This window comes from Anolis carolinensis, chromosome 2 (genome assembly GCF_035594765.1).
Source record: "Anolis carolinensis isolate JA03-04 chromosome 2, rAnoCar3.1.pri, whole genome shotgun sequence".
Taxonomy (NCBI): Eukaryota; Metazoa; Chordata; class Lepidosauria; order Squamata; family Dactyloidae; genus Anolis; species Anolis carolinensis.
This window is the reverse complement of record NC_085842.1, coordinates 167,819,673-167,937,891: the sequence shown is the minus strand read 5'-3', so window position 1 is coordinate 167,937,891 and position 118,219 is coordinate 167,819,673. Positions and strand designations below refer to the sequence as shown.

At 41.9% G+C, this 118,219-nt stretch overlaps 3 protein-coding genes and 1 long non-coding RNA gene across 7 annotated transcripts; 1 reads left to right on the top strand and 3 right to left on the bottom strand.

Moving 5' to 3' along the window:
* Nucleotides 1-10,025: 10,025 nt before the first annotated feature.
* chchd5 (coiled-coil-helix-coiled-coil-helix domain containing 5) lies at nt 10,026-22,699 on the bottom strand. The gene is made up of 4 exons (XR_506779.3): nt 22,543-22,699; nt 17,831-17,971; nt 16,549-16,700; nt 10,026-10,394 (listed from the first exon to the last, which is right to left on the bottom strand). It is a non-coding gene; the product is annotated as a coiled-coil-helix-coiled-coil-helix domain containing 5 (long non-coding RNA).
* A 90-nt stretch (nt 22,700-22,789) lies between these two features.
* atp13a1 (ATPase 13A1) lies at nt 22,790-67,933 on the top strand. The gene is made up of 26 exons (XM_003223248.4): nt 22,790-23,180; nt 30,562-30,651; nt 31,704-31,894; nt 34,283-34,355; nt 36,444-36,599; nt 38,024-38,093; nt 39,895-40,001; nt 40,484-40,613; nt 41,643-41,698; nt 44,145-44,271; nt 45,183-45,320; nt 46,894-47,014; nt 48,229-48,386; nt 50,576-50,751; nt 51,338-51,448; nt 53,863-53,988; nt 55,206-55,314; nt 55,590-55,789; nt 56,999-57,095; nt 61,657-61,841; nt 63,876-63,990; nt 64,837-65,033; nt 65,440-65,582; nt 65,852-65,963; nt 66,554-66,697; nt 67,538-67,933. Exons 1-26 carry the CDS (start codon nt 22,884-22,886, stop codon nt 67,646-67,648), a joined length of 3,540 nt encoding a protein of 1,179 aa, XP_003223296.1. The 5' UTR covers nt 22,790-22,883; the 3' UTR covers nt 67,649-67,933.
* A 438-nt stretch (nt 67,934-68,371) lies between these two features.
* Nucleotides 68,372-87,410, bottom strand: mvb12a (multivesicular body subunit 12A). The gene is made up of 9 exons (XM_062971048.1): nt 87,264-87,410; nt 73,572-73,670; nt 73,387-73,480; nt 71,507-71,633; nt 71,308-71,424; nt 69,962-70,062; nt 69,479-69,543; nt 69,068-69,127; nt 68,372-68,894 (listed from the first exon to the last, which is right to left on the bottom strand). Exons 1-9 carry the CDS (start codon nt 87,327-87,329, stop codon nt 68,832-68,834), a joined length of 792 nt encoding a protein of 263 aa, XP_062827118.1. The 5' UTR covers nt 87,330-87,410; the 3' UTR covers nt 68,372-68,831.
* A 6,307-nt stretch (nt 87,411-93,717) lies between these two features.
* On the bottom strand, nt 93,718-115,426 carry dsn1 (DSN1 component of MIS12 kinetochore complex). 4 transcript variants are annotated; one of them, XM_062971042.1, is made up of 13 exons: nt 115,308-115,400; nt 110,869-110,989; nt 110,202-110,238; nt 108,278-108,338; nt 106,776-107,141; nt 104,354-104,427; nt 102,927-102,999; nt 101,988-102,075; nt 101,612-101,671; nt 100,768-100,839; nt 97,995-98,142; nt 96,085-96,172; nt 93,718-94,037 (listed from the first exon to the last, which is right to left on the bottom strand). In XM_062971042.1, the coding sequence occupies exons 3-13, from the start codon at nt 110,211-110,213 to the stop codon at nt 93,940-93,942; spliced, it is 1,140 nt and encodes a 379-aa protein (XP_062827112.1). In that variant the 5' UTR covers nt 110,214-110,238; nt 110,869-110,989; nt 115,308-115,400; the 3' UTR covers nt 93,718-93,939. The 4 variants fall into 4 exon arrangements, with proteins under 4 accessions (XP_062827112.1, XP_008112647.2, XP_062827113.1 ...); XM_008114440.3 differs by lacking the exon at nt 110,869-110,989 and having other exon boundaries at nt 115,308-115,426; XM_062971043.1 differs by lacking the exons at nt 110,869-110,989; nt 115,308-115,400 and adding an exon at nt 111,366-115,273.
* Between the last annotated feature and the right edge of the window lie 2,793 nt (nt 115,427-118,219).

Genomic DNA, 118,219 nt, shown 5'->3' with positions numbered 1-118,219 from the left:
GGTGTACTCTCTAGGAATCTCTAGGTCCGCCAGTATAACTCTATGATCAACTGCTGGTGATGTTGGCTGTAGAATCACACTGGAGGACCGAGAGATTCCTAGAGGTCATATCAATCAAATCCACAAAAATGAAACTCACAAATGCTGAGGGTCACCTGTACAGGGGTGGGTCAATTGGCAAGCCATTGTGCTTTGAGAGATGAAACTGCACTCAAGTCCAGCACTCCTTTGCCTTCATACATCCTACAACAGTTGAGAGAGGGAGGGAGGGAGAAAGAGAGATCTATGCAAGGCAGATGGCACTTAACTACAAGAGGAAGCCCCACAGTCATTCCCAGCTATTTTCTTTTCATAAAATGCCTTGGGAAATCAAGCCAGCAGGCATGACTATTTGGCTCTTCTTTTTGCAGCTGCAAGAACCACCCATTGGACATTTTAAAACTAAAAGAACAGGAAAGCGTTGCCAATACAGCTGCAGCCCTGTGGTATCAAGACCAATAACACTAGGCTGATGAGTGGGTTGAGCACAGGGGGGAAAGTCTTCCATTCTCCCTTTAAACAAATTTTGACTCTAGCCTGAAACCAAACTTTTTGGCATACCTAGGTGTATCTAGGCAAAATGCGAAGGACTCATTTGTTGGCCCTCATTTTCTTCACGTGGTGGGACGATGGGTTACTCCCTTTGCTTTTCTATTCTTTACTGGGATGAACAGTTGGCAAAAGATGAAACAGAAGGAAAGGGGAGGAAAATCCCACTGAGGGAACCAACAATCTTACCAGCACCACTGTGTTAAGCATCTGGTGTGTCCCCAAGTGAGGTTGGCCAAACCTTGCTTCTAATCATAGAAATATGTAAACCCAGCAACTGAAGAAAGCAGTCCAAAATGACAGATTCTCCAGCCTGGAAAAAAAGTTACTTGGTTGGACTACACAATTCCCATGAGAATGCAAGGATTCTGGGAATCATTGGTTGTTGTTATATGCCTTCAAGTAAACATGCCTTATGTAATTCTCTCACAGGGATTTCTTGACAAGATTTATTCAGAGAAGGGCTGCCGCTGCCTTCTTCTAAAGCTGAATGAGCATGACTTGCCCAAAAATCACTCAATGGGTTTCCATGTCTCAGCAGTCTGAGCAGAGGCTGGAGTCCTGATATCTTGGCGTCCTTATCTGACATTCAGATCACTATACCACAATAGGAATGAGACACACACTGAAATAATTTTCACAAGCTTCAACCATTCCAACTTTATACACTCCTAACAGGCAGTTTCAACTACAATAGCTTCATGGCAACCATATTTCAAAGTGGTAGTTAAACAGCAAAACAGTTAACGGAACAGTAGTTCACTGAGGTTTCCATTCGCTTCTAGCTTTCCACTTCTCGGTGATATGTAAACCACACAGTCTCCATGCGATACCTACTATGGGAATCTGGGGAGAGGGTTGTTTGGGGCATTACAATTATTCTATATACATAAACCTGTGATTCTTGATCACATCCCTGTAATGCAGGGATGGCGAATGTCCAGACGCCTCTGGGCCACAACTCACATTATCCCTAACAATTGGCTGTACTGACTAAATCTAATGGGAGATGGACTCCAACAACATCTGAAGGAGCTGTATATTTCTTAGTCCTGCTATAGGACATAATAAAAAATTGAGAGTTTGTACCTATTCATTCAGGGGAGACAAAATAAGAGCCGTGGTGGTGCAATGGATTAAACGCTTGTGCCGGCTAAACTGCTGACCTGAAGGCTGGTTTGCTGGCCTGAATGTTGCCGATTTGAATCTGCAAGATTGGGTGAGCTCCCATCTGTCAGCTCTAGCTTGCGGGGACATGAGGGAAGCCTCCCAGCTAACATCTGGGCATCCCTAGGGCAATATCTATGTAGACAGCCAATTCTCTCACAGCAGAAGTGACTTGCAGTATGTTCTCATTTCTGACATGATTTTAAAAAAGGGAAGGGAGACAAAATGACACCTTCTCAGTAGTTGGATTAAGACAAGCAAAGAATCACGCAGGCCATGGCTGACACAACCTCCACCCCCATGACATGTCCAAGCTCTGCAACAAGGTAGCTGCTATGATTTCCTTGAGACGTCACCAAAGCTGCTGTTGCCCATGTGAACCTTGGCATCTTTGATTATATTGCAAAGGATTCTGCGTACTGTCACTCTGATATTATGTTCTCAGTTCTTAAAACAGGCAGGGTAGAATGAGAGCGATTGTACTAAGGGAAAAAGAAGGTGGCATCAGAACACAGCTTTTCTATGAGTCTAGATATGACGTAATAGCAGATGAAAAATTGGCACATCTAGTGAGACGGTACAAGAGGGACAAGCTGGCCCATTTGAATCCTGTTGTTTCAAAGGTTAAACCTGTGCTTCACTCTTGTCAAAATTAGTGGGACATAAAAGTGATTCGTTTTGCCTGATTCAGACCCACTCTTGGCAAACAGAAAAGGACATGAAGAGGCTGATAAAAGAGAAACTGTGGTGACTTCTTCAGGGCTCGGTGCCACCATGTGGCATCCTTGGGAAGCTGCCTTGGCTCCAGAGCCATGGAAGTGCCAGGCACTGCATTGAGGCCTGCCTTGCCCCTTGCTCATCCCTCCCTAACATATCATGTGGTGTGGAACTATTTCAAATTTCCCATACCACCTTGGGATGAAATGACATCAAGGGCATTGCAGGAAATTTAACATGGCAGCTGCAAAACACTTGCAGCTAAACAAAACACTGCCACTGGCTGCTCCTACTTCATAGGACAAGGATCACTCAGCAGGAAGGAGCCCCCATATACTTGATATAGCATCCTTAAGGTTTTCATGGCCGGGATCACAGGATTGTTGTGTGTTTTCTGAGCTGTATACAACTTAATGATGTAACATTAGAAAATGTTGACCATTTCTGCTACCTTGGGAGCCACCTCTCCACAAAAGTCAACATCGACACTGAAATACAACACCGCCTGAGCTCTGCGAGTGCAGCATTTTTCAGAATGAAGCAGAGAGTGTTTGATGATCAGGACATCCGTAGAAAGACCAAGGTGCTTGTTTATAAAGCCATTGTCCTCCCAACCCTGCTCTACGCTTGCGAACGTGGACGGTCTACAGACGTCACACTCAACTCCTGGAGCGTTTCCATCAGCGTTGCCTCAGAAAAATCCTGCAAATCTCTTGGGAAGACAGGCGGACAAATTTCAGCGTGCTTGAGGAAGCAAAGACCACCAGCATTGAAGTGATGCTCCTACGCCATCAACTCCGCTGGACTGGCCACGTTGTCCGAATGCCCGATCAACGTCTGCCAAAGCAGTTACTCTACTCCCAACTCAAGAATGGGAAATGTAATGTTGGTGGGCAGGAAAAGAGATTTAAAGATGGGCTTAAAGCCAATCTTAAAAACTGTGGCATAGAGAACTGGGAAGCCCTGGCTCTTGAGCGCTCTAATTGGAGGTCAGCTGTGACCAGCAGTGCTGCGGAGTTCGAAGAGGCACGAATGGAGGGCTTAAGAGAGAAACGTGCCAAGAGGAAGGCCCGTCAAGCCAACCCTGACCGGGACCGCCTTCCACCTGGAAACCGATGTCCTCACTGTGGTAGAACATGCAGATCAAGAATAGGTCTCTTCAGCCACCTACGGACACACCCCCAAGACAACAGAGATGGAAGACAATCATCCTCGAACTACTGCTAAAATGGCCATGCTCCAGAAGTATTATCTCCTGATGTTTCGCCCACATCTATGGCAGGCATCCTCAGAGGTTGTGAGGATGCCTGCCATAGATGTGGGCGAAACGTCAGGAGATAATACTTCTGGAGCATGGCCATACAGCCTGGAAAACACACAACAACCCGGTCAGGTTTTGTTTTATCCTTCATTCTCCTTCTCTCGTGCCTAATGGAGAAGTGTGTCTCGCTTTCAAAAGTGTAGGAATGCAATGGAATTTGCCCTTCCCCTGCCGCTTTCAAAGAGAGAGAAAGAAAGCGACTCCCTCCCCCACCGCCACTGACACCAAAGGCCATGGGGCTGATTAATGGGCACTCTCCATGGCCAGTGAGAAACAGGGTGTTAAATGAGGACATTTTTCTGGATGAGGAATTAAAGGCAAGGTTGCCGATTTGCCTGTTCTAATCTGCACCGGCTTGGCACACATGTTCTGTCTGGCAGGAGATGACCATAAGAACTGAATGGGCAATGGCTCAATGAAACATGTTCAACTGGTTTTGACTTGAGGGAGCAGAAAATAAAAAAGAGAGGGTGGGAGAGGTAAAAAATGATGTTCCATGGCAATCGCAACCAATCATCCCTCTACCTATTTGAAATATCAATTACTTAGTTCAATTACTTAGTTCATGAGGAGACAAGATCATTCCATCACACCAAGAAGGAAGTAGAGGTGAAACAACAGCCCAAACTTCCCACAACTTGCAGCCAAACCCTCTCTGAATGGCTTTTTTCCAGAATTTTCAAACACACAGAAGGCCCCTGTCCAGAGATTGTTGCTTATGTCTGTGTCCCTTCAAAAGCAGTGGGACAGATCAAGCTTGCTACTACAGTAGAGTCTCACTTATCCAAGCCTAGCTTATCCAAGTTTCTGGATTATCCAAGCCATTTTTGTAGTCAATGTTTTCAATATATCGTGATATTTTGGTGCTAAATTCATAAATACAGTAATTACAACATAACATTACTGCGTATTGAACTACTTTTTCTGTCAAATTTGTTGTATAACGTTATGTTTTGGTGCTTAATTTGTAAAATCATAATCTAATTTTCCTTAATCCCTCCTTATCATCCAAGATATTCGCTTATCCAAGCTTCTGCCGGCCCATTTAGCTTGGATAAGTGAAACTCTACTGTACTTCTGAAAGTCAATAGAAAATTGCAGCAAGTAATTTCCCTCAGGTTGAATCTATGGCCCCTTTTGCAATACAAGGTAGAGGTCTTATTGAACAAAAAGTTCCTTCCTTGGAAGCTTTTAAACAGAGGCTAGATGGCCATTTGTCAGGGGTACTTTGTGCTTTTTCCTGCATGGCAGGGGTTTGGACTAGATGGCCCACATGGTCTCTTCCAACTCTATGATTCTATCATTCTAAGAATGTTTCAAATGAAAAGTGTGATCACGCAAAGATTGTTTTTTCTTTTTGTAGAGTTTGGTGCTGCAATCCAAAGCTCAAACCATTACATCACACTGGTTCTGTTACTACCTCTACCTTTATGTAAACTCGCGGTGATGGTGTTGCTTTGGGGTTATCGGAAGTCTACATCGAAGGTACATAACAGGAGAGAAAGAGGGACTATTTTGGCCTGTGCCTTTTATCTTGTTGTGCCCTTTGGGTGAACACTGGCCAAGCATTAGAATCTGCATGACCTGCAGTACTGTATTTGTAGGATAAAGAACACCAAAAGAAATTATTTACAGTATTTATATCCCACCCTTCTAACCCCGAAAGCAGCCTTACAAATAGGCAGCAATTTGATGCCATAAATATACATATAAGAAAATAAAGTTACATTAAAACCAAAACATTAAAACAAATCAATTAAAAACAAATAATTAAAATCACGCCGTCCAAAATCATAAGCCAAGGCCAGGGGTCCCCAAACCTTTTAAACAGGGGGCCAGTTCACTGTCCCTCAGACCATGGAGGGCCGGACTATAGTTGGCCACCAAGCAACAACAACAACAACAACAACAACAACAACAACAACAATAATAATAATAATAATATAAAGAGGGTTGGAAGAGGCCCCTTGGGCCATTCAGTCCAACCCCCTTCTGCCTTTGTGCACCAAAAGCACAAGTGAAGCACCCCTGATAGATGGTCACCCAGCCTCAATGTTAAAAATCATAATAATCATAATAAAAATAAAATTATTAAGCACCCCTTAATAATTAACAATTAAATAAATATTTAAATAATAAAACTACTATGATAAAAAGCACAAGCAAAGCATTGGAAGGCGCCACACGCTCCTTCATGCCACACGCTCCTTCATTGGCGGAGGAGGAGGGAGTCAATGTCGCAGGGGCCGGACAAATGGTTTCAGGGGCCGCATGTGGCCCACGGTCTGTAGTTTGGGGACCACCGGCCAAGGCTATTCCATTTGTCATATTACTATTCCTTATTCTCTTATTACACTAGGACTTGCTATCCAAAGGCTTGGTTCCATAGCCATGTTTTTACTTTCTTCCTGAAGGACAGGAGGGAGGAGGCTGCTTTAATTCTTCAGGGAGGGAGTTCCACAGCCAAAGGGCCACTACCAAGAAGGCCCTGCCTCTTGCCCCTGCCAGCTGCACCTGCAAAGAAGGTGGGACTGAGAGCAAGGCCTCCCCAGAAGATCTTAATCTCCGAGGTGGATCATAGGGTGAGATACGTTTAGCTGTAAGCTGTGCTGGAACCGTTTAGGGCTTGTCCTGTTTTGTCTTTCAAGAACAACCTTATGACACTGTGGTAAGTAAATGAAAACTGCTTTACTTCAGCAAAACATAAAGTACAGCACACTCAGTGGAATAATGCAAAAAGGTGTGACGCTTCTAAGCTGCGTGAGCACTGGAAACCAACACGGAGGCCAATAAACAATCTAATATCTTTATTAAAGCAATAAAAGAATCAAACAAAAATAAGCAGAGTATATAATTCAGCAATAGTCCTTTTAGGAAAGGTCAATTATAGTCCAGTAATATGAAGCTGAATGTCCAGTATTAGAGTTCAAGTCTTTAAATTCAAACCGAAACACACTCAAACTTCCAGGCAGTTTGAGTGGGGAATAAAGCAAGGTCTTTCAAGAGAGTTCCAAGTTCAATGTCCAAGGCAAGGCAAGGAAGCAAGGCAAGGCGAAGTTGGTCGTGGTGGAACTGAAACGCAGTCCAGTCTTGGCAGGGAGACGAGATGCAGCACCCAGTCTACTCAAGAGTAGAGCGCCGTAGGAACTAGAGTCGATGTTAACCTTCCAACTGACACGTTGACACCGCGATGGCTAGCCTGTGCCCAGAACTTTTATGGAACTTCAAATCTTCCCCAAACCAGGTGCCTGAGTTGACATTTTCCCAAGGGAAGTGGACTGAAGACAACAACTTTGCCAGATGCAACCCTCCCTGAAAACTCCTAAGGGAAACAGTTTAATTAGTGTCCTCTCTCTCCGCTAATCTCGCGCTTCGTCTCCGAATCTCCTTCTCAGAGCGGTATGTTTTGAGAAACAATTTCCTATCAAAAGGAACACTTTCCGGGGAATCAGGCTCTGTTTCAAGGGCTTTGTAATTAGCTTTGGACCCAAGCTGTCAACAGGGAACATCTGGAAGGGAGCAGAATCTTGCTGAGTTGGAGAAAACCCCATATCCTCTTCAGTCTGATCTATCATGGCTGCAGGGTCATGACTCAAGGGTCTCTTGAGACATCACAAAAGGAAGCAAGGAAGTCTTAGGGCAAATGAAGTTCTTAGTCTCTGATGTAGTCCCAAATCAAATAGCTGTCTTACTTCAGACAAAAAAACAGCAATAAATCCAGATGCAGACTCAGAGCAGGCACACGGGGAGCTAAGGCATTAGAGTCAGTTTGTTACCAGCAAGAACTGGCTGCACCTGCTTCTGCTTTATAGCTCTGAGTCCCCTCACAGCTGCTAGGGCAGTTCCTAATTACTCAGCTTCATTTCTAGCAGCTATTCTAGCTGAACAACGTCTCTGCTCTGTTTCCTTTTGCCTCTCCTGAAAAGTGGGTGCTTGCAAAGTCTCCTCCTCAGATTTGAACTCACTCTCAGATTCATGAACACTTTCCTGCTCCCCTTCCTCTTCTGAAGAAGAAGAATCCCTAACAGGGCTTTATAGGCTAAAGCCAGCTTTGAATTGTGCTCGGAAGCAGACCGGGAGCCAGTGGAGCTGATGTAACCGGCGGGGGGGGGGGGGGGGGGTGCTCCCTGTACACTGCCCCAGTAAGAAATCTGCCACTTGAAGTTTCCGAACAGTCTTCAAAGGCAACTCCATGTACAGCATGTTGCAGTAATCTATTCGAGATGTAACAAGAGCCTTGTGTTCACTCACACTTCATTCTACAAATAAAATTAAAAATAGAAACATCCTTTCAGTTTTGGTCTTCATTAAGAGGAGGCAATGCAACTCAATGCAGAAAAATCCCAGAACTTGCTTACCTGATATACATCTTCCCACAATTCCAGTTTTGCAATACGTTGCTAATGCAGCAATGGATGCAACTGCCGTTTAGACACATCAGTAACTACACTTGGAGTGGTTACTACAGCTTGTAAAACAGGAACCATTGGAATGACCAACCTGGCAGAGTTGTTCAAAATTAACTGTTATAGCTGATGTGAACTGATCCCTGCATTTATAAATAGGAACGAAACATGACCAATGGGCAAGAGGAGAAAAAGCTACTTCCTGCCCTATCCTTCTAAAAAGTGGTGTTGAATCCCTACAAAGCATAAAATACAAACAGCGAACAAAAAGATAGGAAAAGATCCTAGAATCTCATGTTTCCAATATCCTTTCCAGTAACTCCCCCAGAGTTCCAGAACAGGAGAAATAATGGGCCAGTGCAGGCTTCATTGTTCCAGAACATGTCTATGCTACTCTAGAAGCTGTGTGTTCCAGAATGATTACAATGAGGATACACAAACATAATACACAAGTGTAACTGTACATCCACATAATTCTCCTTTCCAGCTTTTCACAAGAGGGCCATAAAGCCAAATTGAGCAGTGAGAAATCTCTAATGTTGACATATTGCCCTCTTGTGGCCACAAACGGGATATTTAAGGAGGATAAGAATGTTAAAAGATACTGGCAGGCTATACACAAAGAAATGGAGAAAATAATCAAAAAGAAATTTGGTTTTAAGCCGGAGTATTCCCTGCTAGGAATAACGGACTTTCAGATGGACTATAATACAGAAAAGCTATTTACATATATGGCGACTGCAGCCAGGATATGTCTGGCAAAAATGTGGAAGACACAAGGAATACCATCAAAAGAAAACTGGTTTCTGAGACTTTTGGACATCCAAAATATGGACTCATTAACCCAAATGTTAAAACAGGACAATGCAACTACACGAGAGACAAATTGGACCTTATTGAGAGAATATATGGACAAAGAAAAAATGAACTGAATACAAATTACTGCAAGAAAATACCTTAGGACTCAAATGTTCCCAAGGGCGCCGTAAAAATGGATAATACTTGGAGAGAAAACTTGTTGTCATGTAAAAGATCTGGAAGGAAAATGGGGGGGGGGGGGTTCTTTTCTCTTTTTTCTTTTTTTTTTTCTTTGCCTACGGATTGCTTCGCATCCCTCTGTTAAGAACGCAAGCTTATTGAACATTAGTGTTGGAAGGAGGGAGTTTGCAGGCAATCTAGAAGCTTTTCCACATTTATTAATTTATTTTATATTTATATTTATAAACTTATAAATAAAAAGTCAAAAAAAAGGAGGATTCTTGCATTGTGTTGTTGAAGGCTTTCATGACCCGAATCACTGGGTTGCTGTGAGTTTTCCGGGCTGTATGGCCATGTTCCATACATCTCCCAACAAAGGATTCCCCCAGGCAGGAAACAGCCAGGCTTTGAACCTGCCAGGCTATTCAGTGCTAATCAAGATGGCAAATTGCAACATTCTCACTTCCAACAGACAAGAGTTCTTTCTCCCACACAGAACATTCCACAGATTTATAAACCCCACTTGCCTAGTTTCCAGCACCGCAAAACCTCTGAAGATGCCTGCCATAGATGTGGGTGAAACATCAGGAGAGAATGCTTCTGGAAGATGGCCATACAGCCCAGAAAACTCACAGCAACCCAGATTCCTACATTATTTTTCCTGTCTAAAAGAATGGTCCAAGCACCAGGAACCACAAGAAGGAAGCCCGCATCCTCCCTGCTCCAGTTTATTAACCCTTTTTTCCAAAATGCATTTTGAAACTAAGATTTATGGTGTAAATACAATTTACACTACAAATACATGTGTGCAAATGTAACAGTTACAAAAAACACCAGAATGAAAACTCTGCTTTTTCATTGATTTGCAGTTTATTGTGCCATGTCTGGATAGGTTCCAGGCAGGTATAGTAAAATACATACAATAGGTTCCAAGAGCCAGTTCTGGCTTTGCCGGTAAAGTTATGATCCCAATGTCATGCCAATGCAGCTTCTGTGATTTTTTCCTCAAGAGAAGTTGTAATTTGACATGCCAAGCAGGGACAGTGTTGGGACAACCACAGATGGTCAAATAACATTCAGGCCCGGGAAAGATTCCTGTGACCAAACAGGGTTTCGAGAATGTAGGTGCTGTTGCTGCCATTCTTGACAGAAATATTTAGTCCAATCAAAACTATGAATGAGTAGGTTACCACTGAAGAAGATATCACTGTTTTGTCCTATGAAAAAAGGAATGGGATGGGATGCCGCGGGGGGGGGGGGGGGGGGAGAGAAAATGAATAGATTTGAAGGTTATTTCAAAATATTACATTAACATTTTATTTAGCATCATCTCAGTACAACCAGAATTCCTTTAGGCCAGTGGTTCTCAACCTGTGGGTCCCCAGATGTTTTGGCCTTCAACTCCCAGAAATCCTAACAGCTGGTAAACTAGCTGGGATTTCTGGAAGTTGTAGCCCAAAACACCTGGGGACCCAAAGGTTGAGAACCACTGCTTTAGAGATATGTACATGTATAAATGTCCTCTGTGCAAGCTGACAACCCCTTTGGGTGCTGTATGGTTTGATATTTTCTTCCTTTCTCCACAGCACCCAACAATTTTTGCAGCCACCCTCCACAGCCATCTGTGCTTCAGAAAATGTGGGACACGATATGTGTCTGGCCAAGTCTCCATAACCAGAGATACAACTTTTACAGCAAATTTCAGCACTGATGCCATTATTTTTGCCTGGCTATGGGAATGCAACCAGATACTTCTCTGATCTTAATGGCTGTGTGTCATACCCCAGCCACCTTTGGCTTCTGAACTGATCCAGAAATGAACTTTGACCAGGATGAAGCTTATTCTGACTTTTTACCTAGTCCACAGAGCTCCATCCAATTACAGCTCCCAGCTGTTGATAACTCGGATGCTTCCTTAATTGGGAGAGATACTGGAAATATTACTCCTGTGGCTGAACCAGATGTTCTGAGTTCCCCAGAGAATGTGTCCTTCAACAGAAGAGAGTTTCTGCATCGCCAGATATTTGAAAAGCAAGGGCTCCGCAGGAGTAACCGCTTGGCATCTTGAGGGGATAATGGATAGGAGATTTTCCCTTGGGAACTTTTAGAGAGTTTGGCTTTCCTTCTTGTGATCAGATCTAAGTTCCATAAAAGTGTCTTGCACCGTGAACACTTTGCGGTGTCAACGTAGCTATTTCCTGAAGAAGGTTCACTGACTCTAGATCCTGTTTCTCCAAGCCAAGTTTCCTGATCCTAGCGACTAAACCGAGCCTCCAAATAGACCCGGAATACATTTACTTCCTTGCCTTGTTCCTGAATCAAGTTGGCTTCAGCTTCATCTCGTTCCTGCCTTGATATCAAAGATTTCCTAGTGACTTTGGACTTTGTTATTCAGTCTTGTTTCCTTGTTGTTCCCCGCTCAAGAACTTTCCAACAGTTTTGAGCATGTTTCGGTTTCTGGATTTTGGACAATAATATTGGACATTTCTCTTTAACTCTTTGGACTAATTCATACTTTTTCACAAAGGACTATCATCTACTCAACCTTTCTACTTATTCATTCCTGAATTAATAATTGTTTTAATAAAGATATTATAGGATTACTGGTCTCTGTCTAGTTTCCAGTGCTCGCGCTGCCTTGGGGTGCAACACTGTGACTTGAGGGCCTCCTAGTAAATCGAGGAGGGGTGTATGGCTCAGTGTAACTTAAGCCTGCATGCAGATATTTACACTATGCTAAGGGGACATCAGATTGAAGCCTAAACAGGTTAATTGCCTGATGTAGCAGTAGAATGTTTGTGTCCGCCACAACAATCTTGTGACCAGCTAATATAAACACAGGCTGCACATTTCTTATCCAGAATTCTGAAATCTGAAATACTCCAACATCTGAAACTGTTCATATTGGTGGCTGAGACAGTAACATCTTTGTATTCTAATAGTTCCTTATATTGAACAGCCTCCGGTGCACAGCAAGTTAAACCACTGAGCTGCTGAACTTGCTGACTGAAAGGTTGGCAGTTTGAATCCGGGGAGAGGGATAAGCTCTTGATGTTAGCCTCAGCTTCTGCCAACCTAGCAATTCGAAAACATGCAAATGTAAGTAGATTAATAGGTACCAGTCCAGCAGAAAAATAACGGAGCTCCATGCAGTCATGCTAGCCACATGACCTTAGAGGTGTCTATGGACAACGCCAGCTCTTCAGCTTAGAAATGGAGATGAGCACCAACCTCCAGAGTCAGACATGACTAGACTTAATGTCAAGGGAAAACCTTTACCTTTACTAGCTCCTTATACGATCTCTGTTCTGTGCACAAAAGTATTACAATTGTGTAAAAAAATACTTTCAGGCAATGAATGTAAGGTGTAAATGAAACAAATGCATTTTGTTTTTAGACTTGCGTACCATCTCCTATATATTTCATTATCTGTATAGCTGCAAATACAAATACCGTATATACTCGAGTATAAGCCGACCCGAATATAAGCCAAGGCACCTAATTTTACCACAAAAAACTGGGAAAACATTGACTCCAGTATAAGCCGAGGGTGGTAAATTTCAGAAATAAAAATAGATACCAACAAAATTACATTAATTGAGGCATCAGTAGGTTAAATGTTTTTGAATATTTACATAAAGCTCAAATTTAAGATAAGACTGTCCAACTCTGATCAAATCATTATTCTCATCTTCTTCAATGTAAATGTGCTTATGTATCCTTTTAATAATAATAGAGTAAAATAATACATGTAATAATAATAATGATAAATACAGGAAAATAATACATGTAATAATAAATAGAGTAAAATAATAAATGCAATAATATTAATAAGATCAGAGTGAAATAATAAATGTATTAATAATAAAAATAAAAAATAAAGTAAAATAAATGTAATAGTAGCAACAATAATAGAGAAAAATAATACACGTAATAATACCAATAACAATAGAGAGAAATAATAAATGTACCATATATTCTCAAGTATAAGCTGACCCAAATATAAGCCAACCCTAACCCGAATATAAGCCAAGGGGGGCTTTTTCAGTCTTAAAAAAGGGCTGAAAAACTAGGCTTATACTCGAGTATATACAGTATTCCAAAATCCAAAAAAATCTCAAATTCAAAACACTACTGGACCCAAGCCTTTTAGATAAGGGATACTCATCTGTAATATCATTTTCATTGTCAATGCTGCTGCATTTAATCTTCCTCAAATCTCATTGGCTGCACTGACCCTTGCAATATCTATTATACGCACATCTAAAATTCTGGGTAACATCACATTCATCAGAGGCCATGCTATAATAAATGTGTCAGTCCTGAAAGTGCCACAAGATTCTTTGTTGAGTTAGTGTCCTATGTACTTTACCATACAAAAATGAATGGTCATTTTTCACTCTCTCTGGAAATATAAGAAATAGAGACACTGAAAACTTAAATGTTACTTACACTCCAAGTCTCCTCCTCATCCATTAAGTTTACACAATCCATCTTAACCACAGACTTGAAAATGCTTTCTACCTTTGCTGTCATCAACTTTAAATCCTAAAGTGGCCAAACAGCATGGAAAACTCACAGCAACCTATTATTATTATTATTATTATTATTATTATTATTATTATTATTATTATTATTATTATTATTATGACACAGCAAACAAGATAGATATGCTGGATTTCATATCACAAAATCACAAGTCGAACACTTCCCAAGTGTCTAGGACTGTGTGATGTATTTTCGGATGATGCGTGCAGATCCCAGTACAGCATTATTATTATTATTATTATTATTATTATTATTAGAAACACAACAAGATGAGTCCACAGCAGACACTCTGCTGGCTGTTGTATTGGATCACACGTCGGACACTTCCCAAGTGTCTAGGACTGTGTGATGTATTGGCGAATAATGCGTGGAGATCCCAGTAAGGTGGCCTTCTGCAACTGGCAGGTGGTAATTTTATCAGCACCGATTGTGTTTAAGTGCAGGCCAGGTCACTGCACCCAGTGTACCGATCACCACTGGGACCACCTTGACTGGCTTGTGCCAGAGTCTTTGTAATTCGATCTGCTGTCACATTAACAATCCATACTTTGTTTTTTAACATGATTGTTATTATTATTATTGACACAACGACGTTGTATGACACAGCAAACAAGATAGATATGCTGGATTTCGTTTCACAAAACCACAAGTTGAACACTTCCCAAGTGTCTAGGACTGTGTGATGTATTTTCGGATGATGCATGCAGATCCCAGCAGGGTGGCCTTTTGCAGTTGGCAGATCGTAATTTTGTCAATGTCTATTGTTTCCAAATGCCGGCTGAGATCTTTTGGCACTGCACCCAGTGTGCCCATCACCACCGGGACCACCTGCACTGGTTTCTGCCAGAGTCTTTGAAGTTCAATCTTGAGGTCCTGATAGCGGCCGAGTTTTTCCTGTTGTTTTTCATCAATGTGACTGTCACCTGGGATGGCAACATCAATTATCCAAACCTTGTTCTTTTCCACAACTGTGATGTCTGGTGTGTTGTGTTCCAGAACTTTGTCCGTCTGGATTCGGAAGTCCCACAATATCTTTGCGTGTTCATTTTCCACGACCTTTGCTGGTTTGTGATCCCACCAGTTCTTTGCTGCTGGCAGGTGATACTTGAGGCATAAGTTCCAATGGATCATTTGGGCCACACAGTTGTGCCTCTGTTTGTAGTCTGTCTGTGCAATTTTCTTACAGCAGCTGAGGATATGATCAATGGTTTCGTCGGTTTCCTTGCATAGTCTGCATTTTGGGTCATCAGCTGATTTTTCGATCTTGGCCTTAATTGCATTTGTTCTGATGGCTTGCTCCTGGGCTGCAAGGATCAGGCCTTCTGTCTCCTTCTTCAGGGTCCCATTTGTGAGCCAGAGCCAGGTCTTCTCCTTATCAGCTTTTCCTTCAATTTTGTCAAGGAACTTTCCATGCAGTGTTTTGTTGTGCCAGCTGTCAGCTCTAGTTTGTAGTGTGGCTTTCTTGTACTGGTTTTTTGTCTGCTGTGCTTTGAGGAGTCTCTGATTTTTGACTTCAATCAAAGCAGGTTCTTCACTTTGCTTTACATATTCTGCCAAGGCATGTTCTTCTTCTTTGACTGCTCGTTTTACTTGCAAGAGTCCTCTGCCCCCTGATCTTCTAGGCAGATAGAGCCGGTCAACATCACTGCGAGGGTGCAGTGAATGATGAATGGTCATGAGTTTTCTTGTTTTTCTGTCCAAATTGTCCAGTTCCATCTGTGTCCAGTTTATGATGCCAGCAGTATATCTTATGACAGGTATGGCCCAGGTGTTTATGGCCTTGATGGTGTTGCCTCCATTGAGCTTGCTTTTGAGAATTTTTCTGACCCTTTGTGTTTATTCTTTACTGACCACAGTCTTCACATGTTCATGCTTGATGTTGTCCAGCTGTAATATGCCCAGATATTTATAGGCCTCTGGCTGGTGACACTTTATTGTTTGGCCATTAGGCATATTTATGCCCTCACTTTCAATGATTTTTCCCTTCTTCAATGCCACTGTCGAACACTTGTCCAAGCCAAACTCCATGCTGATATCAGTGCTAAAAATTCGGACAGTGTAAGTCAGAGACTGGATTTCAGTTTCCGTTTTTCCATACAGCTTCAGGTCATCCATGTACATCAGATGCGAAATTTTGTGAGAATTCTTAGATGTTTGAAAGCCGAGATTTGTTTTTTGTAAGATTGTTGACAGAGGGATCATGGCAATAATGAAAAGCAGAGGGGATTATTATTATTATTATTATTATTATTATTATTATTGTTATTAATTTTCTTATCTTTATCCGGCTTTTCTCCCATGGGTGGCATTCAAAGCGGCATACAATGTTAAAAACCAACAGAAATTACGAACATAAAATTCAACAAAAACATAAAAATTGAAGTAAGAGATAGCACAAAAAAGTATAGACTTAATACAAAAGAGACAAAACTTCAATTCCTGAGTATACTAAAGATATCAAATATTAGAAGAATTAGGGAAGGCAAACTCTTGCAATTAGCTTACATACTTTGGCTGCCTTCCATTTCATGAATCCTGTTTCCCCAAATAATGTAACACACATTTGTCATTTCCTCTAAGTAAAACTGTCCCTGCTACTTTTAGTGAAAGTCACACAGATCTTCAGCATTCTTCCATGGATCCCTTCTCCTTGGCAGAACACTGAGGAACGTTCCATGCCATTGTGACAGCTTGGCAAGAGAAACAGCTAAACAGCTAAAATCCCATCTCATGTTTTATTTCTCAACATCCCATTCTCTTTAGATGAGCACCTCACAAGCATGCAAATGCAGTTGAGTACTGCAATTCAGCTGAGGCACCAACCTTAGGTGGCCAGTTTGACTTTGTCAGCACAGAGTAAGAACTGCTGGACATGTTCTGTGCAGTTGATCACGGACGTCTGGTTTAATTTAAGGCACTGTTCGAAAGCAGCAAATGGTTCGGCACAATCCTGACGAATCTTCTGTACAATTGGGCTGCAACAAAAGCCAAACACATATGTAAAAAGAGCAAGGGCAAGGAAGGGCAGGGCCAGAGCTCATACAGGCAGTCCTCAAGTTATGAACAAGATAGGTTCTGTAGGTTTAAGTTGAATTTGTATGTAGGTTGGAACAGGTGTGTTTCTTAAGTGTAACTTCAGCCATATAGATAAGCTTTTGATAGCATAGAGAAGGGTTCACACCCCTGTGTGTTTGTTTGGCTGTCTGTGCCTCTGTTCAGAAGATTTCACCTCTCTTTCTGTTCCTGTGAGAATTGGATTTTGAAAAATTTGATTGGTGAGAAAACTTCAGTGGAGACACGCTTTCCCCATGATAACTCTTCCAGGAGTAGATTTCCTTTGCATGTTTATAACTCAGGGACTGCCTGTATTTTGAATCTCTTGGGTTTGTCTTATCTATAAAATAAGTATGAGAGTATTTAACTGCAAGACTGAGACCACAAATATATTCCAGATATTCAGGGAATATTAAATATGATCATTAACTCCTTAGGAGCCCACAGTGGGTTAATCCCTTGTGCTGGCAGGACTGATGACTTGAAGGTTGGGTTGCTGATCTGAAGGTTGCTGGTTCGAATCCAACCCGGGGAGAGCGTGAATGAGCTCCCTCTATAAGCTCCAGCTCCATGCGGGGACATAAGAGAAGCCTCCCACCAAGATGGTAAAAACATCAAAACATCCAGGCATCCCCTGGGCAACATCCAGCCAATTCTCTCACATCAAGAAGCGACTTACAGTTTCTCAAGTCACTTCTGACATGAAAAAAAATTAACTCCTTAGCCAAAATTCATCTTTTTTACCACAGACCCTTCTCTCAAAGATTGTCCCAAGTCTCCAGGATGGCAAGATTCGTTCAAAGTGGTTTTGCCATTGCTTTCCTCTGAGGCTGAGAGTGTGACTTGCCCTAGGTCACCCAGTGGGTTTCTAGGCTAAGTAGAAATTTGAACCCCGTTCTTCAGAATCCTATTCCAATGCTTAGACACCACATGCTCTCATAAAGAGGGAGGGAGAGACAAAAAAAGAAGATAAGATTTTGAAGAGACATGTTTATCCTATATATAGGGGCTAGATCCTTGCTAAATGGTGCTTTTTCTTTAGGAAACTTACTGTGAAGAGGTGCACTTGGCCATTTCTACTTTGAGCTGGTGACAGTCCTGCTGCCAGGAGGAAGGGTTGGTGGCGACACACTGGCCATACGCCTCTGTTTCTTTGCGACAGTGCCGTGCAGTCACCTCCAGAGCTGCCTGCCTGTTGGGATGGAGACAGGATGCTGTTAATGAAGAAAAGAAGAAGCAAAAACATGTAGGACAACAGACAAAATGCTACAGAAATTCAATGGAAGAACAGCAGTTGGGTAATAATAGTAGTAATAATGATAATAATACATTTTATTGTTTATCCGCCTCTCCCGTTGGCTCAAGATGGGGTACAACAAAGTCAAAGCATTTGAATATAAAATACATATAATAAAAGACATAGATAAAAAGACACCAACATAAAAAACATACACCAAACACATATACAAAATCAATATTTAGCAGCAATAGAATATAAATCAAAACTCAGAATTGATAGTTGACTGGGTAGGCCTGATGGAAGAGATAGGTCTTCAAATGTGTTTTACATTTCAATAGCTTGTTTAGACATCAGATCCTTTCCGACAGTCTTGGGACAGCTGATGAAAAGTTCCTCTGAGTGATGGTTGCCAGTGGGGTTCTGGATGGTTGCCGTAGTTGACCCCCCAGAGGACCTAAGTGTCCTAAAGGGTGGATTATATGGGAGAAAGTGATTCTGTAGGGAACATGGATGTAGTAATCCACGTAGTAATCCACGTAGGACTTTGTGCACCAAAAGCACTAGCAAAGCATCCCTGACAGATGGCCACCCAGCCTCAATGTTAATAATAATAATAATAATAACAATAATAATAAAAAGAGGGTTGGAAGAGACCCTTTGGGCCATTTAGTCCAACCCCCTTCTGCCTTTGTGCACCAAAAGCACTAGCAAAGCATCCCTGACAGATGGCCACCCAGCCTCAATGTTTATTGATTTTATTTATTTACATCACTTTTACCCAGCCCTTCTCACCCAGAGGGACTCAGGGCGGCTTACAACAGTTGGCAATTATATTGCCCAAAATATATTCAATAAAATAGTACAGTAGAGTCTCACTTATCCAACAATCGCTTATCCAACGTTCTGGATTATCCAACGCATTTTTGTAGTCAATGTTTTCAATATATCGTGATATTTTGGTGCTAAATTCGTAAGTACAGTAATTACTACATAGCATTAGTGTGTAATGAACTACTTTTTCTGTCAAATTTGTTGTATAACATGATGTTTTGGTGCTTAATTTGTAAAATCATAATCTAATTTGATGTTTAATAGGCTTTTCCTTAATCTCTCTTTATTATCCAACATATTCGCTTATCCAACATTCTGCCGGCCCGTTTATGTTGGATAAGTGAGACTCTACTGTAACAGAATCCATAAACAATAAAACAGTACCGCATTAATTAAAACTCTAATTAAAAACTGTTAAACGATGAATTATAAAATTTAAAATGCATATATAGTTAAGTTCGTCCACTAACACCTTCTCGTACGCCTTGATTCACGTCATATCGACCTCAGAAGTTACTCCTCAAACGCTTAATGTTAATAATAATAATAATAATAAAGAGGGTTGGAAGAGACCCCTTGGGCCATTTAGTCCAGCCCCCTTCTGCCTTTGTGCACCAAAAGCACAAGCAAAGCACACCTGACAGATGGCCACTCAGCCTCAATGTTAATAATAATAATGTTAATAATAATTATAATTATCCTAGACACTTGGGAAGTGTTCGATTTGTGATTTTGTGATACGAAATCCAGCATGTCTATCTTGTTTGCTGTGTCATAATAATAATAATAAAATAATAATAATAATAATAATAATAATAATAATAATAATAATAATAATAATAGGGGTTTTAAGAGAAGAAGAGACCCCTTGGGACATTTAGCCCAACCCCTTTCTGCCCTTGTGCTGTGGGGGCCGGACTAAATGGCTTCGATGGGCCGCATCCGGCCCCCGGGCCTTAGTTTGGGGACCCCTGCCATAGACTGTTGTACATGGAAATAATGGTAGTAACAAGAAATTCTTGATAGGATTCACAGTTTGTCTGGTTATGCTGGTTTGTGATTAGAACTACTGTACAGTATATAATAAAAGTTCATTTTTTGTTCAACAATAAATGTGAATTCTTCTTTGTGGAAAAATAAGACACCCTCTGAAAATAAGACCTAGCGCATCTTTGGGAGCAGAAATTAATATAAGACACTGTCTTATTTTCGGGGAAACACGGTATGAGAATCCACGGTTGATGGAGATAGCAACCATCTCAAGCCTCCTCTATTTAATGTTTTATCTGTTTTATAATGTATCGGTCTATTTCCTGAAGTGTATGTCTTCTTTGGTTTACAGTTTTCTTAGCTCTATGTACTTGAAGCAGTGGGTGGGGCGGCAGACCATGCGACTGGTTCTGTGACTATTTAGAATGCAGTTTAAAAAGGATGACAGTTGAGGAATGACAGTTGATGCTTCCGTCTGTTTGTGTACAGAAGCCAGTGTTAGGAAGACAGTTGAGTCCCTTGGAAGTAGACTGTTATGAAAGAGAGCTGTACAGAGCAATATGGTTTTGAAGAGATTGTTAAAGATACAAACTGAAACGTTTTAAAGTTTAACCTGACAAGAAATGTACCTGTATATTTAAATACATGAAGTTATGAGTAAAACAAACACATTATTTTAAAGAAGTCTCATTTAATCTTTGTCTGCTGAAAGCGTTGAGTAGAAACAAGATAATTATGTGCCTAGTGATCTTCCATTACCCAATAAACTAAAGGAACACCTCTGAAACTCTGCTACCCAATAGGTTATGATTTTTTTAAAAAATAATTTTTATTAAAGAATTTTCAGTTACGTGCATTAAAAACTAGGGTTATAGAGTGGGGAAAGGGGGGCCCAATAGGTTATGATCTTAACAGGTCAAAATGCCCATTAGGTTGTGATCCTTCACGCAAGATATAGTTAATGGTGTGAAATTTACAACCAAAGCTGTAGGATGATGGCAACTTTGGGCTATGTTTCCTCTCTCAACCTGACCTATCTCACAAGGTTGTTTTGAGGATGAAGTGGGGAGGAAGAAAGCCATGCACACCTCTCCAAAGAAAGGCAAATTGCAAAGGCAACTGACAAACTGATACATGTTAAGCCTTGAGACTGGAGCTACACTGCCTTATACCCCAGGGTCTGTTCATATGTTGTTGTTTATTCGTTCAGTCACTTCCAACTCTTCGTGACCTCATGGACCATCCCACACCAGAGCTCCCTGTTGGCCATGGCCACCCCCATCTCCGTCAAGGTCAAGCCAGTCACTTCAAGGATACCATCCATCCATCCATCTTGCCCTTGGTCGGCCTCTCTTCCTTTTTCCCCAGCATCATTCTCTTCCCCAAGCTTTCCTGTCTTCTCATGATGTGGCCAAAATACTTCATATTTGCCTCTAATATCCTTCCCACTAGTGAGCAGCTGGGCATTATTTCCTGGAGGATGGACTGGTTGGTCCAAAGCACTCTCAGAATATTCCTCCAACACCACAGTTCAAAAGCGTCTATCTTTCTTCTCTCAGCCTTCCTTATGGTCCAGCTCTCGCATCCATAGGTTACTATGAGGAAAACCATTGTTTTAACTATGTGGACCTTTGTTGCCAGTGTGATGTCTCTACTCTTCACTATTTTATTGGTCATTGCTCTCCTCCCAAGACGTAAACGTCTTCTGATTTGTGATGCTGCCCACATCTGAAGTAATCTTCGCACCTGGAAATACAGTCTGTCACTGCCACCATGTTTTCTCCCTCTATCTGTCATTTATCAATCAGTCTGGTTGCTATAATCTTGGGGTTTTTTTATGTTCAATTGCAACCTAGCTTTTCCATTTTCTTCTTTCACCTTGGTTAGAAGGTTCCTCAGCTCCTTCTCGCTTTCAACCATCAAAGTGGTAAGGTAAAGTTAAAGGTTTTCCCCTGACGTTAAGTCTAGTCGTGTCCAACTCTGGCGGTTGGTGCTCATCTCAATTTCTAAGCCCAAGAGCCGGCGTTGTCTGGAGACACCTCCAAGGTCATCTGGCCAGCATGACTGCATGGAGGGTCATTACCTTCCTGCTGGAGCAGTACCTATTGATCTACTCACATTTGCATGTTTTTAAACTGCTAGATTGGCAGAAGCTGGGGCTAACAACGGGAGCTCACCCGCACATCAGATTTGAACAGGTGACCCTTCAGTCAGCAAGTTCAGCAGCCCAGCAGTTTAATCTGCTGAGCCACCGGAGACTCCTATCAGAGTGGTATCATCTGCATCTCTAAGGTTGCTAATGTTTCTTCCAGCAATTTTAACTCCAGCCTTGGATTCATCAAGCCGAAGGTTCATCTACTCCAGTCCAAATCCGATAATCTGGGACCAGATCCTGGGATATAGGGCAGTGTAGATCCAGCCGGAGAGTTACCCTCCTCAGACCCAGCTTGTGGAGCGTGGCTCCCAACTTCTGGCCCGCCAAGTGTGTTGGACTTCAACTCCCAGAATTCCTGATCATTGGACCAGCTGGCCGGGGTTTCTGGGAAATGGGGTCCATAAACTGGAGGCTAGGAGGTTTAGTGGGAGAGGATGCTAGACTATACAGGTTTTGGCTTGGATCCTACTGGGCTTTAAATCAAAGAGTGAAGGAGGAGCGGGGATCCCTCATTCGCTTGGGGAAAACCGGAAGACCGCACACTCACATGCTGATCCTTGAAGGACAAACTCAGTCTCTTCTTCCCCCTCTGCCGGCAACGCATGCGCCTTCACGACCACGGGGGCTGACTCGTTTGCGCATGCTCAGTAGGGCTCCACGCCACCGCAGCCATGACACCAGAGGAGTGGTGTCCCCTTTGGGCGCATGCGCGAACCGGAGTCCGTCCATCCACCCCGTGGCGGTGAGACACGAGCCGGAAGCTGGTTTCCAGGCGGGGCTGCGCATGCGCAGCTGGGAAGCGAAGGGAGTGAGCATGCGCGGAGGGAGGCCAACGGCCGCTTCCTGAGGTAGAAGTGGCGCGGAGGGAGGGAGTGAGCCGGCTTCAGGATGGCGGCGTCGGCGTCCGGTTTGGGGCCGGGGGACGAGCTCGTGCAGGAGGTGGTCCCATACCGGCGCCGGTCCCGGCTGCTGTGGGGGACGGTACTGCCCTTCTGCGTGCTGTACCCGCTGTGGCTGTGGATATGGGGGCGGTGCGCATGCGCGTGGGCCTGGGGGGGCAGCCCCGGCTCCGAGACCCCCGAGGCCGCCCTTCTGGCCCTCGCCGCCATCGGGGCCGCCCACCTGCTCACCGCCCTCGCCGGACTCTGGAGCGTCAGCGTCCACTGCCTCCTCTACTGCTGCTGGGTCAGTCCAGGGCGCTGGGGAAAAGTGGCTGAAGGGACGGAGGGCACCTCGGGGGGCGGGGGGTGCCATGGTAACGTCCGAGGTCTTCCCTACACTGGGTTGCTGTGAGTCTTTCGGACGTTATGGCCATGTTCCGGAAGCATTCTCTCCTGACGTTTCGCCTACATCTAGGGCAGGCATCCTGAGAGGTTGTGAGGTCTGTTGGAAATTAGGACAGTGGGGTTTATATCTCTGGAATGTCCAGGGTGGGAGAAAGAACTCTAGTCTGCTTGAGGCAAGTGTGAATGTTGCAATTGACCACCTTGATCACAAGTTAATGACCTTCCTGCTGCTTCCTGCTTGGGGGAATCCTTTGTTGGGAGATGTTAGCTGGCCCTGGTTGTTTCATGTCTGTTGTTCTTTATTTACTGTTCTAGTTTAGAGTTTTTTTAAAATACAGAAAAAATGCAAAGATACAGAATGGGGGATGCCTGGCTCGACAGCAGTACGTGTGAAAAAGATCTTGGAGTCCTCGTGGAGAGGAACGTGAACATGAGCCAACAATGTCATGCAGCAAAAAGCCAGTGGGATTTTGGCCTAAATAAATAGGAGTCTAGTTTCCAGGGAAGTCATGCTACCCCTATATCCTGTCTTGGTCAGACCTGGAATCACACTGTGTCCAATTCTTTGGGCACCGCAATTAAAGGGAGATGTTGACAAACTGAAATGTGTCCAGAGAAAGGTGACTAAAATGAATAAGGGTCTGGAGAACAAGCCCTACGAGGAGCAGCTTAAAGAGCTGGGCATGTTTAGTCTGTAGAAGAGAAGGCTGAGAGGAGACATGATGAGGGCCATGTATAAATATGTGAGAGGAAGTCATAGGGAGGAGGGAGGAGGCTTGTTTTCTGCTGCCCTGGAGACTAGGATGCGGAACAATGGAGTCAAATTACAGGAAAGGAGATGCGACCTGAACATTAGAAAGAACTTCCTGTGAGAGCTGTTCAGCAGTGGAACTGTCTGCCTCCGGAGTGTGGTGGAGGCTCCTTTGGAGGCTTTTAAACAGGCTGGATGGCTATCTGTCAGGTGTGCTTTGAATGCGATTTTCCTGCTTCTTGGTAGGGGTCTTGACCCGTGGGGTCTCTTCCAACTCTGATTTAAGGGCCCAATGCTGTGAAACACTAATTAAAAGGCCAATAAAATACATTAAAAAACACCCTGATAACGAACTTGAAGGGCCTTCACAACTTTTGGATATCACCAATTTCCTCCAAAGACTTCCTAGAAAAGGAAGGTTTTTAGATTCTTTCTGAATGCCAACATTATACAGCTTTAGAAAGTGGATTTGTGTGAGACAGGATAACAGGTGTGCCCTTTTTCTCAAGTCTGGGAGTGGCAGGAGTTCTTTGTTTTTGGTTTAGGTTATTCTTGCTGCATTAAACCCGTCAAACTTGCTTTCTTCAAACCCACTACCCTGTTTCTTTAGTGCCCTGGGAAGTAATTTTGATGTGTATTTCCAACAAATGCCAGATGCTAGACTAAGAAACTGGCAACACCATCTCTGAGTGTTTCTTGTCTTAGAGACTCCTATGAAAGTCATGGGGTCACCATTAGTCACCAGGAAATATGAAGGCATACATACACATTTGAAAGTTATGAACCATATAATTCTTTCAATTAGGTAGATTTGGTTGAATTGTTGCCTTTCAAATTAGTAGTGGAAAGAGCCACAGTGCTGTAAAAGATCAGTATGCTGAAAATCCTAGCTTAGTGCCTAAGTCATAAAGTCACAGGTAGCAAGGCCCATTGAAGCCTGGGAAAGCTATTACCAGAGTAGGAATGCCATGAATTTATAAGCATTTATCTTGCTGCTTAACCACAGAAGGGCTGGCAAATAATTATTTACAAGCTTATCATAAAACAAGGAGGCTGAATTGCATGAGATGCCAGGCTTTGTGGTGGGAGTGAGAACTGAAGCATCCTCTCTGTTGCACTGATGTCTGAAATTCCAGCTGGCCATTTTGCAGTCTGGGGGTGGAAAAGGGAATAGGAATCGAGGCACACTGTAATAGCAGTCCATTGTGGTTGCATTCAGTTCTCAGATTTTCTTCCACTGTGAACAGCCAACTCAATGCTCAGCTCTTATTTATGTCCTAAGATGTACAACTGGAAGATTGTGTGGGTTGTGGTGGTTAGGTGTTAAAGTTTGCAGGTAGAATTAGAAGTGGAAATCACAGAGGTTTACGGAGTTCATGTCTATAGCTGTTTGTTATTGCCATTATTAGTGAAATATGTACCTACTCTTTTGGCCCAAAACACAAGATATGTGAAATAAGGACCAGCTGGTGTAATGTTTTGCATGTTGGGAGTAGGACTCTAGAGGCTAGAGTTTGCATTTCTGATCACCCGTGGAAACCCATTTTGAACAACTTGGTCTCAGAAGAAAGAAATGACAAACCCTTTCTGAACAAATCTTGATAAGAAATCCCAAGAATAGGGTCACCATAAGTCTTGAAGATACCCAAAAATGTCCCCAATGACATCATTTTTGAAGTAATCAATATGTAAAATATATAACTCATAAGTTAAAACACTGGGCTGGAGACCGAAAAGTCCTAGGTTCAAACCCCAGGAGCGGCGTGAGCCGCCGCTGTTAGCTCCAGCTCCTGCCAACCTAGCAGTTCGAAAACTTGCCAATGTGAGTAGATCAATAGGTACCGCTCCGGCAGGAAGGTAACGGCGCTCGATGCAGTCATGCCGGCCACATGACCTTGGAGGTGTCTACAGACAACGCCGGCTCTTGGGCTTAGAAATGGAGATGAGCACCAACCCCCAGAGTCAGACATGACTGGACTTAACGTCAGGGGAAACCTTTACCTTTTTTATAACTCATAAACTTGTACTATGAAGTTCTTGCAAATCTTTACCATATGAATGATCTGTTTGTTGTCGAAGGCTTTCATGGCCGGAATCACTGGGTTGCTGTGAGTCTTCCAGGCGGTATAGCCATGTTCCAGAAGCATTCTTTCCTGACGTTTCACCCATTATGGCAGGCATCCTCAGAGGTTGTGAGGTATATTGGAAACTAGGCAAGGGAGGTTTATATATCTGTGGAAGTTCCAGGGTGGGAGAAAGAACTCTTGTCTGTTGGGGGCAAGTGTGAATGCTGTAATTAATCACCTTGGTTAGCATTTAATGGCCTTGCAGCTTTAAGACCTGGCTGATTCCATCCTGGGGGAATCCTTTCTTGGAAGGTGTTAGCTGGCCCGGATTGTTTCATGTCTGGAATTCCCCTGTTTATAAAGTATTGTTCTTTATTTACTGATTTTAGAGGGTTTTTTTAGTACAGGTAGCCGGATTTTGTTCATTTTCATGGTTTCCTCCTTTCGGTTGAAATTGTCCACATGCTTGCGGATTTCAATGGCTTCTCTGCATAGTCTGACATAGTGGTTGTTAGAGCAGTCCAGCATTTCTGTCTTCTCAAATAATAGACTGTCCAGGTTGGTTTATTAAGTGTTCTGCTATGGCTGACATCTCCGGTTGAGTTAGTCTGCACTGCCTTTCATATTCCTTGATTCATGTTTGGGCGCTGCGTTTGGGGTTCCCTATGTAGACTTGTCCACAGCTGCATGATATATGGCAGACTCCTGCAGAGTTGAGAGGATCCCTCTTGTCCTTTGCTGAACTCGAGGATGCCTGCTATAGATGTGGGTGAAACATCAGGAGAGAATGCTTCTGGAACATGGCTATACAGCCTGGAAAACTCACAGCAACCCAGTGATCTCATTGTTTGTGTAATAACCCCCTTTCTCCCAACATGGGATCCCAACTATCAGACAGCCTTTTAAATAACAGTTTAAAAGCTTTCAATATAAAAGTGAAAACACAATGAAATCAAACTTCTATTTTGAAAAATATCAATTAAAAAAGCAGGTTAAAAGCACATTTTCAAAACAAAAGAATAAGAGCAATGCCACATTAAAATCTCTGCCTGCTACAACATACCCATATTTCCTCAAGTCTAGTGTGCTATCAAATGTAATGTGCAAGTCAGTTTTGAGGTGTGCATTACAAAAAAAAAAAAGGTTGTTAAAGAAGAAAAGAGAAGTGACGGAGGGGCACGGGCCCCTTTGGCACACGATTGTAGTACACCATCGAATGTAATCTGCATCTTCATTTTATTAAACAATTAAGTCAAAAAGGATGTACATTACATTTGAATAAATATGATATTAAAATCCAAAAACCTTCTTAAATTAAAAGACCTTTACCTGCTGGTAGAAAGGCAAGGGGAGGGACCCAGCCAGCCCTCTCGAGGAAGGAAAATACTTGAAAAGCTACTTTGAATCCTTAGGTAAAGGTAAAGGTTTCCCCTGATGTTAAGTCCAGTCATGTCTGACTCTGGGGGTTGGTGCTCATCTCCATTTCTAAGCCGAAGAGCTGGCGTTGTCCGTAGACATCTCCAAGGTCATGTGGCCAGCATGACTGCATGGAACGCCATTTGAATCCTTATATTGGGAGAAAGGCAGGATAAAAATTAAGTAAATAAATCAAATCATAAATATTCCCTTATCTTTGTAAACCATTATTCAGCAAGGCATTCACTGGGTCCCATTCAACCCTCTTACAAGCTATTGCTTTTGTACAGAATTTTAATCTATTAATAGATCAAAGTAATTCAGTGGCAAGGAACTTTTTTTTATTCCATTTGGGGGAGGTGGCCATCAGAAATTCACGGGTCCCTCCTTGGTTCTCATGGCCCTGGATTAATGGACTTGCTGACCCCCTTTCCTATAGGCTCTGATCGGCTCTACATATCTGTGGCTCAAAATATTCCACAAAAAACCTCCATGTCATATGCCAAACACTATGCTGATGTGTAGTCATAAGCTGATGTAGCCTCCAGTCATTTCTTCAGGATCTCTCTGGCACACGCTTGATTTGTTGGTTAATTTATATAAGGGACACAATTTTCATACATCATTGTGTATAAAGGGGCTTGAGCACCCACAAATGGTTGTATCCACTTAATTTCCCCCAGAAATGCGACAGAAGCCAGTGAAGCTATTTCAAAGGAGTTATATTATCTCTATAACTTGTCCTAGTCAGCTACCTGGCTGAGGCATTTTGGGTGTGCTGGATTTTCCAAAGGGTTTATTTTTTTAAAAGAACATGATTTTAAACTTATTTTAATTGTTATTTTTAACCAATCATACAATTGTTTTTGTTTTTAATTTTAAAAATCCTTTGCAATTTAAAAAGCAGTTAGTATAGAAATGCTTTCAAAATGAGTTTTTCATGACACCTATTAACAAAGAAAAGATTACAAAAGGTTGAATGGTATCCTGAGACAATTCACATAGTTAAAATTCAGATAGAGAAAAAAATTCCACAATTCATGTAGTTTTTTATCGTAAGGGACAGGGTTTACCCATTTTGTAAAGATTGATACAAAAGGACTTAAAAGGGGAATGGGTGTAAAGCCTCAGACCCAAGAAGGCAGCTTTTCTAAAGCCCAAGAGCAAGGGAATAATTAAGGCTTCACCCCAAAATCTGAATAGTTTGTTACATTACATGGGATTATCTTGTAAATATTGCCCAATCATGATTTATGTCTTTAGAGATAATGTTTAAAATTGGTGCCAGTTTTCAAGTAGATTGGTGTTCGCCAATATCTTTGCTGAGATAGGTGTACTCTTAAAAAATGCTTTTACATTTCTCTTCCCCTCTTTCTTTTTAAATCAGGAACCACTGCTGATCAGATTATAAAGCCCTAACATTGGTTAGTTGCATTCCTCCAACAGTGATTTAGACCTAATTAATTCTACTGCAGTGGAATTAAATAATGTACTCAGCTGTTTTCCTCCTGGCTCAGAAATTAACCTGGTTCTAATTGTAGAACAGGACTGATGAGGGACTTTTCAGAACTTGAGAATACATAAATAAATTGCCCTATTGTCTCTTCACAGAGAGCACAGACATCTTCATGTTTCTGCTTCCATCCAAGTCTGTGACTGAATTCATTTACTTTCTTATCATAATTTTAACTTTCCAGAAATCAGTTTCATGAGCACAAGTAGTTTAATTATAGAGACTTTAGTGCAATGGCAACAGCTCAAAATTGCTTTTTCCGTTCTCAAAATCCCTACTAATGAAACAAAATTAAATGATGGTTTGTAATTACTTATTTAAATTAGGCTTTCAATCAGGCTTGAAATTAGCCTCCTGAGGCAATCACTGCACTCTATCTTGTATATCTGAAACCTGTGCAAAAAAAAAAAAAATCAGATGGGCAGGTGGGCAACCAAGCTATGTGCTTTTACTCATAATTAGGTCCCCTTTAGTTCATTGAAAAGTATATGCAGAGCAGCCTGCTGTTATCAGTCTAATTTCAGAAGTCTTCTACAAGAATCATAAAATAATAGAAGAGACTGCTTGTGTCACCCAGTCCAACCCCCTGCCATGCAGGAAAAATATAATCAAATTACCCCTGACAGATGGCCATCCAGCCTCTGTTTAAAAGTCTCCAAGGAAGAAGCTTCCACCACACTCTGAGGCAAAGAGTTCGACCGTTGAACAGTTCTTACAGTCAGGAAGTTCTTCCTAATGTTCAGGTGGTATCCTCCTTGTAATTTGATTAAATTTCTCCAAGTCCTAGTTTCCAAGGCAGCAGAAAACAAGCCTGCTCCAGCTTCCTTATAACATCCTTTCACATGTTTATACATGGCAATCATGTCTCAGCCTTCTCTTCTACAGGCTAAACATACCCAGCTCTTTAAGCCGCTCCTCATAGGGTATGGTCTCCAGACCTTGGATCATTTTAGTTGCCCTCCTCTGGATGCGTTCCAGCTTGTCAATATCCCTATTGAATTGTGGTGCCCAGAATTGGATACAGTATTCTAGGTGAAATCTGACCAAAGCAGAATAGAAAGGCATCATTACTTCCCTTGATTCTAGACACTATCCCTTTTGATGCAGCCCAAAATCCCATTGGCTTTTTAAACCACTGCATCACATTCCTGGCTCATGTTCAACTTACGATCTAATAAGACTCCAAAATTTCTTTCACACTCACCACTGTGTCTTATCCTGATTACCTCAAGTTCATCTAGTTAAATAGGCCCCTTAAGAACCTTCTCGAGGTGAGACAGTGATGTAGCAATGTGTGGCAGTGTAGATCTCTTTAAAGAAGGGGACTCCTGCAAGAAATTTAGCAAGAGGACAGGTAAATGGTTCATTCAAATGAACAGCCTTACCACGAACTTTAGAAACATACAGTGTGTCTGCCCCTTACACACACACAATGCAGCTTTTCAATATTCTCCTCTTGTACATTGTGCTTACTAACTTTTGATTTCCTTAGTTCAAACTCTAAAACCTGGCTTTTCTGTTGTGTGTGTTTCAGGTGCGTTGTCCAAGGAAGGCCACATTGGCAAAAGTGGTGCCAACGCCAAATAATGGTTCTGCAGAATTAGTACCACTTCATCGAGACCAGGTAAAATTGGTTTGGGACAATGTACAGTTTCCCTTCGTGGAAACCTTGAATATCCCATTTCAGTTTGACATTGATTGGACACTGGACAGTATGATGTATCAGTGTAGGTAGTTAGATGTCATGAAATATGGACTTTGTGGCTAATATAATGCAAGAGATGTGTAGGCAGTGGTTGGATCCTGAGATCTCTAATGCGATTGGCGGCACTTATTCGAACATGTTTCTGTGGCAGCACCTCCTGAACGAAGAATGGAGGGGAATGTATGTTTTACTTCCACTGCCATCCCTATATTATTCTAGCAGTTTTTCACTTTTCTCAAGAAGTTTAGAGAAATTTGAAGACTGTGGCAGGACTTGCAAACAATTGATGTCTCCCAACATTTGAACCCCAAGCAAGAACATTCAGTGATGAGAGTATTAATTAGGATCCAAGCATAGGTTTTAAGAATGTTAATTTAAACTAATTTATCCCTCCAAGTTACTTCAGTCATTTCCTTTTTCTTTCTTTCTTTTAAGTTGGAATTTTCTATCAGCTTCAGGACTATTGTTCATGCCTTGAAAAAAGTATGTCTTGGCTGCTGGGTTTTGCTCCTCCCTGTAATTCAGGAGTGAGAATGCTGCAGTTTCTTAGGTGATGTGAGACTTAAGTTCCCATCATCCATAACCAAGATAACCATAACCAAGGCAAAGAATGCACAAAAATATACTTTAGCAGCATTTGAAGAACCACATGGTTCTTACTCTAGTTGCAGCCTTTTGTTGTTGCTGGCATTTCTTCATAGTCTCAGTGACCCATGTGTGCAAGTCATTTGAACCCATCTGTTGCCAAACACAGTAGTTTCCAGAGTTCAATGTTGGTTTGGGCAGTAACCTTGCCTCTAGGCCAGCACATAGATTCTGTTCAGATCCTTCATTCCTTTTCATCCATTTTATAGCAGCATTGTTAGGAACCTGTTTTTTTGTATATGTGCATCTCTTTTTGATATTACACTAAATTTAAACACATTCTCTCTTGCGCATGAAAATACTTATTTGTTGTTTTCTTTTTCTAGGGGGAAGATGGCCAAGAAATTCTTTCCTTTGAGTTTCAGAAAATAAAATATTTCTATGAGCTGAATGAGAAGAAAAAATTCCTTTCTGTAGCTTTCCCTGTGGAGCACCCTCTGCAATATTATCAAAATGCTCGAGGCTACCAGGAAGACAGAGAAATCAAAGCAGCAGAGAAGAAGTATGGCACCAACAAGTAAGTGGAATACAGGTGGGCCAAGTTACTGTTACCTGCATTGATAGTGAGCATCTCTAGGAATAGGAGTGCTTGAACTCTTATCTGCAAAGTGCTTATATTGCAGTCTGGTTAACTTAAAACTATTACTTGTCTGGATCATAGGTCTAGCAAGCTACTAATGAAGTACTACTTTAAGGGCACTTTTTGTGATATAGTAGCAAAGAGGTTAAGCAAAGAGGTTATTGCTAGCATTGAACCAGACCATCTGCCGAGAGAGTTGCATCGCCAGCATTTTGTTGTTGATATTTAAAATGTTTAGATACTTTTCTCAAGAAAAACAGAACAGTAGAAATATATAATGCATTATATGTAAAATGATATAATAATCATTGTGTGTAATGCAAAATATATAATGTACATTGTCCATAATATAAAATGCCTCCCCATTCAGGAAAAACAAATTGGTTAATAGTTAGCTATAGAAGGGACTGCGTGGAAGTGACTTTTCATTTCCCTACAACTTGCGATAGCTGTTTATTAACCCAATGGCACTGCTTGATTCAGATTACCTGTCTTAGTTTCCTTTTTCTAGAAAGTGTGGAGCTGTGTGTATGAGCAAAATGTAGCTTCAAACAGATAGTTAGGAAAGTGTACTTGTCTTTCTGTGAAGATCCCACCAGAAATAGTGGATCCTCTCTTAAGAGTTACACTACTTTTCTAGATACAGTAGTATTTGCTTTAAAAGGGGAAATTGAGAGGCTGTAGCAGTACCTTTAAGACTGATTAGTTTTCTGTGAATTTAAATCAATTTCTTCAGATTCATTAATTGAGTGCTGTTAAAGCCACAGGTATTAAATACATATTAAATACATTTACATATAGAAATATGTAAATGTGCTCCTGATCATAAACACTTAAAGACTTCATGACATGACAAGCAGCTAATCTGTTGATCCTGTGATGTAAAAACAATAAATCTGATTCTTCAAAAGCATTCCCTTCAAATAGGAAGTTTTCTGAGAACATTTCTTTCATTGCATGTGTTACTGGTGTAACATTGTTGTAAATCCACATGTGCACATGAAGTGTGCCAAGAAGCCATTGTCACTGTCCATATTCAGCTAATGGATTGAGATTTGTGAATGCATTCCAGATCGGAAGGCTTTCCTCTATCTCTCTTTGATTTTGTTTTTCTTCTGAAATAGCTACTTGTGGATCAGTAACTAAATGTCCAAGAAGATTAAAATGTTCTGTAGCTAATTTTTTAATATTGCCAATTCTAATATTGGATTTACGTCAACTTATCTCTTGTGTGGAAGCTATCCTGCTTGTCCAATGGGTAGTGTAGAGGACCATTGCTAAGAGATAATGACAGATGTCACATTGGCGGATGAGTGAATAAATGTACGAGTGATGTTGTTGGGACCTCTAATACAGTAGAGTCTCACTTATCCAAGCTAAACGGGCCGGCAGAAGCTTGGATAAGCGAATATCTTGGATAATAAGGAGGGATTAAGGAAAAGTCTATTAAACATCAAATTAGGTTATGATTTTACAAATTAAGCACCAAAACATCATGTTTTACAACAAATTTGACAGAAAAAGCAGTTCAATACGCAGTAATGTTATGCTGTAATTACTGTATTTACGAATTTAGCACCAAAATATGATATATTGAAAACATTGACTACAAAATTGCTCGGATAATCCATAAACTTGGATAAGCGAGGCTTGGATAAGTGAGACTCTACTGTATTGTTACCAGAGTAGATATGGCAACTGTTACCTATTTATTGCCCACAATTTCCAACCTGAGCTAGCAAATGAAAGATTTAATCCATTCCATGTTCCTCACCAGGCAATAGTGGAGCTTTTCAAGAAAGGAAACTTCAGTTAAAGGCTGGCTCAGTACCTGTAGCCTTTATGAAGGTTATGGAGGAACAATCCAGTGATGTCATAATCACATCAACCAATAGGAGGAAGTTTAAAAATTGGCTGATAATATGAAACCAAGAACTCTTCTCATTGGCTGGCTTGATTATCGCGTCAGTGACTTGTTTCTTCATAAACTGCTGGGGGCTTCCATGTAAATGGTCATGGCTACAGTAGCTAACTTTTACTTGTTTAGCTGTTGATTGTGTAATTGATGCAGTTGTGGGATGAGGGGTGAAATCCTAGGAACAATCCTCAAGCTTTCATTTGTGAGGGTATACACGTACACGCTAACGGCTGTCCTGGAGATTCACGTCTATTTCTCCAAGTGAACAAAGAAAGGAGGAAACTAGTGAGATGTTCTTCCACAAAGGAAAGCAAAAGCTTCAAGGTTGTGGTGACTGGAGGCAGATTGGGATGGCTCAGCAGTACATGAATGTCAAAATTAACCAAGGCTTTTGCTTTTCCACACAGGGCAGAGATGGTTGTGCCAGAGTTTCTTGAACTCTTCAAAGAGAGAGCAACCGCCCCTTTCTTTGTCTTTCAGGTAAACAAAAATATTTCTGGGGGCTCACTGTGATGTAGTGGTTTGAGCGTTGGTCAAGGATTTTGGGAGACTAGAATTTGAATCTGAATCTGCTTAGGTATGGATGCCAGTGAGTGCCCTTGGACAAATCTCAGTTGTAGGCAACAGTAAGCCAGCTATGAATAAACTTTCTCTAGAAAACCTAGGATAGGGTTGCTATAACATTGGTTGCATGCTAGGATGTTGTGAGCCACATATACTAGCTTCAAACAGTTGGCAGCCTGGTATGAATTTGGAGTTTGGTGTCATCACAGAAAATATTCTTTGATGTCCAGCTTGCTTCTTGGTTTAGGCAATTTTCACTTAGCCAGAGGTAAAATAAAGTGAACCAGCCACCAACCAGTTGTCCCCATGCTTTTTATTTGTTTGTTTGCCATTAAATTTCCAAGGTAGAGAAGACTTGTCTTCTCCTGAGCAATGCAATTCAGTCTTCAATTATTAGAAACCAAAGATAGCATTTAACCCACAGGCTCTTTATTTCCTGCCAGGTCTTGGACATACAGTCATCTCTCCACGTTTGCATTTTGACTTTCGTGTATTTGATTTTTCACAGATTTGACTAATAATGTTCTCCCTAGGAATCTCTCATGTTGGAGGAGCTAGAATTTTTTCAAGAGGACACCTTTCTAAGAAACCCCCGGTTACTCTAATCTGATTCTATAGTCAGCATCCTGTGGAAGTTGGCCACAGAATCATGCTGGAAGAACTAGAAATTCCTGTAGAGATATTCCCTTGAGTGAAAAAATAGCCATTTCTTTATTCTTTATTTCATGGTGGTCCTATGCCCCTAAACCTAGTGAATGTGGAATACTAGATGTATTATAAGAAGCAATGGCATTGAATATGGTGTGTTTCTTTTGAGATAAGACAGGTCTCAGAGTTGGCCCTTTTTAAAGAAAATGTAAGGACCAGTTAAGTCTTTTTTAAGTGCATTGTTAGTTTTCAGGTCAGTTGGAGTGACATTTGGACACAATTGTATTTCCAAGAGTATTTTTAAGAATATTTATCACTGACCCCAAGTAGCAAGCAACAAGTAACATCAGTTAGTTCCTTTGAAAAGTAATGTATCTTTTTTTGTTTAAATGTTGTGCCAAGCTCTTTCTCTGTGCTTTCATTTTTGTCATGAAACTAATGTTTTTGTTTTAACTTTCACAGTGTGTACAAAACATCAGATGTTTGTATTAATAACTAAGTTGATACAAACCTAACCCCTGCTTCACCTTCACCACATGTTTAGATCTACCAGAAGGGCTGATAAGTTACAAGATATTTTAATTTAGCCAGCAGCAACATTCTTGTCCACCTTCCTCCTCTGGGTATCTGACACATACCTTCATACTCTATCTCAGTCTACTTTTTAAATTCCACTTTATTTGAAGAGCAATTTCCTATGCTCAAGAAAAGCCAAATAGGAGGCCCATCTCAGAACATGGAACTAGGATTATGGACCCACTATTTTAGTAAACCTTTAAACAGTTTTTTAAAGGTGGGTCAACATTTTATATCTCCATATGAGAGAGGAATGACTGTGGTTGAAAAAGAGTGCCTTGCCCAAGGCTAGGTAGTACATTTGTGGCTAAAGTAGTACAGATTTGAGTATCCCCTATCTGGAAGTGCTCCAAAATCTAAAATTATATTCATGAGTTGCTGAGATAGTGATATATTTGTATTCTGATGGTTCAGTGTACACAAATGTTGTTTTATGCACAATATTATTAAAGGTATTGTGTATAAAACTCCCTTCTGGCTTTTGTGTATAAGATGTCTATGAAACATAGATTAATTTCATGTTTAAATTTGGATTTCATCTCCAAGATATTTCACTATGCATGAGCAAGTATTCCAAAATCTGAAACACTTCTGGCTCCAAACGTTTAGGATAAGGGGTCGTCTACCTGTTCTTATAGCTGAGCTTTTTAACTCCTCCTTTTAGACACAGCGCGGCCCAAGTATTTGTTTCAGGCCCCAAAATGTCCAAAAATCTTTTATTTCCCTGAAAAATGTCCTTATTTTGTCAACACTAAAGAGACTTGTTTCTACTTTCTACAGGTATTCTGTGTTGGATTGTGGTGCCTGGATGAATACTGGTATTATAGTGTCTTCACCCTTTCCATGCTTGTGGCTTTTGAAGCATCTCTTGTCCAGCAACAAATGAGGAACATGTCAGAGATCCGAAAAATGGGCAACAAACCCTACATGATTCAGGTAAGCCAAAAAATAAGGGAGATAAGAGGTAACACATTCAGAGTTTGGTGTCAGAGTTGCAGGAACGTTGAATGCTCAGGGTGAAACACAATCAGTGGACATTGATCATTATTGAAAAAATAAAGAGTAAAGATAGTTGTGGAGCACTGAGAGAAGTGAGTGAAACTGGAAGTACAAATAAGGTTCCAAGGATTGCTTCAGTCCCTTAACTAGAGGCTGAGTAGCAAGATTGCCATATATATTTATATTGGGAGCTAAAATAATAGATTTTGATATGACCCATAGGTAAGTTGAGGGTCATTCTCCAGAAAACGGAAAGCATCAATACCTCTAGAAGTGGCCCTTGACCACTGCTGCCATTTCTTCACACAAGCACTCAAAAAGGTCAGAAGTGGCAGTGCTGCAAAAAAAGTAGAGAGAGTCACTGGAACTTTTAGGTTCTTCCAGAGCACAACTAAGCTCTTGCCTTTCACCACCCTCCTTGGAGAAAGGGATGGTTCCATTTTTTTTGACATGAGTTAAAGTATAGTACTTATGTTGACCCATGGATAAGTTAATCCAGGTTTTCAGGGTTAATTTTAGACTTAAATTTCTAAATCTATGCATGAATGTATACATTACTTTACGTCATAGCCTCCTTAAAGAGGTTACTATAATCCACAGCTGCTGAACTAACAAGGATTGCTCCCAGTTTCTGATATGTGGCCCATCCAAGATACCTTGGTGTTTCAAAATTGTTTAGTCTTGTGAGAATAGACATCACCCTTGCTAACCCAGGGAATGCGGAATCTGCTACTCAAAAATAGAGATTCATTCACAAGTAGAGATACTGAATTTTCAAACACTTCCATAGCTAATGAGTTCTATAGTAAAAGAGATGAAAGGAATCAATTTATTTTCTGAAATGTCTTTTACTTTTCAGAACCAAGTTGTAAGAATTGGTTTGATTTTGTGTAAATCCATAACACTATGTAACAAAATTGAAAAAAAATCTGTTCCCTGTTTGGAAGTGTTATTTGCTGTTTAATTGTGCAATACTTACTTTGAAAGTAGTTGTAATATTCCAGAAACTCCATTTTGTAGCTGCCACAAAATATGTTGAATTGGTTGAGACTCCATGAGAGATTCATTGAAAAACTATACCAAAATCTGCTGCAGGGTCCCACAAAAGAAAGGGTTTTTTTGCAGTTTTATAAACTTTTTCCATGTTTTTATGATACAGCAAATTAGGAAATTACATTTATAACTCAGGAACAAAAATTGTGTTACGTAGTGTAATAGATCATTGGCTATATCATATTCATGAAAGTATCTTTCAATAGAGTTGTTATAAGGTTGTGGGACACTAGACTCGGGGCTGTTTATCTGGGCTTTCACACTGCCATATCCTAAATGCCTTCCTTCTGATCCTCTTCACCTCACAGGTTTACAGAAACAGGAAATGGCGGCCAATTTCCAGTGATGAGATCATTCCAGGGGACATTGTATCAGTCGGTAATAGAGCTTCCTTCTTTTTCATAGATATGAATGTCTAATGTTTATCTAACTGACCTTACTTGTGTTGGGGATCAACTTCACTTGAAGCTATGAGGCACTATCTAAGGGTCAAGGCAGGAAGAAGGCTTTTGATGACCTAAATCGAGATTTTTTTCCTTCTCCCCTACAGCCATCCCTTCTGTTCTCAAAACCTGCTTCACAGAGTTTCTCAACCGTCTGGAGCAGATATAGGGTTGAGTGTGGAGGGAAGCAGCTGTAGCAAGGAAGGGCAATTCTCAATTTCCTAGTACAGTAGAGTCTCACTTATCCAACATAAACGGGCCGGCAGAATGTTGGATAAGCAAATATGTTGGATAATAAGGGGGGATTGAGGAAAAGCCTATTAAACATCAAATTAGGTTATGATTTTACAAATTAAGCACACAAACATCATGTTATACAACAAATTTGACAGAAAAGGTAGTTCAATACACAGTAATGCTATGTAGTAATTACTGTATTTACAAATTTAGCACCAAAATATCACGATGTATTGAAAACATTGACTACAAAAATGTGTTGGATAATCCAGAACGTTGGATAAGCGAATGTTGGATAAGTGAGACTCTACTACTAATTGTAACTTCCATCAGGAGCCAAATCTATTGGACCCTGACTGCAATTCAGTAGTTTATTTTATTTCTGGTCACTCTTTATGTAACCTCCTTCCTTGCTGGCTTACAGGGAAGCTGTTGACCTTGCTATTGCTCCCAGATGACATAAGAAAACAACAAATGCCTGCAAAATGTAGAATGGTCACACACCATCTAACATGATTCTGTATAATCAGGTGGAGAGCCTGGTTCTACAAATCTTTTAGTACTTTGCCAGCTAGAGTTGGAATGCATTTATGCCTGCTTTGTCTTGGCTGCATTAGAGACAACTGAGATGGGAAAACAAAAAAGACCCTCTCTATATATTGAAATATTTATATCTTATTTGTTATGGGATTTAAGAGCAGCATATAGATAAAGCAACAAGAAATTTAAAACTATTCTAGATTGAAACAATAAAATAGTTTAAACAAGATCAAAAACAAAGTGTTTTAAAATGATTATTTTTATATTTATCCTGCTTTATCTCTCAAAAAAGAGACCCAAAGTGGCTAACAACATTAAAAACAACATCTAAAAGGCTTAAAGAATTTAAAACTGTGTCCATGTACCTTAAAAGTAGCTACATATGAAATCCTGATCCAGAATCTAGTCCCGTGAATGATTTAGCAGCAAGATTCTGATGAACTTGCCGCCATGCCTCCTCAAAATCTTGACCTTTGTCTAATTTCATTCGCTATCTGTGTCCTATCTGGCCCAATGTCAGACTGAACTGGTGGCAAATAAACTTTGAGGTTGCTGCTAATATGGCACAAGAGATCAAGCAGGAGTCCTCAAACTTTCTCAGCAGAGGGTTGGTTCATGGGGAGGGGCTATAGTTTGAAAAAAATGGAACAAATTCCTACGCACACTGCATATATCTTATTTGTAATGCAAAAAAAAAAGAACAATAGTCAATTAGGATTGTTGCTATTGTATACCTTCAAGTCATTTCTGACTTAGGGCAGCTCTTAGTCTACAGTTTAAGGTGGGGCTGAATAAATGACTTTGGAGGGGCACACCCAGCCTGCAAGGTCTTAGTTTGGGAATCCCTGAGTATAGAGGAAGTGTAGCTCCAAAAATTGCCCACAGTTGCCCATCTTATTGCTTCATAAAGATTATACCATCCTGCCAATCATTTCTGACCATACAGCTCTCGATTCTAGGCCGCTCCCCTCATGAGAACCTTGTACCGTGCGACGTGCTGCTGCTGCGAGGAAGATGCATCGTAGACGAAGCCATGTTGACTGGAGAGTCAGTGCCTCAGATGAAGGTTTGGTGATTGCTACTCTCTTCGTTTGTCACCTCTTGGTGCCAGCAGAATGATTGGTGTTGCGTATACTGAACAAGAAAGACAAATGGGATGAAGGGAATAAGAGATGTGGGATTATGTATGCAGAGGGGAGGCTGTAGTAGAGGCAATGGCAGTGAAGACAGAACAACTGACCAGTTGCATATGGATACACTTTATAAAAAGCCAGCATAACCAATGATAAAATGCTGTGAGCATAATCCAGAATAACTGAAGGTTCTCTATCATTGCTATTGATAACGTCCCCTCTTCACAATAGGAAATAGCAGGTGCTTGGTCTTAGAATTTTAGACCCCCCCCCCTTGTGCAAGATAGCATCATACATGTATTTCCCATGTAGAGAGTTTTTCATTCCATCTGGTTGCTGGTGAGCTGCTGGCAGAACAATCAAAACTTTCTTTAATCATTTATTATCCATGCTCAGTTGCCACTTTCTCTTGTAGGAACCAGTGGAAGAGCTGGACCCAGATCGTATTCTGGACATGCAGGCAGATTCCAGGTTGCATGTCATTTTTGGGGGAACCAAAGTTGTGCAGCACATCCCACCACAAAAGGCCAGCACTGGCCTGAAACGTATGTACCAGTTTAGCTAGGGGTAAATATGTTGTAGGGAACCACAGAAAGTGATGGGTCCCCCTTCTGAAGATACTTTAAGTAATACAGTGTTCCCTCGCTACTTCGCAGTTCACTTTCTGCAGATTCGCTGTTTCGCGGTTTTTCAATAAACTCTAAAAGACTATTATAAATCATAAAAACTTACAATTTACAACCTAAGGAAGGGAGAAAGGAGAAGCCAAAGGGAGAGAAAAGGAGCACAAGCAGCAACGGGAGGAGAAGGAGGCAATTTATCAACACACAATTGGTTGATAAAGACTTCAAATAGTGTATAACTACTAAAATAATATATAAATATTAAAATAAATATAGTGTCCCTACTTTGTGGATTTTCACTTATTGCGGGTGGTCCTGGAACCTAACCCCAGCTATAAGTGAGGGAACACTGTAATTCATCCCACTGTTTTGATTGACTGGATGCAGTTATTTTTTCTGATGTTATTGATTGTTTCCTAATTTTTTGTCTTAGATTTAGATTTCTAGCTTCAGTCAAAGGTTATGTTTAGCTGTCTTTGTCACAATGATTGATAAACAACAGTGGTTAATAAACAGACAAACTTTGATCTAAGAAATTGGCAGACCTTTCTTATTGCAGAACTGAAAGGATCACTTTTGCAATAGCCTTAAGCTAGGTATCTGATGAGTCAAGAGATACACATACTATTATTGATAAAATGGCAAATGTAAAAGTTGAAGTGTCCCATCGCCAAGAGGGATCTATTTGGGTAAATTGACAGACACCTCATCTGAAAGAGGTTTTTGAGCTCAGGAAATACACTGGTAAATGAAACAAGCTTGTCCAAATCTATTTGCCAAATATTACAGCTTCCTACTTTGATGGTCTGTGTTGGTTCCATATAGTGCTCAATATAGCAGAGTTCTTTTTGTTGAGCTATTTCCCCAACTTGCACATCTTTGCCAAGTTGAGCTGATTCTTTCTCCACAACAATACAATGTGTCACAGCTTTTCTTTCCTACCTTTTACAGCTGTCGATAATGGATGCGTAGCCTATGTTCTAAGGACAGGCTTCAACACATCTCAGGTATGTAACCAGTGAAGAATTCCCATATGTCAAGATCCAAGAGGTAGGACTTTGCCTGTTTAATTCAGTTGTCAATATCAGAAACCTAGATCCAGTTTTCTGGGGCTCTATCCATTGTATTTGCCACATCCGAGTCAGAAAGTGCATCCCTCCAGCTCTTGTTGGCCTTTAGCAGTCCCTGCCATTGATTTTGCTTACCAGGAGTGATGGGATTTGCAATTCAACAATAGCAAAGAGTTCCCTCATGCAGTATATCTTTTAACTCTCTTAATCAAACCGGGATATTATAGTACATTGAGGCTGCTCATCTTACATAACTGTTTTTGTAAATGTTTCTCAAAGTACTTCACCTCTTAGAAGAGCTAGATAGAACATTGAATATTTCTTCACCTTTACAAACAATACTTTAACAAAAAGTATAGCTTTAAAACGTCCATTTACAGAGTAGCTTCATTGGCCAATATGTGGCTTCATTGTTTCCATTACTCTCGTTTTTCCTAAGGCTCAAAGCTGGTTTTTTATTTTATCATGTCAGAAGCGAATTGAGAATATAGTTACAATGTATTAAAAAAACTACAAAGTTTAAAAAACGTTGCATTATACTAAATTTCCTTTGACCAGAAGCTGGTCATGTCGAGTGCCACTTATGTCAGTGTAAGAAGGTCCTCCATTGTGCATGTGGCAGGGCTCAGACTGCATCGTAAGTGGTCTGTGGTTTGCTCTTCTCCACACTCGCATGTCCTTGGACTCTACTTTGTAACCCCATTTCTTAAGATTGGCTCTGCATCTTGTGGTGCCAGAGCGCAGTCTGTTCAGCACCTTCCAAGTATCCCAGTCTTCTGTATGCCCAGGGGTGAGTTTCTCATCTAGCATCAGCTGCTGATTGAGGTTCCGGGTTTTAACCTGCCACTTTTGGACTCTTGCTTGCTGAGATGTTCCTGCTAGTATCTCTGTAGATTTTAGAAAGCTATTTTTTAATATTCGTTGGCATGCTGGCTGATATCCGAGCAAAGGATGGGGTGGAGATGTTAATGCCTTCGTCCTTTTATTACTGGTTGCTACTTCCCAACGGATGTCAGGTGGTGCAATATTGACTGAACAGTATAATTTCCCCAGCAGTGTAGGGTGTAGACATCTTGTGATAATACAGCATGTCTCATTAAGAACCACATCCACTGTTTTCACATGGTGAGATGTATTCCACACTGGGCATTCGTATTCAGTAGCAGAGTAGCAAATCGCAAGGGCAGATGTTTTCATAGTCTCTGATTGTGAACCCCAGGTTGTGCTAGTCAGCTTTCGTATGATATTATTCCTAGCACCCACTTTTTGCTTAATAATCAAGCAGTGCTTCTTGTAAGTCAGAGCATGGTCCAGGGTAATTCCCAAGTATTTTGGTGTGCTGTAGTGCTCCAGTGGGGTTCCTTCCCAGATAATCCTCAGAGCTTGAGATGTTTGTTTTTTCTTAAGATGAAAAACATACGTCTGCATTTTAGATGGATTAGGAATCAGCTGGTTTTCCCTGTAATAGGCAGTAAGAGCACCTAAAGCTTCATAGAACTTCTGTTCAGCCATTTCAAAGCTCCCTGCTTGAATGATGATGGCACCGTCATCAGTATAGATTAAACACTCTATCCCTTCTGGCAGTGGCTGATCATTAGTTAGCAAACTCTTCAGGCAGGACAGAGCATTCTGTCCTCCATCTATGAAGTCAAGAAAAAACAGTGGATAAAGTTGATGACAGAAGTTGATATGGGCAAGAGTAGTCAGAAGGCACGAAGGCTGTTAAATATGGTTGAGCAATGATCCTTCACAAATTAATACCCATTCCAACATAAAGGCGGATCAGATAGTGCATCAACTACTGATTAATGGGAAACCCAACCTTGTCACCAAACTAGGAATGAAACCAGTAGTCAGACAGCCAGATAATGCGAACAACAATCTTTATGAACCTTTTACTCCATCTACTGAATTGGAAATGGCTCTCAATAAGTATAAAAATGGCAAAGCAGCTTGCCTGGACCATCTGTGGATGTAATAAATTAAGAACTTTGGCCCAAGAGCAAGGTGCTGGCTGCTGAAGCTGATGAACAACTGCAATACATCCTGACAAATCCCTAAAATCTGGAGGAAAGCAAGACTCATAGCCATTTTGAAACCAGGCAAAGACCGCAATTATCCAAAAAGCTATAGATCAATCTCCTTGTTTGCCATATTTATAAAGTTCTGGAGGGACTTAATCTGCACAGAATTATGGAAAAAATAGACCCCTGTGTGATTCCACAGCAAGCTGGTTTCAGTAGAGGGAAAAGCTACACATCACAAGTATTGAATTTGACTCAAAGCTGGTAATATGTACTTATGTCCCCCATTCTCTCAAAAGCCTTTCAGAGATAGGTCATTGTTGATTCCCAGTAAGAGCTCTTCCTTCCTTCCCTTTTAGGGGAAACTTCTGCGTACAATCCTGTTCGGTGTGAAGCGAGTGACAGCCAACAACTTGGAAACTTTCATCTTCATTCTTTTTTTGCTTGTCTTTGCCATTGCTGCTGCAGCCTATGTGTGGATTGAAGGTAATAATGTTTTTGAGTTGAGGTGATATTCTTCCAGAACTATCAGTAGTATACATAGGAATACGGGTTGTGTATTCCTCAGAAGAGACACGCAGCTCAGATGGCTGTCCTAAAAGAAGGTAAATTATTTCATGGGCTATGATGGATTGGATTGCAGATTTCTCTGGTACGTTTCTGTTAATCAACAGCAAGGAAAGTAAATAAAAACAAAGAAGAAAAATATTGCTACCATTTAGGGCGCTTAAAATGGAGCGGAATGGCAGCCATTTTTTACTTACTGCATAAGCTTCTCTACAGAGAGGCTGTGTTGGCCATTTTTAATAGCAGGCAGGTTTTTACAGTAAGTCCATATTAAAAATGGCTGCCGAACTCCCTTCCCCTTCAAGCGTTGAAAATTGTGGGTGGACCACATTGAATTACTGTTGGGGGAATTCTTCACCTTTAGACCTTGAAAAAGTTTGCTTTCAAACACAGAAGGGTGGCTGTTTGCCTTTAAAACAGCCCATTCATTGTGCATCTGCACAAATCCCTGTTCTGGGTGTGCTTGCTCCAAGAGAAAATGATTTCTGCTTAATCTACCTATCCTAGATGGGTCTTATGTTGTATTCGTTTCCAGCACGAGCAGAGAAGGAGAAGTAATACTTGTTTACACTGCATTGGGAGATCTCAAGTGTCGGACAGAAAATTCCACAGAAATTCAGTAGATAGCCTTTTTTATGAGTGAGCGTCTAGTAATGACAGATGTGCTTTAAAGTTCAGGGTTCCGCAGTGGCAAATTAGTGTACTCCAGAATACTGTTTGTGTCTTGTGGCTCTGATTCCTCCTCCCCTGCTTTCTCCTTCTCCTCCTCCTCCTCCTCCTCCTCCTCCTCCTCCTCCTCTAACTAACGTGTTTCTGCTTCTTTTTCCAAGGCACCAAAGACCCCACTAGGAACCGCTACAAGCTCTTTTTGGAATGCACTTTAATCCTCACCTCGGTTGTCCCACCTGAACTTCCCATTGAGCTGTCTTTGGCTGTCAACACCTCACTCATCGCTCTTGCCAAATTATGTAAGTGGCTGGCCCACCACCTTAAGGGGTCAGATTGCATGCTTCATTATTGTAAAGAATTGGTGACATCTTTGAGTTCTAAGAATTGCCCTTCTTTTGCTTTGCAACCTCCCTCTCCTGGGCATTTCTGTAGCATTTCTTCCTTTTGGTGCAGAATATTTTGACATGCAACATTTGCATTCTGAAGCCTTAATAAACCACAACACACAGTATTGGTTATATAATAGCTCTAAGTAAGCGTAGCAATTTTCCACTAGTCATCTGGCTTTTCTCTCTCCCCCCCCCCCCTCCCCCAGAATGGGCAGTTCAGATCTTGTGCTGATCTCCTTACAATTTTTATGAACCCCAGACCACTTGGGAAGATCATGCTTTCCTTTAGGTGGAGTCAGCACCGTCCACAGGGTTGAAGACCATTTGTTCACTTTGCCAACTTGAGGGTTGCACATCAATAAGGATATGGCCTAAAACAGGTGTTCTCAATTTTTTCAAGCCATGGAGTCCTTTTTGAAGGAAAAGTTTCTCGTGGAGCCCCAAGACACAGGGACTGCATTGCATTTTAAAATTTGACAGATGGGCCAGGCCAGTGGCAGATGGAGAATATTTGTGTGAACTAATTGAAAAAAACATGAACAAATTTCTATGCACACTGCCCATATCTTGTTTGTAGTGTGGAAAGAAAGAACAATACAATGTTTAAAATGAAGAACAATTTTAACCAACATAAACAGCAGTATTTCAATGGAAATACAGGGGCCATCTAGTAGCCTCCTTCTGCCATGCAAGAAAAGCACAATCAAAGCATCCCCAACAGATGGCCACCCGGCCTTTGTAATAATAATAATAATAATAATAATAATAATAATAATAATAATTGCACAAATGATTCATTGGAATTTATGTCACAAGTACCATCTGCCAGCAGTAAAGAACTGGTGGGATCACAAGCCTGCAAAGGTATTGGAAAATGAACACACAGAAATACTGAGGGACTTTGGAATCCAGACTGACAAAGTTCTGGAATACAATACACCAGACCTCACAGTTGTGGAAAAGAAAAAGGTTTGGATTATTGATGTCGCCATACCAGGTGACAGTCGAATTGATGAAAAACAACAAGAAAAATTAAACCGTTATCAAGACCTCAAGATCCAACTGCAAAGGCTCTGGCATAAACCAGTACAGGTGGTCCCAGTGGTAATTGGTGCACTGGGTGCCATGCCAAAAGATCTCAACCGGCATTTGGAAACAATAAACATTGACAAAATTATGATATGTCAGCTGCAAAATGCCACCTTACTGGGATCTGCACGCATCATCCAAAAATCCATCACACAGTCCTAAACGCTTGGGAAGTATTCGACTTGTGATTTTGTGATACGAAATCCAGCATATAGATTTTGTTTGCTGTGTCATACTGTGTCTTTGTGTCAATAATAGTAATAGCAGAAACCCCAGGGGACATCCAGTCCTACCCCATTCTGCCATGCAGGAAAACGTGGTATAAGGTGATGGTAATAATAGCCAGTAAAATGTAGATTGCTAGCATTGAAGGATTCTCTTTCTTTTCTTGCAGATGTTTATTGCACAGAACCATTTCGTATCCCATTTGCAGGCAAGGTCCAGATTTGCTGCTTTGACAAAACTGGCACACTCACCAGTGACAACCTGGTAGTAAGGGGTGTAGCTGGACTCAGGTAAGTCTCGGGTAAGAGAATAAACAGTTCAGGGAAGGGAAACTTCATCTTTAATCTTCTGAAGTACGCCCATGTACATTTTTCCATCTCTTTCTTTTATATCTAAAGGCAGTAATATAGTAGCCTGTTCCTCTGTATTTTTTAATCAGAATTTTGAATGCATAAGAGTTGTGAAATTCTATAATGCAACTGCCTCTATACATTTTGTAGATACACAGGATTTCACTTGCTTTACACAATGTTTTGTTTCAGTAGTCAGGAGAAGGGCAGTGAACCTTCCTTCTCCAAATGCTCAAAATTATACATACTTTTCTAGCTTTAGAAATTTGTGTGTTTGAATTTTTTAAAGGTTCTCAGGAGGTTGGACTCCATGACTAATATCATATTTTATGTCAGAATAGCAAACAGAAGTATATTATTGTCTATGTTTCTAAGAACATATCTTTGTGTTGCTTACATTCCAGGAAGTATGCTTGCATCTTATGTCAAGGTGAAAACAATTCAATGAGCTAGAATTTCTGTACAAAAGTTTCACAGAGACCCAACTAACTTGGTGCCCTTTAGAAAATGCCGGTTCAGACATATTTGCCTTGTACAATAATATCACTTGGCTTTGGTTGTTTCTCTGAATGTTTCATTCCTAGGCCAGTGCTACTTTAGTATTAGAAGAATAGGATAAAGTGAAATTTGGAGCATTTGAAAGAATACTTGAGCAACTGTTTTGCCACATTCTATGTCTTTTTGAAATGTAGACTAATAGCTACATGAATTTTAGAAACAAATCTAAACCAGCCCCATGAAATGGACCCTGATTTGGAATTAGTTGCCTGGTGAGATTGATTAATCAGGCAGTTTTTCCATTCACTGGAAACTTTGATTTCACAAAACACACAATTGCCTTAACAAAATTCTTCTCTGGTTGTATCTCATATCATAAATCATTCAGAGCAGTGCTACTGAAAAGTCATGATTCATGTACTGGTGTCATTCCTGTGATCCATTGACCGCCAGTCTCTGCTGAATTTCCAGGAAAGAAAGAAACTGTTGTTCCTGGTGGCCACAAATATGGTGTTGGTCTTTTTCACATTGTGAAGACCTAATAGCCAATCTTCCACATCAGATCGCCCAAGGAGCTCTGGTTTAGAAAACTGGAAATAAGATAGCTGAATGCAGCACCTTTTGAAAACTGAACATGGATTTTTCTCTTGTTGCAGAGATGGGAAAGATGTGACCCCTGTGTCAGACATTCCTATTGAGACGCATCGGGTCATTGCCACCTGCCACTCCTTGATGCAGCTGGATGATGGGTCCTTGGTGGGTGACCCCCTAGAAAAGGCCATGCTAACTGCTGTGGAATGGACTGTGACCAAAGGTAGGCTTGCTTAGTATCCAAGAGCAAAATGGCTTCTTCCAGCCTTTCACCTAAAAACCCATATGCTTATTGGAAGCAGAGTTGTAAAATTAAGTTTTTGTGGGGAGCAGCTAGCTGAGAAAAAACCCTAGTTTCTCATGCCTATTCTGGGGAATAGAGTCATGTGCCCTTGTCAGTGATGTGATGAATGCAGAAGGCGAACCATTTAAAATGCTTTCAGTGTTTCACTCTGAGATGGTATGTTCTCCTGTGAGTCATGCCTGCCAGTGGATAGATGAGAAGAAAGCTAGTTGGGTGATTTGGACAATTCCATAAAGTATCTGGAGCAGAAGCACAATCACTGAGCAGCAAGATTTTTATTGTATTTACTTGTGTTGAATGTGCCAGAGAATGTAATGCGCACTTCAATTTGAAGGTGCATATTACAAAAAAGGATTTATTATTGGATGTCATGCATCCAAGTTGGGAACCGTGCAATTCTGGTGAAGGGACATGACTTTCCCTTACCCATCAGTCGTTTGGCTGGCTGCCTCCCTGATGATAGACCCAATGGTGCAGGTAAGAGTAAGGTGTGCCTCGTCTCCCTTACCCATCCTCCATGGTTCCTAATTGGCTTTCTTCACAAGGCCTTCAAAACCTTCACAAAGCCAATTGGCAAGCCTCTGACCCTCCGTCAGGACAAGGCTTGCGCGTTCACCAGCCTCTTGACAGGAGCGCAGCTTTCCCTTGCCTGTCAGCCATTCTGCTGTCTGCCTTGTGACAGCCAACAGCCAAGTGGGAGCTGCACTTCTCAGTCAGAGCAGGGCTTCCAAACGGGACTTTTTCATGAGGCCTTAAAAACCTCCCTCTCAGTTTTGAAGGCCTTATGAAGAAAGCTTAGTTGGGAAACTGTTGGGATTTGTGGAAATAAAATAAATAGGTAAATATAAGCTTTATCACCATCTTTAAATCAAGATAAACTCTGCTGTGTAATAAGGTTGTCACTTAGGCTTAAATGTAACAATAACAGCATCTTTATTCAGGTTCAAGAGTTCAAACACACACACAGGGCAACCGTATTTAAGTATTTTTAAATATGCCTCATTTCTTCTTTAAATAATCAAACTTAGGAGAGCACGACAGCCATTTCATTCCTGACTAAAAATCTAGTCAGCTCCTTTCTTTCTCTCCAGAATAAAAGTGACAGAACAGTTTGCCTGCTGCCAAGCCAGAGGCAGCAACCAATCGGAATTCTGGCTGGCTTAGCCAATCAGTTATTGCCAACAACTCCTTTCCAGTTAACTCATCTCTAATATGGAGTCTCTTTTACAATCCCTCACAAACTGCACCCTTTGTCTGGCCAAAGCTGGCGAACTTGTCTTGGCCTGACAGAGGGCACAGTTTCATCTTGATGGAGGGGAACAAGAGGATTTATGTGCATAATTGTAATGTGCCATCAAATCCAATGCACACCTCAATTTTGGCTTTGTAATTTATCTTTAAAAGGGTGTGCATTAGACTTGAATAATTGTGGTAGTTTGTATGCATGTTTTCTAAAGCCTGGGATGTAAGCTTGAGATTGCAGGCTCAAGCTTTGTAGATGTTTTTGAATGTCTTGAAGCAGGCACTTTGTGGTGCCCTGCATGGCACCACAAACTAATCTCTGCACCTGTCCTTGAGTTCCTGTTAGTGTCTCATCTCCCCATCAAACTATTTGTATTGGTCATCCTTTCTTTCTCTAACCACTAGCTTCAGTGCGGCTGTTCTAATGACTCTTCTTACTTGTTTACTAAACATGTCGGAGTGAGAGCTAGTAATTTTTCCCCCTGCAAACCACATTAATTCCCCTACCAGAAACTCCCTCTTTTTCCCTTAACTTTCTGATCCTGAGTGTTCCTGCATTTCTAACAGTGTGTGAACAAAGACATGTTATTATTTGAAGACTTTTAGTTTTGCCTCATTTTCTTCAACACTGTTGGGGCTAATTAGGGATATGTTGTATGTATGAAGAGGCAGCCAAGCTATTTATAATTGTAAAACACCTAGACAGAGATTACTCATGCCCTGCCCCGAAATGTCCCCTGGCTGAGGAATCAAGAAAACAAATGGTTCCCAGCCTCTGTGCCACCCCCAAGGGGGCCTAGAGGGGAAGATTGCTGCTTGTGGTGCTGTTGAACCCTTTCAGGATTTCCCGATCTCTTTGTTTCCAGATGAGAAAGTTTTCCCCCGAAGTATTAAAACTCAGGGACTGAAAATTCACCAGCGCTTTCATTTTGCCAGTGCCCTGAAAAGAATGTCGGTCCTGGCTTCCTATGAGAAGGTTGGCTCCACTGAACTGTGCTACATTGCAACGGTGAAGGGGGCCCCAGAGATGCTCCACGGAATGGTGAGCGGAGCAGACCGGGTCGGGTTGGGTGGGATGGGTTTTCCTTCCTCTGGGTGAACATGTCTGCCATCTTCACCCTGGCATAAGCAGTTGCGGGGGATGAGTGTCCTGAGCAGGGTTGGCCATAGCAAAACCATTGCCTTGGTATTTAGGACCCTTGAAGTCCTGTATCACACTGTGTCTGGCCTTGGTCCCAGTATTATTATTACTTTCACTGTGTGATGAGCTACTCAGAGGAGAAAGATTAGAAAACTGTCACCTAGGGCACGATTGTTTAAAAAACCATTGTTTTTAAAATTGATTGGAATACACTTTCCATTGCCCTGCAGCCCCCTGGTTGTGTTGTGTTGCTTTGTTTTTTAAATGCCAAGCCAACCTCCATTACTTAATGATGCAGCTCTTAGTTCCCCATTTGTCCAATTATGCAGTCTGACTATTTTATACTGCCAGGACTCAATTATGCAGGCAGTAATTTACCATTCTGATTCCTTGTCCTTCACAGTGCAATTGATTTCATTTTGTTTTCTAAGTATACTTTCAAGATTCTGTATTGACCGTCCCATTTGCTCTTTCTGTTCTTGTGCAGTTCTCTCAGTGCCCAAGTAACTACAATGGTATCCACACAGATATCACCCGGGAAGGAGCCAGAGTCCTGGCACTTGGCTACAAGGAACTGGGGCACCTCAGTCATCAGCAGGTAGGGTATGCCATTTCCTACTCCCCCCTTTTGCACTGAACAAGATAGTTTGTTCCAACAGAAGCCTGTTGCTAAGGGGAAAAAAATACAATCCAGGTGCTGAGAATTCCTTTACATTGTTGTGTAATGTCTTAAGTTCCTTTCCCTTAAACCAGTGGTTCTCAACCTGCGGGTCCCCAGGTATTTTGGCCTACAACTCTCAGAAAACCCAGCCAGTTTACCAGCTATTAGGATTTCTGGAAGTTGAAGGCCAAAACATCTGGTGACCCACAGGTTGAGAACCACTGCCTTAAACAGAAGAAAGGAGGAAGCTCAACCTCTTTCTCCTATCAAATGCACACAGGTGCAGGATCCCGAATGCAATTTCTGTCTACTACTTGTCTGAACAGGGAACCAGATTATCTGTATGGCTCCAGACCATACTGCCTTTTTGTCCCAAATATGACACAAAAGCCTCTTCTCTGGCAGGGAAAAACCTTAAGAGTTCAGAATAAGTAGATCAGATCTTTTTCTGTAGCAAACTCAATACATAGATTTGTTAGAAAGCTGCTCTCTTTAATAGTACTGTCCCAGAGGGTTGACAACAGAGATGAGAATCATGTGTTCTCCCAGAAGTTGTTGAATTGTAGTTCCCAGAATTTCTTACTGTTGGTTTCTAGGGCTGTGGAATTCCCAATATCTGGAGGCACATGATTCTCACAGTAGCTTTACAATTTACTCAAAGGCACAAGACATTATAAGAAGGCATGATTACAAAGTGACAACATGATGACAAGGTAATGGTCAGAGTGCAAGTAATTTGGCAAAGTTTACCAAAGTCCTTTGATATTCAATGGCAGTAAGAAAAGGGAGGCAGAATTAATCACTGTATTTCATTGCATAATAGTCACATTTTTTATCCCTTTTTAACCAAAGGGGGGGGTACAACTATTACGGGATGAAAAATAATCTGCCTTTGATTCTCCAGTTTCTGTTTAAAATAAAAAAGAAATACAATAAACTGCCTTACCTTTGAGATCGGGGAGGGGGGGGGGTGAGATGATCCAGCCTCAAACAGCTCAGTATCTGTTTGTTTGTGTTAAACTGCTTTGCCTTGGAGAAAGGAATAGGAAAGATTCCCACTCCCCTTCTTTGTTCTCCAAAGGCAAGACAGTTTACAAAATCTGAAATGGAGCTCTTTGGAGGAAGGAGGGAAGAACGGAGTCCCAGAGACCTCCATTTCATTTTTTAAAACTATCTTGCCTCGTGGGAAGAAGGAAGGAAGGGGGACTCAGCCCCAAATCGCTCTGCAACTATTATGCAAGGGTACACAAAAATACCAGTTTTGTTAGCCATAAAACGGGGTGATTATTATACGGTGGCAACTAACATGTGATGAAATGTGGTACTAGAGCAGAAAGTGGAGAGATAGGATTGTTATTATTATTTATATCCTGCTTTTTTCTGTAAATTGGAATGGCTCTCTCAGCAAATGAGTTCTTAAGTGGGGAAGAGATAGTTCATATGTAAGAAACTACAGTTGAGTTGTAGCTTGTGTAGTTTGTGGCACAAGTGCCGAATGAGAAAGGTTTGAGACAAATGATAACAACCAAGGGTTTGCAAGATCACTGAAAAAGGCCATCCTTCAAACTAACCAAAGCTTCTTATGACAGTTGTCCAGTCAAGACCAGTGCCACCCAAGAAGATGACTCAGGATGTGCTTGAAATGAAAGTAGTGCATCTGGTATGGATTTAGGCAACACTCCTCTCCACTGACTGAGGAAAGGACCTTGCTGTGTCAGATTAACCATAGCCTTTCCAGCTGTGCTTCCTCTTAGAAACCCTGAGTGAAAATACTGCATTTTTCTTCCTCCTTCTCCAACTTGAAAAATTCCAACCAAGCACTTGGCCATGAGCCCAATGACCGTAGGAGTTATGGCTATTTTGCATACATATAAAGTATGCAGATAACAAAAATAATCTATAATAGTGAGCCCTATTGAATGAATGGCTTCTGGAGGAAGCATATCATAGAGTTGCACTTGAGGGCGTATGAAATACCTAGAGGTTGCATGCTTTGTTAGGCACAGGTAAATCAAACCACAGGCACCAGTCCCATCGGTATGTGGTTTGTACAGTATGTACATAAATACAAGCATATATCATCTGGCCTATCAGAGGCTGAAGAGCAGAATTGCTCTACATGCTTTAAGTAAGTGGCCTGAATGTTTCCTCAAAGAGATTTTTATGAAATCTTTGGTTCAGTCTTCAAACATTTCTGATTTGCTGACAGAGCTCCTGGATTTTGTTGTCCTTTAGCTTAGGGTTTGGACTGTGGTCATGATGTGAACTTCCATAGGGAATTATTTAGATGGGATAACTAACTTTCAATGGCTATGTTCTCTTGTTCTTTCTTTCTTCTTTTCCATCCAAAGGCACGAGAGATAAAGCGAGAGGCCCTTGAATGCGATCTGCGGTTTGTGGGCTTCATTGTGGTCTCTTGCCCCCTCAAAGTGGACTCCAAGCCAGTTATCCGTGAAATCTTGAATGCCTCTCATCATGTGAGTGAAATCAATTGAAGTTGCGGAAATTGCAGACATTGAAGTTCTGAGCAAGCAGAGAGTGTGGCTCATGTACACCAGTTCTCAGATTCTTCATTTCCTTCTCCCACTTTCCTGGAGTCTTCACTTTCCTTTCTAGTGGCTAGTCTTTCTTTGTAAAGCAAGCCAAAGTTTAGCTTTAATGGCCATGGTACAGTTTCCTCTTTACTGTGATATGATTGCAGGCAAGAAAATATCAGTGGCACGGTTTCCCTGCATGTGGGGGTGGCATTCATCTTTGTTAGAAGCGTGGAAGGTCATGTCACTCATACAGTAGAGTCTCACTTATCCAACATAAACGGGCCGGCAGAATGTTGGATAAGCGAATATGTTGGATAATAAGGAGGGATTAAGGAAAAGCCTATTAAACATCAAATTAGGTTATGATTTTACAAATTAAGCACCAAAACATCATGTTTTACAACAAATTTGACAGAAAAAGTAGTTCAGTATGCAGTAATGTTATGTTTTAATTACTGTATTTACGAATTTAGCACCAAAATATCACAATATATTGAAAACATTGACTACAAAAATGGCTTGGATAATCCAGAAGCTTGGATAAGCGAGTGTTGGATAAGTGAGACTGTACTGTATTTACAAGGAAATTATTTTTGGAAGCAGAGAGGAAAATGAGTATAAACTGTATTGCTGGAGGTATTCAGTGGTGTAGCCCATCCAAACATTCTAGCTTTTCTGATATACAATGTCCTTTATGCTTGCTTTTAAGAACAAGCCCAACAAAAATGCTATTGGGAAGGAGTATAGCCATGCCTCCCCATTTGCGGTTCTGACATCTGCGGATTTCATAATTTATGGATTTGATTTAAAAATGTTCTCTCTAGGAACCTCAAAGTCCTCCAGTGTGATTCTATGCTGGAGGGCCAAGAGACTCCTAGGAATCTCTTTAGTCCTCCAATGCTATTTTATGGTCAGTTTCCAGCAGAAATTGATCATACAACCATGCTAGAACACCTACAAATCTATAGAGGGGTATTCTCTCAGGGGGAAAAAAATAGCGATTTCTTTATTCACAGTTTTCCTGTGCCCCCAATCTCACGGAATATGGACTATACTTCTAAAACAGATTTCCAGTACCCAGAGTTCAATTTGTGTGTTGCACTTTAAGGTTCAGTGTTAAAAGGACATCCCATAAGTCTATCTTTCCTCCTTCTCAGGTAGTGATGATAACGGGCGACAACCCCCTAACTGCCTGCCACGTGGCCCAGGAGCTGCACTTCACCCAAAAGGAGCAGACGCTCATTCTGCAACCACCCAGCACCAAAGGTATGAAGGCTTCAAGGGAGCAATTCCAGCTCTCAGCAGAGCATAGTGGGTTCTAAAACATGCTGAAGCATTTGTTCTCTGGCAGCGTGGGCTTTAGGATGGTGGGAGTTCTAATTCAAATAATACATTTCATGTTTTGGGAAAGAGTTGTGTCAAGACTACATCATGTGAAAGTGGGGGCCAGAGTGACTCTCACCGTTGGCAGCTGCTCTTCAAAGCAAGCAGCCTTTTTTTGCACTCTGCTATGCACTCTTAGCTAAGCCTCTCTCTTCCAGGTTCCAGCTGGCAGTGGCAGTCCATCAGTGGCTCCGTCATGCTCCCAATCATCCCGCCATCTCTGCAGGAGTTGATCCAACGCCACAACCTGTGTGTCACAGGGGAGGGCCTTTCTCAGCTGCAGGCCACGGATTCCCAGCTCTTGTTGAGGCTCATTCCCCACGTGCAAGTCTTTGCACGTGTTGCGCCCAAGCAGAAGGTGAGGTCTGCTAGTCTCATCATAATGTCCCTTCAGTTCTTGGCATCTCTGTGTTCCAGCTGCCCCTAGGTCAATAAGGATAGAGGTGATATTCGTCCATTGTGTGTAGAACAAGGATTATTCCCTGAGCACTGGAGAAAAACAACCTTTTTTCATATTAGGGGAGGTATGGGAGGGAACAGGAGTAATCTACACAGACCAAATAAACTGGGCCCTTATCCCAGAGGGGATTTCAGGATGTTCAGACTTGCAGCCAAGGGCACATGCAGATATTGTTCCCCAGCAGAGAAATCTACTCCGTAACCTTCCATAGCAAGTTTGGTGGGAACACGGGAGTAGGCCTTTTCGGTGGCTGCTCCCTGTTATTGGAACTCCCTCCCAAGAGAGACCAAGGATGATCCCATCCCTGCTTAACTTTCACAAGCAAGTGAAGACATTTACTTGCCATCAGGCTGTTTGGGGAAGGCTGGGAGTCCCACTACTGGGGAGTGTGTGCAGGGAGTTACGGAGTATATTTAGTTTTAAATGCAATTTTAATTGTACAAGTTATGTTATTGTGTCTTAACTGATTCTTAACTAATATCCATTACCCAACAGTTAATTGTTTTAGATTGATTTTAATTTTTGTACTTGCTGTTTTTAAAATTCATTTGGTTGTGTCATGTAACTGAGAGCTACCTTGATTTCCCATGGAGAGAAGGGCAGGGTAGAAATAAAGATGATGAGGATAATGATGATGATAATAATAATAATCTGCCGTTATAGCTCCTGGGAATGCAAGCCACACAGCACTTTTTTCTAAAATTGCCATCCCTGTTTTAGTTGCTGTGTGACATTGGTGGTACAACGCTAAACTGACAGAATGGGAAAATGTCATGCAGAAATGTACAGAGCTTGGTACAATTGTTGGGAGAGCCCATGACTTTCTGTTCAGTCTGTATCATTTCTGGTATTTCTGATGCCTGAACGTGCTAAGTTCCACCTCTTGTTTTCCTACCAATTGTAAGCATCAATATTACTTAATTTAAAGGGCTAACAAACTAGCTGTTGTTGCTCATTTTCCTCCAATTGCTAATGTGGAATGAGGAAATGGTAGTTGCCATGTAGTTAAAACCTAATTGAGTGTTAAGATGAACAGTGCAATGAGAGTGTCAGTTCCTAGAGAGCATTGCAGTGCCCCTTCCATGGCTATGAATTTTCCCATTGCAGGAGTTTGTGATCACAACACTGAAGGGACTTGGCTATGTAACACTGATGTGTGGCGATGGGACCAATGACGTGGGGGCTCTGAAGCATGCTGATGTGGGTGAGTTTTTATTTCACTAAAAAGATGCCCTGATTAATCAGAGTCTGGATTGTAACAACTTGTTGTTTATAAAACTTGTTTACAAAAAGGAGACTTCGCTAGCAAACACCAAAACATGGAGGCGTTTTTCCATCTCTCGCCGACAGGACTCTGCCATATATACTTGCATAGATTAGTCAACCCTGGTTTTGGAGGATAGTTGTTTTTATTGAAATTCCTGAACTTATACATGACTGGCATATATATTTGGGGTTGCCTAAGTGTCGGAGGGGCCTGCTTTCTCCCTTCTCCAGCAGAGAAGGCCTGTCACACAGTGTCTCCATGGCAACATTCTGGCAATGGAGGCCAGGCTCTTTTTGTGGCTGTTTCTTTCCTTCCTCTATTTTCCCAATGTACTTTCTTCCTCTCTTCTTCTTCCTTCCTTCCTTCCTTCCTTCCTTCCTTCCTTCCTTCCTTCCTTCCTTCCTTTCTTGTATTCTTCTTTCCTTCCTTTTTCTTCCCTTGTTTTTCTTTCCTCTCCTTTCCTTCCCTCCCCTTATACCTTTTCCCCTTTTTCATCCTTCCTTGTCACATTTTTCTTTCTTCCCCTCCTTCCTTTCCTTCCTTTCTTCCATTCTCCCTTCCTTTCACTCCTTTTTTTTCCAAGTCACATGACAGAGAGCCATTTCATCTAGCCGTAACCGATCCACTTTCTTCCTATTCTTTCACTCAGCTCTGGGCCCAAAATGGATGAGATTTTTAGTTATTTTAAGCTGGATCATGAAGGGTATGTGTGCAGAGTTTGGTCCAGATGCATCAAGCCATATAGGCCTTGTTAGAAATAATTAAAATTAACTAGGTATTTTTAATTACAAAAATGTGAGTCAAGTACTGAAAGCTACCATCGCCCTGAGGATAATGAGTAAGGCAGAAGCCTGTTAGCGTTAGCCTCAGTGAGGGAACGCCTCAGTGTGAAGTAGGCCTCTGTGTGAGAAAGTCCCAATGTGAGAAGCTTTGGTGAGATAAGCTCCAGTGTAAAGGCTGCTGTGTGTAAACTTTGTGTGTGAAGCTCCAGTGTGGGGGCTGTTGTGTGTAAAGTTACTGTGTGAAGTTCCTGTGTAAGTTCGGTGTGAGAGGAGGCTCTGAGAGTGAAACTACAAGCTGTTTTTACATGACAAAGAAGTTCAACATGGAAGCAAAAAAGGAAGTATAAAAAACTTTGTTATGGAAACCTTGCTTTTGTAAATGGTGCGACCATATTATTTTGCTACAAAGAAATGACTCCTAAGGTAGAGATAACATTGGTCTGTGTGTTTTGTTCTTTTTATCACTTTTGGCTACTGGTGCTGGGTCACGCTGCCACTAATAAGCTACTCTTCTATACGTTTATGGGGAGGGTCTTTTGTTAATAAGCCCACTCACCCAACAGGCCTTTGTGGTACAAACCAACCAGCCAACAAGCATCCTACATGCATACTTCAATCTTGTGGGATTCGTTTCAGTTTGTGCAACCTGATGATGTGGACAAGATTATTGGAGCGGTGAGGGCGACTACCTGTGCCCTAGATCCCTGCCCATCTTGGCTTTTAAAACAGGCCAGTGGTGGGTTAGTTGATTGGTTTGTGGCAATAATTAATGCCTCTTTGGGGCAGGGCAAATTTCCATCTAGCCTAAAACAAGCAGTGGTAAGGCCTATTCTGAAGAAGGCCTCATTGGATCCGACCAATCCGTGTAACTACAGGCCAATCTCTAACCTACCATTCTTGGGCAACGTCTTGGAGCGGGTGGTTGCCTCTCAGCTCCAGGGATTCTTGGAAGATACGGATTTTCTGGACCAATCGCAGTCTGGCTTCAGACCTGGGTTCAGTACTGAGATGGCTTTGGTCGCCTTCGTGGATGACCTCCGTAGGGAGCTGGACAGGGGGAGTGTGATCCTGCTGGTTCTCTTGGACATCTCAGCGGCTTTCGATACCATCGACCATGGTATCCTTCTGGGGCGGCTCTCTGGGATGGGCCTTGGGGGTACTGCACTCCAGTGGCTCCAGTCCTTTCTGGAGGGTCATTCCCAGTTGGTGAAGCTGGGGGACACCTGCTCGGACCCCTGGCCATTGACCTGTGGGGTCCCGCAAGGTTCTATTTTGTCCCCCATGCTTTTTAACATCTACATGAAACCGCTGGGAGACGTCATCCGGAGTTTTGGAGTACGGTGCCATCTCTACGCGGATGACACCCAACTCTACTACTCTTTTCCACCTAAATCCAAGGAAGCCCCTCGGATTCTGGACCAGTGTCTGGCCGCTGTGTTGGCCTGGATGAGGGTGAACAAACTGAGACTTAATCCTGACAAGACAGAGGTCCTCCAGGTCAGTCGTGCGGCCGATTGGGGTATTGGGTGGCAACCTGTGCTTGACGGGGTCGCACTCCCCCTGAAGGCGCAGGTCCGCAGCTTGGGGGTCCTCCTGGATTCGGGGCTGACGCTTGAGGCTCAGGTGTCGGCCGTGGCCGGGAGGGCCTTTGCACAACTAAAACTTGTGCGCCAGCTGCAACCATACCTCGAGAAGTCTGATCTGACCATGGTGGTCCATGCCTTAGTTACCTCTAGACTGGATTACTGCAATGCGCTCTACGTGGGGCTGCCTTTGAAGACGGCCCGGAAATTACAACTAGTACAGTGATCGGCAGCCAGGCTTCTAACTGGAGCGAATTACAGGGCACGTTCAACGCCTCTGTTTAAGGAGCTCCACTGGCTGCCGTTTACTTTCCGGGCCCAATTCAAGGTGCAGGTTATCACCTACAAAGCCCTAAATGGTTTGGGACCCACCTACCTTAGAGACCGCATCTCCCCCTACGAACCCGCACGTTCTCTTTGCTCGTCGGGGGAGGCCCTCCTCTCGCTCCCACCACCCTCGCAGTCACGGTTGGTGGGGACGAGAGAGAGGGCCTTCTCCGTCGTGGCCCCCCGGTTTTGGAACTCGCTTCCTAGAGAGATCAGGCAGGCCCCCACCCTCCTCTCCTTCCGTAGGAGCTTAAAAACCTGGCTCTTTCAAAAGGCCTTTGATACTTAATCTGGTGTTGGACTGATCGATCTGCCCATTTTATAATAGCCCCATTCTTGAGGTGTTGCCAATGCTATATTGCACTTTGTCCATTTTAACTTCCCCATTTCGGCACATGTTGCACGTTGCCTGGGTTCTATGAATTAGTCTCCAGTGTTAATATTGTATGTTTTATGTTGATTTTAACGATTGTTTTTACTGTAATTGATGTTTTTATTGGATAACTGTTTTATTGCTGTGTTTTGATATTTGATTGTTTTATCGGGCAAGGCCCCATGTTAGCCGCCCCGAGTCCCTTCGGGGAGATGGGGCGGGGTATAAAAATAAAGTTATTATTATTATTATTAGTTATATCAGTAGGCAGGTAGGTAGATTATAATTATATACAGTACATCTTCCAAAGGAATAGTATCTTTTTCTTAAAAGTACTTTGTTGTGATTGATACCAAATGCAAAGATCTCACATTACTCGTTATTTATTTTAGGTTTATGTGTTGAGGCTAGTGGCTCTTCCGCTGCACCTTTGGATAATCTGAGCCCATAGATTTAGTAGTTGCACAGGCCATCTCTTTGACTTGAAACACTGCACCTTATTCCTCTGCCCCAAAGCATCATAGAATATAACATTGCAATTTAGTTTTAGTGGCCCCTCCAGGCCATCCTCTCCTCCATCCCAGTGGTCCTTTTTTCCTGTGATTCATATGTTATTTGAGAGATTATATTGTTTCTGTTTATGTGATTGTTTTGGTCAATTGTTACTTTTTTTTTCCTTTTTTTGTATTCTTACAGCATTTTATAGTGTTTCAGTGTTTTATTGTACAATGTTTTATGCTGATTTTATATTGGAAACCGCCCTGTCTCTCTTGGGAAAGAGGGTGGTATACAAATAAACTTTTACTTTACTTTACTTAATAGTGAAGCAGTCTTTTAAAAACACATTCTAGATTTTTCAGTGATAACACATCTGTTACTGTATTTGTAAACATTTTAGAGACATTCTACTCATGCAGGAGGAAATACTGTGGAAGGTTTTCTGCAACTTTTAAAACCTATATCTGCTGTCTCACCAAAATTATCTATTTGATTGTAAAAAGTGTTTTGAGACTTTGATGTTCTCCTTTACACCTATTTATTATTTACAAGTTTGTGCAGATTTGACAAATTGGTTGATGAAAATCAAATCAATTCTAGCTTACCCAAATTAACCTAGTTCTTAAAATTGTCAGCATCTAGGAGTTGTGTTCATGCTTTTTAATCTCAGCGAAATGGTACCATATCTTCACATATTTTTTTTCATTCCACCTACCTTCTCTTAAATTTGATAGGGCTTTTAGGTAAATCACCAGACTAGTGATCCTTTCCTTTTCTAGATTCCATTACAGGATTATGCCCGTTTTTTTATGCATAACAGCTTTTCTGGCTATGCTACTGCCTTCCTGTTCCCTTTGGAGGAAGAATGTGTTGTTGGAAGGAAACCTGCCACCTAGTGTGTTCTGTGCCTTCATTGTCATGATCCATTCTTGCAGGAGTGGCCCTATTAGCCAACGCACCTGAACGAATCCCTGAGCGCAAGAAAAGGCTGCGTGATGCCCCTGCTGATGGGAAGCCTGCTTTACCCATGTCTTCCGTTGGAAGCAACATGAGGCCCACCTCCCGGGCTGCCAAGCACAGAGTCATGTCACACAGAGAGGAGCAGTTAGCCATGCAGCGGGTGAGTTGCTGTCTTTGCCTCCCTTCCCTGTCCTTGGCATCGTCTACAGCCATTTCACTGTCGGACTGACATGTGGTTCTGTTGGAGATAGCAACCTTCTCAAGCCTCCTATATTTAATGTTTTGTCTGTTTTGTCTGTCGGTTTATTTCCTGAAGTGAATGTCTTTGGTTTGCATTTTCTTAGCTCTGTATACTTGAAGCAGTGGGAGGAGCTGCAAACCATGTGACTGGTTCAGTGACTGTTTAGAATGCAGTTTTAAAAGGATGACAGTTGATGCTTCAGTTTGTGTACAGAAGCCAGTGTTAGGAGTTAGAAAACAGTTGAGTCTTGAATCCCTTCTAAGTAGACTGTCGTGAAAGAGAGCTGTACAGAGCAATATAGTTTTGAAGAGATTGTCAAAAACTGTAAGTTAAAGATACAAACTGAAATGTTTTAAAGTTTAACCTGACAAGAAACGTACCTGCATATTTAAATACATGAAGTTATGAGTAAAACAAGCATGTTATTTTAAAGAAGTCATCATCCCTATTAGGTTGTGATCCTAACAGGTCATGATCCAATAGTCTAATAGGTTCAGAACTTAACCTTTTCCCTTGTGAAATACAAAGGTAGAGAGGGAGGAAAAAGAGTCTTCTGTGGGACCCTTGTACTAGTGGATGATGTGCTGGAGGAACTAGTGTGATAGATTGAATGGAAGCTGCAAGTACTCTACTCCAAGCCATCTGGAGGGTAACTTAATTTCCCACTGTCCTTAAACTACCGTATTTACTTGAGTAGAATGTGCAATCAAATGTAATGAATATTTCAGTTTTGAAGGTGCACAAAAAAAGGGATTTGCTGCTGAATGTAATGCACTCAGTTTAGTAGACCTTCACCAGCCTCATGTGGCTTCCAACGGGCCTCGTTCACAAGTCCTTTAAAACTAAGGGAGAGGTATGAAGGCCTCATGAGTGCGGTCAGTTGGTTGGCACATGCTCTCTTGCTCCCTTCTCTGCCTGCCTGTCTGACTACAGACCCAACGGTGGAGCAAGCAAGACTGCATCAGGGAGGCAGTCAGAGGCAGAAGTGATGGCAGCGGCTGCAACAACTTCACATCCCTCAGGGCAACAGAACAGGGTGGGATTATGTGCATGGTTCTACCACGCCATTGAAACTAATGCACACTTCATTTTTGGTTATGTAATTCAGACAAAAGCAGTGAGCCTTAGACTCAAGTAAATATGGTAAGTGGTAGGAATCATTCAACCCTCTAGATCTTGAAAAACTACTATTCCCATCATGCTTCACCATTGTCTAGTCTAGAGCTGATGAGTCTCCCAGCCCCAGGTTAAGGAAGACTTTGTCAACCTTCTGCTGTCTCTCCTTTTAGAGTAGCTGACCGTTTTTCATGGCTTTTCATTTAGGAGCCCTTGGTGGCGCAATGGGTCGAATCCAGGGAGAGCGGGTGAGCTCCCTCTGTCAGCTCCAGCTCCCCATGAGAGAAGCCTCCCACAAGGATAGTAAAAACATCAAAAACATCCAGGTGTCTCCTGGGCAACATCCTTGCAGACAGCCAATTCTCTCACACCCGAACCGACTCAAGTAACTCCTGACATGAAAAAAGAAATAGAACAGACATGGGCAAACCTCAGTCCTCCATGTGTTTTGGACTTCAGTTCCCACAATTCCTAACAGCTGGTAAGCTGGCTGGGAGTTCTAAATAAATGAATGAATTTTATTATGATGGTCATAGACCAGGAGTACAAAACATTAAAATCAGAGGGGTTTTTTTTAAAAAAAAGAAATACATTAACATTAAGATGAATGATTCAAAACATCAAAAGCAGAAAGTCCTCAACATGGAGTCATCTGGATCGGCTCTTTTAAAATCTGCAGATATAGACACCAAAATGGGTAGATTAAAACATCTTTTTTTGGAGGGCCGAAGTTTGCCCATGCCTGATTTAGGGTGTCCTTTCTGTGGTGGATATCTGGAGCCTTGCTATGACTTAAACAAATGCATTGTCTTCTCTCCCCTTCCTTCTTCGTAATAGGAGAGGATCAGTCAAGTGCTGAAGGATTTGGAAGAGGAACAAGCGCCCATTGTGAAGCTGGGTGATGCCAGCATTGCGGCTCCTTTCACCTCCAAACTCTCTTCTATACAGTGCAGTACGTAGTAGGGAAGGGAACCTGGGGGTTGGAGTCTCATGCTGTACCAGCATTGTATCAATTTCAGCTAACTCTCAGTGACCGCAGTTGCTATTGCTCAGCTTTACATATAACAAGCAAAAGCATAAATCTTTTCCCAGTGGCACCACTGGTGTGAAGATGTTCGTTTGGAAAATTTGTATGAAATGCACCTACCAAATTCACCAGTGTGAGTTTAATGTTCACACAGTAATAGCTAGAGAGGAATAGCAATCTAACCCAGTAGAAAAAGGTGCCAGGAAAGCATGACCTATAGTGACGGCTTGTATCTCATTGCTTAACTCTGTGTTTCACATTTCTATCACTTGGAAGAAATATGAACTCATCAGAACTGCATCCAAGCTGATACACATTCCCCATGCCATTCCCTTCATGGCATGAAATAAAACATGAGGAGCCATCCACATTCAGGCAGTTTGATGAGTTCCCTCCTTCTGCCTTGGGGCCACTTCTCCCCTTGCTCAGTTCACCAGGCTTCTTAAGACTGCAATAAATCACAAGAAAGAAGCTGACTGTCTCCATTAAGGTGGCAAGGCGCAATGAAAGTAAAAGTCTCCTCACCCAAAAACTGAAAATGTTTTCCCTAGAAAGTATCTTTGAGGCCCAAATGGCCAGAACTGGAAAAGTCCTGTTCTGATTGTAGCTGAAGCAGAATGGGGCTGGGAAGGTGGGATTGGTCCGCCCTCTTAGAGTGGTAAAGGATGATTGGCAGTGGAAGAAGCCCTTCCTATAAAGCCTGGAGGAAGTGCCAGACTCAGCTTGAAGGATGCAGATCCAAGCAAAGGCATTCTCTCTTTCTCTCTGCAGTTTGCCACGTGATCAAGCAGGGCCGCTGCACCCTGGTCACTACACTCCAGATGTTCAAGATCTTGGCCTTGAATGCACTCATCCTGGCCTACAGTCAGAGTGTCCTTTACTTGGAAGGGGTGAAGTTCAGTGATTTCCAGGCTACACTACAGGGGCTGCTGCTGGCTGGCTGCTTCCTTTTCATCTCCAGATCCAAGGTAAGCAAGAAGAGTGCTGCCAAAGGGCTTGGCTCCTGAAAGAATATGCCCCATGCTAATAGACTAATGGAAGCATCATGATAGTGGTGTGTGACGGTTGCCAGTCGGGTTCTGGCTGGTTGGAGCAGACTCCCACATTTACAGCTGGGAGAAGGCTGTAAATGTCATACCCCAGTGTCAATTTTCCAGCATCTTGGAAATGCTTTGGCTGGAGCAGTGTCAAGATGCAAAAGGCACCCTGGGGGTGGGGGTGGTGGTGGGAGGGGTTATATCTAGTCATAATCACGAATCACCAATACAGCTGGTAAAAAAATTATCATTATTATCATACCCAGCACGAGCAAGTGAATCTAACCAGTTCATGATTTTATCTAACCGTGATTTTATTTTTATTTTTTCCCCCTAGCCTCTGAAAACCCTCTCCCGGGAGCGACCACTTCCTAATATCTTCAATCTCTACACAGTTCTAACTGTGTTGTTGCAGTTCATGGTGCACTTTGTCAGCCTGGTTTATCTCTATCGAGGTGCGCAGGCCCGCAGTGACCCCAAGTGAGTGCTACTTGGATTTAAGTATGAAATACTATGATCAGGAAAGGTACAGTATTGACTGTAAACTGGAGGTCATTTATTAACAGTAAACTGGAAATGTGAGCAAATTGTATGCAAATTAACCCAAAAGAAAGCATTGAAATTGAAAACTTTAAACTGAGAATCTCTTTGTTGTTGATTAACGTAACTTCAGTATCTCATATTTCATCGTTAATATCTTGCCTTTTAATGAGAAACTCTCAAGGACCTTTTCCTTTGTTTGCTTTAAGGAAAGATGACTTTGTGGACCTCTACAAGGAGTTTGAACCCAGTTTAGTGAATAGCACTGTTTACATCATGTCCATGGCAATGCAGATGGCCACTTTTGCCATAAATTATAAGGTGAGGAGTGCTTGACTTCAGCAACTGTTATGGTGTGAATTAATGTTATGTTCTGCTTTAGTTGATACTAGTGAAGCTTGCTGCCATTTTTTTTTGCTATAACAGACATAAGCCAAGAACAAAAGGTGAACCCAGCACCTACAAGAAAGGAGTTTCTCAACCACCTCCCCAATGTGCCAGTCCCCTGTAGCCTCAAGACTATGTCCCAGAGGGTTTCCCAGGTTTTTTTTGTGGGGGCGGGGGGGGGGGGATTTTGGGAGTCTTCAGGGATGGTAGTTGAAAATTATAGGAAGAAAGAAACTTAATCAAAAGGATGATAACGGGTCTGGAGGGAAGTCAAGTCCAGGACTACCTTATTCTCACCAGCCACCAATTAACCATCAGCCAGTTGGGGGTGACTTGTAGATCAGTGAGATATTGAATGCTTTTATACCATAAACATGAACAGTACATATCCTTGCATCACAGGTGATTAACCCAGAATATGTCACCAAAATATTTTTATATTCCTGCAATTGAAATTTTATTCTTGCTGTATTTGAAACTGCTTTTGGTTTTGCAGTCTTTCCAATCAATCTTTGTTATTCCAGGGCCACCCGTTCATGGAAAGTTTGCGGGAAAACAAACCTCTCCTGTGGAGCATCATTCTTTCAGGACTGGCAATTGTAGCCCTCCTGACTGGTTCATCTCCAGAGTTCAACGAACAGTTTGGGTTGGTAGATATCCCAACAGAGGTGAGCAGGCAATCATTTGGCTGGGTCTTCCCTTTGAATTTACCCCCACCTCCCTGTCATTTTGGTGTTGAAGGAGAATTCTGTCCTCATGAATTTTTAAAATATTTTCTTTGAATGTTCAGTGAGCATTTTACCCTCAACAAATGAAGAATCAAGGGCAAAATGCAGCCCAAAACTTGTCCCTGAATCAACTTGTATACCTAGTCTGAGATGTCATCAGTATATTTGACATCCTTTCAGATAACAGGGAAACATTGGTTTTGTTGCCAGATTTGAGGCAAATATTGAAATAGAGGCAGCTATTCATATGCAAAGAGGGCATCAAACCATATTCAGATTAGTATTAAACAAAAAACAGCTTCAAATGTGCAGGCAGTTCCCTGGTTACGGACAAGATAGGTTCTGCAAATTTGTTCTCCAGTTGAATTTGTATGTCTCACAAAATATACATTTTTTAGTGTAACTCCACCCATCTTTTTAGTTTTGGTTAGCATAGGAAAGGGTTAACGGCCCTGTTGTGTTTGTTTTGTTGTCTGTGCCCGTTTAGATTTCCCCTCACTTTCTGTCCCTGTGACAGTTGGGATTTTGACAATTTCTGATTGTCATGGAAACAAGGATTGGTGATAAAGTTTTTTATTCATTTTCAGACCATTTTAACTTATGAAAGTAGTATGCTGACCATATTCTTGGTACTAAGTGACTATGGATGCTCTGCCATCTCATTTCAGTTGTGTGGGACGCAGTCTGGCAGTGGGCTTATAAATTACAAAACATGGCAGCATTTATGACTTACTGGGCCTGTTTCTCACTTCAGTTCTCCTGCATTTGCTTCTATTTCAGTTTAAACTAGTGATTACTCAAGTTCTGCTGGCCAATTTCTTCACTGCCCTCCTCATCGACAGAGTCTTGCAGTTCCTCCTGGGCAGCACAAAGCTCAAAGTGCCTTCTTGAGATGAATCCCCTCCCGGTGGAAGTGAAGGGCGACGACACACAGGAATAGCCACCATCCAGCATTGCAAAGGAATATTTATTCTTCAAAACCAGTTTGGTACTGGCAGGCAATGGCCCACTGTGTTACTTTGGAACCCACTGCAAAGGTTGTGCAGGGGGCGACAATAACTTTGACACGTTTACTGAACATGACAGCAATTGTTGACTTTTGTACTGCCCCTATGCTCCTGGAATGAGGTCATGGGATTTGGTAATTAAATGGCAATCAATGCATTTTACAAAGTGGCTGAAACGTTCTTTGTACCCAAATTCTTTATCGCTGATGAAATGGCACATCTTTTATTTATCTTCGGTTTTTAGGAGACTAACTAGGAGCCCCCGGCGGCGTAGTAGGTTAAAGCCTTGTGACTTGAAGGTTGGGTTGCTGACCTGAAGGCTGCCAGGTTCAAATCCAACCTGGGGAGAGCGCGGATGAGCTCCCTCTATCAGCTCCAGCTCCATGCGGGAACATGAGAGAAGCCTCCCACAAGGATGGTAAAAAAATCAAATCATCCCGGCGTCCCCTGGGCAACATCTTTGCAGTTTCTCAGGTCGCTCCTGACATGAAAAAAGGAGACTAACTAGCACTGGAAGAAATTGTCTGTACATTTATGTTCTGTTAAAGGATTTTTAGAAATATGGGAATAATTTTGTTATCAGTGCATACTCAGCATACACACAAAGTTTAGAAATGCCAGAAAGAAGCACAAACATTTATTTAAAAAAAAATGGTTTGCATAGAAAATAGATATTTGGAGAAATGATACGGTAAAGATTTTGCCCTGACAGTAAGTCTAGTGTTCGACCCTAGAAGTTGGTGCTCATCTCAGTTTCTAAGCCGAAGAGCCAGCGTTGTCCATAGACACCTCCAAGGTCATGTAATCAACATGACTGCATGGAGCACCATTAATGGAGAAAAGCTACTAAAGGCATTTTGCTTCTATGAATAATGAAATATATATAGTGCTGAGAGTTCCGTTAGCTTCCAGTAGGCAAGAATATAATTTACAAGCTTTAACCACTAAAGCCCTGCCCCCAAGAGTCCATTCCTTTTAAAAAGAGCAGTTCCATGCCCATTGGCTATCTATTTGGATAACAGCCTCCAATATAGAAAGGCACATTCTTCAGCAAGAAACCGCTGATGCTATGAGATGCTTGGCGGAAGTCTGGCAGCCGCAGTTCTTTCAACTACAAACCCATAGTCATACTGAAAAGGAAAACAAAAAAGATCATTTTACTCACAAAAGCAGAGGACATACTTCAATGGTAGAACACATGCTTTGGCCCTATTTCCACAGAAAGGGTGATAACTATTGGGCCACACTGGTTCAGCACAAGATAGTTTAATGTGCACTTTGTTTGGCCTTAAATTCAACTTACCTCTTTCTCAATGTCAGCAAGAGACTTGATATTGAAGTTTTGATAAAGAGAAAAGGAGACCTAAAAGAAAGGGAGGAAAAACCCAAAACTCTTTAACTTGCAAGGACTCTTTGCAGCACCAGTATTACCACAGCTCAACAAACCCTCTCTAAAATATTTTCGCTGCTTATGAAACATGACTTTTAGTTACTAGCACTTCTACTTATCCCGATTCGGCATAGAAAGCAAAACAGGCCATTGAAAACTCACTCAAGAAAGAGACCCAATAAGGGTAATTGAATCCAATACCCCTTCTCTTGACACATTTCAAAGTTTTTGTCTAAAGCTTTATGCAGCACATCATCTTCCCACAAAGGCAACAGCTCCTAGGAATGGAGTCAGAGCAGTGATTTTTGTATTTATAATACTTACATGATTGCCCCCACTGACGCTGCTCTCAAACTTGGGGTGCAGGGTGAAAGGAACTCCATCCATGGCTAAGAAAGTGAGAGAACACATGAGTTATTCTGATAAATGTGTTTGGGGGGAGGGGGAGTCGACTCGAAGTTATAATCTCACTCACTCTGTATTCCAGATTCTTTACACTAAATGTCACAAATTTTAAGCAAAACAAAATGATCTGTGCCCAGTCTCAGGAATGAAATGTTGAGCCTGTTTGGGCACCTCTACCCAGTGGTGTTCTCTCATTTCCCTAAGAAAGCAAAGACACTTCCAGAGCAAACAAAACAGTTAAAAGAATATAGAAGCATTCAGCACTAGGTATTATGAAAAGATCAGTATTTCCCCCCCAGAGGTATTCTACTTGCTAAGAGTAACAAGGAAGGCATAATGCACAAACTGGCAAGCAGGGCAACAATTTCTTTTTCTCACGCCCTAGACTTTAGGATTACTTACCCGAGATGCCATAGACATTTGAACTTTCATATATTGACTCGTGTCGCTTAAGAGCTGCTGGCCTTGTGGGGACTGCGGGCTTTTCTGATGGAAGGTCTGCACTGAAAGGATTATGTGAAAAGGTGTTTAAACAAAACATGGCCTCCTGGTGAATTGTCAGTTGTACTCCTAAGGAGCGTACAGAGTGTCATCAGAATTTCTGCTAGCTTTTCCCCCTGACTTCTATGCTTAAAGATAAACATGACCTGCACTTTTTAACCCTTGGATCCTTTACTCTCACAAGCTTACCATGACAAAATGTGTCCCTCCCTAGAAAAGGGACTGGGCATAATTCTCCCATATATGCTGAGCCCTGGAGATAACCCAAAGTTTTTCCAGAAAGTTAGATGCCATCATCTGGACTCTGAAGGGGCAGCACCAAGCCTGCCTTCCAATAAGGGCAAAAGATGGTTCCAATGTTTGAAAAGACAAGGACTTGTTTCAAAAAGTAGGATGCTGGTTTGTTACTGCTTGCCTGTCTAAAGTTCACTTCACTGCCCCTAGTTTCACATTGGCTATATTTTGTCACATTTGGATCCAAAACAAATATTAAGCTTGTGCAAACAATTGTAGAACAGAATAGCTGGTTTTCATAGCATACAACTTGGCTTTTAGTGATAGACTGAATATCAGCAGTTAATAGTTAATATATTAAACTGGGCTGAAAAACAACGGGTGCAATCTGTTTCTACTGCCATCCCTCTACAACCTGGGAACTGTTTGAAGGCAGATACTAAACTTTAGTCCATCACTTTTCTGGCCAGTAAGTCAGATGAATAATTTACTCATATTACTGAAGGCTATCTAATATGGACTCTAGATCCATGATGGTAAAATGGATAGAAATGTTTCAATGCAGTTTTAATGCAATGGTTGCATAAAACTTTCTTCCTTTGAGCATTAATTGATTGATTTCCAGATGAAATTGCAGGGGCAGTAAAGTGTTAATGGAGTTAGTTAAATAATGCCATAAAGACTTTAAAAAACTCCAGGCAATTCTGTAGCTATGAGATTGAGAATACCATAGTAGTAAGGGAATGAATACAGCAGACAAGTAATACACTTAATATATTTCAGATAGGTGCTTTGCTTTCTAACAAATGAAGGCTGAGTGAGAGTTGAGTAAAGACTCAGATAAACTACTGGAAGCAATTGCTAGAAGAGTATCCATTCTGGCCTAGTATCTATCTCTTGTACGAGGGTACTAGAAATGAGAAACTGGTGGATCACAGGCCATTGGACTGAATCACTTGTGACAATAATTGGGCAAAGTCTATAGCAACATCTTTAAAATGTCCAAAACTTACTTTTCTGGTTCTAGCGAGAGCCTTTTCATTTCTAAACTGATATTCCGTGGCTTAGGGAGAGGTGTGGGTTTGGCAACAGACTCCTTTCGACACCAAAGTGCAAATCCACCCATTTCCCTAGATGGAGAGAGGAATATATTTTTGAAAAACAATCAGCCTAATAGAATAGCAAGAAGGGACATAACAGAAAATACCTCACCCTATGCGCAAGTAGTTTGGGACCACTCTGCTTTTGCTGCTCAGCAGGATGTCAAAGACGGCTGTTTCTGCAGCACCGAACGGGATTAGCTTGACACACAGTCTCTTCTTCTTAGAGACGGATGTCTCTGCAGGAAGAAGCAGAAACAAAAGGGATCAAGAACACAAATGAAGTAAAGATGTTTAAGACACCAAATTGTGTGTTTGGAGATGGGGCAAGTAGCCCTCATAACACATACAAAATTCATAATTTCTGGGAAGCTAGGCATCTTAGAGCACTGTTTCATAAACTGCGTCCTGACCCCAAATGGTGTGTCCATAGCTCAGTGTTGGGGGTACCAACAATTTGGCAACAATAAAAAGGTTTCTGACTACTACCCATTTACAAAAGTCTTATTAGCAATAATGTGCAGTGTTTACAGTGGACTCTTCAGCTGTAATCCACAAAAAGGGAAATCAGTCTGTTTATCACATCTTGCAAATGTCAATTTATTATCAGTTAATGTCTGATTTTTGTACCTATTTTATATAACTATATAGCTTGAGGTCACAAAAATTTCTCAAGCGAAAAGGAGTAAAGTGTAAGAAGGCCTGTCTTAGAAGAACGTTTTACAGCAATCCACAAGGTAAAGAGAGCGAAGGGACAAATGTCTACTTTCTAAAAAAAAAAACCCCTGTGGTATGGCAAAACAGATCAGATAAAAAGAAAGCATGTACCTTCATTTATATATTTTTTCATATGGATGCCCATTACACATTGTGGGAACAGAGCATCCTGCCATTATAGCAAAATGAATGGGTTCAGAAAAAAGACTCTGGCAGTACCTTCCAAATCTATAATTTGCAAGAAATCTTGTAATTTCTATACTGTATTCATGTTTGATTTAAGATGAGGCTTTCCGCCCCAACAACAGAGTCTAGAGTTACAACTGTACAAACACAGGATCAAACTACACAAATAAATCTACAAATGTAGTTGTGGAATTACATATCACACTTTCCTCAGTAGCACAATCTCCAACCAGAGCAGGACAAGCTCACAAATTGGGGAAGGGAGAGTTTACCTTTCCCCAATTTGTTTTTTAATGTAATGTGGCAGGACAGGGGTTTAAAATTTCTACTGTTGACTTGAGACATGTTTTTAAGAGAACTGTGCAGGAACAATTTAAAAAATAAAAAGAGATGGAGAAATTTAAGCTTATTTCCAATCTAGATCAAGGCCATATAGGTTACTCTAGAGCAGTGCTACCCAAAATAGTGGCTGGTGGACAATCAACAGTCCATGAGCCATAGGTTGCTAGTCCTCTAATTTTCCACTTGTAGCCAATTGGCATAATTAAATATGACTTATTGGAAAATATTATAATGCTTTGGGAGAATGTGCCAGAAGTGGATCGGCTCAATAAATGAAGCCTGATGATGCAAGACCCGAGCAGGACACATAGAGTTGGAAGAAACCTCATGGGCCATCCAGTCCAACCCCATGCCAAGAAGCAGGAAACCACATTCAAACACCCCCAACAGATGGCCATCCAGCCTCTGCTTAAAAGCCAACGAAGGAGCCTCCATCACACTCCAGGGCAGAGAGTTCCACTGCTGAATAGCATTCACGGTGAGGAAGTTCTTCCTAATGTTCATGTGGAATCTCCTTTCCTGTAGTTTAAAGCCATTGTTCTGCATCTCAGCCTCCATGGAAGCAGAAAACAAGCTTGCTCCCTTCTCCCTATGACTTAATGATCGAGTCTCTTGGAGGTCTCATTCCATAAGGTCATACCATACCTTGACTTGATGGCAAGCAACAACAACAAAAGTGCTAAAGAATCAATTCAATCTTTTGGAAAAATTATAAACAAGAGTTTTTCCCCCCACAGGCAAACTCACTTGAATCTGAAAAATCTTTAACATAAGTGTATCCAGAAGGCAATGGTGTTTTCTCACTCAAGATTATGACGTCATAGAGTACATCTCCAGGATTCTAAAAAAGAAGCAGACTCCATCAACTCTAAAGCCCCTTTTGAGTCACATCTGTGTATCACCTGTCCCAGAAACCCTGATGCTGTTCCTACCATATTGTTTATCATTGACGTATAACAGAGGTAGTAACCAGACTTCTGTGCAAATCCTTTCCCAAAGTTTGCAGATGTTCCTTCCACGGTTGATGTGATCTAGGTACAGTATGAAAAGAAAGGACACTTAGGAAACTACAAGAAAAAGTGCAGCCTTATCCAGTCCCGTGTCAGATGACTGGTATATGGGTGATTATTAACTACTGGTGGTTTTCAGACAATACTCTAAACATGATAACTGGGCTTATAAGGAAAGAGCAGTGAGCTTTCCATAGAACAGCTGGGTCTTCCTTTCCGGTTGCTAATGGAGCAGAAGTAAGGGTTGCTTAACTGTAACCGTATTTCTTCAAGTGGTAATCTGTGAAATTCACACATATTGGTTTTCCAATAGGAAAACCCATATGTGTGATTTTCACAGACACCACGATGAATAAATGTTATTACCTGGCTGTTATTGCTCTTTGTCCCTAGATTTTGCATGGCCAATAAAGATAATTGCTTTTACCCACACAGAAATCCATTCATACCACCATAGTTAACAACAAAGTACCATCTGAAACAGAATGTAGTAGCCCTGTGACCTTATAATCTTCCCATTAAAAAAATTCTGTATGATTTTTAACATCTTTGGCTGATGAAAAAGCCAGTGAAACATCAAAGGCTTGTGTGATACATTTTCTGTATTTTGGCTGGCTAATAAAAAGGAATGTTTGTGGATTCCGGTGTAAGCAACAGGCCTTATGAACCCCATGGTTGGGTTATTTGAGCTGTTGACATTGCAGCATAAGGAGAGCGAGTGTGTATATCAAACCTGGAATTAGGACCAGGGAGTGTCATACAGGAAAATTCCTCACAGCAAATCTTTGTATAATAAAGGTCACGGGAGAAAAGCAAAAGTTGTGAGTTTAATTGTACAAGACCCACAAAGCGTTGAATATTTTCAAGAAAATGTGCTCCCAAAGCCAACCAACTGAATAGGTGCCATTCATTTAAAAAGTGAAATGACGCAAACAGGTGGTAGAGGGGGAAAATAGCAGGTAGAGGAGGCAGAAAACAAAGCAAAAACACCTTTTGTCTCTTGGGGCCAGCAGAGAAAACCATGAAGCAATGAAGCAAGAAAAGAGAGAATGAGTAAGCCAGACCAACACTAGTCAAACCGGTTTAGAGTAAGGAAACTGCCATATGACAGCTATCTTCTTGTGATTACATAGGCCACAACCTGTTTCCTTAATCAATTATCAAAAGTGGCCTATAATTAATGCCATCTTAACTTCTACAATAAGCTACACTCAGTTTACTTCATTGTCAAAAATCTCTGACAGCTAGTGGTGGTGTAAATAAAAAGAGATAACTATATACAGTAGAATCTCACTTATCCAAGCCTCGCTTATCCAAGCCTCTGGATAATCCAAGCGATTTTTGTAGTCAATATTTTCAATATATCATGATATTTTGGTGCTAAATTCGTAAATACAGTAATTACAACATAACATTTCTGTGTATTGAACTACTTTTTCTGTCAAATTTGTTGTATAACATGAAGTTTTGGTGCTTAATTTGTAAAATCATAACCTAATTTGATGTTTAATAGGCTTTTCCTTAATCCCTCCTTATTATCCAAGATATTCGCTTATCCAAGCTTCTGCCAGCCCGTTTAGCTTGGATAAGTGAGACTCTACTGTATATTAAACATGGGCTGCAGAAGAGAGAGGAATTTAGCACTAAAATTTCGTCATCCCTTTTCAGACTAAAATAGTAATTTCGTATTTTATTATCTTAATATATAATATACTAAAATTAACAAAACTGTCATGTAGACTTTGTACTGCTGTGGTCTTTTTATTGACTGGATAACCACTCAAAAGCTGGCCAAAATGCAAAACATTTCCCAGCCTTCCTAGACAAATTTCTGTTCAGCCATGGTTTCACTAGCACAATCCTGGAAAAATATAGGTTGAGTCTCCCTTGTGCAAAATGCTTGGGATCCAAAGTGATTTGGATTTGGAGAATTTCAGATTTCCAAACTCTTGTGTTTGCATGTATGCATTAATGAGATATCTTGGAGATAGGACCCACCACAAAGCATTAAGTGTCAGTATCTCAGCTACCCATGTGGAAAATTTGGAATTTTGGAGGATTCCAAATCTTGGAATTCCAAATAAAAGATGCTCATCCTGTAATAACATCTAGAATTTATGTAACATATTCTAACCTTTTCAAATAGCTTGAATACGGTATATTATGGCCATAAAATAAGCAGAATATTCCTGTGAAAATGGCATTGTCCTATTATGCAGATGGTAGGAGCAAAAGGGTAACAACTTACCTCACATCCTATATCTGTTGTTATACCTGAGGAATGAACTGACAATTTCCCAAGTCACACTCAAGGCTTCTAGGTTACAAGCGTATGATTCCAAGTTTCAATTTCCGTATGAAAACATGATTCTCAAGCAGCCTTCCTCGTAAGCATACAACCAGGACAAACCAAATGCAAACCTTCTTGTTTTAAAAGCAGTATTGTTATACAGACACAGATGTATGTATAATTCAGAAAAAGGCTGATTCACCTGGCCTACAACTGCCAACCTGAATTGGCAACTATTCTCCAGGTCTCAGGCAAAACATTTTGACCATCCTAGCTGGAGGTGCCCAGTAACAGAACCCACATCTACACTGTAGAATTAATGCAATTTGATGCCACTCCCATAGCTCAATGCTGTGCAATCATGGAAATTATAGTCAGCCTTCTCTGCCAAAGAATGCTGGTGCCTCACCAAATCATAACTTCTTGAACCAAGGCAGTTAAAGTGCTGTCAAACTGCCTTAATTCTAAAGTGTAGATGCACCCTGCATTAACACAACTGCTCTATCAAGCCCTTCCCAATGTAAGTTTTATATCACACACACAAAACCATTCTCACCTCTCCATTCATGATCATGTTATGGACAACTAGAGTGTTTTTACAAAGAAATGGGACAAATACACGGAAGGGAAAGCTGTCCATGGCTACCAGAAGAACAGAGGCAGCAAGCTTCTGCACATCAGTTGTTGAGAGACATTAATGAAATTGAACCAAATTCCACCAAGAAACTCCCAGAATAGGATTGTCTTTGGGCTGCCATATGTCAAAAATGACTTGAAGGCACACAACAACCACAACCACACCAAACACTTTATAACCATTCACTAACCCAGGCATGGGCAAACTTTGGCCCTCCAGGTGTTTTGGACTTCAACTCCCACAATTCCAAACAGCCTACTAGCTGATAGGTATTGTGGGAGTTGGAATCCAAAACACCTGGAGGGCCAAAGTTTGCCCATGCCTGCACTAACCTGAAACATGTAGGGGTGGCTTAAAAGGTAATTTAGAGGTCATCAATTTACACCCATTAATTACGGACATCTGGAAGCCATGTAAAACTTCGTCATTCAAACTGACTCTCAGTCTCCAAGAATAAGGTAAAATGATAGTTTAATCAATGCTAATTAAGACTGATTAACACAACTCAGCACCCTAAGCCCTTTGAAGGGGAAAGAGCTTTAAATAAAATCAATGCATTGCCATAATCATGAACCCAACACTTTCAAAATGAAGCACAATGTTGTTGAAGAAATTAAAGACTAGGAGCAAGCAAAGCCACAGACACAGCCAGTTAGAAAGCAAAGCAAGTTGAATGCCACACTCCATGCCCTGAAACCTCAAAAATGTTTGAGAGCACAATTTCTCCTTTTCTTCCATCACTAGGGGAAATTACTATTTATATGCTCAATGCTGCTCCTCCCAATGCTCAAATTGTACTTTAAGATGAATTTTTAGTTATGGTCAACACCTCAAGCACTTGATGAAGTCATAACAATTCATAAACATCCACAGCATTTAAATCCGTTGGTTGTTTGAATTCTAGTTATTCCCTTTTATGTGAGCGTGAGGGGATGGGGCTTTATGCATTCTATTTATTTTATTCATTTTTCTTGCTTTCACATTTTTTCCATTCTAAGATGCATTCCCCCCCCCCCCCCCCCCAATATAAACATCCTTAAAACTGGGATGTGTCTTAGAATTGCTGGTAGTTTTCTTAGATATAGTAGAATCTCGCTTATCCAACATAAACAGGCCGGCAAAAGTTGGATAAGCGAAAATGTTGGATAATAAGGAGGGATTAAGGAAAAGCCTATTAAATATCAGATTACGTTATGAGCACCAAAAATCATGTTTTACAACAAATTGACAGAAAAAGCAGTTCAATACACGGTAACGTTATTTAGTAATTACTGTATTTACGGATTTAGCACCAACACATCACAATGTATGGAAAATATTGACTACAAAAACACTTCTAAAAGGCAAACTGCATTAGATAATACAGAACATTGGATAAGCAAAGGCTGGATAAGCAAAACTCTACTGTCTAAATAAAGCTCTTTTTTCTCCTCCTATTGGTGGTACTGACATTAGTGTGCATCTTACAATCGATGAAAGACGGCATATCATACTACCGGTATTTCTATCTTCCAATAATGGGACTCAAGGCAGCTCTCTGGATTTTTTTTTACACTAAGGAATATGGAAACACAAACAGACTTCAACTTAAAATAACTACTGAAATAAATTGCTCTAAAAGTCAACATCAGAGAAAAAGAAGCATAGCAAACCTTCTTCTCCTTTCAGGGGAAAAGTCAGAAAACCTCCCATCCACCTGAATGACCAAGGTCTCAAGGAAGGAAAAGAATAGAGGTGGGAAATAAGGCTGCCTGGTGTAAGCTATTTCTTATTTAAGAGATGGAAAGCTTACTTTTTTATATAGTTTAAACCAGATGCCTCCTACAAAATCTTACATTTTGGGGGGGGGGGGGTGCTTCCTAAAGATAGAAATGTGTGCATCATGCAATGCATGAACATATAATTTTACTAAAAAAATACATGGCTAAAAAAAATGAAATCAATTGAGTACTTTGATCCTGAAATCCAAATGCTCTGTAATTGTGCACATGGGTGGCTGAGACTGTGACACCTTTGTGTCACACACCATGCAGTTGTGGACAAATCTACATAGGGACCACCAAACGCAGCGATGCCCAAACACCAATCAAGGAACATGAAAGGCACAGCATATTATCTGAGAATACAGAAATAGTGGACCACTCTAACAACCATGTCAGACTACACAGAGAAGCCACTAAAATCCACAAGCATGTGGACAATTTCAAGAGAAAGTAGGAAACCATGAAAATGAGCAAAATCCGGCTACCAGTATTTTTTTTAAAAAACTCTAAAATCAGGATAGTGAATAAAGAACAATACTCAGAAAACAGGGAAATTCCAGACAGGAAACAATCAGGGCCAGCGGACACCTCCCAACAAAGGATTCCTTCAAGCAGTAAGTAGCCAGGTCTTGAAGCTGCAAGGCCATTCAATGCTAATCAAGCTGGCCAATTGCAACATTCACACTTGCCTCAAACAAACAGGAGTTCTTTCTCCCACCCTGGACCTTCCACAGAAATATAAACCCCACCTGCCTAGTTTCCAACAGACCTCACAACCTGTGAGGATGCCTGCCATAGTGGCGGGCGAAACGTCAGGAGAGAATGCTTCTGAAACATGGCCATACAGCCCAGAAAACTCACAGCAACCCAGTGATTTCAGCCATGAAAGCCTTCGACAACACAGTGACACCTTTGCTTTCTGATGGTTCAATGTATTAACTTTACACACAAAATATTGTAACTGCTCTATATATAATTACCTTCAGGCGATGTGCATACAGTGTATGTAAAACATAAATGAAATTCATGTTTAGATGTGGGTCCTATCTCCAGGATATCTCGTGACATATATGCATAGCTCTCAAAATCAAAGAAACAAATTCAAAATTGGAAACCCTTTGGTTCCCAAATATTTCAGGTAAGGGGCACGCAACATGTGTCCATGAATTCTGATATTGGCAGAGTTCATATCAAGTTGGCTTCATCTCGGGCACTTTCTTAAGCTGTGGGTCTTGACCCCTTTGCTCAATGTTAGGTCCCGAAAAATTTGGCAAGAGCAAAATGTTTCGGAATGTCACTCTTTTAGACATTTACACAAATCTGTTGTGCTGTGTTTACAGTGGACTCTGCAGAAGATGTGGCAGCTGTAATAATAATAATAATAATAACTTTATTTTTATACCCCGCCCCATCTCCTCGAAGGGACTCGGGGCGGCTTACATGGGGCCTGGCCCGATAATACAAACAAATAACAGTAACAAAGCAATAAAACAACTATCCCAGTAAAAAACACCAACATCAATAAAAACAATCATTAAAATCAACAAGCAGGATACAGTGTTAAAAACAGAAGACTAATTCGTAGATCCCAGGCGAAATGCAGAGTGTTACGAAATGGGAAAGGAAATTTCACAGTTGGACAATAAAGTGCGGTATAAAATGGCAAGACAACAACAATGGGACTATTATGGAATGGACAGATAGATCAATCCAGCAACAACTAAACATCGAAGGCCTTTTGAAACAGCCAGGTTTTTAAGCTCTTCCGGAAGGAGAGGAGGGTAGGGGCCTGCCTGATCTCTCTAGGGAGAGAGTTCCAAAGCCGGGGGGCCACGACGGAGAAGGCCCTCTCTCTCGTTGTCACGACCCGGCTGCAGGGCACCAATAACCATACACAGAGGCCAGAATCTATCTAATATCTTTATTGAAGGAGTATATAAAGTTAATAAAAACAAGTGTAGAAAATAGTCCAGAATTAGACCTTTCAGGAAAGGTCAAAATTAGTCCAAAGAAACAATGTCCAATATGAAATATTAAGGTCCAAAGTTGTAATCCAATAACCGAAACACTCACTTTGCCAGGCAAAGTGAGGGGAGATGACAAGGTCCTTTAGTCCAAGAACTTGAACGAGGCTAGGAAATAACTTGACTCTCGGAAAAACAAGGCTTGAATACAAGACAGCAAGGAACGAGGAACAAGAACAAGATCCGTGGTGTTTACTTGGCAAAATCCGGGAAACAAGGCAAGGCTGGGTCTTGGAAAGCAAGGCAAAATCCGTGAAAGAACAAGGCTGGAAAACGAAGGCTTGAATCAGGAACAAAGGCTTGGAAGCGGAGTAGCTGTCCACACACACTACTCCAGTTGCTGACGAAATTGACTCCGCAAGATCCCTCCGGGAGCAAGGAACCTAAATAGGCCTTGTTTTCCCCACCAGAGAACACTTCTCTGGGGAACCAGAAACGAAAGTCAATCTCTGTGTCCAGATGTATGACTCCCTAAAATTTCTCATGGGAACAGGCTTAATCATCTGAATGCTTTGCTGCTATTCTCAAACTCCTGCGATTAGCCTGTTGCACTCCTTTCTGCTGGAGAATGTAATTACGGCGCGAAAAAGGGGGAGAACTCGACTCCGGGCTTGTTTGGGAGATTTCTGGAAGACAAACCTCCTGCAGGTGCAAAGGCTCAATTTCTGGCTGAAATGGTTCCCTTTCTGGCTGAAATGGAGGAAAACCCAAGTTCTCCTCTTCGTCAGTCACAACAGCACTAGGAATGGGACTACAATGCCCATGAGTCATCACACTATCCCCCTCCTCAAGCCCCCTCTCAAACTGGGACTCTCTCCCCGAGGCGCGAGGCCGCGGCTTGCGGGATAGGTCTGATGGAAGCGGCGGGTTAGATCAGGAGCATGAACCGTGGAAGCGTCTTCCCAAGAGCGCTCTTCGGGGCCAAAACCCACCCAGTCAATGAGATATTGTAGGCGGCGGCGGTGAAAGCGAGAATCCAAAATGTCCTGAACCTCGAACTCTTCTTCACCGTCCACCAAAACAGGGGCGGAGGCCGGCCGGTCTGCATCAGGGCGCACACCATCCGCCGGAAGGAGCAGGGAGCGATGGAACACTGGATGAATGCGCATAGAGCGCGGAAGTTGGAGTTTGAAAGTCACGGGGTTAAGTTGCGCCACCACTGGATAGGGACCAATGAAACGGGCATCTAGCTTCCGGCAGGGACGGTGGGAGGGCAAAAAGCGAGTGGACAGAAGAACCCGGTCTCCTACCTTGATTTCGGGGCCCGGCTGGCGATGCTTGTCAGCGTGGCGTTTATAGTCCTCCTTGGCTTGGTCCAGTTGCTGGAGCAAAAGTTGCTGCACTGCTGTGAGTTCCTGCAGCCAGTCCTCTGCTGCGGGAACTTCTGAGGTTTCAATGACAGGAGGAAAGAAACGTGGATGGAAGCCATAGTTTGCAAAGAACGGGGTTTCCTTAATTGAAGCCTGGACCCCATTATTGTAGGCAAACTCCGACAGTGGTAACAGGGAAGCCCAATTGTCCTGTTGGTAGTTTACATAACAGCGAAGGTACTGTTCCAAAGTGGCATTGGTGCGCTCAGTTTGCCCATCTGTTTGAGGATGATGAGCCGAAGATAAACGAGAGTCTATGCCCAATAGTTTTTGTAGTGCCTTCCAGAAGCGAGAGGTGAATTGGGACCCACGGTCAGTGACCAAACTCTTGGGCAATCCATGCAATCTGAAAACATGTTGGAGAAATAGATCTGCAGTCTCTTTGGCCGTGGGAAGGCCTTCACAGGGAATAAAATGGGCTAACTTGGTGAAAAGGTCCACCACCACTAGGATCGTGGTGAATCCACAGGAAGGTGGTAGATCAGTTATAGAATCCGCAGAGATTATTTCCCATGGGCGAGATGGGGTAGGAAGGGGATGCAGAAGCCCTGAGGGCTTTTCCCTTCTTGTCTTGGAGCGCTGGCATACTGGGCAGGTGTTGACATATTTTTCTACATCCTTGCGGATCTTGGGCCACCAGAAATCTCTTAGGATCAAATGCATAGTTTTGAATAGCCCGAAATGCCCTGCTGGCTTGCAGTCATGACACAAACGAAGTGCCTTTTCCCTGCCCGGTCCTGGGGGGATGTAAACATGATTTCTATAGCAAAGCAGCCCATCCTTAAGCGAAAAGGGGAAATGTAGTCCTTGGCGAAGTTGATCCTGCGCCCAGGCATCTGCTTGCTGACTAGCCCTGATTTCTTGAGCACAAAGGGGCCCTGGAGTAGAGGGAGTTGATTCAATGGGAGTGGATTTGGTGTTCCCCACTGTGAGCGTGGCAAAGTTCCCGGGTTGTAGCAGCTGGGACTCAACGGTCTCCTTGCGTCCTGCAGCGTATTCCGGTTTCCGTGACAGAGCATCTGCTTGCTTGGTCTGGGCTGGGGTTACATAATGAATTTGGAAGTTAAAACGTTCAAAGAATAAAGCCCAGCGTTGTTGTCTCTGATTTAGCTTGCGGGCAGTTCTTAGATGCTCTAGATTCCGATGATCAGTATGGACTTCAATGGGAAATTTGGCCCCTTCTAACCAATGTCTCCAAGTTTCAAAGGCTGCCTTTATGGCCAATAGTTCCTTTTCCCAAATGGTGTAGTTTCTCTCTGGTGCGGTCAATTGACGGGAATAGAAGGCACAAGGATGAAGATGATCTCCCACCGGTTGTAGGAGTACAGCCCCAATTGCCACATCGGAGGCGTCCGCCTGCACAACAAAAGGGGTTTCAGGATCTGGGTGCTGAAGGATTGGCTGGGACGTGAATAATTTCTTTAGTTGCTGGAACCCTTTCTCTGCTTGATCTGTCCAGCGGAAGGGCTGTTTCCCACGGATGCAGCTGGTGATTGGATCAGACCAGCGGGCAAAATCTGGAATGAACTTGCGGTAATAGTTCGCGAACCCCAAGAATCGTTGCACCTCTTTTTTGTTGGTTGGCGCCCGCCATTCCAATACTGCTGAAACCTTTGCCGGGTCCATGGAGAGCCCTAGTGGCGAGACGCGGTAGCCCAGGAAATCTACCTCTTGTAGATCAAAAGCACATTTTTCCAGCTTGGCATAAAGTCCATGATCCCGCAATCGTTGTAACACCATTCTGACGTGGTTCTCATGTTCTGATTGTGATCTAGAAAACACCAAAAAATCGTCCAGGTAGATGATCAAGAACCGATCTAGATAATCCTGAAAGATGTCATTGACAAAATGCTGGAACGTTGCGGGAGCTCCACATAATCCATAATTCATAACTCGGGACTCGAATAATCCGAATTTAGTCTGGAAGGCGGTCTTCCACTCGTCCCCTTCTCTGATGCGAACTAGATTATACGCTCCCCGAAGATCCAGCTTGGTGTAGACCTTGGCTCCTCGAAGTCGGTCTAGTAGGTCCGAGATTAAGGGCAGGGGATAGCTGTTCCGCTTAGTGATATTGTTCAATGCTCTATAGTCCACCACCAAGCGTAATTCCCCCGACTTCTTTTTCACAAACATCACTGGGGAAGCGGCTGGGGATTGAGAGGGTCTGATGAATCCCTTGCGAAGGTTTGACTCTATGAACTCCCTGAGAGCTTCTTGCTCCGGTTCAGTCAGGGAGTAGAGATGTCCTCGCGGAATCGGGGCCCCCTCCACCAAGTCAATGGCACAGTCATAAGGTCTATGTGGGGGTAATCTCTCGGCCTCTTTTTCATTGAATACATCCCAATATTCTGAGTACTTCTTGGGCAAGGTGATAATGGGTTCAGTGTCTGTGGCATGGCAGATCTTGGCTACAAGGCAATGGTTTTGGCAATATTTTGAAGCAAACTGCAGTTCTCTGTTGGACCAGGAGATGCTTGGGTCGTGAAGTGTCAGCCATGGAATTCCCAAAATCACAGGGAAATGGGGAACCTCGGTAACAAAGAAGGAAATCTCTTCCATATGTTCCCTTATCCACATTCTGGTGGGTTCCGACCACTGGCTTACGGGACCCGTCTTGAGGGGGCGGCCATCGATGGCTTGCACCACACGGGCATTCTTGAAGTCATGGTATTGTAATCCCAGAGAGTCGGCATACTCTCTATCAATGAAATTGTTTGTGGCTCCTGAGTCTATCATGGCATGGACCATGACTGGCCCCTTTTTTGCTGACCACAAGGTGACCACTAGAAGAAATAGGACCCCGGTTGGCGGCTCTTGAGTGGGTTTTTTGACCGGGTTGGCGAGCCTCTCTACGCCCGGTCGCTGGCTTCCCCCGCCGGCTGTGCGCCAGCCGCCTCAGACGTCTTCGTCTCCGTGGAGGACGCCGCCGCTAGACGGGCGGGGGGCTTCCCTTTGGCTGGGCACTCTCTGGCGAAGTGGCATCCGGTGCTGTGGGCCAGCACTCGGAACTCGGCTATGTACTGGGACAAGGGTCTGTCCCCCTGAGAGAGGCGCCGGAGTTTATGGCCGGCTGCCTCCAAATTGTCTTCGATCCCCCAAGTCGCCTTAATGTGATCCAAGAAGTGTTGCGCTGATCTTAGGTGTGGGGAAACTTGGTCGAACAGTGCCGTCGCCCAGTTGGCCGCTGGCCCGTCTAAAAGGCTGTAGATCCACGCCACTTTGATGTCTTCTTGGGGAAACTCGGCATTGCGGGCCTCTAGATAAGCTTGGCATTGGCGACGGAAAACATGAACCTTAGAAGCTTCTCCAGAAAACTTGGTTGGCAATGCCAGGGCCGGGAGTCGGATTCCGCGTTCCTTCAATCCCTTTATTTCTCCCTCCTGCGCATTGAGCTTATCACGGATGCGGTCCACTTCCTCCTTGTCGATGGTGTAGCTGAGCGGCTGGCCTCCCGGTCCGGCTCCGGTAGACATTCTGGCCTAGGTTAATTGGTGCTTAGGGTGGCGGAGTCAAACTGTCACGACCCGGCTGCAGGGCACCAATAACCATACACAGAGGCCAGAATCTATCTAATATCTTTATTGAAGGAGTATATAAAGTTAATAAAAACAAGTGTAGAAAATAGTCCAGAATTAGACCTTTCAGGAAAGGTCAAAATTAGTCCAAAGAAACAATGTCCAATATGAAATATTAAGGTCCAAAGTTGTAATCCAATAACCGAAACACTCACTTTGCCAGGCAAAGTGAGGGGAGATGACAAGGTCCTTTAGTCCAAGAACTTGAACGAGGCTAGGAAATAACTTGACTCTCGGAAAAACAAGGCTTGAATACAAGACAGCAAGGAACGAGGAACAAGAACAAGATCCGTGGTGTTTACTTGGCAAAATCCGGGAAACAAGGCAAGGCTGGGTCTTGGAAAGCAAGGCAAAATCCGTGAAAGAACAAGGCTGGAAAACGAAGGCTTGAATCAGGAACAAAGGCTTGGAAGCGGAGTAGCTGTCCACACACACTACTCCAGTTGCTGACGAAATTGACTCCGCAAGATCCCTCTGGGAGCAAGGAACCTAAATAGGCCTTGTTTTCCCCACCAGAGAACACTTCTCTGGGGAACCAGAAACGAAAGTCAATCTCTGTGTCCAGATGTATGACTCCCTAAAATTTCTCATGGGAACAGGCTTAATCATCTGAATGCTTTGCTGCTATTCTCAAACTCCTGCGATTAGCCTGTTGCACTCCTTTCTGCTGGAGAATGTAATTACGGCGCGAAAAAGGGGGAGAACTCGACTCCGGGATTGTTTGGGAGATTTCTGGAAGACAAACCTCCTGCAGGTGCAAAGGCTCAATTTCTGGCTGAAATGGTTCCCTTTCTGGCTGAAATGGAGGAAAACCCAAGTTCTCCTCTTCGTCAGTCACAACAGCACTAGGAATGGGACTACAATGCCCATGAGTCATCACACTCGTCCCCACCAACCGTGACTGCGAGGGTGGTGGGAGCGAGAGAAGGGCCTCCCCCGACGAGCGAAGAGAACGTGTGGATTCATAGAGGGAGATCATGCGGTCTCTAAGGTAGGTGGGTCCCAAACCGTTTAGGGCTTTGTAGGTGATAACCTGCACCTTGAATTGGGCCCAGAAAGTAAATGGCAGCCAGTGAAGCTCCTTAAACAGAGGCGTTGAACGCGCCCTGTAATTCGCTCCGGTTAGAAGCCTGGCTGCCGAACGCTGTACTAGTTGTAATTTCCGGGCCGTCTTCAAAGGCAGCCCCACGTAGAGTGCATTGCAATAGTCCAGTCTAGAGGTAACTAAGGCATGGACCACCATGTACTTCATAAAAAGGAAAACCAGCCTGTTTAGGATGACTTCCAAAAGCCGATTAATCAGACAATGTCTGGTTTTTACACCTATTTTATATACTTATGTGGCGAAGTGTGTTAAAGCACTGAGCTGCTGAACTTGCAGACCGAAAGGTCCCAGGTTCAAACCCCGGGAGCGGCAGGAGCGGCCGCTGTTAGCTCCAGCTTCTGCCAACCTAGCAGTTCGAAAACATGCCAATGTGAGTAGATCAATAGGTACTGCTCCGGCAGGAAGGTAACGGCACTCCATGCAGTCACACCAGCCACATGACCTTGGAGGTGTCTACGGACAACGCCAGCTCTTCGGCTTAGAAATGGAGATGAGCACCAACCCTCAGAGTCAGACATGACTGGACTTAACGTCAGAGGAAACCTTTACCTTTTAAACATTTCTGAGGCCAAAAGGGAATCAGTTGCAGGCCCCTTCCACACAGCTGTCTAAAATCCACACTGAACTGGATTATACGGCAGTGTGGACTCAGACAACGCAATTCAAAGCAGATCTGCCTTGAAATTCTGGGGGATATGACTGTGTGGAAGGGCCCTCAGAAGCCTTGATCTAGACAAGGACTGCTTAACTATCCCGTCTCTCCAGGCCTCACCCATCTTCCGTGAGACGGCTATTTGTATCTCTCCTGGCACGGAACCCCAAGTGGTACAAAGATTTTACAGGATTTTACCGAAGTCCATCCCGCGCTTGCCACGTTGGCCGAGGTCCAGGCGAGGCCGGTCAGCGGCGCGGTCATGGCGGCCCCGGGACAGCGCCCACTTCCCTTCCTTCCTTCCCTCCTGTGCCTCAGACTGAGGGATGCGGCCGCGGGAGCTGCCCGCACTTTCCCTTGGCCCCGCCTACCGGAGACAGCGATAGGCCTCCCGCCTGTTCGCTCACAATAGAGGCTCTCCGGATTGGCTGCTATCCTAGTCCTTGGCAACCAATGAGGAGTTTTGCCTCACTCTTTCTCTCGGGGAAAGCCGGAAAAGTTGGTGCAGTTGAAAGCGGAGGAGGGGGCGGGGGAATAGGGGCGCTCGAGCTGTGACGTCAGCTGATGTGTCCCTTAACGGTTGAGATGGTGCTTTGTATATGAATGGTGTTATCCGCGTATGCGGCTGAGGGGAAAAAGGAAGAGGCCTGAGGCTGTTAGGAATTGTGAGAGTTGAAGTCCAAAACACCTGGAGGGAGGGACCCAGGTTTGCCCAGGCCTGTCCTAAATAGACCGGATCCTGTCTCATCTTTGAAGCCAACGTCGGCCCAGTTTAGCACTTGGATGGGAGATTACCAATTGATTTTTAGGCTGTCGAAGGCTTTCGTGGTTGTGCTGTGAGATTTCCGGGCTGTTTGGCCATGTTCCAGAAGCACTCTCTCCTGACGTTTCGCCCACATCTATGGCAGGCATCCTCAGAGGTTGTGAGGTCTGCTGGAGACTAGGCAAGTGAAGTTTGTATATCTGTGGAAAATTCAGGGTGGGAGAAAACGGGAAAGAATCAGGGCCAGCTAACACTTCCCAGCAAAGGATTCCCCCAGGCAGGAAGCAGCCAGGCTTTGGAGCTACAAGGCTATTCAATGCTAATCAAGCTGGCCAATTGCAACATTCACACTCCAACAGACAACCCTGGACTTTCCACAGATAATATAAATCCCATTGCCTAGATTCCAATAGACTTCACAACCTCTGAGGATGGCTGTCATAGATGTGGGCGAAACGTCAGGAGAGAATGCTTCTGGAACACAGCCATACAGCCCGGAAAACTGATAGCAACCAACTGTTGTTAGGCTGTATACCTGGCTTCTTCTTCACAGCCATATAAAATCCAGAGTATCTGCTTTGAACTTGATTATATGGCAATGTAGACTGAGGCCCCTTCTACACTGTCATCTACTCCAGATTATCTGATTTGAATAACAATAACTTTATTTTTGTATCCCACCACCATCTCCCCGAAGGGACTCAGGGCGGCTTACATAGGGACAAGCCCAATCAGACATAGTTAAAATACAGCACAGTAACCTTTATAAAAACAACACAGAACAACATAAAACAACAATTCAACAAACAACCAATAGCCTTATGTAGTAATCAATATTAAATTTGGGCGGGCGGGCAGGGGCTGGTGCACTACATTTGCAAGAAAAGGCTGATTGATAAACTGTATTATGAGTCTACACTGCCATATAATCCAGTTCAAAGCAGATGATCTGGGTTATATGGTATTGTAGATTGTATTTTAATCTGTAATGTATTTTATTATGGTTTAATTTTCTTATTATGTTTTAATTGTTATTATTGACAATGTGTATTTCCTTTTTGCCCTAATATACCTGTATGTTTTATACAGTAGAGTCTCGCTTATCCAACCTTCGTTTATCCAACGTTCTGTATTATCCAACGCCTAAAGTCTGCCTCCTGCCCGGATCCACAGCAGTTTCTTTAGGCAGCAATGTGCAATGGGCCAACACACCCAACAACAACACAAGTGCAGCCACACTCCCAAATAAGTGGCAGACTTGTTGTAAAACATGTTTTGGTGCTTAATTTGTAAAATTATAAATTAATTTGATGGTTAATAGGCTTTTCCTTAATCCCTCCTTATTATCCAACATTTTCGCTTATCCAACATTCTTCTGGCCCATTTATGTTGGATAACAGACTCTACTGTACCTTGTGGTTATCCGTTTTGAATGCCCAATAGGGGAGAAAAGCAGGATATTAATAAATTGTCCACAAAGGTGGCTTGAAATAGTGACACCGTTGCTTCCTGAAGCTTCAATGGGCACAAACCTTGTTCCCTGCACAAAATTAAAATATTCTGTACAAAATTATCTTCAAGCTCTGCTTATAAGGTGTATAATATGGAACCTAAATGAATATTTTTAGACTTGGTCTCATCTCTAAGATATTTCACTATGTATATGCAAGTCCTCCAAAAATCTGGAATGAAAAAAAATCCTGATCCCAAAATTTTGGGGAAGGGATACTTAGCCGGTTTATGTAGCTTTGTCCCTATTAGATCAGAACAATTTGGAGCATATGCATTGTCAATGGATACACTGCAAAAGCCCACTTTTGGCTACATTTTGGGGCAGGTCTTACTTGCATAGCTTCCTCTTATGAACTCTTGTAATCCAATACCCCAAATCCACCAGAAAACAACAAACTAACAAGGGACATACTTACCCTGTTTCCCTGAAAATAAGACATCCACTGAAAATATAACCTAGTAGAGGTTTTGCTGAATTGCTAAATATAAGCCCCCCCCCCCCCCCCCCGAAAGTAAGACCTAGCAAAGTTTTTGTTTGGAAGCATGTCCGCCAAACACAACACCAGAGCATGCAGGATTGGTAAATGTACATACCATAGATTGTTGTACATGGAAATAATGGAAGTAAAAATAAATTCTTGATGGGATTCAGTTTGTCTGGTTATGTTGCTTTGTGATGACAACTACTGTACAGTATATAATAAATACTCATTTTTTGTTCAACAATAAATAAGAAAAATAAGACATCCCCTGAAAATAAGACCTAGCACATCTTCGGGAGCAAAAATTAATATAAGACACTGTCTTATTTTCAGGGAAACACGGTAGGATAAGCCTAAGATCTAAGTAATACAGTATTACCAAGACGTTCTCCTTCCTGGAGATCCTAAAAACCTTATCCCCTCCCCAGAGTACAGTGGTTCTCAACCTTCTTAATGCCACGACCCCTTGATACAGTTCCTCATGTTGTGGTGACCCCCAATCATAAAATTATTGTAGTTGCTATGTCATAGCTAATTTTGCTACTGTTATGAATCGTAATGTAAATATCTGATATACAGGATGTATTTTCATTCACTGGACAAAATTGGGCACAAATACCCGATACACCCAAATTTGAATCCTGGTGGGGGTGCAGGGGATTGATTTTGTCATTTGGGAGTTATAGCTGTTAGGATTTATAGTTCACCTACAATCAAAGAGCATTCTGAACTCCACCAACGATGGAATTGAACCAAACTTGGCACACAGAACTCCCATGATCAACAGAAAATACTGGAAGGGTTTGATGGTCACTGACCTTGAATTTTGGAATTGTAGTTCACCTACATCCAGAGAGTACCGTGGATTCAAACAATGATGGATCTGGACCAAATTTGGAACGAATACTCAATATGCCCAAATGTGAACTGGTGGAGTTTGGGGAAAATAGACGTTGGCATTCTGGGAGTTGTGGTTCACCAACACTCAGAGATCACTCTGTACCAAACTGGTGATGGAACAAGTAAACTTGCCACACATACCCAACATGCCAGACTTTGAACACTTGTGGGGTTTTGAGGGGACTGACCTCAGAGGTTGGGAGTTATAGTTCACCCATATCAACAAAGCAATGTGCACCCAACGGATGGATCTAGACCAAATTTGGCATAAATACCCGACTTTGAACATTTGTTGGGTTTGGGGGGGGGGGGGGGGGCTGACACAACATGATGGTAATTGTAGTTTCTGATGGTCTTTGGCAACCCCTTTGACATCTCCTTGCGACTCCCCCAGAGGTTCTGACTCCCAGGTGTAGAAACGTTGCCATAGGACAATACTTTACCAAGTTGCTGCCCTGTTCGAATCACATGCCAACTTCTGCCCTCATCTAGCTGCCCTGCCTAGTGTAGTCTAAAAAACCTTCACTTCAAGTCTGGAGCACAACACTTGTAAAATAAAAGAATTCCCTGATAGAAAGTGTGGTCTTATACAACTAATGGCAGTTAAGCCAAAATACACATGACACAGCCCTGCAGAGAAACACTTTCACCGTAATTGCAAAGACAAGGTTTATTTTTAAATAGAAATCAGAACATCAAAGAAAGTACATGAGACAAGAGAACAGCACACACAAAATATCAGTGTACAAACATATAGCTTCTACTGTTTCAGGTACTTACTTAGGCGATCCCTCGACGTTCGAGGACGATGGTCTTCCAACCTTGGTATCTTGGGCGTGTGTTCTTAGGTGACTGAAGAGACCGATTCTTGACCCGCATATTCTCCCGCAGTGAGGACATCGGTTTCCAGGTGGAAGGCGGTCCCGGTCAGGGTTAGCTTGACGCTCCTTCCTCTTGGCACGTTTCTCCCTTAAGCCCTCCGTTCGTGCCTCTTCAAACTCCGCAGCACTGCTGGTCACAGCTGACCTCCAATTAGAGCGCTCAAGGGCCAGGGCTTCCCAGTTCTCAGTGTCTATGCCACAGTTTTTAAGGTTGGCTTTGAGCCCATCTTTAAATCTCTTTTCCTGCCCTCCAACATTCCGTTTCCCATTCTTGAGTTCAGAGTAGAGGAGCTGCTTTGGGAGACGGTGATCGGGCATTCGGACAACGTGGCCAGTCCAACGGAGTTGATGGCGTAAGAGCATCGCTTCAATGCTGGTGGTCTTTGCTTCCTCAAGCACGCTGACATTTGTCCGCCTGTCTTCCCAAGAGATTTGCAGGATTTTCCTGAGACAACGCTGATGGAAACGCTCCAGGAGTTTGGTGTGACGTCTGTACACAGTCCACGTTTCGCAGGCATAGAGCAGGGTTGGGAGGACAATGGCTTTATAAACAAGCACCTTGGTCTCTCTACGGATGTCCCGGTCATCGAACACTCTCTGCTTCATACGGAAAAATGCTGCACTCGCAGAGCTCAGGCGGTGTTGTATTTCAGTGTCGATGTTGACTTTTGTGGAGAGGTGGCTACCAAGGTAGCGGAAATGGTCAACATTTTCTAATGTTGCACCGTTAAGCTGTATTCCTGGCTTTGCAGAGGGATTAGCTGGTGCCTGTTGGAAGAGCACTTTGGTTTTCTCGATGTTCAGTGAGAGGCCGAGCTTCTCGTATGCTTCTGCGAAGGTGTTTAGAGTGGCTTGTAGGTCTTCTTCTGAACGTGCACAGACTACGTTGTCATCAGCATATTGGAGTTCTATAACAGATGTTGTGGTGACCTTGGTTTTGGCTCTCAGTCTGCTGAGGTTAAATAGCTTGCCATCTGTCCGATAGATGATTTCCACTCCGGTGGGAAGCTTCCCATCAACAAGGTGAAGTATCATAGCGATGAAGATGGAAAATAAGGTGGGGGCAATAACACATCCCTGCTTGACACCTGATTCAACCTTAAATGGGTCACTTTGGGAGCCGTTGCTGTCCAAGACTGTTGCCATCATGTCATCATGGAGGAGCCGCAGGATGTTCACAAATTTGTCAGGGCACCCGATTTTTTGGAGGATGGTCCAGAGAGCGCTGCGATTCACTGTGTCGAATGCCTTTGCAAGGTCAATGAATGCCATGTACAGAGGTTGGTTTTGTTCCCTGCATTTTTCTTGGAGCTGTCGAGCAGTGAAGATCATGTCCACTGTTCCTCTGGAGGGGCGGAAGCCATTCTGGGATTCTGGGAGGGTGTCTTCTGAGACAGGGAGAAGGCGGTTTGCAAGGATTCTTGCGAGGATTTTCCCGGCGGAGGTTAGAAGGGAGATACCACGATAGTTCCCGCAGTCTGTTCTGTCCCCTTTCTTGAAAAGGGTGATGATGGTGGCATCCTTGAAGTCTGCTGGGATTTTCTCGGTCATCCACACCTTTTCAATGAGCTGGTGGAGTTGTTGCATCAGCTCAGGTCCACCCTCTTTGAAGATTTCAGCGGGAATCCCATCAGGTCCGCTAGCTTTGTTGTTTTTTTGTTGGCTGATGGCATTGCTGACTTCTTCCAAAATATCAGTGTACAAACATATAGCTTCTACTGTTTCAGGTAAGAGTACAACATATTCACAAAACCTTTCCCAGTGATAGCTCAGTAAAGAGAGATTTGTGTCATCTTCATCAGCCTAAAGATCCTTTGTCTTCTGCTTATAGCATAGTTGCATGAAGAGGAAGGGTGCTCAATAGTTACATGCAATTTTGGATTCTTGTATAACTTTGGTTCTTGGATAACATACAAAAGCCAAATGTTCAAGCTGGGCTCCTATTGCCTATTCTTTTGAAATTGTGAAAGACAAGAAAACCCAAGACTCAAATACTGTGTTGTTGTCTGGTGGAATCAGAATTTGAGTAAAGATTGTTTTCTCTACTAGATTCTACCAGTCCAAGTGCATTGTGTTTGCCTGGTGGGGCTATAAAGGATGAGCTGAGAAGGAAGGATTTTTGTCTTATTTATTGCAAAAATGGAGGCATTGTCAGCCAAAGATATGATCAAACCATATTGGTCAAATATTTTTGAATATCCCTTTGTCCAGCTCTGGGGCAAGGCATAGTTTACACAAAGCAGAAGAAAAAGGCTACAGCAGGAAAAGAGTATTGAGAACCCGGCAACAGGGAGACCATAACCAAGCGTGCAGCTGGGATAGGAATACGACTGCCTCTACCTATCTGGAGGGGGAAGTGGAGCTGGCTTCGTCTGGAAGAGCCGGAGCAATTTACGGGCAGGTGAGTCTGTGAATCTGTTGGAAGTCTTTGATGCTGAAATTGAAACAACAAATTGTTACGTGCTTCCAGCTACTTGCCTGAGGAAGACAATAGTATTTTTTCATTTCAGCACATGCATGCTAAAGTGTTTGGTCTGCAGGCCTTCACATCCCTAGCCCAACTGCCCTTTCAATTAAACTACATGAAGAAAGTATCCTTATGGCTTGAACCACAACCAATCTCAACTCCTTGGTCACTTCTCTTCAGGAAACCTGACATGAAATGTTATCACACTTTCTCCCAAACTCCCTTTCTGATTCCAAATGCCTTGCAGCTTCTGCAGTTATCATCATCTGTTAATGCAAATCTATCTATCTGGGGGTGGGGGGATAGCAGAACGAGTAATCAGTTTCCACACATTTTGACACCAGTTAATACAACTTAGAATAGCAATGACCACTGCACCACATTAATACTAGGACAGGGTGGAATGAGTACTATTCAGTCTTCCTAACTAAAGTACTATATACCACTGAACCATGTGTCAGATGGTGAGTCAACACTAGATAATTACAGGTCTGCTTCAGTCCTAACATTACCACTAGGATTAAGTGCTATTCATTGTATTGGGCTTGGGAATGATCATGATCCAGACTTGCCCTCCTCCAAACACAAGGACTCCCTTTGTCCATAGAGACTACCAAAATCCTGTGAAGGAGGAGGCAATGTTTCTTCATTCCCTCTGCATCAACTCATGCTGCTCTAGACCAGGGCTTCCTAAACTTTTTCCACTCCTGACTCCTTTGTGCCTGAGAATTTTTTATGTGACCCCAGATATATAAGTATTTAAAATTCCCATAGATAGAAAAATAAAACATTTACTGATGATCATCAATTAGCATTTGTAAGGCTTGCTAAAGGATTTTCTGCAGAGTCCACTGTAAACACTGCACATAGTTATGAACAGAGCTGTGTAAATGATGGGTGGCATTCAGAAACCTTTTACCATTCTCAAATGCTTCGTGACCCCAGTTTTGAGCTAAGAGAATCCCATTTGGGCCAGGACCCACAGTATAAGAAGTAATGCTCTAGAGCAGAATTTCTCAAACTGCTTCTTCAGATGTTTTGGACTTCAGCTCCCAAAAATCTCAGCCGGTTAACCACCTGTTAGGAATTTTGGTAGCTGAAGTCCAAAACATCTGAAGAAGCAGTTTTAGAAACTCTGCTCTAGATGATCCTCTCGCTTTCCTGGACATGTTTTGAGAGAATGTATCATGCTGGAGGCAAAGATCACTCTCCCAAGTTGCATTCTGCTTAGCATAGGCCTGGTGAAAGCCCCATATCTGTTTACTTACAGTGAGTAAGCCTTGTTCCTAGATAACTAGGAAACATTTACAAAATAGGTTGGCCATAGATATGTATACAAATGTCTGACAAGAATTTATATCTGTTTGTGTGTCTAATAAACACTTTGGGTTTACCTACAGGATTGCACTATAACCTCATCATTTTGAGGATCTCAAATACATTTTACAGTTTCTACTGCCTGCATTCTGAAATTTACATAGATTTGATCTGCAAAAACAAGCACCTAAACTTGTATGTATTTTGTAATTCAATTATGAAACTCAGAGGTGGATTGCAGGAAACCTCCAAGAATGATATAATCAATTCATTAAAAAGTCAAAATCAGCTTACAGAACCCAAAGAATGCATTTACATGATACCAACACGCTTTTCAAATTGCTACAGAGCATGAAGAATCCATTTAGAATTTTGCATAATTTTCTTAGTTGGATATGAGAATTTAAATTGACAAATCTATATTTTCACACTAAGGAACCAATAACAAGATTAAACCACGTAGTAATTAAAACTGATTAGAACAATGATCAGCTGTGAGTTGAAAAAGAAAGCAAAAGAGAATTATTTACTTCCAGCATTCTGCCTATCCAAGAATTGGGGAGGGATTCACATTTGGGAGTAAAGTTAGACTCCAAGTAGGCATAAACAGGCAAAAGCAGAAAAAATGATTTTGTTATTGTTTGATATTCTATTCAGTTCTTCCTAGTGCAAAAGAAGAAACTGTTCCATGGCTTACCAAGTTGTGCTGATAGCTGCTGAAGATACTGTGTAACATCTTCCATATAAACCCGACACACCTTGACTATTTGATTGATTTCATCCAGCTGAGGACACACACATTTTCAAGTGAGAAACCAACAGAGAGACAGTTTGGTGATAAAGCTTCAATGGAGACACATTTTTCCCATTATAATGCTTTCAGGAGTGAATTTCGCTTCTGAGGGGTAGAGTTCTCTCACTTCCTGTTGTCTCAGCCCCATTCATAACTATGAGCAATTTGTAAGTCAGATGTTTGTAACTCAGGAGCTACCTGTACTGCTATTTAACCTTGTACTACTATTTAATTTCCAATATCTCTTCTAATAACATCTAGAACTATTTTGGGAGTTCAGCAAACAGCTGCTAGCCATCATCCTTATGCAATCTGAGCCTTCATTCCGAGCACTGTTTTAACTCATAGTCACTGGATATCATTTAAAAAACCACGGATCCCGACTGGAAGTAGTAGCTGCACATAATCTATTCATTTAGTGCTATCGACTTTCTAGGAATCCGTTAACTCCTCCAATGTGAGTCTTTGGGCAACATCCTGTGGAAGTTGACCAAATATGTGCTGGAGGACCCAGAGATTCCTACAGAAGTGTGTTCTCCCAGGTTTAAAAAATGATGTTTTTTATTTGCTTTTTTTGGCATGGCATGGCATGGCACTTGGGATAGACAGAGGGCCTTTCATTCACTTCTGAACCTAGGGATGTTACTCTGACTTATTCTCCTAAATTCTCTGGCACAATCATAACCAAGAGGAAACAAGTCCCATGATATTCACTTTGTGCTGCGATACACAAGAGACATCGAAGCTGACGATGATAATAATAATAATCCTTTCCATCTCTTCTAAAAAACCACCCATACACTTAGGCCCCTTCCACACAGTCATATAAAATCCACATTGAACTGGATTATATGGCAGTGTGGACTCAGATAATCTAATTCAAAGCAGATAGTGTGGATTATTTGCCTTGATATTCTGAGTTATATGGCTGTGTGGAAGGGCCCTAAGGATGTGATTATTTCTGCAAAAACCCTTTCATGTTTTCTGCAATATATAATTATTTCAGAAGTTTCTCATGCCACGTGGAGATCACCCAGTAACAATCTTTGGCCTCACTAGTCTGAGAATAAATTGGAGCAAAGAGTCAGAGGTACAGAACACCATAGCCCAGGAAAGGGCAAACATTGACTCTGGGCTGTTGTTCCATATCGCTAATGACGTCACATACCGGATAATGGCCTGATTACATTTTTAAAACACCCAATAGTCAACAGTCTCTGCAGCAAATAAAGAACGAGAACATAATAATGAAAATGGCACAACATCAAGATAGCAACAGGAACAAACCAGTCCAAAAACCTAAAAGCACTGGTGTTTCTAAATATCCTGAAATACTAGCCAACTATTTACTCCTTTAGAATTATCTTCTCAAATTCTTAAACAAGATGAATTATTTGTGAAGCAGTCAAAAGCTTTACTCTTAAATCAATTGCTTGTTTAGTGTGCGTTTTAATAATAAAGACTATCAGATTTTTCTTTTGCTTTCATTCAGAATTCCAAATACCTCACTTACTGCTCCCCTTACAGGTCTTTGCCTCTTGTATGCAAACATTAAAAGTCTTTCAAGTGTGCAACTCCTCTTCACTCATCCTGCTATGGCTTTTCAGGTCTTAGTAAAAATTCTCTAACATGCTCCATTTTCCTTATTTAAAGCTTACCTTGCCCATTTATTACTGGAAAGGCGGCTGCTTTGATAGACCTCTAGAAATCATGTGCCTCATTAGAAAACGCTCTTTAGCAGCTAGAGCAGCAACATAGCTGGAGGGAAGCCCTTTGCACCTCCCTGACTATTAAAATTCAAGATTCATCCTCACCACTCTCTCTATGTCGTATAAGACCTCTCCGTGATGATCCAATATTTTCTGGTAATCTGGTTTGGTTTGAAGCACATTAGCCTGGGATGTCCTAAGGTAGCTCGAAGGCTCTTCTGGTCCTTGTTTCAGTTCACACTGCTGCAGTTGCCTTAAGGATAAAAAGATACATAGTCTATTGTAGTAATGTGTTATGAAGAAAGTGTAATAATAATAATAATAATAATAATAATGTCTCAGCATTCCCCTCTAGCTCAGAATAATGGGACTTGCAATCTAATAAAATCTGTTGGGGCTAGGGGAATTCCACTCCATTCTGTCCCAAAGATAGTAAAAATGCAGATTTCCAGATATTGGTGGGCCATAACCCCCAACATAACCGAATGCTGAGGAATGCTGGGAATTGCAGTCCAATACATGGAGGGCCAGAGAGAATTGTAGAGGTTCTAAAAGCTGCATCCTATCATTACAAAATAAAAAAGTGGGAGTAGAGCATTATCTGCATCTCTGTGACAAACACAACTTCTTAGGGATTACTCTTCTTACAATAATAAACACTGTGAAATTTCTATAAAAATGCACAGCAAAGAAGATATGCAAACACAGCTGGCAAATGTATTGATTGATAATTACTCATACAAATATGCAGTATATAACACACACTATTCATAAACAGATCCTTAAATGCAAGCTTGCAATCTAGAACTCTTTCATGAAAGGTCGGAAAAGATGGATAGCTGTGTTATAGCTATGCAACAAAAGTTGAAACCCCAGAAGCAGAAGGCAGAAGTGAGAATACAGTATGGATGCATAGTCAAACCATAATTCAGTATTTCACCCATTACAATCCGACTACAGTGAGTTCATGACCAAGGAGATATTTGAAGGAAGGCCTTTCTTAACATACACTATTTTATATATGCACAGTTTTAACAGACCAGATCCATGTACCAGTAGTCTGTAAACACAAATAGACCGATGATAGAGGGATCATACCCTATTTCCTTTTATTAGCACAAATACATACCAAATACAACATTCAGAGTTCAAATGGAATGTTGATAAATCATGAGACATCTTTACGTCATTACATTACACTGGCCAATACACATTTTGGTGCCTCAAATGTTAGACCTGTTTCTGGTTATATTTGACCTGCTGATTCTAAAAATGACACCAATTTCCCCTTATCATCTCTAGTTTTTGTGATATAGAACATATGCCATATATTTTCATCTACTCGCCCACGGAAAACCATAACTATATCTAAGAAACTAGAGCTGATGTGGTCTAGCCAATGCAATGTTCTGAATCAGTGCCTCAAATAACCCCAACAGGCATAAAAACCAAAACACCAATATATATTTTTGGGGGGGGGGGGGGCTGTTATTATTGCTTTGCTGCTTGCACAAATCTCATATTCTGTTTGGCCAATAGTAATAATGTGTTGTTGAAGGCTTTCAGGGCCAGAATCGCTGGGTTGCTATGAGTTTTCCAGGCTGTATGGCCATGTTTCAGAAGCATTCTCTCCTGACGTTTTGCCCACATCTATGGCAGGCATTCTCAGAGGTTGTGAATGTGTGAATGCTGTGTAATTGGCCAAAGTGATTAGCATTAAACGGCCTTGCAGCTTCAAAACCTGGCTGCTTCCTGCTTGGGGGTATCCATTGTTGGAAGGTGTTTGCTGGCCCTGATTGAGTCATGCCTGGAATTCCTCCATTTTCAGAGTGTTGTTCTTTAGTTACTGTTCTGATTTTAGAATTTTTTAATAATGGTAGCCAGCCAGATTTTGTTCATTTTCATGGTTTCCTCCTTTCTGTTGAGATTGTCCACATGCTTGTGGATTTCAATGGCTTCTCTGTGTAGTCTGACAAGGTGGTTGCTAGAGTGGTCCAGCATTTATGTGTTTTCAAATATGTTGTGTCCAGGTTGATTCATCAAGTGCTCTGCTATAGCTGACTTCTCAGGTTGAATTAGTCCATCTTGTCTTCTGTGCCATCAGCTGGAGGCTCCTCCCCCCAGTAATATGCTATGCTAATATAATACCATATATACACATAATATACAATATAATATACAACAATAAATAATTAATATATTGTATATACATATAATATTGATATTATAATGCAATACAATATAATACTAATAATACAATATTAATTTTATATTATATATTATATGTAATATTACTAATAATATTACAATATTGTGCTATACTAATAATATAATACATGGTATGTAAATATTATTTGTAATCTGCTCTGAGTCCTCTTCGGGGTGAGAAAGGCAGGATATAAATGTAGTAAATAAATTAAAAAATTAGTCTGCAGGGCCCTTCATGTTCCTTAGTTCATATTTGGTGCCTCCCGGTATAGACTTGTCCACAGCTGCATGGTATACAGTAAACTCCTGCAGAGGCGAGAGGTTCCCTCTTATGCTTTGCTGAATGTAGCATTTGTAGGATTTTCTTAGTGGGCCTGTAGTTTGTAGGTTGTGTTTCTTCATCAACTTCCACCAAACACAGTGCCCAAACACGAATCAAGGAACATGAAAGGCACTGCAAAATGATCTCCAGCCTCTTAGTATGCCTCCATCGCCATCTTGGAAAACCAAGATACCACAACTGCTCCTTTGGAAAGGTGAAATGATCAGGGACACATTTTTGACCTCACTTGGGATGTCCATGGTCAGAAATGAGAGATTTATTATGAAGAAGTCTAACTTCTTTTTAACTGACACGTTTAAAATAGGTTCAGAGAGATAGTACTCTAACCTGGCCACATCCTCAGCATATTTCTGGTAACTGTGAAGCACTTCATCCCAAGCCTGACTTTCCTCAGACAACCTGTGAAAGACAGAGACCAAAGGTTAGTTCCACATTAGAGTGCTTTAGTGATTCCAAGGCACTGCTTTTGTTATCTCTTTGAGGAAGAATGGAAACTGAGCTTCCACACAAGCTCTTGGTGGACAATTCTATGAAGCAGGAATGCTCTTCCTAGTCTTGCTCTGAGGCTTGTTTCTTCCCAATCCGACAACTCTGTATAAGATATATGAGTAGGCTTTGTTTTGACTAGCTTGGCTTTAGCCACAGTTGTTCACTATTACTTACTAGTTTCCTATTGCCACATATCATGTTTCTGATACCTTAAGACTGAAAACTGATATTTCTTCTTCCTGATGCAAGTTAGTCTCTCTCCCCCTCTTTCTCTCTCTCTCACACACACAGAGAAACACACAGGGTGATTGATTGTAATCATGTTATTGCTACCTGGAATGAACAACAGTTTAGCAAGATACAAAAAGGGGGGAGGCATCTGTGTCAGACAGACAAAATATGCAAACCTGTAGCATATTCCCTGCTGCTGCTTAGTGCATCTGTACCTGGCTACTACCGCATTGTTTGCACTATAGCATTTCCTTCAGGACAAATAACATTAAAGCAATGTACAAAAGATACAAAGGAAATAAAAAGTCATTAATGGGGCACAAACACTATGATAGAGCTAAACATTACTATCTTCATGGAAGAAGAGCCTCTAGTATTTATACTCCATTGGAGGCCATGAATAGAACTCCCATAATATTATTACAGAAGACAGGCTGCAGCTACATCTTACCTGACCATATTCTCTTTCAAGACAGATACCGATGCATCAAATGCAGGATCTGGCTCACTCCTAAAAAAAAGACTCAAATGATGATGAAATTATGGCAGAAACTTACTTATACTGTCATATGCCATTCGATCTTTAGCAAAGCAGCTCATATAAGTTATATGTGCAGAAAGTGAAGAGGACAACATGTGCTCGCTTTACCGAAGTTACAGGTACTGCTTGCAGACCATTGGCTGAAGCCAAGCCGAAAGGTCACAAGTGCAAACGGCACCCTCCTGTTAGGAAGTGAAACAAGCTGTTTACCTAATTGTTAAGAAATTTTTTGTTTTGGTCACTTGCCACTCTAGAAATGAAGTAGTAAAGAGAAAATAGTCATTACGCTCTGGGATCCTCAAAGCATTTTTGCAGAGTTCCGTCTAGCTGCAGTTTCCTTGTCCAGAATCTCAACTCTTCTGATAACATGTTGACTGAAGAAAGATATAAAGAGAAATTGCAGGAAACACCATATGACAGACTAGTTTAATATCACCTTATTCATTTCTAATTGGATCCCAGGGAGCTGGGAATTTTATTCAGAAACTGCAATAATATGATCAGTAGTAGATGATAAACATCTGTTTTCTGAGAATTGTTCTTTACTTACTGTCCTGATTTTAAAGTTTTTTAATACTGGTAAAACAAGAAAATTCCAGACAGGAAACAATCAGGGCCAGCTGAACCTCCCAACCAAGGATTCCCCCAGGGAGGAAACAGCCAGGCTTTGAAGCTGAAAGGCTATTCAAAGCTAATCAAGCTGGCCAAGTACAACATTCACACTTGCCTCAAACAGACAAGTGTTCTTCCTCCTACCCTGGACTTTTCACAGATATATAAACCCCACTTGCCTAGTTTCCAACACCTCACAACCTCTGATGAAGCCTGTCATAGATGTGGGCGAAACGTCAGGAGGGAATGCTTCTGGAAAATGGCCATACAGCCCGGAAAACTCACAGCAACCCAGTGATTCTGGCCATGAAAGCCTTCGACAACACATTATAATCTAATACTTGCCTGTGCCCTAGCTTTCTACAATTACTATGCCAGGAGTGAAGCTCTTTAATTTACTTTGTTTAAAAATGTGGTGATAGCAAAAGAAAAACAGAATCAACATTAATGGCAACATAACCCAGAGCCTGACTCGTACTGGGAAGTTGTATGCCTATGGCTTCCCAGTTTCCCAGCACAGATTCCAGCTCAAGTGGACCTTGACTGAACTGATCTCCCATGTATTTTTCAACAATGCCACAATTCTTTGCTGAAATAAATTAATAAGACTTACCATTTTGTACAAAAGTTTCACTATTAAAGCCATCAGTCTGTCTTAAGGAGCACTTGAGTTTCTGAGCAGCATACTAGGAGGGAAAGAAAAAGGAAAGGTTCCCATTTGTGAGTAGCATTTAAAAAATGATCTTCAAGACCAAATAATGGATAACTTTTTGCAAGAAGTACTGGAAAGAAATGAAATAACACCAGAAAGAAGTAACTTCTGGTGTGAGAGGGAAATGCAGCTATTCCACACAGTGGTAGATCCTAAGGTTCTAGGAAAAACAACCAACTTGAGCCCACAAGCTGAACTATACTACAGAACTTTGGACACAATCACATACTGCTTTATGATGATCAAAACGCCCTCAAGAGCAACGCCAGACTGGTTCCAAAATCATTTCACTGCTTTATACTGTACAGTGGGGAATGAGATTCTGTTGTGGGTTCTTCCAAAAGGTCAGATTTGTGTAAATTAAATCTTTTTCTGTTCTGCCTCTGCATAAAAGAATTGAAATTTATGGTATTTTTTTTTCTATCAGCTGCTTAAAATTGCCTCCCCCTCCAACTTTTTGATATCTATCGGGACACAGGATTCCTAATCATATTTCATAGAGAAAAGTCTCCACCTACAATCATGATACATTCCCTTGTGGGCCTTCAGTTTCAACAGGGGTGGTCACCAGTAGTGGAATATGAGACGAGTGAGGACCAACTTAATAGTCATTGCTCTAACCTCTTGCCATTGCCTGAAGTCTTATCCCTGTCATCTTTGCCACAGATCTTTTTGATCACAGCGTAAAATCTATATGCACGGGGCACCTCCAATGCATGGTCCATAAAGACACTTCCAGAGATTGAGGTCATGCATTTCAGACCTGATTAACACTGTTTTGAAATCACCCAGAGTGATGGAGACATCTCACATTATGTCACAAACAGACACAGCACCAGTAGTCATGGCAACCTCCAAACATTCAACAATGCCAGCTAGGATGCAAACACCTTTCTGTAAGGTACTGATACTTCCCTGCCTTATAGAGCCTGAAATCGGGATTCGTTCATTGAAGGCGGCTTACAAAGCTCATTAACAAACAACTTGCCATCTTAAACTCATTAAGAAGCCAATTTAGAATCATGATAGAAGCAGATTCTGGCATCATCCGTTTACTATCAGAAACATAGATAGAATTCACACTATAATAACACCATGAAATAGAAAAATGGGATAGGAGAATGAAGAATGAGCATTTTTTATTTACTTCTTTTTGTATCATTCTTTTATCAAATACTTAGGGGAGGAAGCAAAATACAAGACTCATACAAAACAACTGAAAATAGCGTTAAGCTGTGGAAATGGCATAAAACATATTGCAAAGCACAGCCAATAAGGAGCAGAAATGGGCTACATTAGAAAGCTGCTTTCTAGCCCACTGGCCTTACCTGGAAACTGGAAAGGAGCAGAGCTGCCATTCTCTCAGTCTCTGGCAATTCCAAGCTGATGGCTTTACTCAGCTCTGAAAGGTAAGCACAGCATCGCTCAAAATCTAATGACACTAACAAGTAATTTCAGATGATGTGATGGTTTCCTAACCAAAGCTTACCTGGCTACTGAACTTGGTACTTGTCAAATACTACCTTTTAAAAGTTACATTTTAAAGATAATGTATCAAGTGAGAATGAGTCTGGGCGAGAGGGGGGTGATGTAGAGTACCACTTACTCAAAATGCTAAGGACTCTTAAGTATTTTAGATCTTGGAAAACCAGTATTTGTGAATATATATATATATGCAATGAGATAGCTTGGAAATGGGACGCATGTCTAAACACAAAATTCATTTATGCTTCATATATACTTTATTCACATAGGCTGCAGGTAATTCTGTACTCAATATTCTTGGGTGGCAGTAGGAGCAGTCCAATGCAATTGGTTTCTGCCGTTCCAACTAGAATTCACAGGATCCAAGATTCTTCTTCAGTTGAGTCGCTAACCGTCTTTCTCCTTCTCCAACAGTTTTTTTCCCTGCCAAACCAACAGGCATGTTTGCCCTTCTCTGAGCAACTTACAAGGCAAGTGTGTTAGTAAGGACACAAAATAAGGACAGAAAGAAAAATACAATTTAGTAAGTCAAAGAAACATTTTAAAAGGAGCTGAAAATTGACAGAAACAGTAAGCAAGGACAACAAAAAGTTGAAAAGGGGGACCAGACAGACAATGGCAAAGACGTCAAAGTGGAGAAAAACACTGCGGTGAGAACAGAATATCTCCTGGTAACCTCCAAGAACAATTATGAAAACCACAGCTCTAAGACAATGGCTCAAAAGTGGAGAACATCACAAAAGCAATGATATCTCTTTTGGTAAGCTGCAAGTGCCATTTTCAAAACCTTACTTCCCCTTGGTTATTTTCCCTTACTAACACACTCACCTTATAAGCTTGTTGGAGGTCAAACAAGCGGCTGGTTAGGCAGGATAGAAAAAAACATTTGGAGAAGGGGAAACGGGGCATAGCAGCTCAAATAAAAGAAAAAAAGACTTGACTCCTTCTAATTGGAAGGCAAAGGGTTAAACCCAATCACAGTGGATTGCTCCTCCTTCCATCCCAGAATGAACCTTCACGGTAAGTCCAATTTCTCATATTTAATAACTTTGTGCATGAAACAGTTTGGGTACCTTGAATCTGCAGAAAGAAAAGGAATTACTATCTCAGCCACCAATGTGGGCAATTTGGGAGTATTTTGGAGTTCCAGATAAGGGATGTTTAAGCTATAAATAGGTTTCAGTTATTGTAAAGAGCATTTACAGAAACAATTAAAGCTAGTGAAGTTTTTTTTAGTTTTATGGCATTCTCAATTCTTAACATTTCAGTTTTGCATATTCCTTTTTCCCATTATCTGATGTTTTCTCTCACTTTTGATTTCTTTTGAGGATTTCTTCAGTCCTTCAAATATGCTGCTTCTGAGATATTTTTAAAATGCACCTTTTATAAGGAAGGGGGATCTCTTATAAGTTTTGAATGTTTGTTCTCTAGAAGAAGGACATACTTCTGAATTTTATCCCATCTTTCAGATAAAAGGGAAAACAAATCTGCATCATTTCATTATCTGAGATTTTTAAGAACTACAATACCCTCATGGGAAGTAAAGAATGATCAGCAAAAGCAAATGTGCCCCTGTGAATCTCTTACAACGGGGAATGCCCTGAAGGGAACAAAAAGCAATTGGCTGTGAATTTTTTGGGCTGTATGGCTATGTTTCCAAAGACCTCTGAAGATGCCGGCCACAGATGCAGGCAAAACATAAGGAGAGAATGCTACAGGAACATGGCCATACAGCCCAAAAAAACACAACAGCCCAATGATTCCACCTTCAAGAAAGAGCTCTTTGTTAACACCCATAGCTTTCAGCTGGAAGCATTAAATCATATAGGTAAGTCTAACTGACCGAATGGGTCAACTCTAATAAAGACTAACGGGTATGGTAATCAGGACTAACAATAAGCTTCACCAAGTAATGGATCTCCAAATAACATCAAATCAAAAGTATGAAGGGGTTCTATAAGAATACAATTTGTGCTATGGTTTGTAATGTGAAATTATAAGGGAAGGAAGAAAGGAAATTATTGAAAATAGGAGTGGAAAAAGCATACTCTGAAGTAGGCTACCAATTCCTAGACCATCTGCACTGGGCCTTTGAGAAATCAAGATGTAGCTGAGCAACAGGTTTAATTTTCTCAAGAGAAAGCAATCCCATTCAATGGAAGTCTCAATCCCAGATGTAGGGCCACAACGTTTTGTGGGCTTCTGCAACTACTGAGTTCCCAGCAAGCCCTAGCTTGGCCACAAATCTGTATTGGAAAGGTATACCAGGGATATCCAAATGAGGAGAAGGCAATGACTTTCGTCGATCCATGCCCAGCTTCAGACTGTACCGACTCAAGGAACGCCGTGCTACAGGTGGAGAAGGCAACTGCCCAAGGGTTGCATTAAATGAGGTGGAACCATTCCCCATGTCAGAACCAGGACACTGTGGAGGCGCTTTTGTTGGGTCAGGGCCATGGGCATCCCCATTCTTCAGGGAGGGGCTTAGATGCCCAACTTCCTTGCCAGTCTCTGCTAACAGTCCAGAGTGGCTGGCTCTTGTCTCAACCTGGAGACCACAGCTGAAATTAACAGGGTTGCCAGGGTTGCCAAAACATTCCGTCTCCATATTTTCCTGGTAAAGCCCATTTCCTAGAATGAAGAGAGCAGGGAGAAACACTACACATCAAAACCATTTTATTGCAAAATTGAAAATCAGTAGAGATATAATGACAACTCAGAGAAATGAATGTTGGATTTAACATATGTGCATAGCTATTTCTGGTTGCTAGCCAGAGTGAGCTTAGGCATGAATCCATGCTAGAAACATAGTACTTATGATGCATCTTCAGAAATAAATGTCTGCTCCTTCAATAATGAAGGGATAGAAATTAGCCAATGATGAGGGATGCTATGAACTACAGTCCAACAACCCAGAATAATCTACCTTTAAAGCTGTGATAGGCCTGTAGGCAGCTCACAAAGTAATACAATGCAGAAGCAACCTGCAACCGGAGACCTTCCAAATGTACTAGATTATAACTCCCATCACTGTTAGCAGGCAATTGATCGTGTTAGGTGGGAATGATAGTATTTACAACCTGTTATGCAAAGACAAACCAACCAGAACATACAAAGTTCACAAAATAGAATTTAAAAAAAACAAAATCACGCGACCAGAAGCAACACTCAATAGACTTGAAGCTCAGATTCTAGGACAAAAACTTTTTTAAAGCATCCTGTAGAGGATCTGGCACGGGGTTAAAAATATCAGTAAGCGGAGTTCTACGAAGGCTGTCATTCTGTTTGCTCATTCCTTTTAATTCTAAAACACCCAAGATTGAAAGCCAATAATCTTTATAATAAAAACTCTTCAACTAAGAAATGAAAGAAAGCAATGGCTGTGAGCCAAAGCCCAACAAATCCAAGACGAGCAATGAACTGTACAAGACTTGTGTTTCCTCAATAAGAAATTTAACTGCAATTCAAGGGCAGAGATATCATAAGTAGCTCTACCATAGATATAGATGATTCAGTTGGGAACCATCAAGTAGCTGGATAGCTCCTTGAGTCTTCCTTGATTAGCAAAAGAAGAATTATGCAAAGCACATTTTCATGTAAATTGCTTAAATTTGCATATTTTAGAGAGTTTGGGACATTAGTTTTTCGTCTGCTTAGAAAAACAGCCAAAAAATATCAAGACATAATCCCTCCTACTGGGGGCAGCACAGCATCAATGAATGCATCGCTCATAAAAACAGTCCTCAATGCCTCCCGAATTTCTTTACCCAGTGCTTTAACTGAGGCTTTTTCGTCTTCAATGCAAGGCTGGTTTCCTGGAGAGGATTTCTAAAACAGAAAATGAGTATTTCTTGTTAAACATTATAGATATCATCCAATCTTTTTCCTCCTCATAGGGGAGATAAATCTGACAATAAAAGGGAATGATCTCAGTGCTTCTGCCTTGAGAGAGTCACAAGGTGACTTTCTTTACCTGCCAAAGAACATACTTCCCACTCAATAGAACTCTGCAAGTTTGGCAATAAAGTACTCTCACACATTTATTTCCTCCTCCAACCAAGCATCCCATTTAACCTTGAAGGCCCCATGAAACTACTTGGCAGATCAATTACGGCCTGCTTCTATATACAACATACAGAGAAGCAAGACCTCCCAAGTTCAATGAGGCCATAAAGAATTATAGTCTGAGATTGCTATGTAAATAGATGTTTAAAATAGGAAGTGATAGAAGATGGTCAGAAATTGAATGTGAAAACAACCAGTTCCTGAAAGTTGACTAGTCAATATGATATCAAATATTGTTTCTATCTCATTATTAATTTTAAATATACATTTTCTATGAAACTATACTCCTCATGTGGTTTAGAATAGCACACACAAAACAGAAATTAAATATTTTAAAGTAGTTCCAAGCAGAAGAAAAGGAAATAAACGCCATGGTCTAAAACACCTGAAGAACCAAAGTTTGCCCATGCCTGTGGGATAGATGATACACACACAATATATATAGAGAGATATCTATATATATGGCTGGAGAAACTTTAAAAATGTATCTGTTCTGACTAACATACAAATTCAGCTTAAAAACAAACCTATCTTGTTTGTAACTTGGGGACTGCCTGTAATCTATATACTTAGAATCATAGAATAGTAGAGTTGGAAGAGACCTCATGGGCCATCTAGTCCAACCCCCTGCCAAGAAGCAGGAAATCGCATTCAAAGCACCCCCGACAGATGGCCATCCAGCCTCTGTTTAAAAGCCTCCAAAGAAGGAGCCTCCACCACAGTCCGGGGGAGAGAGTTCCACTGCCGAACAGCCCTCACAGTGAGGAAGTTCTTCCTGATGTTCAGGTGGAATCTCCTTTCCTGTAGTTTGAAGCCATTGTTCCGTGTCCTAGTCTGCAGGGCAGCAAAAAACAAGCTTGCTCCCTCCTCCCTATGGCTTCCCCTCACATATTTGTACATGGCTATCATGTCTCCTCTCAGCCTTCTCTTCTGCAGGCTAAACATGCCCAGTTCTTTAAGCCTCTCCTCATAGGGCTTGTTCTCCAGACCTTTGATCATTTTAGTTGCCCTCCTCTGGACACTCTCCAGCTTGTCAACATCTCCCTTCAACTGTGGTGCCCAAAATTGGACACAGTATTCCAGGTGTGGTCTGACCAAGGCAGAGTAGAGGGGGAGCATGACTTCCCTGGATCTAGACGCTATTGCCCTATTGATGCAGGCCAAAATCCCGTTGGCTTTCTTAGCAGCCGCATCACATTGCTGGCTCATGTTTAACTTGTTGTCCACAAGGACTCCAAGATCTTTTTCACATGTACTGCTGTCTAGCCAGGTGTCCCCCATTCTGTATCTTTGATTTCCATTTTTTCTGCCAAAGTGAAGCATCTTGCATTTGTCCCTGTTGAACTTCATTTTGTTAGTTTCGGCCCATCTCTCTAGTCTGTCAAGATCGTTTTGAATTCTGCTCCTTTCTTCTGGAGTGTTGGCTATCCCTCCCAGTTTGGTGTCATCTGCAAACTTGATGATCGTGCCTTCTAACCCTTCGTCTAAGTCATTAATAAAGATGTTGAACAGAACCGGGCCCAGGACAGAACCCTGCGGCACTCCACTCGTGACTTCTTGTTGCAATGCAAATGATTGCCATCATTTTTTTTTCTTGAAAATATTGTTAAGATACATTTTTATTACCTGCTGGTGCATGTTCCTTAGAAGGGTGTCTTTTGCGCTGAAAAAAATGGTGATACAAATGGTTTAGTGAAGCTTTGGACTTAACCTCTCTTTCAAGTCAACAACTCATGCACTGCACTCTTCATTCCCCTTCCATTATACCTTTCTCCCCCTCTCTTTTTCTTTCATTAAATTCTGTCCCCTCAACAAGATTGTTTACTTTTTCATGACTGTGCTTTCTCTTCCATGTTCACACAAGTCAAATTTCCATAAATTTTTAAGACATAGAAAAAACAATTTGGTGACAATTTACCATACATTGCTATTCTGTCTTAAACAGTGGCTCAAGAGGCAGAAACCAACATATACATTTTAATGTACTAATTTTGTGTATTCTTTTCATTTTAGGTTTCTATGTAAAGTTTAGTTTTAGTATTTTAGAGAAATAACACTAAAACTAAACTAAAAATAATATAATACGGACTACTCCAATATTTTACAGATATTTACTATCCTATTCTTTATCCACAGTAGCCAAACAAAACATTCTTGGTGACATTGTAAAAACAACAAAATGTACATCTAAAGCAAATACCTTTTGGTTTTTCTACAAGTCCTCTTATTGACAAAAGAGACCTTCTTACATGTACAACCCCAAAATTGATTTGAAAAATTCTTACCAGCTTACCTGGGAGTTAAATACCATCCATTTGAACGTTATGCCGGAAAATTTCAGTCCACCTTATCATATCTTGTCCACCTCTGCTTTGTAAATGCAACTCATAACTTTGAATCTGGCTGTTGTTTTCCTGCATGGGAGAGGGTTGGTCTGGATGACCCTTGTGATCTCTTCCAACTCTATGATGCAGGAGCTCCCACTTGCACAATAGGTTAAATCCTTGTGCCAGAAGGACTGCTAACTTGAAGGTTGGGTTCAAATCCAGGGAGAGCGCAGATGAGCTCCCTCTGTCAGCTCCAGCTCCATATGGGGACATGAGAGAAGCCTCCCAAAAGGATAGTAAAAACATCAAACATCTGGGCGTCCCCTGGGCAACGTCTCTGTAGACGGCCAATTCTCTTACACCATAAATGACTTGCAGTTTCTGAAGTCATTCCTGACACACAAAAAACCTCTATAATCCTACAGATACAAAACATTTTCATTACAGGTTAATCCTCTCTTACCTGGAAAATTAAAAATCTCAAAAAAAAAAATCAAAATGTTTTGCCACCAAGGCAAGATGTGTTCCAGATGGCAGCAGCGCTTCTGTTTGTTCACCTTCCAGATCCTTAGTCTCTCCCTCCAAATTCATGCACAACATATAGGTAGCAAACAAACAGAAGTGCCACAGCCTCTGTCTTAAAGGCAGAAAAGGAAGCTGGTAGCAAAAAGTTTCAGTTTCCCATCATTTCACAGAATTGTAGTTTCTCTTCAGCCTCACATCTTACACAACACAAGTAATGAACAAGAGACACAAGGTCAGAAAAAAGACGATAGCATGGGCACAAAGAGTAATGAAATGGCATATGTGCAGCACCATTACGTATATGCGATTATAGGTATTCCAAAATGCAGAACACTTTTGGTCATAAGCTTTTCAGATAAAGGAGGCTCAACTTGTAATTGGGAAGCACACAATGGTGGGCTGTTGGGAGGGACTGCTCATAAAGCTGAGATGCAAAACAGTACAGCTCTGCTGATAACACACAAAGGACAGTCCCACGTGACCATGGCTCACTATCAAAGGATCGTATGCACCAATGGTTCTGCTTCTTCAAACCCAGCCATGAGTGCAGAAAAGCAAAAGAGGGAAATATGCCAACCCCTTTGCACCTGAAAGGTATCAGACACTGTTGTAACAAGTATGTATAAGGTCCAAGATTTGTTTAAGATAGTCCTTCTGTCTTTGCTAGCAGTATTCTGAGCAGTGGCTACGGTGCTACTCTAATCTCCCATCAACTAACATCACTTGTGACTGATCTCAACGCCTACCAAAAGCATTGCTGTACAGAAATTATGATTAAACAGAGGCTCTTTAGGTCACATATTATTTACTGTGTACTAATATATAACATATAATACAAATTATTCTTGATAAATCTGCAAACTCAGTATAGAAAACAAAGGCATATAGAAATACACAGAATATAATGTCTCTGGAACAGAACACAGTATACTCAGCTACTTTTACCCCTCTCTTAGCATAAATGATTCTGAATTTTTTTCCATTCAGAGAAAAAAAATGTATGGTGGGCTTTACTCAGACCTTTTATTGCATCAGTAGCTAAAGTGCAAAACTGTCAAACCTCATTCAAAGATACGATTTTGTATTACTAGTAATAAATAATACCTAATAAATAGGCCTTCTGTAACAAGGTAAGTTTCATGTCTTCATATTTAATGCTTTTACTAGCTTTTATATTCTGGAGGTTAGACCTCGCATTCTGTTACCCAACAAGGCATGTCACATTTTGTTTAATTACCAAAATGGGATGATAGGTGAATCCTAATGCCCAGTGTCCGTGACACACACTTAAGATTGGCATACTGGTAAGTTTTTCTGCAAATATAGATAGATTAGGGGAAAAAAAACATACCTTGCCTTGGAAGCCTCATACTTTATCTCACATACCGGGGCCAGGCTGTGGCGCAGGCTGGTTAATAGCAATAAATCACTATGACCAAGAGGTCATGAGTTTGAGGCCACCCCATGTTGGAGTGAGCACCTGACCACTAAAATAAAAAATAGCCCTGCTCGTTGTTGACCTAAGCAACCCGAAAGATCGTTGCATCTATCACATAGGCAATTCAGGTACCAATATGTGGGGAGGCTAATTTAACTAATTTACGACACCATAAAAATCATCCAGCAGTGTCTGGAATGAAGAAGTCAGCATCACAGTGGATGATGAAGCAGCTGCTCCCCCTGGGGCCGGAATCGAGCATACCCTCATGGAGCTGGAAGCTGGAGAAGGTTACATTGCCTTTGTGTCTGTCTCTAGGTTCATATGGCATTGAATGGTTGCCTTTGAATGGGTACATTGTGAGTCCCCTTCAGGGTGAGAAGGGTGGAATATAAATACTGTTAAAAAATAAATAAATACCCAACGGTGTATACAAATTGCTGGACCCCTTCATTGAAAGGGTTAACCTGACTTTCACAGAGGTGTTCTTTGACTCTGGGGACTATAACACTACGTAACAAAATTTGGAAAAAAAACCTGTTCCTGCTTTGAAAGTGTTATTTCCTCTTTAATTGTATAGTACTTACTTTGAAAGGAGTTGTTATACTCCAGAAACTTTGTTTTTGTGGCTGCCACAAACTATGAAAAAGCTATGAATTGGTGGAGATTCCATGAGATATTCAATGAAAACCACAGCAAAATGTGCTGCAGGATGTCCCACAAAAACACCATCTCCCCCCACACATTTTTATGATAGAACCAATTAAGAAATGACATTTATAACATAGGAACAAAAATCATGTTACGTGGTGTAACCATAACCTTAGCGAGGACCCCAAACTCACTCGATGGGAATGGCCTCATGTGGATGCAAGACAAGAGGGATCTCTGCATGCTTCCTAATTCTTCACCAGAACTCCCAGAGCAGGCTGAGAGAGGATATACCCTTTTTCCCCAAAAATAAGACAGGGTCTTATATTAATTTTTGTTCCAAAGGATTCATTAGGTCCTACATATAACTGCCTGGATACTATTTAAATTGACTTTTTAATGAACTATAACTAGGGTTTATTATTTGAATTAGGGCTTATATTTTGACCATCCTCAAAAATCCTGAAAAATCATTCTAAGGCTTATTATCAGGGTAGGTCTTACTTTCAGGAAAACAGGATAGTAGCCATGTGTAAATACTGGAAAAGCTGTCACCTTGGGGAGATAGCAGGATTGTTTTCTGCTGCTCCAGGACACAATAGAGTAACGGATTGAAATTGCAGGGAAACATTAGAAAAAATTTCCTGATGGTAAGAGCTGTTGGACAGTGCAATATGCTTTCTCAGAGCATGGTGGAGCCTCCTTCTCTGGTGGTTTTTAGGCAGAGTCTGGATGGCCATCTGCGGAAGGTACAATATTTTGATTGTGTGCAAAGAGGATTAAACTGGAGGACTCCTGTGGTCTCTTCTGACTCTAGGATTCCTTGACTCTTAAGTCCTCAGTTTAAAAAAAGGAAAGAAGGCACCTTAGAGACCAAGATTCCTTTTTCATGCTGGATAACAAAGTCAGGAGGTTGGATTGGATGGCCTTTGAGGTCTCCTTCTTAGTCTAGGATTCTGTGACATGGCAATCCCTAGAATGGAGCTCTGCCTTTGATACAATACATTCTGTTTTCTATCAGGAAAACAGATACCTGGGTCACTGAAGAAACTCTTCCTTTCTGGGTCATGGGAGAGAAGCGACTTGAAAGCACACAGCCATCACTGATGTTTCCACTGGGTTGTTGTGAGTTTTCCGGGTTGACTGGCCATGTTCCAGAAGCATTCTCTCTTGATGTTTCACCCACATCTATGGCACCTCAGAGGTTGTGAGGTCTGTTGGAAACTAGCCAAGTGGGGTTTATACATCTGTGGAAAGTCCAGGTTGGGAGAAAGAACTCTTGTCTGTTTGCGGAAAATGTGAATGTTGAAACTGGCCACCTCACAACCTCTGAGGATGTCTGCCATAGATGTGGGCGAAACGTTAGGCGAGAATGCTTCTGGCACATGGCCATACAGTCCGGAAAACTCACAGCAACCTGACCATGAAAACCTTCGACAACACAATTTTCCCACTTCCCTCCAACAAGAAGAGGGAGGACAACCCTGTGTAACACGGATCGCATATACACTATAGAATTAACGCAGTTTGGACACCGCCTTAACTTCCATTGCTCAATGTTACCAATCCTGGGAGTTGTGACATTGGTCTTGAGCCTTCTCTGTGAAAGCGTGAGGGTGCCTCAGCAAATCACATCTATTATTCAATGGCATTGAGCCAGGGCAGTTAAAGCGGTGTCAAACTGCGTTAATTCTACAGTTTAGATGCACCCACGTTAGCCATTCGCCTGGAAAGCAACGCCCACTCATAAGCGAGCTGTTCTATAACAGAAGACCCGCCGAGTCCCCTCACCTCTCGCTTCCCTCCTTCTCCACGTCCATTTCTCCGCCGCTACCGCCTAAGACGAGAAATCAAACTAGCCCGCCAAGGCGCATGCGCACTGAGAACCCGCCCGCCCTTGGCCCCGTCGCCTTCTGGGAATCCCTTTTCAAGGCTTTGTTTACAACCCGTGCGCATGCCTAGTCTCTCCCCCCACCCCCGGCAGAATCATCGGTCCATAGAGCTATAGCCGCTTTGTTTGAGTTCGGATTCGGTACGGGTAAAGGAAGTTTCGTGCAACTATCACTTCCGAATTCCGTTCGCAAATCATCAAAAGTGCGGGGGGAAATGAAAATGTAGAGAATGTAGAGGGGTAACCAGCTCCAAACAAAGGGTTAGGTTAAAAGCCATGCTCGAATTTATTTTCAAACTCGACTGCTTGGTCTTTTGAAACTTAAATAACTTGTCTGCACTAGAGACAAGCCATTCCCCGCAAGGAACAATGGAGAACTCCAATTGAAGCCTAATAGAAACATGCCTTTCTTTGGGTTGCTTTGTGTTTTCCGGCCTGTATGGCCATGTTCCAGAAGCATTCTCTGTTGACGTTTCGCCCACATCTATGGCAAGCATCCTCAGAGGTTGTGAGGTCTATTGGAAACTAGGCAAATGGGGTTTATATATCTGTGGAATAATGTCCAGGGTGGGAGAAAGAACTCTTGTCTGCTTCAAGCAGGTGTGAATGTTGCAATTGGCCACCTTGATTAGCATTGAATAGCCTTGCAGCTTCAAGGTCTGGCTACTTACTGCCTGGGGGAATCCTTTGTTGGGAGGTATTAGGGAACCTGGCCAGACAGCCCGGAAAACTCACAGCAGCCCAATGATTCTGGCCATGAAAGCCTTCAATAACAGTGACTTTCTTCGCTGCACATACAAAAGCTTGTTGCCCATCCTTTTTCCCACTGCAGTCGTGTTCAAATACAAAAATTATCTATTTGTCAAATCATAAATGAAACACGTCTTTGCCAACAGTCCCTCACATCTTGCATGCTCATGAAACTGTTGGTGGGAAGAAAACCATACACCAGCCTTGTAGTGTAGTCCAGGGCCAATGCTGCAGGATAGAAAAGAGCAGGGCTTCTCTATGTATGTATTGCTAAGCAGCTTCATGAGGAGGGCAACAGAGCAATCAGATTGTCTTATCTTTTCCCCACCTCCTTCTCTGCCCAAACCCAGCACTCAATAACAGAAAGCTTCTTCTCCATAAACAAGAGTGCATGCTAGACAAGATTGTTCATTTGTCCTGGAAAAAAACAACAACAAAAACCCTATTATTTAGGATCTTGGCTACGGCCTGAGCTGATATTTCCCATCTTGTCTCTCCCCATTCATATATATCTATATATATATGATATATGATATATATATATATATTGATATCTATCTATCTATCTATCTATCTATCTATCTATCTATCTATCTATCTATCTATCTATCTGTTATTGTAGGTAGATAGGTAGGTTTGTACCACAAAGGCTCATATATGCTAGTTACATCCATGCTGTTGTTACATCCCGAATAGACTACTGCAACGCGCTCTACGTGGGGATGCCTTTGAAGATTGTTCGGAAGCTTCAAATGGTCCAATGGGTGGCAGCCAGATTGCTCAGTGGAGTGGCGTACAGGGAGCACACAACCACCATTATGTCAGCTCCACTGGCAGCCAGTCTGCTACCAAGCACAATTCAAAGTGCTGGCTTTAACATATAAAGCCCAACAGTTCCAGCCCAGCTTACCTGTCCAAAAGTATCTCCCCTTCTATAATCCACCTTGGATGTTAGATCGTCAGGGGAGGCCCTGCTCTCGATCCCACCTCCTTCTCTGGTGAGGTTGGTGGGGACGAGAGACAGGGCCTTCCCAGTGGTGGCCCCTCGTCTATGGAACTCCCTCCCCAGCGAGATTAGATCAGCCCCCTCCCCCCTGACCTTCAGGAAATAGCTAAAAGCTTGGCTTTGGGACTAAGCCTTTGGTCAGTAAACTTGAACAGTGCAATAAGAAATTATGAAATAACAATGACAAATGGAACGGCCCTGGGGTATGATTTGGATTGTGTGATTTTAACTGATGTTTTAAATGTGTTCTTTATTTACCTATATGTATATGTCTGGCATCAAATCATTGCCTTTGTAAGACCGTTCTGAGTCCCCTTTGGGGTGAGAACGGCTGGGTACAAGTGTGGTAAATAGATAAAACACATGGCTTGATGGGATTTGGACCAAACTTGGCACACATGCCCTTCATGATCCAACTTAAAATAATTGAGGGGTTTGAACTAAAAAAAAAATACCAAATAAACAAACAAACCAAATTCCACCACTTTCTGGTCCACAGAAGAGGAAAGGAAGTGGATTGGTCCTGAGAAGGTAAGGTGGTCCTGTCATGCGACTGGGCAATAAAGGGAATGAAGTGGATGGGCTGCTGCTAGGTGGCATGTCTATGAGGGGGAAGGAGGAAGGAGAAAAACAAGGGCGGGAAGGGAAGAAGAAGAAAAAGAGGAGAAAGAGAACGGAAATGAGAAGAGGAAAAGGAAGGAAAAAGGGTAAATAGAAAATAGAAGAGAAGGGGGAAGGGAAAAGAGAAAGGTAAAGGAGGAAGGGAAGGAGAAGAGAAAAGGGACCTTTTGAAGTGTAATTCCAGCACATTTTTTTAGTTGGGAATAGCAACAGGAAGGGTTAACACCCTTCCCATTGGTTTGCTGTCTGTGCCCGTTCAAAAGATTTCACCTCACTTTCTGTCCCTGTGACAAATGGATTTTGAAAATTTGGATTGTTGCAGAAACAAGGATTGGTGATAAAGCTTCAGTAGAGACACCCTTTTCCCATGATAACTCTTACATGAGTGAATTTCCTTTCCTAGGGGTAGATTTTCTCTCACTTCCTGTTGTCTCA

Coding starts and splice junctions, on each gene's coding strand:
- atp13a1 (XM_003223248.4), top strand. CDS start 22,884: ATGGCGGCGTCGGCGTCCGGTTTGGGGCCGGGGGACGAGCTCGTGCAG. Junction 30,652..31,703: donor TACCACTTCATCGAGACCAG/GTAAAATTGGTT, acceptor TTCTTTTTCTAG/GGGGAAGATGGCCAAGAAAT. Junction 38,094..39,894: donor AGGGGACATTGTATCAGTCG/GTAATAGAGCTT, acceptor TCTCGATTCTAG/GCCGCTCCCCTCATGAGAAC.
- mvb12a (XM_062971048.1), bottom strand. CDS start 87,329: ATGACCGCGCCGCTGACCGGCCTCGCCTGGACCTCGGCCAACGTGGCA. Junction 69,544..69,961: donor AAATGTCTATGGCATCTCGG/GTAAGTAATCCT, acceptor TCACTTTCTTAG/CCATGGATGGAGTTCCTTTC. Junction 69,128..69,478: donor GCGTCAGTGGGGGCAATCAT/GTAAGTATTATA, acceptor CCTTTCTTTTAG/GTCTCCTTTTCTCTTTATCA.
- dsn1 (XM_008114440.3), bottom strand. CDS start 115,336: ATGGACGTGGAGAAGGAGGGAAGCGAGAG. Junction 104,428..106,775: donor TCCTCATTTGGATATCCCTG/GTATACCTTTCC, acceptor CTTACCTTTCAG/AGCTGAGTAAAGCCATCAGC. Junction 94,038..96,084: donor GCAGCTATCAGCACAACTTG/GTAAGCCATGGA, acceptor TTTCAATTTCAG/CATCAAAGACTTCCAACAGA.